General features: G+C 44.0%; 1 protein-coding gene across 3 annotated transcripts; it reads left to right on the top strand.

Moving 5' to 3' along the window:
• The first annotated feature begins 315 nt into the window (after positions 1–315).
• LOC137546363 (aldehyde dehydrogenase family 3 member A2-like) lies at positions 316–104,932 on the top strand. 3 transcript variants are annotated; one of them, XM_068268718.1, is made up of 11 exons: positions 316–404; positions 30,051–30,214; positions 40,926–41,157; positions 42,322–42,407; positions 49,535–49,743; positions 51,029–51,146; positions 58,465–58,606; positions 68,208–68,374; positions 72,981–73,080; positions 87,118–87,353; positions 102,911–104,932. In XM_068268718.1, the coding sequence occupies exons 2-11, from the start codon at positions 30,059–30,061 to the stop codon at positions 102,917–102,919; spliced, it is 1,455 nt and encodes a 484-aa protein (XP_068124819.1). In that variant the 5' UTR covers positions 316–404; positions 30,051–30,058; the 3' UTR covers positions 102,920–104,932. The 3 variants fall into 3 exon arrangements, with proteins under 3 accessions (XP_068124819.1, XP_068124820.1, XP_068124818.1); XM_068268719.1 differs by lacking the exon at positions 316–404 and adding an exon at positions 13,442–13,494; XM_068268717.1 differs by lacking the exon at positions 316–404 and adding an exon at positions 13,544–13,670.
• The last annotated feature ends 11,998 nt before the right edge of the window (positions 104,933–116,930 follow it).

The raw sequence follows: 116,930 nt of genomic DNA, 5'->3' as shown, positions 1-116,930 counted from the left end.
AACCATTCATCTTGATCCACGCCATTAAGGTTATCATTTGAGATTGTGCCATTGATAGGCACCTAACACTTATGTAACTAGTCTAGTGGAAGGAAAAGTAAGATGGTAGATTCGTTTTGTAGAGACAGGCTTGAGCACTCTGCAATAGTAATGGTATCCATTAATACAGAATTTTGTAAAGTGGTGAATATGTGTTTATTATTTGAAGGTTCAAAGTCCCTAAACCCGATGTCACTGAACGAGATCTTCTTATTATCTTATGCTGGTCGATGCTTAGGTCTCCCACGTCCAGCAGCGGGGGAGTGGCTCTGTATCGCCGTGTCATGTGATCTCCCCGCAGCTCGTAGAGATCTGTCGCTGCTGCCGCTCTTCAGCCTGAGCCCCGCCACCTGCAGCCAGGTGAGGTAAGTAGAACCTCGTGCACACACAGCGCAGCCCACCCGGAAGAGCGCTCTCACCACACGTGACGCGCAGGGCCAGGATAGGCGGCCAGCTCATTTGTTGTGAAACGTCAGCCCTCATGTTTGATCATGTGGGAATCAGTTTGCCTGACAACCTTCTGTCCTTATTTCAGGGGGAAGGTCCTTGTGTTAGGAGCTGTGTAAATATATGTATAGAAGTGTTTGTCTTTTGAAAAAAAAAATATTGGTTTTGTGCAAAACTTTATGTACAATTAGTACACAGCTTATTCTTAGATGCCAATGTAGGGAGTAGTACTGATGAAAGATGCACTGACGTGATGTAAAATCGCAAAATATTATTTACCGTCATGAATTCTTTATCTCCTGGAGGTGTGTTGGGAGTGTGCACTTTGTCAGTACTTAGTTTGCCTCAGATGGTTGGTAGGTACTTTGGGCAGATCTAAAATATACTATAGTGCACAAAAAAAAAAAAAAAAAAAACATGTCCATAGAACTGGTATTTGGTAACTGTCTGGTAAAGATGTGTAATCCAGTGCCCTTGTGGTGGAAGATATTGCGACCCATCCGATTTTGCAACTGTACGGACTGCATTACTGCCCATGCGTGGCTTCTCTGAGGAATCTTGTCTGTAATTATTTGAAACCACCGGTGTCGTACGTTTAAAGTAAACCGGAGACCTGCAAATATAACGTTTTTTTTACTTACTCGGGGCTTCCTCCAGCCTCATAAGCACAGATGCTTCCGTCGCTGTCCTCCCGCAGACCTCTGTTTAGCGGCAATCATCCCTGGTAACAGGGCCGGAGCTACCATAGGAAAAAATGGGCAGTTGCCCCAGAGCCTGTAGGGGCCCCCAAGGTGTCCCTCCCCCATCTTAACTGTTGCTCCCCAGGGACTCTGCAGAGTCTGTTAAGTTGGGAGGTGATTGGGGGAGGGTCAGCAGCCAGCTCAGGGGCCATGGGAGGGAAATTTGGCTGCAACAAAGGGCCTCTAATGACGCTTTTTGGTCGGGGGTGTCTGTTAGGGGGCCCCTAGGCTAATTTTGCCCTAGGGCCCAATTGTTACTTGAACCGGTACTGCCTGGTAACTGGCTCAGTCCGGGTCTTCTGTGCATGCGCAGTAGCATATGTTATAAGCAGATGAGATATGAAACTCAGATGCCATGCTTTGCTATATTGATTGGGGGTGGCCTAGGTGCCAGTGCCGAAGGTGGGCGCTGTCATTGCACTAGTGCTATGCTACGCACCCCGCACAAGAGTAATTCGGGGATCCGGCGATTGCCAGACCCGGAAATACATCTCCCTCCTGGAATAGTATTTGGGCGGCAAAAAGGTGAGCAGTCATTTGGCTCTCCGGCGGCACGATAATATGTATGCTGACTTAGGGGTTTTGCAAGAGGGACCTGCGTGGGACAATTCTATTGCATAGCAATAGTAATGCAATTATATTGTTATGGTACATTCTCATCAGTGCAGTGGAATCTAGTGGCATAACATGACACATGCGGCACGGAATAACGTTTTTGAAGAGGGGCCCGTTGTGGGACAATACAATTGCATAGCAAAAGTGATGCAATTATACTGTAAAGATTCATTCACATAAATGCGGGTAAACCTGTTGGCATAATGCGAGGTATGCTGTGTGGTACCGGTACCAGTTAATTTTCATGAACTGTATGTCGTGGGCTGCACGTACTGCTAGCTGCAACTTTATCCTCCTCCATTGCAATTCTGTTTTTACAGAGAATACAATGCCCCTGTAAGGACCCCTATGCATGAGATGCTGAGAGCTCTGGGTTCACTGTTGCAGAGTCCAGAGTTTGGCTTTACAATGCTATTCAGAAAGAGCCTGATTATACTTCAATTCTAGGTGGCTTATGGTGTATTGATATGGGAATATGAATGTTGAGTATATCTACCAGACAACCAGTTATGGTGCCTGCTTTAAAGGGAACCAGAGATGAACCTAACACGGGAAAATGAAAAAGATGTTATACATACCTGGGGCTTCCTCCAGCCCCATACGCTCTGATCGATCCCACACCACCGTCCTCCGCTGCCTGCATCTACGAGAACTGGGTCCTGTTACTGACATCATCGGAGCCAGCTACATAGGAGAAGTGCGCCCTCTACGTAGCTCTCCAGCGGCTGCTGCAGAGATACGCAAACAGCACACTTCCCTTACGCTTAGGCTCCGACTGATGGAACAGCGGGGACCCAGGTTCTCGTAGCTGCTGTCATCGTGGATCCCTTCAGTCAAGTGATGGCACATAGCATTGTTCTCCCAATCTACCCTGCCCGCCGTGTGACATCTCTCCCGCTACACCCTGCTCCTCCCACATAGAACAGAACACGTCACTCGCTTGCATGCGAGTAACGTGTTTGCACAGTCTCGGCCCTACAATGTCGCCTGAGGGATCTGGTTCCAATCTCCGCGACGGATGACTTTGATTTAGCGTGTGTTTTGGCCTTCATTCTAGAGGAGGGTGGAGAATGTTCTCATACTACTAGTTTATTTAATACAGGTGAAACTTGAAAAATTTGAACATTGTGCAAAAGTCAAGTTATTTCAGTAGTTCAACTTAAAGTGAAACTAATACGGTATATGAAATACTCATTACATGCAAAGTAAGATATTTCAAGCCTTTTTTTGTTATAACTTTGGTTATTGTGGCTTACAACTTATGAAAACTCCAAAATCAAAATCTCAGATCATTAGACTATTGTGAAAATTCTTAGTATTCTAGGTGCAAAGTGTCAGACTCTAATCCACAAATTAATCCAAAATACCTGCAAGGGGTTCCTATATCATATATTAGTTTCACCTTTTCACCACTACTGGACCAACAGACGATGTAAAATGTCCACTGCCATGCATGCATGTGCCCACTGCATATACCCGCCGGAACTCGAAGAGCTGCGAGAGCTTCAGCAAGTGTTGCCTGAATCAATCAAAGTACCTGTAATGCTGGGCATACACGATAATTTTTTTTTCCTACGTGTCCGATACCCCGCCGGATCGATTCTGCGCTCGATCCCCGATGGCGGACAATGGGTAGAAAACGAGCGGAAGATAAGGAGAGCCCGCGGGGACGAGCGGGAATCGATTCGAACGGACGCGGGGAAGCGGCGGGAGTCGATCCGGCGGCTAATCGAGCCACCGGATTGCATCGTATGTTCCCAGCATAAGGGAAAGGTCATGGCTTCATCGAGAAGCCAATTATCTTTTCTGTAACAACGCTGTGTGCTTGTTCAAAGCACACAGAATAGTGTGTGTGTGACATCTAGTGGTAATAAAAATACACGTTACACTACATTTTACACTTTTTACATTAAATAAAAATAAATGAATACCTCCTCATCTCAAAAAGGCCTATTTTTTTTCAGAATGGTTAACAAAAAGTGGATGACCTATGTGAACATTCCATTGCATATACAGAGGAGCCATTCCCTAATCTAACCTATATAAATTTACAAGAGAAAAGTGAAAGGTGTTTAGGGACAATTCAGAATACTAAAATCATGTAAGCTAATGGGGGGGGGGGGGGGGGAGTGTGAGGAATGTGTGTGGTATTCTCTCCACTAAGCTAGTGACTCAATAGTATAGATGAGAACAGTTTGATATCCCTCTTTTATGCTTCATTTGGTAATTGAAACAAATAATATATATTTACAGAAAAAAAAGGAGGAGCCTTTCGAACTGTGATGTAAACTTTCCCCGACACAGGGAGTATTACAATGAAGCCTTCTTTATCTATCGGAAAATATTTTGAAAGGGAATGCTGAATTTGAAAGTGAAAAAAAAGCCTAATTTGTGGCGGAAAAAGCAAGTAGAATCCCTTTTTAGTAAACTCCAAGGGACCAGAAAAAGTAGTTTTACTATATCAAACGTTTACTACAGTAGCAAGAAAGAGTATGTGAACCCTTTGGAATTATATGGATTTCTGCACAAATTGGTCATAAAATGTGATCTGATCTTCATCTAAGTCACAACAATAGACAATCACAGTATGCTTAAACTAATACCACACAAATAATTAAATGTTTCCATGTTTTTATTGAACATACCATATAAACATTCACAGTACAGGTGGAAAAAGTATGTGAACCCCTAGACTAATGACGAGAGCTAATTGAAGTGAGGTGTCAGCCAGCTGGAGTCCAATCAATGAGATGAGATTGGAGGTGTTGGTTACAGCTGCCCTACCCTATAAACAACACACACCAGTTTTGGGTTTGCTTTTCCAAGAAGCATTGCCTCATGTGAATGATGCCTCGCACAAAAGAGCTCTCAGAAGACCTACAATTAAAAATTGTAGACCTGCATAAAGCTGGAAAGGGTTGTAAAAGTATCTCCAAAAGCTCTGCAGTTCATCAGTGCACGGTAAGACAATTTGTCTATAAATGAAGAAAGTTTAGCACTGCTGCTACTGTACTCTCCCTAGGAGTGGCCTTCCTGTAAAGATGACTGCAAGAGCACAGCGAAGAATGCTCAACGAAGTGAAGAAGAATCCTAGAGTGTCAGCTAAAGGCTTACAAAAGTCTCTGGCATATGCTAACATCCATGTAAGCGAATCTACAATGCGTAAAACACTAAACAAGAATGGAGTTCATGGGAGGATACCACAGAGGAAGCCACTGCTGACCAACAAAACCATTGCTGCATGTTTAAAGTTTGAAAAAGAACACCTGGATGTTCCACAGCAGTACTGGCAAAATATTCTGTGGTCAGATGAAACCAAAGTTGAATTGTTTGGATGAAACACTATGTGTGGAGAAAAAGAGACACAGCACACCTACATCATAACTTCATCCCAACTGTGAAGTATGGTGGTGGGGGCATCATGGTTTGGTGCTGCTTTGCTGCGTCAGGGTCTGAACGGATTGCTATCATCAAAGGAAAAGCGATTCCAAAGTTATCAAGACATTTTTCAGGAGAAGCCTTCAGTGTCGTTTCACCTTATGCATCCAAGCAACTTTCACCTCCCATTCATTCGCTAATAACTTTATCACTACTTATCACAAATTAAATGATCTACCGTATATCTTGTTTTTTCTGCCACCAATTAGGCTTTCTTTGAGTGGTACATTTTGCTAAGAATTGTTTTATTATAAATCCATTTTAACAGGAAGATTAAGAAAAAATGGAAAAAATTAATTATTTCTCAGTTTTTGGCCATTATAGTTTTAAAATAATACATGCTACCATAATTAAAACCCATGTATTTTATTTTCCCACTTGTCCCAATTATTAAACCATTTAAATTATGTCCCTATCACAATGTATGGCAACAATATTTTATTTGGAAATAAAGGTGCATTTTTTCAGATTTGCGTCCATCACTTATTACAAGCCCATAATTTAAAAAAATAACTGTAATATACTTTAATACATACATATTTAAAAAGTTCAGTCCCTAAGGTAACTGTTTATTTAAATTTTTTTTATTGTATATATATTTTTTTGTTTACAAAAAAATTATGTGTACCTATTGGGGAGTGTGGGAGGTAATGGGCTACTTTTAAAAGTAAAAAAATGTCATTATCTGGATATTTTTATTTCCAGATGTAATTTTACTATTTGGCAGCTCACTTCTGCATGCGGAAAGTTCTTCTGCACAACGGAAGTAATGAGTGAATGGGGCGGAAGTAATGAGTGAATGGGACAGAAGGGGATTTGTAAAAGACAGAACCGTCTCGTTGACGGTGTCGGTATTCCATACGGGGACTTAGATCAATGAATGGGAACTTTGTTCCCATTCATTGATCTCCGGGATAACGGAAGGCGGCACAAGCGTGCGTGATCAGGCAGTGGGATCAGTGAAGCCTATCTGAACGGATGTATCCGTCCAGATAGAATTAAGTGGTTAAAGGAGTTATCAGGCATCTAGAATGAAAATAAGTGCTACTTACCCGGGGCTTCCTCCAGCCCCAAGCTCCAAGCATGTCCCTCGCTGCAGCTCTACGGTGAGCCGTTCACCGCCGCTGCCTCCCGGTCCCCGGTAATGACGTCAGGCCGACTGGAGGTCAGCCTGTACTGCGCCTGCACGAGCGACGCTGTCAATCACCACCACGCTGACCGGAGCGCCTGCGCAGGCGCTCCAGTCCACGTGGCGGTGATTGACATCAAGCAAGTGAGGGACATGCTGGGAGTTTGGGGCTGATTAAGGCCATATGTCCATCAGCTGAAGCTTAGCAGAAGATGGGTGTTGCAACAGGACAACCACCCAAAGAATAGAAGTAAATCAATAACAGAATGGCTTAAACATAAGAAAATACACCTTCTGTAGTGGTCCAGTCAAAGTCCTGACCTCAACCTGATTGAGATGCTGTGGCATGAACTCAAGAAAGCGATTTACACCAGACATCCCAAGAATATTGCTGAACTGAAACAGTTCTGTAAAGTGCAGGGCTGTGGAGTCGGTACAAAAATACTCCAACTCCAACTCAGACTCCTCGGTTTATGAAACCACAACTCCGAGTCAAACTCCGACTCTGGGTACCCAAAATGACTCTGACTCCTCGACTCTGACTCCTTAGTCTAATACTTAACAGGGCTGTGGATTTTGTACAGAAATCATCTGACCCTGACTTCCGACTCCTCAGTTTATGAAATCAATGACTCCGACTCCGGGTGCCCAAAATTGCTCCAACTCCGACTCCACAGCCCTAGTAAAGAGGAATGGTCACGAATTACTCCTGACCGTTGTGCACGTCTGATCTGCAACTACAGGAAAAGTTTTGTTGAAGTTATTGCTGCCAAAGGAGGTTCAACCAGTTATTACATTCAAGGGTTTACATACTTTTTCCGCCTGTGCTGGGAATGTTTACATGGTGTGTGTAACATCCACGGAAGCAGTGGCTGCGGGCACGCAGGGTGTCTCCGCAGCCGCCTCGCTTCCCTGCTCTGGGACTTTGCCCGTTCCTCTGGCGTCTAGTACGCCGAGAACGGGGTTGTCCATTGCTCATAGGGTTGCTGTATCGCGCGGGCGCGCGCGGAGACAGGACCTTTATGCGGGGAGGAGGCACGTCAGCGGACCGGCTGGTCGGCTGACGTCAGAGGAGACTCACGGCTCTCAGGATTGGCTGATTGGTGGTGGGCGCGGCCGTGGGGTCTCCTCTGCTTCAAAAGCCTTCAGTCTTCACTCGCAACCTGTCTGCTGTTGCGAATGCTTATGTGTTAGCGCTCAGACCTTAGATAGTATCCGGTGTGCTTTGATCTGGGAGGAAACCAGGGATTTCACACAAGACTAGGATTATTGTATTATTGTATATTTGATATTCTGTGTATGACTCTGGCTATCCTCTGACCCTGCTCTTGCTTATCGATTCTGTACTTCTGCCCATCTGACTCTGTTGCTGAACTCTGCCTGATATCTAACTACTCTCTTGCCTGTCGATTTTTGTACTGTACCTGTCCGCCTGTTACTGATCCTAGCCTGTCTGACCATTCTACTCACCAGTGAACCTTGTCACTGGTGAAGTGCTCTTTGCTAGTACTTATCAGCTCCTCTGGTGAGATCTAGTCCACTAATCTATTACTGTGTACTATAGTACCCACCAGCTCCTCTGGTGAGGTTTAGCAAAACTATTCAGTTACTGTACCAATAGTGCCCACCAGCTCCTCTGGTGAGGTCTAGTTAAACTATTCAGTTACTGTTGCACCAAGCACTATACACCTTGCTATTCTGCTAGCTATTCTTGCATTATTGGTGATTCTGCTGATCACCACATAATCAGGTATAGCGTCTGTATTATCGGTGATTCTGCAGATCACCACATAATCAGACGTCTGTGTTGCTACACCAATCGTTACAGAACAGCAGACCAAAATATTATGGAGACACTGTGCAATCGGGTTGAACTTTTGACCACGACCGTTAACGATCTCATCATAACGGTTAACATACAGCAGACTCAGATTGACCAGCTGGCTGAGACAGTTAACCGTCTTAAGGGTCCTAATGCACAAGTGTCCTCCCCTCCAGTTATTGAGCCCAGGATGCCCCGTCCCGAAAGATTCTCGGGGCATCTCTCTGATTTTCGAAATTTCAAGCACCGGTGCTTATCATATTTTGAGCTACAGCCAGTATCTTCAGGTACAGAGAGTCAAAGGGTTACATTTATAAAGACCTTATTAACTGGGGATTCCCAGTCTTGGGCCTACAGTCTCCCTGAGGGTAGTGAGGCTTTGGCCTTTGTTCAGGATTTTTTCAAATGGCAGTTATATATGACAATCCCGATTTGGCTACGACATCAGAGAGGAAACTTAAGACTCTCAGACAGGGGCATAGCTCTGTAGAAACGTACGCTGCTGAATTTATAAGGTGGGCGGTGTCAGCCAGATGGGGGCAGTATGCTCTTCTAGATTGTTTTTTGATGTGATTGTCTGATGCTGTAGCCGATTTAATGTTGGGTCACCCTGAGCCTAAGTCCTTGGATGAGGCCATATCCTTGGCAATCAAGATTGATCGGTGAGTTCGCTATCAAAAGCAGACTCGGGGTAAAGTCTCTGGATGAGCCAATGCAGATTGGACAGGCCAAACTCACTAAGGTCGAAAAGAACAGGAGACGTGCTGAGAGATTCTGTCTTTATTGCGCAGAGAAAGGGCATATAGTGTCAAATTGTCCCAGAAAGGCAGAAAACTCTATCGCCTATGTGTAGCCGAGGTACTACCCTAGGCGATCCAGTCTTACCTCTAAAAAACAATCGTTTACTTCTCCTGTGTTCTATTGCCTGGGAGGGTCAAGTTCATTCCACCCAGGCCTTTATAGACTCGGGTTCCGCAGTTAATGTGATGGCCTATGATTTTGCCGTTAAATTTGGTTTTCCTCTCCTTTCTGTGGGACGCCAGGTGGTGGTTACCGCAATGGACGATTCACCATTGCAGGGGAAACAGCCACTCACTCAGACTCCTGTGTTATGTCAGTTAGGAGTGTTGCATAAAGAACAAATACAGTTCCTGGTTCTCAAAATGTTCACCTCCACTGTTATTCTGGGTATGCCATGGCTAAAGAAACACTCCCCTCAGATTGACTGGAGTTCCAGACAATTATTAAGTTGGTCCTCCTATTGTCGTCATCATTGTTTGGAGAAAGTCACTATAGGCGCTACCGAGATTCAAGTAGAGGGGGTGTCTTCTCAGTCCTCTGACACCTCTGATATTGAGACCTGGAGGGATTGAGCATCGGTGCTGAGCCCTTTTCAGCAGGAGGTTCCCGAAGGGAAACCAAATGGGGTTCTCTTTGTGCCACTCCAGTTCAGATTCAAGATTCTACATGTTTTTCATGCCCATAAGAATGCAGATCACCCAGGGGTTGCCCGCATGCAGGAGTTGCTAGACAGATGTGTCTGGTGGCGCTCAATTGTTTCCGACTGTAAAGAGTTTGTTGGAACCTGTTCTGTCTGTGCCAGGAGTAAGTCATCTAGACGAGCTCCTGTGGGTACACTACAGTCACTACCGGTGCCTGAGCAGCCATGGACTCACCTGTCCATGGACTTTGTGGGTGAACTGCCCAGATCAGATGGGAAAACAGTCATATGGGTGGTAGTCGATAGGTTCAGTAAAATGCCCCCCCCCCCCCCCGTAGTAATTGATGGGGAACCCGAGTATGAGATAGAACAGATATTGGATTCTCGGCTGGTGCGTAACTCCATACAGTACCTAGTTCACTGGAGGGGGTATGGCCCGGAGGAGAGATCTTGGGTGCCGGGTTGTCGCATGCATGCAGAGGAACTTAGGGAAGAGTTTCATAGGTTGCATCCTGACAGACCTGGTGGACCGTGTCCGGAGGCCACGCCTCAAGGGGGGGGGGGGTACTGTAACATCCACGGAAGCAGCGGCTGCGGGCACGCAGGGTGTCTCCGCAGCCGCTTCCCTGCTCTGGGACTTTGCCCGTTCCTCTGGCGTCTAGTACGCCGGGGACGCGGTTGTCCATTGTTAATAGGGTTGCTGTATCGCGCGGGCGCGTGCGGAGACAGGACCTTTATGCGGGGAGGAGGCGCGTCAGCTGACTGGCTGGTCGGCTGACGTCAGAGGAGACTCACGGCTCTCAGGATTGGCTGATTGGTGGTGGGCGCGGCCGTGGGGTCTCCTCTGCTTCAAAAGCCTTCAGTCTTCACTCGCAACCTGTCTGCTGTTGCGAATGCTTATGTGTTAGCGCTCAGACCTTAGATAGTATCCGGTGTTTCTTTGATCTGGGAGGAAACCATGGATTTCACACAAGACTAGGATTATTGTATTATTGTATATTTGATATTCTATGTATGACTCTGGCTATCCTCTGACCCTGCTCTTGCTTATCGATTCTGTACATCTGCCCATCTGATATCTGTTGCTGAACTCTGCTTGATATCTCACTACTCTCTTGCCTGTTGATTTTGTACTGTACCTGCACGCCTGTTACTGATCCTAGCCTGTCTGACCATTCTACTCACCAGTGAACCCTGTCACTGGTGAAGTGCTCTTTGCTAGTACCCACCAGCTCCTCTGGTGAGGTTTAGCAAAACTATTCAGTTATTGTACCAATAGTGCCTACCAGCTCCTCTGGTGAGGTCTAGTTAAACTATTCAGTTACTGTTGCACCAAGCACTATACACCTTGCTATTCTGCTAGCTATACTTGCATTATTGGTGATTCTGCAGATCACCACATAATCAGGCATAGCGTCTGTATTATCGGTGATTCTGCAGATCACACATAATTAGACGTCTGTGTTGCTACACCAATCGCTACAGTGTGTTAAATAAAAACATGGAACCATTTATTTATTTGTGTGGTATTAATTTAAGCAGACTGTGTGTAATGATCTGCTCAGCTGCCTGTGCAGGCAGGCAGCTTTTTGACCATTGTTTAGGTTTGCATGCTGCAGGACTCTGGAAAGGAGAGCTTCTGTCAGTTTTGCAGCTTGTGCTTGCTGAGGAATTTGCATACGTTGTCATGAAAATTGCCTGGCCACATTCATTGGAGGCGTGTACTATGAGTACTATGTGTTTCCCACAATGCTTGGCTGGTCATAAGGATTCCTTCCTGTGAAACACTCCTGGAGGAGTGTCAGCCTTACTCTTTGTTTGAAGTTCAGCTTAGAGTAATTTCTGAAACTGTGCTAGGCAGGTTCCCCTAGTGCAGTTAGGATTGCTTATCTGTTTTGTTTGTTCTGTTGCGATTGTCCTGTCCCAGCGGTGGTCGACAGGAAATCGTTCTGATCTCTGTTCTTGGAGTATAGCTGGTGCAGCGGTTGCTACCAGCTATCTCTTCTGATCTGTCTCACTTGGATCGCACTAGCATCTTGCGCTAGCGCTGTGGATCCTTCTGTTCTGTCTCCTTGGATCGTGCTAGCCACTTTCCGCTAGTGCTGTGGATTCTTCTGTTCTGTCTCCCTGGATCGCACTAGCATCCTGCGCTAGTGCTGTGGATCCTTCTGTTCTGCTACTCTGTACCCGGATCGCACTAGCATCCTGCGCTAGTACTGTGGATCCTTCTGTTCTGTCTTCCTAGATCGCTCTAGCCACTTTCGCTAGTGCTGTGGATCCTATCTCTCGCTTGTCCCTGTTTTCGTGTATCTGTCTTGTCTGCTACGAATGCTTGCTGGAGGCTCTGTGAGGTAACCGTTAAGCAAGCGCTCGCGTCCTCTGTTACATGTTCGTCTGTCGATGGTTAGTTAGGCGTGCTTGTCTCTATTGTGCTTATCACGTGGAGACCGCGCATGAACGCGTGCACTGTTGCGAATGAGTGCGGTGTTCGCGTTCAGTTAGCTTTTGTTATTTTCCGTATCTCCTCATTGTATCATTTGCTGTGCCTTTGCTATCCTCGTATTCTGTTCTGATCTGCCTTGTGTCACTTTTGGCAATCGCCTTTCTTGCGGTTGCGTTTCTGTTTCGTATCTGCTGTTGTGTGTGCGCTGTCGCGGGGTGGCGACTAGATTGGCGCACACACACACAACCTGTCCCTTTGCTCGTTCTCATTCGCAATCGCTTCTCTTGCGATTGCGTTCTGCACTTCGTACAATTCCTGTCTGGCATCCGTGGAGGTACAGAGGATTGGTTCCTCTGCACTCCTCAGCGCCATCTGCCGACAGGAATTTCCCTCTACGGGTGCGTAGCACCTTTTGCTGGGTTCCTGCAATTATACGCTTGTGGAGGATTTCCGCCGTATCAAACAAACAAACACAGACAAACACAGAACATTTATATTGCGCTTTTCTCCTGGCGGACTCAAAGCGCCAGAGCTGCAGCCACTAGGACGCGCTCTATAGGCAGTAGCAGTGTTAGGGAGACTTGCCCAAGATCTCCTACTGAATAGGTGCAGGCTTACTGAACAGGCAGAGCCGAGATTCGAACCCAGGTCTCCTGTGTCAGAGGCAGAGCCCTTAACCATTACACTATCCAGCCACTGCACTGCACTGTATCAGCGCACGCGTTGTGCGCCGATCACGGAGAAAGTTCCACAATCGTTACACTGTGATTGTCTATTGTTGTGACTTAGATGAAGATCAGATCACATTTTATGACCAACTTGTGCAGAAATCCATATAACTCCAAAGGATTCAAATACTTTTTCTTGCTACTGTTTATTAGAATTGGTCATACATTGTATATTTATACAGATGCATTTGCTGGGTACTGAGGACTGAGTTTACTATATCAGAGTTTACTATAACAAGATTCTACTATATAGATCGATTAGGTGGGATAAGTAGTGATACAGTTATTGGTGAATGAAAGGGAAGAGCACTGACTGGTGAAAATTACTCTGGTCCATTAAGGTAAAATCCCTTGGGGGTGAAGTGATTAAATTGAATTACTGAAAAAATGAACTTTTGCACGATATTCTAATTTTTCGCGTTTCACCGGTAATACTCAATCAAAGAAAGTGATATGATATATTATGATTGTTTGTCTTTTTCTAAAGTTATGAGCTTTGGTCAGTGTCTACAATATAATAAGATCAGTGATATGTTATCTTTGTTTAACTATTAATGAAGAAAATCTGTGTGATAGGTCATGCTCTGCTGAAAATCCTTGCTACTTCTGAATTGCCTGTGTAAATCACTGGCCTTTCGTATCCTTGGCTCAGGTAAGGTATCTGTGGTGTGAATAGTGCATGTCATGCTGACGAGGAGGAGCTCTCTGTAAACAGCCAGGAACTGCAGAGAATTGCGTGTCCTTGGGGTATGATACAGGAGTAATGAGGGGAAGTATCTTTTCACAGGCTACACCAGATGCTAACAGCTCTATACTGGGAGGATTGAGGTAGGTGTGTGTGCGTGCGTGCAATCACATGCAGGTTTATTGTGGATAAAACAACATGTACGAATTACATGGCGAATATCATTCATTTCTGGATCTCTTCTATTTTTTTTACTTCTCACTTTGCAATGTATTGATTTATTTTCTTTCCCCCTACTACTTTTTTTTCTATCAAGTTTCTCTTAAGATGCCTACTGATCTTTTGCATGTAAACAGTACATAGCAGTATATTGCTTAGAATCCATCATTACAAAGATGGCTGGAGCACAGCTGCAGTAAACACTCCCGGATGTATGGTATGTCAGCTCTATAAACAGCATTTGGATAAGCTGTTTACTATTGCAAAGCATGGTGGGTTTTTGCACTGATAAGTGGAAGGTAGAGTGATGACATGGTCTGTGCTGATGTTCATGTCTTCGTAAAGTTTCCCCCCTTTGGCTCCAGACTTCTTGAATATGGATCATTTACTTGCGGAATCGAACCTGTTCCAAATGTCGACATTTCTGTCCAGAAATTCATATTGTTAGCTTTGCTGAAGTGCACTTAATTTTCTTCAGTGCTCCAGATTCTCCTGGCTCCTCCCTAGGAAATAATTATCTTTTCACTGACCTCTGCAAAAAAAGAGACACTTAGGGGCCTAATGATAAAATTGTGTACAGGCTTTTTGTTTGTTTAACAAATATTATATTAAAATTTGAAAAAGCCTGAAAAAAAGGCCCCACATATGTGAATCTAAAGGATGTTCCTCCTGACTTTGTCCAATCAGGAAGTATATATATCAGCAGTGGTCAGTCAACACATCTAGACAAAACAGAATTAATGATCTTCCCACCCCAGCCATGCCTAAACCTCCCAGATGTGCATGTCACTGTTAACCACACTACCATTCGCCCTACCTTTTAAGCCCGCTGTCTGAGTGTCACCCTGGACTCCGCATTCTCCTTCACTCCCCACATCCAAAACCTCACAAAGTCCCATAACTTCCACCTCCGTAACATCTGCAAGATCCGCCCTTTCCTGACCTCTGCCACCACCAAACTCCTCATCCATGCCCTCATAATTTCCCGCCTTGACTACTGCAATGCCCTTCTGTCTGGTCTTCCTATGACCCGAATTGCCCCGCTGCAGTCCATCATGAATGCGGCAGCCAGAATTATCCACTCCTCCCATCGCTCTACCACGGCGGCTCCCCTCTGTGAATCCCTCCACTGACTTCCTATCCAGTCCAGAATCAAGATACTGTGCCTGACTTACAAATCTGTCCACAAAACCTATACAACCTACATTTCCAATCTCACTCAGAGGTACACACCTAGCCGCTCACTCCGCTTCTCTAATGAACTTCGCCTGACTGCCCCCCGCACCACCCAATCCCATGCACTCCTCCAAGACTTCTCAAGAGCTGCACCAACACTATGGAACTTCCTACCTCCACCCATTAGGGAAGCCCCCTCCTTCAACATCTTCAAGAAGGCCCTCAAAACGAAAGTTTTTACTCTGGCCTACCACCCCTCACAAGTGCTGTAAACCTGCAGCTGAACTGTGGTCCCCTACCTTTCGTGTCCCTACCTCTCCCTCTAGATTGTAAGCCTTTGGGCAGGGTCCTCCTCCTTTTGGGTCCTACCTGATCATGCACCTGTGCAAACATGCTATGCATTTGAGTGAACTCAACTTGCCTAATCTCCATGCTCCCATCCAGTGACTGACTAAGCATTACCTTGTACTCAACCTAAACTAATGTCCAGCACTGTGTAATGTGTTGGTGCTTTATAAATATAATAAACACATAACCCGTTTCTATGGTTAGGTATAGTGTATTGCAGGAGACAGCTGCATTAGACAGTTTGCTGTAATGATCCAACAAATGGCAATTGGATTTAAATTGGGTTGAAACTCAAATGTAATATATAGTCTAAAGCATTAAAGTGTACCTGAGATGGGCGAAACAAAAAAAGTATACATACCCGGGGCTTCCACCAGCCCCCCTCAGGCCTATCACTTCTCGCCGTCTTCCCAGGCCACTTTGATCCTCCGCTAGGTGGCCTGGTACATCTGCCACATGGCTTCAATCGGCACAGATGCAGTCCGGCCATGCGTGCGACTTCAGCGATGTACCAGGCCATCCAGCCTCGATCGGAGCAGCCCAGGGAAACAGTGATGGAGTGATCAGTCTGCAGGGGGCTGGAGGAATCCCCAGGTATGTATACATATTTTTTTCTTGCCCCATCTGAGGTTTCCTTTCAATAAAGCTAATAGGAAAAAAAAAGATCTAAATGATTTTTAATACATAGGATAAAATATATAAATGGTTTGAAGCTACTGGTGGTGGTGTGTGTGTGTGTGTGTGTGGGGGGGTTTCTGTACTTACCCGGGGCTTCCTTAAGCCCCCTTGAGGCCGATTGGTGCCTCACTATCTCCCTGGGTGGCTCCTGTCCCTTCTAGACGGCCCGATAGCCTAGCCGAGTCGTGCTTCATCGCGCATACCTGCCCGCGCACGTGCCCCTGTAGCCAGGAGTGTTCTGTACCTGCCCATAATCGGTCAGGCTATCATGCTGTCCAGCAGGGGACAGGAGCCACCTGGGAAGCTGTTGAGGGACCAAGTGGTCTCTGGGTCACACTCCAGAAAGTAAAGGAACTGGATGCAATCACAAAGGTGGCCCCTAAGAAGATGGAGAAGACAGTGCCGGATAGGAGGAGGCACCCCAGATGTGTAAAACAATGGTATAGTGAGTGGAGTTACCGGTAAGTAATAAGAACAGTCTTAGCTCGTGTAAGGAGTTTTTGTCAATTATTTGTGTCAAATAATATTCTTAACCTCCTTACAAGAGGCAAGGCTGTTCTTATTACTTACCTCCACTCACTTTACCTTTTATACATCTGCGGGGCTTCCTCCCTTCCAGACTTTTGGCTTCAATTTTTATTAGAGATATTTATATTAATCATATTCTTTGTATAGGCACTGGTGTTATTTTTACTAAGATTGTATTATCGATGGGCACCTTAAGGCATCTCCAGGTGGGGATTTTTATAACCAGAACTGGATTTACTATGTAGGTTTCAATAATTTTTATTAAAGAATTTCAAATTATACATAAACAGTCACATTATGACATTAAATGTTTGATAATGCAGTTGACAGTATAGCATATAAGTTTACAGTTAAAGCTTACAGTACAAATAAATAAAAGTATATATAAAGTACAGTATACAGTGTAGTAGGGTAAGTAGTTGTGTGTTATACAGTCAACAGAGTATTTACAATAGTATTGGTGAGGTTGTTGTGTGTAATTCTTTGATTATTTCTGGTAGAATTTGCTCATATATAAAACATTTCTGTTTTGCTGGATTGGATTGTGTTCTATGTCTTCCAGACTCTATATTTGGTAGTTGAATCCTCAAAGCTTGTACCTTGATCCTAATACTTATGAAATTAGATCTTGAGTTGAACTTGGCTGTCTGAAAAATGGGGGAATGGACCACCCTACAGAGATTTCAGACAGTCCACTGTTCTGATTGGTGGAAAAGGGTAGGTATGGCACAAGCTCTAAAATAATCTGATCCATAGATAGAGTCCGGAGAGGTCATAGACAGATTCCAGTGTTGACCTCTGTATTGGTCAGGGGAGTTGTGAAGTATTGTGATATATTATGAATTACTATATATTCTTATTGTTTATTATGAGTAGTAATTACTTTGTTGCATTATATTCGTTTGGTTTGCTTTGTTTGTTTATTGGTAATACAAGATACCCTTCTATCTGGGATAGGAAGTAATATCCCTTTATTCCCAAAAAGAGGGCATCCACGTATATCAATCTAATCTAAAAGATATCTTATTGTTGGGGGTTGTATGTATTGTGACCTTCAGTCCTTATGGGACTATATCTTTAATAACATAGTAGCTATTAAATAATAACCGAACTGGAGTAATTTAGCTAAAAATAGCTAAATCTGCCAGTCTATAACAACAAAACCCAAATTAAACAAATAACAATAACCATATACGTTGGACAGTAACATTCCCAGGAATCATATGTATGATGTATTGAATTCTCAGATATATAAGATAAATATCCACAGGTTATCAGACATATGTCTCAAGACGTGCATTCCAGTATAATTATGGTATTTATTTATGTTGATATCTCTGTTATATTTTGTATTCCTTAGTAAGAGGACTTCGTAGATTCTCCAGAGTAGAGAGTATAGTTAGGGCATCTTAGAACTCGCTCAGGGTTGTCTCAGGGTATATAATGGACCATAAACCTGCTCTTCCCGAAAACGACTGAACATTGCCATTCCTAATGGCCCATGACTTTTCAGCCAATAGGTTAGCTTCAACAATTTTTAATATTTCGTCAATCTGGGGTACATATGTAGATTTCCAATTACTAGCAATTAGGTGTCTAGTAGTGATAAAAATATGATTCATTATTAGTCGTTCTTTGGGGGGCAGGTCCATAGTCCCAAGGTGCAAGAGGGACATAGAAGGGGGTATAGTTTCCAATGATACTGGGAGTTTTTTGAGGCAAGATTCTATGTCTTTCCACATCTTTCGAAGTTTGGGGCAGCTCCAGAATATATGTAGAAGAGAACCATTTTCATTACATCCTCTCCAGCAGAGGGGGGAGGCTTTATGATCAAACTTACTGATCTTTTCTGGTGACATATACCATTTCCACACACATTTAAGGAAACTTTCTTGGTGGTTAGTACAGTGTGAGGATTTCTTTAAAGATTTGTAGGCTAGTTCCCAGGCTTCCTGACTAATTTCGGTTTGTAGAAGCTCTTGCCAAGCTTTAAGTTGCCAAGTGGGTGCTTCATCTTTAAGTTCTAATGTTGTTTTGTATATAGTGGATGTGCCTTTCAGATTTGTTTTTTCAGGTAGAATTAGTTTTTTAATTTTTGGTGGGATAATTATTGGAGTTGGGGGGTGTCTGGCTAGGAATCTATGCACTTTAAGATAAGTTGGTTCATCGGTTTTGGAAATATTATATAGTTCGATCAAGTTTTCAAATGGCCTAATTTTAGAATCCACAAGCAAATCCTTTATGTCCATAATGCCGCAGGAAGTCCAGTTTTCGATTGTTGAGCTTATACCCTTAATAACAGCATTGAGTGTTGCCAGAGGAGTAGGCATCTCAACAGCTAGAGTATCTTTTTTATAGATTTTCAGCAATATTTTCCAGATTCTAAGCATATTGGCTGAAACTGGGTTTTTTGTATTTTGTTGGACCTTCCAAACTAATCTAGACAGAAGAAATAGCTTGTAGGATCCAGTAGCTAATTGTTCCTCTTCGATGGTGTACCACTGTTTTGAAGAGTCTCCTGACCAAACTGTTCTAGATTGTTCTATTATGATCGCTTGATAATATTTTTCAAGGTCTGGGGTACCAAAACCAAGTTTAGAGATAGGGAGCGTTAATATTTTGTTTGAAAATCTTGAATGTTTGTTTAACAAGATGAATTTATTGAGTAATTTTTGTAGGCTAATGAAAAATTGTTGGGGTATTCTAATGGGGAGATTTCTAAATAAATAGAGGAGTTGTGGGAGTATCATCATCTTAAAGGCGTTTACTCTGCCTATCCAGGAAAATTCTAATTTATTGAGGTTTTCTAGCTGTGATTTTAGTTTGGATAACCAAGGTTGGTAGTTTTCTCTAAATAGTTGGGCTACTGTGGGGGTAATCTGGATACCCAGATATTTTACAGATTTGTCTGTCCAGGTGAATTGACATCGCTTCTTTAGTTTGTCTATCGTGGCTTTGGGTACATGACAGGGAAGGATAATTGTTTTCGTATGGTTCAGTTTGTAAAATGAAATCTTTGAGAAGTGTTCTAATTCCTTATTTAAATTGGGGAGGGAAGTAAGGGGTTTCTGTAAATAGAGAAGTATGTCGTCGGCGTATAGGCCTAGTTTAGTGTTTGATGATTTAAGGGGTACACCGTGGATTGAGGGATTATCTCTTATTTTCTGGGCTAAAGGTTCTAATGTTAAGATGAATATCAAGGGTGAAAGGGGACAACCTTGGCGAGTTCCGTTAGTGATATTGAAGGAAGAAGAAGTGGAGCCTGAGGAAGATACTCTTGCAGATGGTTGACCATATAATGCAGATATAGCTTTGTGTAAAAATTCTGACATACCAAACTTTGACAAAACTTTCGAGATGTATACCCAATTGACTCTGTCGAACGCCTTCTCAGCGTCCAAGGAGACGAAGAGAGTAGGCGTCCGACAGAGTCTAAGTTCATGCAACAAAGCAAGTACCTTCCTAGTATCATCATTAGTCGATCTCCCCTTAACAAATCCCACTTGATCAGGGTGGATTAACTGTGGAATCAGGGGGGCAAGCCTATTCGCAATGACTCTAGCATAGATCTTGATGTCAGTGTTGAGGAGCGATATAGGCCTGTAATTTCCAGGATCCGTAGGGTCTTTCCCCGCTTTGGGGATTGTAGTTATTATGGCTGAAAGGTTTTCCTTGGGGAAGGCACCAAGGGTTGCTACCTCATTGAACATTTCAGTAAGAGGTTTGACTAAAGTATCACTAAATTTTTGGTAGTATGCATTAGTGAAGCCATCGACCCCTGGTGCCTTATCCTTTTTTAAAGTTTTAATGGCAAGTTGTACTTCCTGCTGGTGGAAAGGTACTCCTGTGTATTTTTTCTCAAATTCAGATAAGGCTGGTAGTTTGACTTTTTCCAAGTATTTATCAATTTCCATTGGAGAGGGGACGTGAGTGTTTGGATCTGTTTGAAGGTTATATAAGGTCTCATAGTATGAGGCGAGGGCTTCTACTATATCTTGTGGGTGATATACTAGATTCTTAGTTTGGGGGTGTTTTATTTTTATGATGCGTTGGTATATTCTACGGCCTTTAATCTTTCTTGGATTTACTATGTAAATAGCCTGCTTATTGGGTTGTAAAAGATTACCGCCTTCATCTGGGTCAAATCCAAAAATAATGGAAATTGCTGAACATTTTGTAATTCTAACATTTGTGTGATTGTCCTCTTATACAGTAATAGACAGTGAGAGCTAAAATACTCTAGCTGTACTTCAGTTGTTCAAAATGAAAAAGAAAGAAAACGCTTGCTGTGTGTAAGGAAACGCGGAGAAGCCGCCATCTCTCGAGGTGAGGCGGCTGTTTCCGCGTCCAGCATGGCGTCACAACGCGGAAAAAACGCCGCGTGCCGCATAGGCAGTGCGGCGGAATCCGCATCAGAGGCGGCCCCCGCACTAGATACATTGCATGACAGTACTGGTGTGGCTGGGACTGATAGTCCACCAAGATTCAGACTTACACGCGCGCGAGCAGAGAGGCAGAGTTTAAATAGCAGTTAGAAGGGTGTCGGCTGACCAGCTGGGTCAGCTGACAAATTCCACTGCTCTCATTGGACCAGCAATTAGGGAGGTCCTGGAAAGGTCCTAGAGTATATATACTGCTGGTTGTTCACTTGCTCTTTGTCTGGCGTGCGATCACATACGTGGGAGCACCCAGATCCGTAGTCAGATCCTGAAGTGTGCCGGGACCAGCTGGAGCTGTAATCCTACACTTAGCTAGATATTTGATAGCTAAAGTACTAGTTTGATTGTGATTATATGTTATGACTTTTGCCTGCCTCGACTATCCTCCTGAACTCTGACCTTGTACCTCGATATTTCTGATACTCTGTTGCCGAACCTCGGCTCGTTCCTAGACTCTGTTTCTGCCTCCTGATTTTGTACCCCGATATATCTGATACCCCGTTGCCGAACCCTGCCTGTACTTTGACTCCGCCTTTGCCTACTGTATTTGTACTTTATCTGTCCGTGTGTGTACGACCTGGCTTGTCTGACCTCGAGAACCGACCTCACGATTGGAGGCGGTTCCCAGTCCTGTTAGTGACACTTCTTCCTGAGTGTCACTCTCGGACTTTCCTTCCTACTGTCAGTCTGACTCCTCCCGTCTTGGAGAGCTCAGGTCTGCGGAAGGAATCCGTGCAGTTCTCCTTGCTGCACTGAGGCCTAGGCCTCCTAGTGTTACTGTTACACCAAAACACTACACTCTACTCAGGCGAACAGAGGTTAGTTTGTATATCGGATTATCGGTGAGACTGCAGATCACTTATAATCTGGTATATATCTGTATTTCCGGCGATACTGCAGATCACCGGTAATCAGATACTCTCTGCGCCCACCGATCGTTACAGAACGCCAGACCAAAAAATGCAAATGGACGCACACACTGACCGTCTGGGCGCACTTGCCACTTCGGTGGAAAACATCAACCAAGTGCTGGGTAGCCACAAGACTATGATTGATGTCCTATCAGGCTCTGTGCGAACCCTCCAGACGTCAGTTGATTCAGTGCGATCCCCTCCTAGTGCTGACATACGTATGCCCGTACCAGATAAATTTTCCGGCCACAAGTCTGACTTCCGGAATTTTCAGAGTAGAGTGTTATCGTACTTCGAGTTGAGACCCCGATCCTCGGGGACTGAGACCCAACGGGTCACCTTTATTAAAACTTTACTGACTGGTGACTCCCAGTCATGGGCATACAACCTGCCTCCTACCGATACTGCTCTGACCTCGGTAGAGGAATTCTTTAAGGCCATGGCCGTAATTTACGACGACCCTGATCTTGCGGCAACCTCTGAGCGGAAGCTCAAACTTTTGCGGCAAGACAGGGGTTCAGTCGAGGATTACGCGGCTGAATTTCGCAGATGGTCAGTCACGGCCAGATTTGATAATTTTGCCCTCATGGATTACTTCTTGTCTGGGTTGTCGGAGGAGGTCTCCGATTTAATGCTAACCTTGCCCGAGCCCAGGACAGTCGATGAGGCCATCACATCGGCCATTCGAGTCGACCGTCGATTACGCCATCAGAGGCAGATTCGGGGCAGTCACCGTGCCAGGGTAACATCATATGTGGCACCCTCCGCTGCACCCTTAGTAACGCCACCTCCGTCTGTCTCATCTCCTCCGGCCTTGCCTCCACCCGAACCAATGCAGATTGGTTGTTCGAAATTGACCCAGGTGGAGCGAAGGCGGAGAATGATGGATCAACTGCCCGAACAAGTCGGGGAACGAATTTGCCTAGGAGTAGTGGGGGGTGACACCCTAGGCACGCCACTTGCACCCCTTAAAGAAAAGAAATTGCTTCTCCCTTGTACAGTTACATGGGAGAAGAAATCTGTGGCCACTGAGGCTTTTATTGACTCAGGCTCAGCGGCCAATTTTATGAACTTTAAGTTTGCTCAGGAGTTGGGTATTCCGCTCACTCCTGTGACACCCCCCATTCAGGTCACGGCAGTAGACGATTCCCCTCTACAACGGAATCATGCTCTGTCACAGACCCCGGAGGTGAAGGTCACCATAGGGGCACTGCATGGGGAACAATTATCGTTTTTTGTATTGCACATGTCTACCTCAACTATTATCCTAGGCATGCCGTGGTTACAACTTCATTCACCTCAAATAGACTGGGCCACGGGTCAGTTAACCACTTGGTCACCTCGTTGTTTTCAGCGGTGTTTGGGGAAGTTGACCTTGGGGCAAACCAGATTTCAGGTGGAAGGGGTACCAGATCAGTATTCTGAATTTTCCGATGTGTTCTGTCCCAAGGCAGCTGATAAATTGCCCCCACATCGTCCTTTCGATTGTCCCATTGATCTCCGTTCAGGTTGTGTTCCCCCCCGGGATCACTTGTACAATCTGTCAGGGCCCGAAAAATTGGCCATGCAGGAGTACATCCGTGAAAATTTGGCCAAGGGTTTCATTCGCCCGTCCCGGTCACCTGCTGGAGCAGGGTTCTTTTTTGTCAAAAAGAAAGACGGAGGCTTGCGACCCTGCATCGATTATCGCGGTCTCAACAAGATTACTATAAAGAATCGCTATCCGTTGCCACTGATAGATAATTTGTTCACTCAGGTTACTGACGCTAAGATTTTTTCTAAGCTAGATTTGCGGGGCGCGTACAATTTGATACGTATAAGAAGGGGCGATGAGTGGAAGACGGCCTTTAATACACCAGACGGGCATTATGAGTACCTGGTGATGCCCTTCGGGTTATGTAATGCTCCGGCCGTTTTTCAGGAACTCATTAACGAGGTATTCCGGGAGGTGTTGGGGAAATTTGTACTAGTTTATCTTGATGATATTCTTATCTTCTCCAACAACCTCACTGAACATAGAAACCATGTGAGGTTTGTGTTAAATCAGTTAAGGCAGAACTCGTTATACGCAAAGCTTGAGAAGTGCATCTTCGAAGTAACATCTGTTGCGTTCTTGGGGTACATAATTTCCACCACAGGCCTGTCTATGGATCCTGCCAAGGTCTCCGCTGTTCTGGAGTGGCCACAGCCGGTTGGGTTGAAATCCCTTCAGCGCTTTCTTGGCTTCGCCAACTACTATAGACGGTTTATAAAGGGGTACTCCACTGTCATTGCTCCCCTTACCTGCCTCACTAAGAAGGGGGCGGATACCACTCACTGGTCTCCTGAGGCTTTACATGCTTTTGCCACCCTGAAGGGCCTATTCTGTTCAGCACCCATCCTCAGACATGTGGATGCCTCTTTCCCATTCATTGTGGAGGTAGATGCCTCGGAGGTTGGGGTGGGGGCTGTTCTGTCACAGCGGTCAGGCTTGCAGGGTAGAATGCACCCGTGTGCGTATTTCTCTCGCAGGTTCTCCCCTGCAGAGAGGAATTACGATATTGGAAACAGGGAGCTCTTGGCCATCAAATTGGCTTTCGAGGAATGGCGACACTGGTTAGAGGGAGCTGAACATACCATCACGGTTTACACCGATCACAAAAACCTAGAGTACATCGAGGGGGCTAAGAGGTTGAGCCCTCGCCAGGCTCGATGGTCGTTGTTCTTCTCCAGGTTTACTTTCATTATTACGTACACCCCAGGGAGCAAGAATGTTAAGGCGGATGCTCTATCCAGATGTTTTGAGTCAGAGACAGCACAGCCCTCCATTCCAGAGACCATTATTCCCCAGAAATTAATACTGGCAGCCACTGAAACTTGGGAGGATTGGAGGGAGACATTGGCTCCCTTTCAGCAAGACATTCCGGAAGGGAAGCCCGCAGGGGTCCTGTTTGTTCCTCTGCCTTTTCGCCTGCAGGTTCTTGAGATGTTTCATGCACATAAGAACGCAGGGCATCCTGGGGCATCCAGGACACAGGATTTGATAGCCAGATGCGCCTGGTGGCCTTCCTTGGCAGCGGATTGTAAGGAATACGTAGAAGAGTGTTTGATATGTGCCAAGAGTAAACCCTCCCGGCTGGCACCTGTCGGTACGTTGCAGCCTTTGCCCACCCCGAATGAGCCGTGGACCCACCTGTCCATGGATTTTGTGGGCGAGCTTCCCAGGTCTGAAGGTATGGCGGTCATTTGGGTGATAGTCGACCGTTTTAGTAAGATGGCCCACTTTGTGCCTTTGAAAGGACTCCCCTCGGCTCAGGAATTGGCCGAGTTGTTTATCACTCATGTCTTCCGTTTACATGGCATTCCCGAAGACATAGTTTCAGACAGGGGAGTCCAATTCGTCTCACGGTTTCGGAAAGCTTTTGGCCACCTCATGGGCATAAAGCTATCTTTTTCATCGGGCTATCACCCACAGACCAACGGCCAGACTGAGAGAATAAATCAGTCTTTAGAGCAATTTTTAAGGTGTTATGTGGCAGAGGCGCAGGACGATTGGGTCAGATTTCTGCCCTTCGCAGAATTTGCCCAGAATAATTTAAAAAACTCGTCCTCCGGATTCTCTCCCTTTCAGGTGGTGACGGGGAGATCACCCAAATTTTCCCCATTACCTATAGCCTCCACTCCTTTCCCAGCCCTGGAGGCCTGGCAAAAGTCATTGAAGGACCTTTGGGGGACGGTTAGAAGTAACCTGGAGAAGGCCTTTTTGAGTCAGAAGGGTCAAGCTGACAAAAGACGGTCGCTGGAGTGGAAGTTCCGACCAGGAGACTTGGTCTGGGTGTCCACACGTCACTTGACCCTAAGACAACCTTCGAATAAGCTTGGTCCCAGGTTTGTGGGTCCATTCCCGGTTGTCAGGAAAGTCAATGATGTTACTTACACCGTTGATCTTCCCTCTAACATGCGGGGGGTGAGGTCTTTCCACGTGTCCCTTCTTAAGCCAGCAGTCCAGGTGGGTCCCACTCCTCCTCCTCCTGTCTTGGTAGATGCCCAACACGAATATGAGGTGGAGAAGATTCTAGATTCACGCTCTGTACAAAACTCGGTACAATACCTCGTGCACTGGAAAGGGTATGGCATTGAGGAGAGGCAATGGGTACCGGGGACGCGCATGCATGCAGACGAATTAAAAAGGGAGTTTCATGCCTTACACCCCGAGAAACCTGGTGGGAGTTGTCCGGAGTCCACTCCTCGGGGGGGGGGGGTACTGTAAGGAAACGCGGAGAAGCCGCCATCTCTCGAGGTGAGGCGGCTGTTTCCGCGTCCAGCATGGCGTCACAACGCGGAAAAAACGCCGCGTGCCGCATAGGCAGTGCGGCGGAATCCGCATCAGAGGCGGCCCCCGCACTAGATACATTGCATGACAGTACTGGTGTGGCTGGGACTGATAGTCCACCAAGATTCAGACTTACACGCGCGCGAGCAGAGAGGCAGAGTTTAAATAGCAGTTAGAAGGGTGTCGGCTGACCAGCTGGGTCAGCTGACAAATTCCACTGCTCTCATTGGACCAGCAATTAGGGAGGTCCTGGAAAGGTCCTAGAGTATATATACTGCTGGTTGTTCACTTGCTCTTTGTCTGGCGTGCGATCACATACGTGGGAGCACCCAGATCCGTAGTCAGATCCTGAAGTGTGCCGGGACCAGCTGGAGCTGTAATCCTACACTTAGCTAGATATTTGATAGCTAAAGTACTAGTTTGATTGTGATTATATGTTATGACTTTTGCCTGCCTCGACTATCCTCCTGAACTCTGACCTTGTACCTCGATATTTCTGATACTCTGTTGCCGAACCTCGGCTCGTTCCTAGACTCTGTTTCTGCCTCCTGATTTTGTACCCCGATATATCTGATACCCCGTTGCCGAACCCTGCCTGTACTTTGACTCCGCCTTTGCCTACTGTATTTGTACTTTATCTGTCCGTGTGTGTACGACCTGGCTTGTCTGACCTCGAGAACCGACCTCACGATTGGAGGCGGTTCCCAGTCCTGTTAGTGACACTTCTTCCTGAGTGTCACTCTCGGACTTTCCTTCCTACTGTCAGTCTGACTCCTCCCGTCTTGGAGAGCTCAGGTCTGCGGAAGGAATCCGTGCAGTTCTCCTTGCTGCACTGAGGCCTAGGCCTCCTAGTGTTACTGTTACACCAAAACACTACACTCTACTCAGGCGAACAGAGGTTAGTTTGTATATCGGATTATCGGTGAGACTGCAGATCACTTATAATCTGGTATATATCTGTATTTCCGGCGATACTGCAGATCACCGGTAATCAGATACTCTCTGCGCCCACCGATCGTTACACTGTGTACATTGCATGGAGCTGCAGTTGTACTGTACAAGCACTTTTTCACAGACCTCTTGGCAACCCTCAATATGATCTGCTATGGCCAAGATGATGGTGGGAACCCTAACCACATCGTAGCAAACAATTGTAAAAAAATTTAAAAACTCCAGTTCAGATTTGTTGGATTACTTTTGCTGTCCTCACTGAGATACTGCAGAAGTCCAAATAAATAATCTTGAAGCTGGTTCAAAGCATGTTTATGTGATGCTACTGCTCATATGTGTAAGTATGCAGGGGTGGGGGAGGAGTCACTGAGCTATAGTAGCTACTTTATCCTGAGGAGAGGGGGCTGGCTACCCTATCCTGGGGACGGGGAGAGGGGGTGCTTCTGATTACTTTATACTGGGTGGGGAGGGAAGGGGACTCATCTGCTACTTTATCCTGGCTAGGGAGGGGGGAAGGAGGCTGGCTACCTTATCCTGGGAAGGAAGGGGGGAGCTCATCTGGGTACTTTATCCTGGGAAGAGGGGGGAGAGAGGGCTCATCTGTCTTCTTATCCTGTGGAGGGAAGTACATCTGGATAATATACTGGGGGGAGGTACAGGGGCACATCTGGCTACTACTAGGGAGGGAGGGGACATATCTGGCTTCTTACCCTGGGTAGGAAGAGCACAACTGCCTTCTATACTGGGGAGGGGGAGCACATCTGGCTACTAAACTGGCAGTAGGGGGCACATCTGGTTACTATACTGTGGGGGATAAAGGGACTGAGGTACCGGGACAAGGTCCTCTAGCACCCAAGGCTGAGACACCAAAGTGCGCCCCTCCATCACTCCACCCCAGCCATCACACAACGATTGTTATTTGACTAAGAGGCACCCCAGGGCCCCCAACACCTTAATCTCTAGTTATCTGGCTTGTAGTCACTTCCATGTATCTCCTTTTCTTATTACTTTCTGCTTCAAACACAATTAGGAATGACAGCTGAATGAATTGTGCGCCCCCTCCTACACTGCGCCCTGAGGCTGGAGCCTCTCCAGCCTATGCCTCGGCCCGGCCCTGCTGGCTACTACTGGGAAGGGAGGGGGGAATTAGGGAGCACACCTGGCTAATACACTAAGGAGGCAGGCACATCTGGCTATTATACTGGGGAGGGGGCTATCTAATACTTTATGCTGGCATATCTGGCTATTGTACTGGGGGCAAGTTTGCTACCTATACTGGGGTGGGCACACTTTGGAACCTTCTCCTCAAGTGCTGAAGAACCTTGTTCTGGCCCTGATCTAACCTGCTGCCCAAAGGCTAGGTATACATTTAAGGCTTTCCTTGGCTGAAACAATAGTTCTTAATTGCTCCAAGTGGAAATCTTAAGGGGCCCATACACTCAGCCGATTTTTGGGCGATCGATTGGTCGATTGCAAATCGATTGACCAATCGACCGATTTGCGGCCGATTTCGATCGATTTCAATCAATCTGGCAGGCTGGAAAATCTAGGTCGATCTGTTGATATTGCTTATCATTTTGCATTGGCCCTAATGGAAATCTGATGGCAAAAATATGCCATCAGATCGACTTTCAATAGATTTCAAATTGAAATCTATTGGAAATCTGTTCCTAGTAAAAAATGTTCCTAAACACATCAGATAGATCAGAAATCTATCTGATGATCTATCTGCTGCTAATCTAACGAGTGTATGGCCACCTTTAAGTATCTCCCAGTTGTAATTATCCTATTTCGTTGTGGGACATTTAAAGAAAATGCGTACGAGTGAAATCTCTGCCGGGAGACTTGGGCGCAGAATACAGCCGCTATACGGCTTAGCCTGCTCCTGCACAAATCCCAGCGTTAATTACTGTTCCCCCTCCAGGTCCATGTGGATAGTGGGGGAATTATGTGGTTCTGCTTCCAGCTATTGCTGGCAGCCGAATTAGTGTTTTAAAAGTAACTTCAGCTCCGTCTTCTGACGGCACCAAAGTTACTCACTGTGCGCCGCTATAACCGCAATTCCTATTACGGTCTATGGTGGCGCTGGCTGCGCCCAAATCTCCTGCACTGGATTCAACGTGCTCGAAAGAAAATATGAAGGTTATAGGTCTCCCACCTTCTATCTTCATAGAGCAGACTGTGCTACTTAGCCAGAAGTCATACAGTGACCCTTATTCAATTCACTTCTCCTACATTTTCTCCTTGGTGATATTTTCACTATTTATCAATAAAATTACTACAATATAATATAATAATTTTGATAGTTTTTCACCTATTTTTTGGTACTAAGCATATGTGCTCAAATACCTCCCCCCTTGATGTATTTAGCGGACAGCCATACAGACTAACTTACTGAATACAAGCTTTACGTATATGCAGGGATGATCACAGATCTGCAAATTGTTCCGAGTTGATGCAAATTTATGCAATTTTTTTATGTAAATGGTTTAAATTGATTGGTCCGTTTTCAAACTGCATACATTTGCATAACAATTTGCATAATTTCGGAACAATTTGCGTCTCATTGATCGGGATGATCAATGAGACGCAAATTGTTCCGAAATTATGCAAAAACAGCTCTTATAAGTAGGGATTGCTTATAAGAGCTGTAACAGTCAGTATATAATTTACTGTAGTATTTCACATTACATTTACTCAGTAGCTTACATCATAGTACTGAAAGAATAGAAGATTGTAGAGAAAGCGGGTGTGTTAGGTAGGAATTTGATCCTCATTGTTCCTCACTAAGATAACTGATCCCTATATTAAACTCCATATGTTTGCTAAGCAGGTATCTTACAATGACGGAAATATACATAAGACACATAATCCAGGTGCTGCAACTTGCTTTTCAACTTTTTTTTTTTTTTTTTTTTTTATTTGAATAAATGAAGTTAATTGCACCTTTTATTTTGTTAGAGTACACCATGATGAAACAAATTGTTGACAGGAGCCGGAAGGCCTTTGCCACTGGAAAGACGCGCTCGTTGGACTTCCGAGTACAGCAGCTTAAAGCTTTCAGAAGGATGTTGACTGAAAATGATGCCGAGTTCAGGAAGGCCTTAAAAGAAGACTTGCACAAGGTTTGTGCCCTTTTTTTAGCGTTAATGAGTTACTGACTGATCCAGGTGTTATGTTAATCTTTTTGCTGCTATTCTAAAGGTGTGTACACACATTTGACTGATGCGCCTGCCGGGAATTGGGACCAATCTCCTAGGCGACATTGCTGGGCCGGCCTGTACAGACGCAGAGTCAGCTGTGTAGCTGCTAATGTGTTCTCTTTCTATGCAGGAGGAGTCAGAGGGATGGCAGAGCGGTGCTTTCGTTGACATCACACGGCTGACAGGGGAACAGAGTGCACAAAGGAGTTGGCTGTCGCCCGGCTAAGTTCATCCGCTGGGCGGTGGTCGGGGGCCTCTGTTAACACACACCTGACTATCTGCTGAAGCAGTAGTTATTGGCCGCCTCTGCCGACTTTAGCCATGCGTGTGTACGAGGCTTTACAATGCCAGTGTTTGGCTGCCTGTCACTCTCAGTTAATGACTCGGAACAAGCGTTAACAGTACTAAATGGAGATGCATACAAAGAAGAAAAGTGGTTTGACACTGCGATCCTGATTCCAATTAAAAGAGCTTTATTGTGCTTGGCTCCTCTGCATGTATTAACAAATCGTTAAATCAGCATGTTATTAAAAATTCACATACCCGTTGGAGGATGAATCAGGCTGTGGGGCAATGTGGGAGCGACGGCCTGACTAATGTCCGTTTCGCTCTATGGCGCCACATATGCCTCTAAAGACGCTGTAAGAGTGAAACAGACGTTAGGCGGGACCATCGCTTACACATTGCCCCACAGCCTGATTCATCCTCCAATGGGTAAGTGACTTTTTAATAACATGCTGATTAAGCGATTTGTTATACATGCAGAGGAGCCAAGCTCAATAAAGCTCTTTTAATTGGAATCAGGAACGCAGTGCCAAACCATTTTTCTTCTTTGTATGCATCATATGGACTAACTTTCTGGCTTAGAGCACACGTGTCCAGGCATGTATTTTATACCCATATGATTGGAACCAGGTTTGATGGGTGATAGTTGAAGCACGCAGCTGTAGTACATGTTGCTATTTTCCCCATTGTTTGCACATATGTAAATGGAGTTGTGGTTCTTTGATGTACCTCCATTATAATTTTTGCGAGGTATATAAATTGTTGATTTGGCATAAGCCATAGCAACACAATAATAATTTTCAGATGGAACAATAGCGCAGTTTAAGGTATATTTAATGTAAATAAGACAGGTTCATACATATAGTGGTTTGCAAAAGTATTCGGCCCCCTTGAATTTTTCCACATTTTGTCATATTACTGCCACAAACATGAATCAATTTTATTGGAATTCCTCGTGAAAGACCAATACAAAGTGGTATACACGTGAGAAGTGGAACGAAAATCATATATGATTCTAAACATTTTCTACAAATAAATAACTGCAAAGTGGGGTGTGCATAATTATTCAGCCCCCTTTGGCCTGAGTGCAGTCAGTTGCCCATAGACATTGTGTGATGAGTGCTAATGACTAAACAGAGTGCACCTGTGTGTAATCTAATGTCAAGAGAATATTGGGAGCAACAACGAATAAGAGAATATTGGGAGCAACAACTCCATGAAGTCCAAAGAACACACCAGACATGTCAGGGATAAGGTTATTGAGAAATTTAAAGAAGGCTTAGGCTACAAAATGATTTCCAAAGCCTTGCACATCCCACAGAGCACTGTTCAAGCGATCATTCAGAAATGGAAGGAATATGGCACAACTGTAAACCTACCAAGACAAGGCCGTCCACCTAAACTCACAGGCCGAACAAGGAGAGCACTGATCAGAAATGCAGTCAAGAAGCCCATGGTGGGGGGCGTGACCGGATGCTCATGAGGTAGAGACGCACTTCGGAGAGGCTCCGTGCTTAAACCCGTCTTAAAGATATTCGCCGGCACCCTGGCTGCCCTTAATATCACCCAGGACACAGCTAAGAATCCCCGCAAACCACAGCCCTTCTCCCCGGTCATGACTCGCAGAGCCACCGAAGCGGCGGCGAAGCTTCGCCAATTCAAGCATACCAGCCAAGATGGCGCCGACGCACCCAGTGTCTCGGGCACTCCAGACAACCTTTCGGAAGATGAATCCTCCCAGCCACCACCACCACCAAGCCCGCTTGAGCAGCTCCTGGAGGGGGTCTCAGCATGTCAGGCAAGTCTTGCTGCCATAACTGTTAAACTGGAAGAGGTCCGCACAGATGTCTCGTTAGTGAGGCAAGACATGCAGAACCTGAGAGCGCGCGTCACCCAAGCGGAAGACCGTATAAGTTCGCTAGAGGACTCTACTAGGCCCCTGCAGCCAGCAATGCAAGCTACGCAGCGGGAACTTAAAACTTTGCACTCTAGGCAAGATGACCTCGAAAACAGGAACCGCAGATCCAATATTAGAATCGTAGGCCTCCCCGAAAAGGTAGAGGGCCCCAACCCTGAGCTGTTCGCGGAAACACTCCTGACCGACATCTTTGGCAGAGATACTTTCTCTTCAGTATTCATTATAGAACGGGCGCATCGCATCTCATCTAAGTTACCCCCACCCGGGGCCCCACCACGCAACTTCATCTTTAAAGTCCTAAACTACCGTGACAGGGACACCATCCTTCGTGCAGCAAGGAACAAAGGGGAAATCACCTATCAAAACGCCAGAATTTCCTTTTATCCTGACTTCTCCCTGGAAGTCCAGAAGCAACGTGCATTATTTACAGCAGCTAAAAAGCGCCTTCGGGACCTACACATACCATACTCTATGATGTATCCTGCCAGGCTGCGGGTGGAAGAAGGTAACCGCACCCAGTTCTTTGCAGCCCCACAAGAGGTATTTAGCTGGCTCGAAGCTAGGCCGCGAAGCCCTCGGTCACCTCCAAGATCGCCTGAACAGTGAGTAACTTTCACTTTACACCTCACAAGAGACCCCTCGCCCTGATAATGGTGAACAGGCCTGGTCTCCCACTTGTGTTGCCTTGCTGAACTTTTCCAACTTAGAGGCCAGCGCCTCAGAGTTCTAACTACCCTCCGCAACAATGTCTGTCCTGATCTGTGACGCACTTACTTTTAATATACCCACAGTGGCCTTAACTATCTGCCTATGCAACATCTCCCTGAAATGTAAACTTATATGCATATATTTGGATACCCACATAGGCTACCGAAGACTCCGAGGACTTTACTGCAAGCAGAACTGCTGTACTTTAGTCCCTACTACATCATGGATCCTAAAAAGGAGGCCTGCTCAGTGAAATAGCAACCACAATGTTGTGCATCATTATTAGCTACTGCTGCTTTATTATGTTTTACATGGGCTAATGTCTTTTCCTCCATTATGCCAGTTACCGACAACAGATGTCTCTGCACTGCACCCCCTTACCCCACCATCCCTCCCTCTTTCCATACTCAAACCCCCCCTCTCCCCTTCCCTCCCTAAACCCCCCGGCCTAATCCCCCTTTCCCCCCTCCCCCCCTTATTTTTCCTCTTCACCCCTCTCCCCCTCTCCAATACCTGGTTGCTGACAGTGCATTGCGACATAATGGATGTGGGATACCTCTGAGACTTGGGCACATAACATACACTGAACTCAGTAATTGACCGGGTGCCTGATGGAATATGCCATCTCCATTCTTTTTAGGGGCACGGACCCTCCCTCCTCAGATCTTAAGTGCAACCTCCATCTTTAGCACTAATGTGTCTCTACCTTGTGCTTCTGTTGTGTTATCTCCTCAGCTACTACTTGGAGTTAGGTTATAGCTTCTATGTTAGCTGGTTATATGTTATTGGGTTTTGGGATAAAGCCCTCCTCGTTTTAAAGGAAGGGCAGGGTGGGTATTGGGATCTAATTTTAGTAACTATTGTAACTGGTGCGATTCAGCAATACGCGTGCAGCTATAGAACGAACACATCTTATTTCTATAATGATATAGAACATTGGAAATTACTTGAATACATTGTCAAATGGCATCTCAGCTAACCTTAATTACATGGAATGTACGAGGAGTGAACGATAAGATAAAGAGGCAAACACTGCTAACCTATCTCTACAAACAAAAACCTGACATAGTGGCTCTTCAGGAGACCCATCTGTCTGGCACCAAAACCTTAAGTCTTCGAAGGGGATGGGTAGGGTGGGCGTATCATGCTACATTTTCCCAGACCTCACGGGGAGTATCAATTCTAATCAATAAGAAACTTCAGTTCCAACTTATTGCTTCTCAAATTGACCCAATGGGTAGATTTATCTTTCTTAATTGCACTATAGCGTGTTTGCCTCTCCTCTTATTGATATATTATGTCCCCCCTCCGTACTCGGTTACCCCTCTTAAAGAGGGACTATCCTTCATAATGAGATATCCTGGGATTCCCGCACTATGGATGGGAGACTTCAACTCGGTCCAAAATCCAAAACACGACAGGTTCCCTCCGCAAATAGATAAAGAAACCTCCTTCTCTTTATTTTTAAATGAAATAAATATGCTAGATGTATGGACCCATTTGCACCCTGGGGAGCCAGGCTACACTTGTACCTCAGCTACATACCGTACCCTATCGCGCATTGACTTTGTTTTGGCGTCACCTCATCTGCTTCCACTGGTATCACAAATTAAGCTACTACCCCGTCTGGTCTCTGACCATTCCCCTATACAGCTCTCTATACAATGGGGAACTCCCCCTCCACCCAAACTATGGAAATTTAACCCATTTTGGTTGGATATCATTGGAGCAGATGAGAAGATACGCAGAGAAATCACAGAGTTTATACACATTCATAGAGATGAGGATAATAGGATGCTAGTATGGGAAACCTTTAAAGCTTACCTAAGAGGTATCCTTATCAAAGCAGTCTCCTCCCATAAAATATCAAACGTACAAGAGGAGCAAAAACTCCAGACACAGATATCCCTCCTAGAACGGGAATATCTCCAGGAGCCACAGCCCATTAACTATGAGAGTTGGCAGCGTGCTATCAGAAGCCTTGCCCTACACCATGAAGAAAAGGCCAAATCCTCCCTTTTTTTTCAAAAACAGACACACTACGAGCAAGGGGAGCGCACTGGTACCCTTTTGGCTAAAATTTCACGCACCTATGCAGCACCCCCTGTAATTGCATCCATCCTAGATGAGGCGGGTGTGGAGGTACGGGGCCCAGAAATTGTAAACTCCACATTTCGGGAATACTATAAGAACCTATATCAAACTAAATCACCAGCAACTCAAGCAGACTCTGAGATATTCTTAACTGAAATTAATCTCCCACGCCTTTCTCCTGAACAACGTGACCTGCTAGACAAACCTTTTACCATATCCGAGCTTGAAATGGCAATAGCTAGTTTCCCCTCCAAGAAAGCTCCCGGCCTCGATGGCATCCCTATCGAAATATATAAAAGGTTCTCAGAGGAACTATCGCCCTTACTCCTAGAACTGTATGACGAGGCTTTTGAAAACGCCACATTGCCTGCTTCAATGCGTGAGGCCTTAATAGTAGTGCTTCCTAAGCCTGGGAAAGATATACTCTTGTGTGAATCCTATAGGCCCATATCTTTACTTCCGGTTGATGCCAAAATCCTGGCCAAAACACTCGCCATTAGACTTAACACTGTAATCTTGGACCTAGTTCATCCTGATCAGACGGGTTTCATGCCTGGCAAGAATACGGCCATAAACATTCGGAGGCTTATGGCAAACCTCCAGTGTGCACACAATAACCCAGGTCAGAGAGCGGTAGCCTCGCTTGACATGGCTAAGGCTTTTGATACCGTTGAATGGCCATATCTACAGGCGGTCCTTGCCAGGTTTGGATTCGGAGACAGGTTCATGAAATGGGTTCAAATACTATATACAAATCCCTGTGCCCGCATATGCACAAACTCCTGGGTCTCTGAACCCTTTCCCCTTGAAAGAGGTACAAGGCAAGGGTGCCCCCTGTCCCCTCTTTTATATGCTCTAGCAGCTGAACCCCTTGCATGCAGAATCAGAGATCATCCGAATATACACGGTCTTCGTACTCCCCATACACATGAGAAAATATCCATGTATGCGGATGACACCATTTTATATCTGGCTGATATAGGCCCCTCCTTAGACCTAGCACTAGATGTAATCCAGGAATCTGGGTACTACTCAGGCCTCCACCTAAATAAAGGAAAATCAGTAATCTTACTTATGGACCAGCCTGACCCAGAATCACCTGTACCTGCTACACCACTGCAAATTGTGACATCATTTAAATATCTGGGAGTTACTATCCACCTAGATCCCAAACAATATATACATAACGAGGTATACCCTCTTCTCCAGCTGGTCAGAGACAAGAGCAGATCTTGGACTAAACTTCCCCTTTCTGTGACTGGCAGAGTCAACCTAGTAAAAATGGTCCTCCTCCCTAAAATTTTATATGTTCTCCACCACTCCCCAGTCTATATTACCCAACACTTTTTTAAACGCCTAAGGTCATTAATACTCAGTTTAGTATGGAACAATGGTCGGGCGAAAATACGCTATAAACTAATGCAAAATCCCAATGGTGAGGGCGGACTAGCCCTACCCTCATTCCAAAAATACTATATCGCGGCGCAGCTGCAGCAAATAGCAGCATGGTTCTCTTCAGACATGGCTTATAACCCAGAAATATATGGCTACGATGGGGACCCCAGATGCGCTTCCCTTGCTCTAGACCTTATGAGGGGTACCTTACCTCGAGGCCCCAAAGCACACACCCTTCTTGATCAAGCAACTAAAGTGTGGCAGTGGAACCTCCGATATTTCCCTACTACTCAGATGGAATCCCACACTCCCCTTTGGAACAACCACCACCTCCCCGAACTCATGGGCCTCCCTGATGTCCATTTTTGGGTGTCAAAGGGTATAGTTTTCCTGGGCCAGATCTTGGAGAGAGGCAGGCTTCTCTCATTTGAGACTCTCTCTTCCAGATTTGGCCTTTCGCCCAAATTCTACTTTAGATATGTCCAGTTATCTCATGCCTTTAAAGCCCAATTTGGCACCTTAGTAGTGCCTACACATACATCCCTTATTATAGATAAGATCCATAATGGTCAACAGAAACATATGATAGGAGAACTATACTCAATTCTTATTCAACATAAATCGGACATATACAATGCTCCTTCCAGGAGAAATTGGGTGGCATGTGGACTAGAAATTAATGATGAGGACTGGGATGATATTCTTCAGGCGGCTAGACTTACTTCCCCATCTATCAGAGAACGCCTTACCCAGATATACATCATCCACCAAGCCTATCTTACTCCTTTAAAGCTAGCTAAGTTTGACCCCAGTATATCCCCCGTTTGCCCTAAATGTTCCGCCGCTACTCCCACTTTCTTTCACTTAATCTGGAAATGCCCCCCCATTGCAATTTTCTGGAAACAACTAATACAATTCTTACATGACAAAATGGGCTGCCCTGTGAAGATGGACCCTGCTATGTGCATCTTAGGTCTAATTACAGATGACTCTATATCCAACAATACTAGAATACTTATCTCTCAAACCTTATTCCAAGCTAGACAAGAAATAGCTCAAAAATGGCTTTCAGCCGAATCTCCTACACTCCAAGCCTGGATAACTAGGATAGATCGCACTCTTTCATACAAGAAGCTCATCTATCTTCACAGGAACGCCATAAATAAATTTCATCTGATATGGGATAGTTGGATAGAGAGATAGTCACCTTTTAAACCATCTCGGCCCTTTTCTGCCATACAATGTTTCCCCACCTTTCAGGTTTTCATTTGATCTTTAAAGAGAATCTGTATTGTTAAAAATCGCACAAAAATAAACATACCAGTGCGTTAGGGGACATCTCCTATTACCCTCTGTCACAATTTCGCTGCTCCCCGCCGCATTAAAAGTGGTTAAAAACAGTTTTTAAAAGTTTGTTTATAAACAAACAAAATGGCCACCAAAACAGGAAGTAGGTTGATGTACAGTATGTCCACACATAGAAAATACATCCATACACAAGCAGGCTGTATACACCCTTCCTTTTGAATCTCAAGAGATCATTTGTGTGTTTCTTTCCCCCTGCAGCTATCTTCCACTGAAGTGTCAGGCTGTTTCTTCCTGCAGAGTGCAGACAGCTCTGCCTGTATGTAATTCCTCAGTATGTGAAAGCCCAGCCAGCTCAGAGGAGGATTTATCCAGCTTGTAAAAGATAATAGAGCCGAGAGAAGCTGCACTAATCTAAATAACATACAGCAGTGTGCATAGAGGGGCCTGGAGGGGGGAGAGGCATCACAGAACCACAACACTGAAGAACTTGGCAGCCTTCCAGACACAGGCCGACAAGTCTGACAAGAGAGAGATAAGTTGATTTATTACAGAGATGGTGATAGTAGAACGTGCTGCAGTAAGCCAGAACACATTAGAATAGCTTTTGGAACTTGTAGGATGATAAAAAACAGGATGCAATTTTTGTTACAGAGTCTCTTTAAGTAATACGGCCCGCTGTGCCATCTAGGTTGTGTCAGAAATGTGTACCTCAATTGTATGACAACGTTCCCTCTTTTTGCTCCACCATGTAAAAGATTTAAACCTTTAAACTATAATACTTGACTTATGTATCTCCTTATTCTCACTATGTAATTCTACACCCTGTTTGTTACTTTACATCTACGTTCTATATATGCATCTGTATGTACATCTTGCCTTACACCAAGCAATGTTGTAATAATCGCTGCATTGTTCTCAATAAACTACGCTTTGGTTAAAAAAAAGAAGCCCATGGTGACTCTGGACGAGCTGCAGAGATCTACAGCTCAGGTGGGGGAATCTGTCCATAGGACAACTATTAGTCGTGCACTGCACAAAGTTGGCTCTTATGGAAGAGTGACAAGCAGAAAGCCATTGTTAACAGAAAAGCATAAGAAGTCCTGTTTGCAGTTTGCCACGAGCCATGTGGGGGACACAGCAAACGTGGAAAAAGGTGCTCTGATCAGATGAGACCAAAATAGAACTTTTTGGCCAAAATGCAAAACGCTATGTGTGGCGGAAAACTAACACTGCACATCACTCTGAACACACCATCCCCACTGTCAAATATGGTGTTGGCAGCATCATGCTCTGGGGGTGCTTCTCTTCAGCATGGACAGGGAAGCTGATCAAAGTTGATGGGAAGATGGATGGAGCCAAATACAGGGCAATCTTGGATTAAAACCTCTTGGAGTCTGCAAAAGACTTGAGACTGGGGTGGAGGTTCACCTTCCAGCAGGACAATGACCCTAAACATAAAGCCAGGGCAACAATGGAATGGTTTAAAACAAAACAAAACATATCCATGTGTTAGAATGACCCATTTAAAGTCCAGATCTAAATCCATTCGAGAATCTGTGGCAAGATCTGAAAACTGCTGTACACAAACGCTGTCCATCTAATCTGACTAAGCTGGAGCTGTTTTGCAAAGAAGAATGGGCAAGGATTTCAGTCTCTAGATGTGCAAAGCTGGTAGAGACATACCCTAAAATACTGGCAGCTGTAATTGCAGCAAACGGTGGTTCTACAAAGTATGGACTCAGGGGGCTGAATAATTACGCACACCCCACTTTGCCGTTATTTTATTTTTTTTTAATGTTTGGAATCATGTATGATTTTCATTCCACCTCTGACGTGTACACCACTTTGTACTGGTCTTTCACATGGAATTCCAATAAAATTGATTCATGTTTGTGGCAGTAATATGGCAAAATGTGGACAACTTCAAGGGGGCTGGATACTTTTGCAAACCACTGTAAATAGTAATCACTGGACTACTTGAATAATAAAAAAAAATTGTTAGTGATCTAAGTAGTTTCCAAAATTCCATTTTTCAAATATGAAATGAGGAAGCCTTTTGGTTAAGGGCCCATTTCCACTAGCTGCCGCGCATCCTATAAGAATGGCTGTAAATGAGTGTTGAGGGTTTGCAGAGGATCAAAAAAGAGAGGTAACATTTTGCTGAATTTAGTGAAACTCCATTTAGGAGGCTACAAGCAAAACAAAACAGAGGGCGACTTACATGGTTGTGGTCATAGAATGGAAAGGGAGAGTTTTCAAACTCATTAAGAGTGGTCAAAAACGGAGGTTAGGTCAGACACACATAGCACACACCCTGTTGGCAAAATAGGTCAGACATTTAAAGATAGTGTGGCAGTTACTGTCAACCAGGATATTAAAATAAGCCACATTGGTGCAAGGTTTGTTGGTGGAAAGCCACTGGAGGAGCCATGGGAATATGTTGAGAGAAAGAGTGGCTGGACAAGGGGGACAACATGAAATTGAGAAGAGATAAGACACGTGTAGAATGAGCCTCAAAAGAAGTAAGTGATAAAGGGAAGACAGTGGCATTAGCAGCTTGAAGGAGTAGGTGGCAGAGTGATGTGCTTAGGGACATGCAGTGAAAGAAGTTTAGGTCTGTGGTAGAGGCAAAGATTTGGGGAGATGTCATTAGCAGCTAAAAAGAGGAGAGGTGATGTTGGGACTTGTGTCAGAATTATGTTTAAAGATGGAGTCAGTGATTTAAAAGAGCAGACCACAGATAGGTGGAGTTTGAAGATAAAAGAGGGTGGAATGTAAAGTATGAGAGAGAGTGTGTGTGTGTGAGTGTGTATGTGTTTCTGTTTTAAGAACTTACTTGTAAAAAGTGTGCTTTAGCAGTGACAGATAAATATTAATGCAGCTCTGTATAATATACTGAATAACTTGTTTATTTATTCTATCTAGAATGAATTTGCTGCATACACCTATGAGATATTTGGCCTCATAAGTGAAATAGACCAGTGTGTTAAGAATCTCCATGAGTGGGCAGCCCCCCAACCTGTCAAAAAGAATATAATGACCTTGAGAGATGACGTGTACATCAACTATGAACCTTTTGGTGTTGTCCTGGTCATTGGAGCCTGGAACTATCCTCTGGTGGTTTGTCTGGAGCCAGTGGTAGGCGCCATTGCAGCAGGTATAGGCATTTATCTTCTCTTCACACTGGAACATGGACAGTTGCTTAGCATAAGATTGTAGTGCAGTAAGGATAACTAAACCTGTCCACGTAGTATTGTATTAAGTCCCCCCCCCCCCCCCCACACCAGTTTTGCTGTAGTGGAAAGCAAAGTTCTTAAAGTTTTCCTGGATCTGTGTGGGCCATCAGTTTCAAAGCATATTGTTACAGTAGTGTGCGCGTGTGTGTTTAGTCAGCCCCGGACCTCCCATGACACCAGGTGATGCCACTTCCTCAGGCAAATCAGGGCGGCATCCCGCCCTCCCCTCCATGCAGAACAGCAGTGGCAAGGCACTTGCGTGAGGTCCAGGCGCTGCCGGGTCTCCCTTTTAATGTTCCTGCTGCCGTCGGTAGCTGTGATCTGCCCTCCGTAGCTGCTGCCTGTCTACTTCCTGTTTCTGCTGCAGGAAGTAGACGAGCAGCGGCTATGGAGGGTAGATCACAGGCAGACCCAGCAGCTGCAGGCACATCAAAGGGGAGATCCGCCAGCGGCATCAGGCACATCAAAGGGGTGACACGGCGGTAGCTGGAGATAAGTGCCTTGCCGTTGCTGTTCTGCACGGAGGGGGAGGAGAGCACCGGTGGGGGACCCTAGGGGGAGGGAGGAGAGAAATTGAGCCCCTCTCTGGTGAACAGCTGCCCACCCCCTTTCCTCCGCTATGCGAGCGATCATTCAAGGGGGGGGGGGGGTGTTGGGTTGGCTCATCCTTAAGTTTGCCTCAGGTGGCAAAAAGTCGAGAGCCGGCCATGTGTTTAGTAAAAGTATGAGGTATGAATTTGGGGCAGCACTGATGAAATTACACTCTTCGAATTAAAGCCAGGGCTAGAATTCTCCTATAAACCTTTTGTAGATGATGATTTTAAAGTATTGCAAGTAGCTGAGAACAGTGTGTCTGTTCAGTCCAGGCAACACTGTTTTCCTCCATCAGTTGTTCCCATATGCTAATAATAATAATAATGTCTAGATTCAGCTGCTTCAACAGCTACCATAAGCCATTTTTATTTATGAATCATTACATGCTTATAATGCAGTTATAGATGTGATGAAAGAGTCCTGCTTAGATTGTTGCTGCACGTATGCCTGATACTGAATATTCTCTCCCCTTTTTTTTCTGTAAATAAAAGGTAATGCTGTGGTAATCAAACCTTCAGAAATTAGCAAACACACAGCCGAGCTGCTGGAGAAGACTATCCCTCGGTATTTGGATAAGGTATGTCTGCAACTTAAGCGTCATGTGATTTATTTTGATTAAAGGAAACCTGAAGTGATCAAGAAAAGTCAAAATGGAAATAATCTGGCTATTTGCAGTATATGGAGTCTCTGCAGTAATACCCTCAACATATCCAACAATACAGGAGGTCAGGCTGAAGGTACAGAGAAAACATTCAGTCTCTGACATTCCCCATTCTGGGTCCTGTACATGCTTCTTGATATCAGAGCTGGAGACTTGTCTTCCTAGTACTGAGCTGGTGACCCCACTGGATCACTTGGGCTGGACGGGCAGGCAAGAGCTGAGTGTAAGCACTTGTATCAGATGATAAAAAATACGCAGGAAGGACTTAATTTTCGTACATTTTGAGATGTGCATCAATAAGCATCACATTTTATCCCTAATACACTGTTTTCCTGCACAAGTAAGGACATCTAGAAATGTTCAACAAATATTGAAGAGAGAAAGCTGCTGGCACTGCAGTACATGAAGGTCACAGGAGGATGGCTACTGCATTGTGATAGGAGCAGTACGCTCACTTACGGAGGTACTGCGTGCTCAGACCTGTGAGTTGATAGCAGTATTCAGTGGAGGAAAGAGGTGAAAGTCGGCAATTAAACCTTCAGTATTTATTAGTGGATATAAAAATCAACAAGCAATGAACAATTGTTGTGACCATAGGTGGCTCAAACAAGTTGATATACACATAGCGGTCCTGGTGAGCAGGCAGGATGTGGGTGGGTGCGCCTGGTAGCCTGACGGCTGTTTCATGCAAAACATGCTTCTACGGAGGCTTAAAGCGGATGAGCATAACCCCATTATTATATCAAGATCAAAAAAGTTCTATCCACGTAAAAATGTACGCATGTGTAGTATGAACGCTTAAAGGGAACCAGAGACGAAGCACCCTTGTGTATTTTACCATATATATCAGTAAAGGTGGCCATACACTGGTCGATTTGCCATCAGATTCGACCAGCAGACAGATCCCTATCTGATCGAATCTGATCAGAGAGGGATCGTATGGCTACCTTTACTGCAAACAGATTGTGAACCGATTTCAGCCTGAAACCGTTCACAATCTGTTGTGGTGGTGGTGCTGCTGCTGCCGCTCCCCCCCCGCCGCATACATTACCTGCTCCGCCGGCGCGACTCCTGGGTCTCTCTCCGCTCTTCTCCGTCTCCGCTCTGGTCTCCGGCTCCAGCATGCTTCACTTCTTCCTGCCCGGCAGGAAGTTTAAACAGTAGAGCGCCCTCTACTGTTTAAACTTCCTGCCGGGCAGGAATAAGTGAAGGCATGCCGGAGACCAGAGCGGAGAAGAGCGGAGACGAGCGGGGGCAGTCGCGCCGGCGGAGCAGGTAATGTATGCGGGCTCTATTGCGTCGGTCGTCGGGCACTCGAACGCCGCTAGCGATGCGCTCTTCACCCGCGGGCGATCGACGGTAATTTTTCGCACGGCGCGATCGACGGGATCGGACGAAATGAATCGAAATTCGGCATGTAACGCGAACGATTGGCAGCAGATTCGATCCCAGTGATTGAATCTGCTGTCGAAACGGCGGTAAATCGGGCCAGTGTATGGCCAGCTTAAGAGCATTAGAGAAAACACTTACCATGCTCTCTGTTTCATCCTCACTGCTAAAAGTGTCTGTTATCAGCTGTGATAAGAATCCCGGACTGAGCATTCAGTCTGGCTTTGCAGGGAATAATTATAGCTGAGTCATTATAGCAGAGCCACAAGGGTGCAGGCTTGGGCTTGAAAAGACACCAGAGAAGACAGACTCAGCTATAATCTTTACGTAGCAAAGCTAGACTGAGTGTTCAGTCGGGGATTCTTATCAGAGGTGATAACAGTCAGATTAAACAGAGAACAATGAAACAAAGATCAGATTAGGTGTTTACTGTCATGTTCCCACTGATTTATAAGGTAAAATACAAGAAGGTGCTTCATCTCTGGTTCTCTTTAAAAACGTAAGTGAACACGTACGTAAACAAGATCCGCATAACACAATTACAGCTCATTCAGCCCATGTTAGCAGTTTGCACATGTGCTATGCATTTTGAATGGGTTGTAATTGTGTTATGCGGATCTTGTTTACATACGTGTACATTTTTACGCGTTCCGTGCCCACATATTTACGCATACATTTTTACGCAATGCAGTGATGTTGGCGGATATGACGTTCTTTGATCCAGATATAATAATGGGGGCACCAGTGCCCCAGCTATGCGGGCTGGGACCAGGTGCCAGCGAGTCATTATTTTGTAAGCTGCCTCCACCGTGTGAAGGTTGCTAGAGCAACTAGAGATCCTACTCCAAATATCTAACCAAGCTTCTCTGTCTTTAGCCCCTGATAAGTCTGTTTCCCACCTGGAAGCATATGCGTGTTGTATGGGGTGTGCTGGGCGTGTGAGAAAGGAGTAGAGGGTGGAGATAAGTCCCTGGGTGTCGGGGCAGCAGAGGCAAATGTTTTTGTATGGAATAAGGTGGTGGTGGGGGATGTCTTTATTCCTAATCAGGGTTGATTCCCAGTGTCTGAAGTAGTGAAAGAATTCGCTCTGAGGGGCTTTTAATTTTTTTGCGAAGGTCGGTCAATGTAGTGATGCCTCTAAAGATGAGGAGATGAGTGACTATAGTTAGGCCTTTGCCGGGCCACCAATTGAATGCTTCAGGGTTAGTTCTTCCTAGGGGAAGAGGAGGTTATGTACCAAGGGCATAAGAGGCATGTGGGGGGGGACTGTAGATTAGCTGAGTACCGTATGTAGTCCCGAACTTGAAGGTCATCAAGCAGTGGAGGGCTAATTCTCGGGGGTCTAAGTTTATGGGGGAGCCAAAGGAGCGTGCGCAGTCAGGCATCTCAAGAAAGACCCATAATGGGGAGTCTTGTGTTTGGAATAGCTAGGTTAGGTGGGCTGTCATTGCAGCTCGATAGTAGGAGCAGATGTGGGGAACGCCCAGGCCCCGATGTCGAATTTACGGGCGAACATGGTTTGTTCTCCTACTCTAGGTCCTTTATGGCCCTAGATAAATTACATCATTTTGATTGAAAAAGTCAAAGGTAATGATTAGAAACCTTGACTGGTAGGGTTCGAAAACAATTGAGTATTGTGGGCAGAAAAGATATCTTGATGGAGTTTATTTTGCCTAGCCAAGATATACAGTAAGTCTTCCCAGATACTGTGAACATGCGTTTAAAGGGGAAACCCAATTTGTACTTTACATGATGGGAGAATAGAGCCGCTTTGTATGGTTTCATCGCTCTGCGTTTATGGATCGTAGAGGGTGCAAGGTCAGCAAAGATCTGGTATTGGTGGCCCTGGAAGGTAAATGGCTCTTTCTCTCTGGCCATCTGTAAAATAGTCTCCTTGGTCCGGTAGAATGTGAACTTAATCATGACATCTCTAGGGGGTCCATCTGCTCTTTTGGGGCCTAGAGCCTGGGGAATTCTATTGAATTCTAGGCATCCTATAGACAGGGCAGGCACAAGTTCCTGCAACATGGCCGTTGCAGTTGAGGTAAGGGTCCTGGATGGGCTCCAGAAGCCAGCGAATTCTGAGGGAGCAGTTTTCGGAGTCTTCTAGGCAGAGTTTGGCATCAGTGAGCTCCGATTTGAAATCCTCAAGCTCTCTCGCATGTGCCTCAAGTACTGTGGCTTAGTTGCCCACTCTGCCCTCCAGTTCCCCAGTGCGGGTCGCTTGGTCCTGGGATCTCTTTCTTCAATTGGTTGCCTAGTTTAGATGCTACCGCTTCCAGTTCTCTGTGGAGTAGGGCCTTGATCTTGTCCAACAGCATGGCGCCTTTGGGAGTCCACTCAGGTGCAGTACTGCTGTGGCTGATTCTCGTACAGAGCCCCTGGGTGTCTTAGAGTGGGAGTGAAGCTGTGAGGTGATGGTGGTCCCAGAGTGCGAGGAGGCAGAGGATGCCACGCTAGCTAGGCCGCGGTGGTGCCACATTGTAGAGGCAGAAGTAGAGGGCAATCTGTAGCCCGATCCTAGGCGCATAGGTGCAAGAGGATGCGGGGATGCCTCAAGGGTGTACCCCCTCACACCCACCCCCCAAAAATGTGATTTTGTTCATACAGGGTGCCAAATGTAGCCAATAAATGTGATTTAGTTTATAAAAGGGTGACGGATGTAACCGATAAACATGTTTTTATTTATAAAATGGCGCTGGAAATATCCGATAAACATGATTTAATTTATAAAAGGGCACCGGATGTGGCCGTTAAACATGGTTTTGTTTATAAAAGTGCACCTGGTTGTAGCCAATGTAAAATACCATTAAATATAAACGGTATTAAAAATGATCTTTGTAGGTACAATATTGAAAAGATATAACCGCTAAGGATGTAGCTGGTATTTGGCTTGATCAAAATAACCAGTATTTTGTGTTGATTGTAGTAGCCACAAATAAAATGAAACACAAAATGAGGCCAAAATATAGTTGTAAAAGTATAGCCGTTATTATATTATGGGCATACAGTGAAAGCGTAATTGAAATCAGGTCCTTTATTGTAACCGCAAACCGTTCCATGATATAGCAGATATGAACATGATAAAGCCGATATAAATTAACGGGAGCCTCGTTCACCGCTTATATATACTAAATACGCTAAATACGGCAAATAACATTGAAGTCCCTGGCCTTTTTGCACAGACTGCTTTGAACCCTTTTTAACTGATACCTTCTTTAGAGCCTTATGCTGGGCATACATGGGTCGATCCGGTGGCCGATTAGCTGCCGTCGCGACCCCTGCCGCGTCCCCGCTCGTCCGCGCAGATCGATCCCCGCTCGTCCCCGCGGGCGCTCCTAATCAGCCGCTCGATTTCCCGCTATTGTCCGCCGGCGGGGATCCAGCAGGGAATCTATCCGGCAGGTCATCGGACCTGTCGGATATTATCAATCGAGCTTGCGCAGTTAGCCCAGCATTAGTGGTGTTGGATTTAAGTTTATGTTTATCTCTCATTTTTTGGGTGCATAGTGTAAAGCTTTATCGCCTGCTAATATTACAGGGTTACTTCTAGCGCTAAGCCAAGTATCTCCCACAATGGTACCTAAATATTTGAAATGGCTTTTCTAGGCAGACAGCACTTCTTTCTAATTTTCTCTATACTGGAAATTCAACTCAAAGGTGGAAGATAATGTGCTTACTGGTGTTTACTTCACTTCCTGTGCATTCTAACAGCACTACAAATCAGAACCGGTACTTCCTCCGTCCTTTCCTCGTGCAGCCAACAAAAAAAAAAATGGTTAGGCTTTGGCAGGTATCACCCTTGCACTGTTCTACAATGTGGGAACACATTAGCACAGTCAGCTAGTGTTATTTTATTACTGTATAAATGTTTTATTGAATAACAGCAGAATAGCAGTGCAACATTGACCAATTAGAAAATGTCAGCTATAGCATTCAGAAGTCAATACAAAACCATTCTAAGAATTTTTAAAGTAGCTCTTATCCTCTACATTCTGCCTGAGAACTCAAACAGTGTTATGTAATGAGCCATTTACATTGTTCACATTTTCTTTTTGCGCTTTAAAAACTGCCAGCCTTGCTGCCTTTTTCTGGACACCATCTGTGTTTTTTTCTGTTAATGACACTGTACAGCTGTAAAAACAAACAAACAAAACAAAAAAAAACTTGTGCTTTTCTGCATATGAATGTGCATGGTGTGCAGAAAAACACTCATAAAAAACACATATGTATAATGCCCTGCAAGTGAGATCCCTCTCTTAATTTATGCAGCTCTCAAGTTCATTATATAAAGTATTTTATTTCAGTTTTGTATGGATTGGGAGCAGATCTTTCAAGATATGGTTGCTGTCATGGTTTCTATAAAGGTGGCTGCTAACAATACAATTTGCCAAACGATCTTTTACGAACGATTCTTTGTATGAACAATCGTAAATGATCATTTGGGACTACTAATGGGCAAAGCTCTCCCGACCAACCTGATTAGATTAATGATATTGATCCGAAAATGGAATCAATTTAATTAATCTGATTGGATTGGTTAGGAGATTTCTGTCCATTAGTGGTTCCAAATGAGCATTTCTGATCGGTCATACATAGAATCGTTCGCAAAAGATAATTCAGGAAATTGTATCATTAGTGTCCACTTTTAGAGTGATTAACCTTCTCCTTACATTTGTATAGTTAAGATGGACAAGGAGGCATTGGGAATTTCTTAAAGTGGCCACACACAATACAATAAAATGATCCGATTTTATGGCAATTCGATAAAAACGATCGTATCTCCCGAAAAAATCGAAAGCTTTTTTTTCATTCAATCCGATTGGATTTCCCATTTTCTTCGAATTTTTATCGATCCGGAATGCCAGATATTTTTCTTCAATCTTTCTAAAGGTTGTATGGTGTGTGTTAGACTGTCAATTTATTAATATACACACCCTAGCAATTTTGTCAGAGTTTCCAATCATTTATCATAATTGGGGAAAAATTGAACATACGTGTGTGGTACATTAGTCATATTTTTTAAATGTTACAATGAGTCAGAAAAATTGATTGCAATTAAATTGAACAGATATTTAAAAAATTGTGTGGTGTGTGGCCACCTTTAGGTTTACACACACAAAAAAAAAATGAACAGCTTACTAGGTGGTTTGTGCATTTGCACAGTCACTATGCACTTGTCTAGCAGGCTATACATGCATTAATATTACCGCTCAATTCCTGGCAGATTTGGTCACTCTATTAGAATCTGCCCAACATGTCGCATTGATTATAATTTCAATCAATGATTGATCAGGGGAAAAAGAGTAGCAGTGGTAGATCAATAGCCCATAATGTTGCACTGCATGTAGCACTGTCTGCAATGCTGCAGTTCTATTGATTTGATATAGATTTCATGCTGTCACCCTGTACTTACCCTCTTCCCTTCCTGCCCAGTCACCCTTACACTTCCTCTACTACCTCAGCCTCTCTGCACTGTAAAGAGGAATGTATATCTTATAGATCCCTTCCAGTTTATTTATCAGGGATCCAAGTGGTTTTACATAGTGTGCAAGAGAATTTCACAATAATAAATGCAGAGTTCTTAGTGTATTTTTTTAGTCCAGTTAAAACTAACTTTTGTTTTTTAAGTTGTGTTTTATGTTTTTGTACAGGACCTGTACCCAGTGGTGAATGGTGGTGTGCCAGAGACAACAGCACTGCTGGCTGAGAGATTTGACCACATTTTCTATACAGGCAATGCCAGTGTTGGTAAAATAATCATGCAAGCAGCTGCTAAGAACCTGACTCCAGTAACCCTTGAGCTAGGGGGGAAAAGTCCATGTTACATTGATAAGGACTGCGATGTAGACATTGCTGCCAGGTGAGTGTTTGCGCTCAGATGATGAGAGCAAAGATCCGGAATAAATTGTGTGTCATCTGTCCTGATATTTACAAATCCTTTGACCTATTTCCCATAATGGTTAAACAGATACTGGTCACCAGAGCTATGCATATCCAGTCCACAAAGCCTTCACCTGGTTTCACCATTCATTTAACTAATGGACAACAATGACTTGGACTGACTGGGAGCAGAGGTGCATCTAAGATTTCGGTGGCACCAAGCAGCCCACAATGCGGGCCCCCCTCCCCCAGGGAGTGGTGTGCCATGGCAAAAAATGGGGCGTGGCCCGACCATTGAAGAAAGTGGTGCCCTCAATATGATTTGGGTGGAGCCAAATACTAGCAAAATACAGGTAGTCCCCAGTTAACAAATGAGATGGGGACTTTAGGTCCGTTCTCTCTGCGCCTCTTTTGTCTCCCTCTGTGTCACCTCAGTTTGTGCCTCTTCTGTTCCCCTCTGTGACTCCTCTGTTCCCCCTGTGCCTCTTTTGTCAATCTCTATGTCCCTCTGTGTCTCCTCTTATCCCCCTCTGTGTCAGTTATTTTCCCCCTTCCTTGTCCTAGCCAGGTATATGTGCCCCCAGTATAGGTATCCAGGCATAGCCCCCCCCCCCCCCCAGTATATGTAGCCAAGCATAGGTGCCTCCAGTATAGAGAACTGAGAAGGATATGGATTTTCCCTTTTAAAATACCAGTTTCCTGACTCTCCTGCTGATCCTGTGTCTCTAATACTTTTAGCCACAGCCCCTGAACAAGCATGCAGATCAGGTGATCTGACTGAAGTCAGACTGGATTAGCTGCATACTTGTTTCAGGTGTGTGATTCAGCTACTACTGCAGCCAAAGAGATCAGCAGGACTGACAAGCATCTGGTATTATATAAAAGGAAACATCCATATCCCTCTCAGTTAAGGTTCCCTTTAAAGGACAACTGTAAAGTATTAAAGAAAAAAACATTTAACTTACCTGGGGCTTCTGCTGGCCCCCTGCAGACGTCCTGTGCTTGCACCAGGATAAAACGATCCTCCGGTCCCCTGACACAGCTCACTTCTATTTTCTGCCGCTTTAATGTTGCGGGCCACTGCGCCTGCGCGGCGATAGAACAATAGTAACTTCACAGACCATACAGCTGAGTAGGTTCAGCTCCACTGCTGCAAAACTTGCATGCTAATCAATCAGGAAATGGTTGCCTCTTGCAGAGGATTTTGAAACTTATATTTATTCCCTCTCCTATGGCTGCTTACAATTAACCTTTTTAATTTGTAGACGTATAACATGGGGTAAATTTGTGAACTGTGGCCAGACCTGTATTGCCCCCGATTATGTCCTGTGTGAAAAGTCCATCCAAGATAGACTGGTGAAGAAAATAAAAGAATCAATAAAGGTAAGTACAAGCAATCATATTTGGCGTTGACCGTGTAGTGTCACTCGCAAAAAAGACAACTACCAATAACCAAGTGTTATAAAGCAACAATGTACAAATCATATCTAAGTAATATTTAGTAGCTGTGTAAGCATTTCCCCACTTTTCATGTTAAAAATTGGAGCCAAAAGCCCTGCTTTGCTTTGTGCAAGTTTTATGCTAGGTACACACGACGCAATTTTCTGACAGATTTACTGTCAGATTAATTATTTGCAACATGTCCGATCTGATTTCCATTCGATTTTTCAAACGATTTTTCATAGAAGTGAACAGAAAATCGATCAAAAAATCTGACTTATTGGAAATAATCTATCTGAAAGTAAATCTGTCAAAAAATGTAATCGTGTGTACCTAGCCTTAGCTGAATTGGAATGATCCATTAACAGAAGTGAGTCCGTGGGTTATGTGAAATATGAAATAGCCAGTGCTAGTCTCTGCACTTTGTTGTAAGATGTTAAGCTGCCTTGGTGTCAAATTTCACACACGATCTGCACTGTCTTTCTCTTTTGAGTTGTGCATGCTGTGCTGGCTAATGTGCTTTTAACCAGTTCACCCCCAAGGGTTTTTATCCTAACGGACCAGAGCAATTTTCAGTTGTCAGCGCTCCTCCCTTTTATTCCCTAATAACTTTATTACTACTTATCACAAGAAAATGATCTATACCTCGTTTTTTTCGCCACCAATTAGGCTTTCTGTGGATAGTACATTTTGCTAAGAATTTTTTTATTCTAAATGCATTTTAATGAGAAAAAGAGAAAAAAAAGAAAAAAAATCATGATTTCTCAGTGTTCAGCCTTTATAGTTTTAAAATTAAACATTCTCCTGTGGATAAAACAAACACGTTTTATTTGCCCAGTGGTCCCGATAATTAAACCGTTTAGATTATGTCCCTACCACTTTGTATGGCGACAGTATATTATTTTGAAATATAAGTGGTTATTTTTCTGTTTGTTCTGGCCATAATTACAAGCCCCTATGTAATAAATTAAAATTAATTTTCCCCCATAAAATATAGAATAAAAAAAGCTGAGTCCTTAAGGGCCGGTTCACACTTGCGGTTTTGCAAAAACCGCACCGGATGTCCGGACCGCACCGGAGCCGGATCGGACCTGAACCGTACGGTTCCTGTCCGGATCCGGTCCGGTTGCATACGGTTTCCGTGCGGTATGAACACGGTTGCGGTCCGGATCCGGATTCTTAAAGAGTTTTACAACCTGTATAAAAACAAAAAAAAATGTTGGGGTCTGGGAGGTCAGCAGAAGGGGGACCTGTGGAATCAGGCCCTCTGCTGTTTAGCACTCACCTCCACCTCCGACATGCTGCCAACATCTCCGGATCCGGATCCAGCTGTGCTGCTCCACTCCAAAATGCTTGCCCATGTGTCCCCAGCCAATATCGCCGCAAAAATCCGCATAGGAAGTGGGGTAGAACATCCGGATTTTTTGCCAGTGTGTTGTGCGCTCTCCGGTTCTCATTGGTTTCCATTGGCCGGATGGTGCAGTCCGGCTCCGCCCCGGATACGGCTGCCGGAGGAGCCGGACCAAAAAATAGCGCATGTTGGAACGGACACCGGAGTCCGGATCCGGTCCGGCTCCGGTCCGGACGAAACGGACACATGTGAACCCTGGCATAGACTTACATTGCTGTGCCGTGCGTCCGTTTCGTCCGGCCAGCATGCGGTGCGGCTCCGGCACGGCTATTCCGGATAGCCACCGCTAATGTGAACCGGGCCTAAGGCAACTATTTATTTATTTTTTTTAAGCTGATTTTTTTTTTTTACAAGTGTTTTTTTTGGGGGGGAGGGTTGGAAGTGTAATTTTATTAATGATGTATACTTGAAAATGTATGTATTTTGTAGGTGTAATATACTTTTTGGCCACAAGATGGCGCTAGTGAACACTCATAGGACGTGTTCACTGTTTTTTTTTTTTTTTTTTTTTACACTTTATTAAAATGTTACATTTCCTGTTCATGTGAATGGACGTAGCCGCTGTTCGCGGTCACGTCCATTCACTCCAGGCACTGCGATTGGGTAGAGGACTGTTCGGTCCTCTTCCCCAATCGCCCAGCACGGGATCCCGACGGTAATGGCGGCGGTAGCGGCGGACACACGGCGGTAGCAGCGGCGGGAATGCGCGACGTATTAAAACGTCATGTTGCTGTTAATAGCGGTAAGCATGACGTTTTAATACGTTAGGATGGCGGTAAATGGTTAAATTGATAAAACAAATGAGGTGTTCGAGACCAGGCATGGGCAAACTCGGCCCTCCAGCTGTTACGGAACTACAAGTCCCACAATGCATTTGCCTTTATGAGTTATGACTGTGGCTGTCAGACTCCTGCAATGCATTGTGGGACTTGTAGTTCCTTAACAGCTGGAGGGCCAAGTTTGCCCATGCTTGTTCTAGACTTTGCATGTGTGCAGGTACTTGCATGCTTCTCCTGTATATGGACTTCTGGATTCCAATTTGCAGCACTTCAAGAGGATTGTGTGTCAGTCCTGTGGACCATTCTTTTCATTTGTGATGTTGTCTATGTAGAGGGAAACCCCTGGATAGTTCAGATGCTTCCCATGTCCTCCTCGCCCCCACCGTTGCCATGCATGGACCCTCTGAGCATATGAGATATGATCACCTGGCTACGCTTCCTTTTGTGTACGAGCGTTTCCATACTGCGCCTGTGTGAGTACGGCTTCACCTGGACAGTAAGCCAAAGCCTCCATGAAAAGCTCCATGCTGCTGCTCAGGCTTGGCCATACTCACCCAGATGCAGTAGGAGATTGACCACAAGCTTTCAGAGGGTCCCGGGCATCAGCGGCGGTCTCAAGGAGGTCTTGAAAATCCTCTGGACGACATAGAGGTTTCCCTCTTCATAGGCAGGTATCTAACTTTTTGGTTTTCATTCGCCTTGGGTTCAGTTTAAAGTCCCATTTGACAGTGTTGAAAAGTTCATAAGGAAGGACATTTTGGTGATCTGGTGGACTTTCTCCTGACTCACTTGACAACAGTAGTATTCACATGGCTATAGCTCTGGATCAGTAAACTCTTGTATCATGGAGTTTACACTGAAATGAATCTTAGATTATGTACTTTATCATCATGTGCTCGGTTTATTACTTGTGTTACGTGGAGGTCACTGTCAAACAAATTTGAAGTCTATTCTAGAGATGATCAGTAAGATGCATGTAGCTTGTAATTAGTCGAATTAGGTACAGGTACAGTGGACCTGTACTTAAAGTGTACCCGAGGCAATATGTGACATGATGAGATAAACATGTGTATGTACAGTGCAAAAAATATTAACCAGGCTGTTTTACTTGTTTTATTTAACTACCTGAAAGATTGTATTTCTAGGCATGGAACTGACATATATATATATATATATATATATATATATATATATATATATATATATATATATATAAAAAGCAAATTACAACCATAAGAGTTTTCCTGGCAGAACACAACTTCTGAGGGCATGAGAGAGATAAAGTACATTAACTGTTGACCATTTTCCTAACGCTGGGACACTTAAAGAGAAACTCCAACCTAGAATTGAACTTTATCCTAATCAGTAGCTGATACCCCCTTTTACATGAGGAATATAATGATTTTCACAAACAGACCATCAGGGGGCGCTGTATGACTTATTTTGTGCTGAAACCCCTCCCACAAGAAGCTCTGAGTACCTCGGTACTCTGGGCAAACTGCCACAATGTAACAATGTTCACAGACAGGAATTAGCTGTTTACAGCTGTCTCTAACAGCCCAAACAGCTAGAAGCAGCTACATAACCTGCCCACAGTAACAATGTCACCATGTAATACATGTCAGAATGTGAATCTGGGAGAGGAAAGATTTTACAATGAGCAAACACTGACTAAATCATTTATACATAATTATGGTAAAAAATGAAGCACTTTTTTTTACTACATTATTTTCACTGGAGTTCCTCTTTAATAACCTGCCACTGATTAGATACAGTAAAACATTCTACCTACTTTGTAAATGTTTAAATATAAAATAAACCCATGGGATATCTAAAAAAAAAGTCATTTTTAGGAGTAGGGGGATAAATATAATAGTTGAATTCATCAGTTTATTTTCACCTTGTGTTCACTTTAATCAAATAGTATTATTTAACTATTCAACAACTTAGGGGGTTTTCCCCTTGAGGACCAGAGCAATTTTCACCTTTCAGCACTCCTCCCTTTCATTCGCCAATAACTTAATCACTACTAATCACAACATAATGATCTATACCTTGTTTTTTTTTGCCATCAATTAGGCTTTCTTTGGGTGGTACATTATGTTAAGAATTATTTTATGCTAAATGCATTTTAACAGGAAAAATTCATTGTTTTCTCAGTTTTTTTAGGCATTATAGTTTTAAAATAATATGTGCTACCATAATTAAAACCCATGTCTTCTATTTGCCCCACTTATTTTATTACACCTACTAAATTATGTCCCTATCATAATGTACAGCAACAATATTTTATTTGGAGATAAAGGTGTATTTTTTTTTTGTCTGTCACTAATTACAAGCACTTTTTGCAAAAAAAAAAAAAAATGTATATACACTCCTGACATACGGTACATATTAAAAAAAAAGTTTAGTCCCCAAGTTAACTATTTATGTATTTTTCTTAAGTGGGTCCCGGGCATCAGCGGCGGTCTCAAGGAGGTCTTGGAAATTCTCTGGAGGACCCAGAGGTCTCCCTCTTCATAGGCACTTTCTTTTCTTTTCAACTAAAGATTTTATTTGGGTAACTGTGGGATGGGAGGTAAAGAGTCAAGCAATGCTGTTTTAAATGTATTTAAAATAGCATTGACGTTTTAAGGTGTAATTTTACTTTTTGGCCACTTGCTGTCCCCCACAATTTATTTTGTTTCAACTTTTGATGTCACACACACGTTATAGGAAGTAACGCGTGCATGCAATATATTCATTTTTGTCAATGAATGCCAGCATGTCATTGATGCCAATATTCATTGATATCAGGCACTTAGATCAGTGAACAGGAACTGTGTTCCCGTTCACTGATCTGTATACTAACGGATTGCGATGAGAACGGCATGTGGGAGCTGACGGGAGCGCGCACAGCAGCGATCACAGCGATAGACTAATATCTATGTCCCCGAGACTTCAGATAAAGTCCTGCGGAGTGTAGATAAATACCGCTTCAGATGTATGAAACATTTGAAATATTTATTTTTCTTTTGCTTCTTGAAATGAAAAAAAGGCACATGCACCATTATGTCCATAAGCAACCATAATTTATTGCACCATCTTCTGCATCATCATATCCATACAATGGAATCGCTCATAGCATATGTTGTGGGTGTTGACAGCTATGGCTGCCGTGGGAGTGGAGATGGGGTGGCGGGCATTTAAATGGGTCAAGCGACGGCCATTTTGCATCCTCCTGAACGCTTGGTCACGCTTTTTAATCCTTGCATCTAGAGGCTTGTTACAGACAAATATGTAGCCTAGTTCAGTTAGATCTCCACATTGTAGTAGACATGTTGAGAGAACTGGGAGGTTTTCCTTTTTGAAAATGCTAGTTGTTATTCTAATTTTGTGGCTGCAATACATACTACCTGAGGCACCAGCCCAGAATAAATGTTCTAGTCAAGTTTTGAGTTTCCAGATTAGTGCTGCTAGAAATGATTGAAGTTAGGAGATTGGAAGAATGAGTGAACAATATTGCCTCCATATTTTTCAAACAAGAAGTTTCATTTAATGAACATCTTTATTAAACAAGTGTAGCAGTAATGCTGTATTGGAGTACATCCGGAAAATGTACAACAAGTTTCAGACAGAGCCCTTCCTCAGGTGCACCTCCCACTGATTCACCAAGCCTAAAGTACCTTCTCACTCAAGTGACATTATTAATTAACCCTATAACCCTTATACAATATATACAAAGAGGGAACTACATTTAAATGTCTACCCCAATGAGAACCTAGAATTCTAATCTGCTTACACAAAGTGCATACTAAGTTTAAAACTTCTATATATAATTTATGCATTCTTATGATAATTGTCCTGTATGAACCAAGTGAGGGTTGCAAAATTACCATGCAGTAGCAGAGTCTTGGAGTTTGTATGTTGTCCATGTGTTTGCATGTACTTCCTCCAGGTACTCCATCCCAAAAAATACTGGTGGGGTAAATGACTTGTAGACTATGGTACGGACATCAGATATTGACTATTCTAGGTATGTTGGATTGTGACCCCTTCAGAAGCACAAGTGGTGTGAATTGCTACAGCTACTCCATAATGTACTATGGAAAATGTCAGCACTATATAAAATAGTATTAATGGTAATATTTAACCACTTCACTATTGAGGGCTTTTCCCCCTATGGACCAGGGCAATTTTCACCTTTCTGCACTCCTCCCATTCATTCGCCAATAACTTTATCACTACTTTTCAAAACAAAACGATCTAAAATGGAAAAAAAAAATCATTATTTCCCACTTTTCTGCCATTATATTTTTTAAATAAAACTTGCTGCGGATAAAACCCACACATTTTATTTGCCCATTTATCCCGTTTAGTACGATTAAAATATGTCCTTAGTACAATGTATGGGGACAGTATTTTATTTGGAGATAAAGATGTATTTTTTCCATTTTGCGTCCGTCACTAATTACAAGCTCTTATTTGCAAAAGTACCTGCAATATACCCTCATGGCATACATATTAAAAAAGTTCAGTCCCTAAGGTAACTATTTATGTTTGTTTGTTGTTTTAAATATCACTTTTTTTAATACAAGTGTTTTATTTTGGTAACTATGGAAGGGGAGGTAAGGGGTTAATTAGTGGGGTATTTTATGTATTTTTATTAAATGTGATGAATGTAGGAAGTATTTTTACTATTTGGCGCTAACATGAAGTAATGTGTGTTTTTTCTTACTTTAATTTTGTCAATGACCACAGCATCTCATTAAGGCCAGTGATCATTGATCACAGCCTCTTAGATCAGTGAATGTGAACTGTATTCCCATCCACTGATCTGTGTACTAACGGGAGGTGATGAGAATGCGTGTGGGAGCGTGCACAGGCATGCGCAGCGAGCGTTAATGGCAGCAGATGAATATCTACTCCCCTGGGAAGGAACTGAAGTCCTCCGGGACGTAGATATACTGCCGCGGAAGCCATAAGTAGTTAATCTTTTTTTTTTATATGATTTTTATGATGATCTGCCAATTTTATAAAAACCGCAAGAAAAGAAAAATACATTAAAATGATTTTTTTTATTGGTTTTCAGGAATATTTTGGTGAAAACCCCAAGTTGTCTCCTGACTATGAACGAATTGTTAACAAAAATCATTTCAAGCGCATTCTAGGCTTACTAGAGGGACAAATTGTGGTTATTGGAGGGGAGACTGATGAGAGAGCCTGTTATATTGGTAAGTTATTCATTAGTAATTGGCTCATTATGAAATAAAGCACTCTTTGAATGTGATAATGTGGTAGCTGCCTGCCAATAGTAACAGAAAATATCCTGCAGAAGCCATTTGTTTCTTTACACCACGAGCCGTGACTCATGATTTAATATTTTGCCTAAGGCCCTAGTAAACACATACCTAATATGTTTACCAGCATGGGAGCACTTGTAGTAATCTGAATTTTCATTCCAGGAGAGATGAAGTGGGAGAAGTATAGAAGGTGGTATTGTTCAGATAAAGATGTTGACTGCTAAGCATACAGCCAGGGAAGTCAGTGCACCTGATATGCTGGGCTAGTATATGCTCGTGTATACCCACATATCTTCAATGTCAGTGTTTTTTCACCACCGCACATCCTCCTACATGGCGAGATAGGGCACATGAGAAGAAGTACATATTCCTGATTAAAAAATTTTGCACACAGTTTTTTTTTTCCTGCCCCAAACAAGGATTGTGTACATTTTGATGACCCAGGCAAAGCCACCTTTGCCATCCATAACTTTACTTATAGGCAAATCATAGCATACATTAGTTTTGTAAGCACCAATAACATATTGATAGGTTATGTACATAAATATTGTTGATTCTAAAAATAAAAGATACACAAATTATAACCAGGGGAGATGAACCTCACCGCCCCACACTCTCTGAACCCACATATCACAACCTTTTAATAACTGTTATAAGGGGCGTGTAGTCACTTCATAAAAACATATGGTTTATGTACAGCCTGGGTAATAGCACCTTTTACTGTATATCTGGATCATTTTTTTTTTGCCAAGTACAAGGGAGGGGGGGGGGGGGGGGGTTGCTTAGAAATGGTTTTGGCTCATATAGGTTCTGGAAGTAGGGGGAGTTGGATGGTCAGGGTAAGGGGGGGGGGGGGGGATGTCTGAAAACCAAGTGCCAAGGCTGCCATACTACGGCGCCACCAGTCGCACTTGGCAATCATCTATTATCGCTAATGAGGCGAAGGTTCAGCAGTGATGACCCAGTTCTCCATGAAAGAAACCGGCGGTGATGACTGATGTTGCTGAGGATCCCAGTTGCTGACATCTCGCAGTGCTGGCCAATGTGTTCCAGTTCAACTCCTGGGCAGCATTCGGCAGGGCTGGACAAGATAATCTGCCTGTCACAGAAGCATCCAGCTGCGGCGGCCATTACTCCCAGATTAGCGACTGGCATCATGAAGGGGCTGAACCAAAGGTGTCCCTGCTGCAGCTGATCGCAGCAGCCGAAGGATAGATGGAGCCTGCATCCAGTGAGGCAAAAGGTGTTGCCATCGGTGTGGTATTTTCTGACCTCCTGGGTAGCAGCAGTGGACTCCACATGGCCTATACCTGCACAGACAACAGACTCAGGCAGCGGCAATGTGGAAAAAAACTCCAGGTTCTGAACTCCCCATGAATCGCACCAACTTCCCGGACCACACTGCATACCCTCAGGAGGGAAAACAAGGTGAATTGGTAGAGACAATGGAAAAAAAAAAAACAAGAAGAGGCAAGAATCCTATGGCCGTGGCTGCAAATTAAGGTACCTGTGACGATTCAACGTTTATTCGTCCTAAAAAAGTAGTTAGAGCCTTATAAAATATTCCCTGTCGCCACTATTAAAAGTGACAGCAGAGGGAAAGGCTTGGTTTATAAGAAGATCAGGGGAGCCAGGGGTTAATACAGTTTTTGGTTTGAATACACTTTTTTTTCCCTTCACCAAAGGGCTGGAGAAATCTTTTCATGGTCAGCTAATTAGCCTCCTGTTGAAAAGATTTTCTGCCAGCACAGGGACCCCCAACCAGGCAGAAAGAGGGAAATCTCACACCTCCACTGCCTAACCCCGACTTGGTGGCTCCTCAGCTCCGTACATGAAAAGAGCAGCCACAGGAGGTCCTGCTAACATCCTGCAGAAGCCACTTAGAGACTACAGCTGGCTTTCTCAATGACCTTAGGAAAACCTGCGGTGACCTCAGGAATCCCAATATTCATATGTTCTCCATATTTCCTTCATAATTCCTGACATAGCAGATCTCCCTGCCCATGAAATCTGCACAGGTTATGGGATTCCACAGGGCGCTGGTTCTGACAGGTTTACGGACCAATCGGACTGCCAGATCTAGCGTAAGATTGTTTTAAAATAACCCTCTAATACCCCAGGGGTCTGATTCCCCAAGTTTGGTATCAACGTTCTTGATAAATTCTGACAAACCTAAAAATGTTATTAGATTTAACCTAACTTGTACGGTTTGCAGATGAGCACCCTTATCATGATTCAGGTAAATTTTTGTCTCTATGAGAGGGGCAGAGATCTCCTATTCCCAAAGAGGTGTGTGATCCACGCCCCCTAACCCCTCCTTGCTGGAGTGGGGGCTATAACCAGACAGAGCCCAGAAAGCTCTGGGTCCTTTACCTTCAATCTGATGCCTAGTAACATCCTGGCAGCCCGCAAGGACGCGGGCAAACCCTCCCTCTTGGAACTTCCTAACAAAGGCCTGTTGGCCGCATGGCAACCGCCATTTTGGGACTTTCGCCAAAGACTTGCGATTGCCGCATGGACTACCAATAACGGTATTTGAACTGTATATTAAGACATTCTGTTCTCTTTTCCTCTCTTCTCTCTGTCAATCAATCTGTTCTAAAATAAGCTGTGTGTATGTAGTTTAGAAATAAACTAACGATTTTATCGTTCAGTCTTGTGCCTGTTCTGGTCATCTGATTGCTGCTATAACGAATCTGCCCTCTGAAGAGTCAGTCATACTACCGCATTGTTTTATGATTTGCTTATAAATTGTTGATTTGCTAGCTAGGTTGTAAATAACCGTTTCTTCCTTCTAGGATTAGCTAGTACCAGATTTCCTGTGCGAAATCGATAACTTTCGTTTCTCGATTGTAAATACAATTCGAGATTGCATCATATAGGGACCCAGTAACCTTTCTTTAACGTCACATTGCTCACAGTCTTTAAGCCGTCGGAAGTGACTATTCCCCGAACGGTGACTTGGGCGTGTTGAACGTGATTGGGCTGGCTACCGTCTTATGATAGCGTTGGGGTCTCTTCGCCCTAGTTGGAGACTGTCTGCTCCATTCATCCAATCAGACAGTGGTGGCAGTGTATTTACCAGATTTCCAGCGCGAAATCGATATTTTTAGTTTACCGATTGTATATACAATCAAAATTGTACATGTATGGGCAGCTCCAACCAATCTTAACCGTTTACTACGCACACAGTGAATTTGCCTCCAGCAGTCTCTAGTGCATGAGACCTGTATGGCAACAGTGGCCTAGTAATACGGGATTGGTGAGTGATTGTCCCATTACATATTGTCGGCAGCAGCGTGACCAATCTTTATTGTCAGTCTGTTCACCGTACTTCCTGCGTATGCTAACGGGAGCAGATTAGACGGGATTGGCACGCTCTGTCGCCCTTTTCTTCTTACCTCTGACGATCCAGCAACCGGTCTCGTTGTCCGTCTGCGCCCGTACTTCCTGCGTACGCTAACGGGAGCAGATCTCGATGGGATCGCGGGGCTGGATTGTCACAGTACCATCCTCCTGAACGGCAGTACCATTGGTATGCTATTCATTGCATAGCGGGAAGACTCTATGCCTGCTATTTGATTTCCTCACATTGCAGTAGGGGGAGGGGGGGATTCAAGGTTTAGGCACTATTGGGAGGAGGGGGCGGGGCTAGGGTTTGAGGGTAGGTAACACTGGGAGGGTTTTAAGGGTTAGGTGCCACCAGGGGAGGGTTTAAAGAGACTCTGAAGCCTCTTAAAAATCCTTTTTTTATTAAACCATCCTGTTTAATACCTTAATCCCACCTAAACCGCCGCATTCCCGTGGCTGTAAGCTACCTAAAACCCCCCTAACTCCCTGGGGGCGATCCGGAGAGCGCTTCCGTGTGAGGCAGGGCTATGAGCTGCAGCCCTGCCTCACGCGCATCTGTCAGCGGCGGATCTCCGCCTCTCCCCCGCCCCTCTCAGTCTTCCATCGCTGAGAGGGGCGGGGGAGAGGCGGAGATTCGCCGCTGACAGACGCGTGTGAGGCAGGGCTGCGGCTCATAGCCCTGCCTCACATGGAAGCTAATGCGGGCAGCAAAATCCACGACCAAGAAAGTCGTGGATTTTGCAGGGGAGAGGGAGGGCGAGTAGGGGGGTTTTAGATAGCTTACAGGCGCGGGATACGGCGGTTTAGGTAGGATTAAGGTATTAAACAGGATGGTTTAATTAAAAAAAAGGATTTTTAAGAGGCTTCAGAGTTTCTTTAAAGTGGATCCGAGGTGAACTTTTACTCATTGCATAATTGTGTTCCTTTCCTATTGTTTATAGGGCATTCCTCAAGCCAAATACTTTTTTGTTTTTGTTTTAATACTATAATTCCCTATAAACTAAATAAACCACGCCCACAGGTTTTCAGAGAGCCTTGGCAGTAGCAAGGGCTCATGGGAGCTCAGTCTAGGCAGGAGGAGGTGTTACTAGCCATTGATTTCAGAGGCAGGGGATTAGGTTTTTGTCACAGGCTTAGTGCTCAAGATACAGATAAGCCTGCCTCTGTGTAATGTTTACAAACAACATGGCTGCTGTCATTGTATCACAGGAAGAAATAATCATTTACTAATAAAGCTGTTTGCAGCTAGATTTGCTGTGTAAACTATCTAAACTTTAGATAAGATATATAGACAAGTTACTTGTTATAGTTAGTTTTTCATCTCGGATCCGCTTTAAGGGTTAGGCATAAGTAGAGGGAGGGCTAAGGGTTAGATTGGGATTAGTAGTGGAATATCTGTAATTTTACTGATATGCTACTAGCGGAAATGGCCTACGCCCTTTTTTTTCAGCCGCCTTTATTACATGGATGTGCTGCAAGGCCTTGACTAGACTATAAACCGACTATAAACCGACTATAAACCTGATTCATAAGGAAATACAATGAGAAATCTGTTGTTGGCCTTTGAAATAATCAGGGCTGTGGAGTCGGAGTCGTGGAGTCGGAGTCGTGGAGTCGGGCAATTTTGGGTGCCTGGAGTTGGAGTCGGAGTCGGGAAAAAAATGCACCGACTCCGACTCCTAATGAATTTGTAACTGTAATTAAAATAGAAAATATGATAAAATGTTCTATTTCTCAGATAATAGTCATTAAAAATTATGTATATATACAGTAATAGCTGTGCTTAGTCCACAAAAATGAAATAAACCAATCAAAATGAGTTACTTGTGCTGCTTCAATAAAGCAGTCCCCGTATTTTTAAGGTCAGATATACATATCTGATTGTGACTGTATATATGATGTGTACACAGGAATCTCTTATATATACTAAATAACATCTATGCTGTAAGAATAAAGCCTGATGTGTAGCTGTGTCACTAATAGAGATGGTCAACGAGATGGAAATAATTCTGCATTGATGCTGATTTATGCAAATGTATGCACTCCCTTTGCTGATCAAATCAAATAATTTGATATGTTGTTAAAATTTGGTTTGGTGACTACAAAGTAAAGGGTAACTGAGACGGATGAAAAGTAAAGTTTTATACATACCTGGGGCTTCCTCCAGCCCCCTTCAGGCTAATCAGTCCCTCGCTGTCCTCCACCACCCGGATCTTCTGCTATGAGTCCTGGTAATTCAGCCAGTCAGCACTGTCCGGCCGCATGCCGCTCCCACAGCCAGGAACATTCTGCACCTGCGCAATAGTGCTGCACAGGTATAGTATGCTCCTGGCGGCGGAGTGTGTGCATGCGCACTACGCCTGACTGGCTCAAGTACCTGGACTCATAGCAGAAGATCCAGGTGGCGGAGGAGGACAACGAGGGACTGATTATCCTGAAGGCGGCTGGAGGAAGCCCCAGGTATGTATAAAACTTTAATTTCATCTGTCTCAGGTTAACTTTGTTACACAGTAGTACTATACTCTACATATGCACTCCCCACAGAGCTGCAGGGAATCCACTGAGAATGCTGTGCACATTGAACACAGAGGTGTTGTCTGTTTACAATCTCCTCATTCCCCTGCAGAGTACCTGCACATCATTCTTACATGTACCCACACTTACATTGCCTAGGGCCTGATAGGTGTTCTTTGTTCCGGTTTGTACCTTTTACAAGTACTCTTACCAAGGACTAGTTTTAGTCTAATGGGAATAAATATAGTAGTCTACATATCCTTCTCACTTCAGTTGTCTTGTAAAATTCCTAAACGTTGGCAGTTAAGAGACGAATTTCATGTTACATACTTTTAATCAACAAAATTGTAATATGCAAATTAGAGGAGTCGGAGTCGTGGAGTCGGAGTCGGTGGAATCCTAAACTGAGGAGTCGGAGTCGGTGGATTTTTGGACCGACTCCACAGCCCTGGAAATAATTACAGGACACTATTGAGAAGCAGTGCCACCAGCTGGTGGATTGAGGAACTGCAGGTTTCTGAAAAACGTTAATGTGTAGGCACTTGTGTTGAGCATGCAGTTCTCCTAACATGAAAATCTTCACTGAGCCAGGGAGCAGAAGTAATTCTGCCAATCAAAGCTTCTAGCTGCTAGCTAATTATCCAGTTTTCAGCTAATTGATTGCAGCTACTGAATTTTATAGGCCAACATTATTAGTCGAGTATAACTGTATTTAGTTAAGCAAATGCAGACATACCAGGTGTTCTCTTCATTACAGATATACTATATGCTATCTCCAACTAACAAATCTGTTATAATAATGTGAGCGGTAACAACTCTCCTTCATTACACCATACAGAGCTGATGACTTTTGGAGGTGGGCTAATTTGTCATCACAGAGATCGCAACTCTGTAGATCAAACTACACCGAGGCAGCTGCTAAAGTCCGCCTCTATCGAGAATCATTTGTGTGTGTACGGTGGTCCTGACAAGTCGGTGAGAGATCAGGCATGCCAGATAATCTTGCCCAAATGCTGCCTGACTTCAGTGCTTCTAGTTGTACTCTGCTCCTCTGTCATGCCCTGCTAATGACATGTCTGTACAGCCTCATCCACAAATTCCCACCCAAAAAAATGATGTGACTTTAACACCCCGCCGGGTGACATTAGCGATTGTTTGCTAAGGGGAGAGTGAGCCACCCATTTGTCCTTTCACTAATTCCTATAAGAGGACATATTGCCATGACACAGAAGTTGTAGGATTGCTGTAGGCAGGATTCATGTAGGCATGATTCACCTGCCTTTTCCTCAATCCCCACTTGGCTTGGGGGACTGAGAGCTTGAAGTAAGCATTCAAGGGAATCTAAACTGAGAAGGATATGTTTTTTTTCTTTTAAAATAATACCAGTTGCCTGACTCTCCTGCTGATCCTGTGTCACTAATACTTTCAGCCACAGCCCCTGAACAAGCATGCAAATCAGGTGCTCTGACTGTAGTCAGACTGGACTAGCTGCATGCTTGTTTCAGGTGTGTGATTCAGCCACTACTGTGGCTAAAGAGATCAGCAGGGCTGCCAAGCAACTGGTATTGTTTAAAAGGAAAAAATCTATATCCCTCTCAGTTTAGGTTCCCTTTAAGGTAAAGGGATGCAGGAGGATTTGAGCTTGAAGGTGGGCTTCAAAGTGTATGGACAGTTTTTTTGTTGTTGTTGTTTCTTACCTCTGTTTACGTCTTTCCTGTATAAGGGCTGGTTCACACTGCAAGAGTTCTTTCTAAGCGCTTGTGATTTTTTTGCTATTGCAATGCTATGGGCAGCATTCACAAAGCTTTGGACGGTAAAAAAACCCCATGGTCGGGAAATTTCTGAATTTTATTTTCCATTTTACTCAGGTGCGGTAGAAGTTCAGTAATTTACGAAAAAGACCTGTGCGGTAACAGTTACGTGCTGGTCACCCACTGACTGACGGCATTACAATAGTAAAAGGCATCCATGGAATCCCTGTACATGTTTTAACCAGTTTCCCGCTGCTGTATCGTGTATCTAGTCCCTGTGGACTACACTTCAGCACCAGGGGCGTAGATACACGTACTGCAACGAGCCTCCTTTTCCCCCTTCCTGCAGCAGATTACTGATCGGTACTAACCGATTACTGTCCCAGCAGTGAATCATCTTCTGGCATCACTGAGATGCCTCTGTGATTCATGTCTCTTCACTACTTCCTGTAGTGATGCACGTTCAGCACACGGTATTGTATGAGGACATCTAGTGGCCAAAAAATAAATATACACCTACAAAAGTTAATACAATAATATACCCAATTTCAACCCCTAATTTTCCCCTCCTGTCTGTATAACTATAGTTGCTGTTATTATTGTAAAAAAAAAGTGACAGCATAAAAAAACATAAATAGTTACCTTTTTGGGACTCTTTTTTTTTAATATGTATGTCAATAGGGTATATCACTATTATTTATGCAAATTAGGACTCGTAATTATTAATCTAGCATAAAGAAATGCAAACAGAAAAAAGACACCTTTATTTCCAACTAAATATTTTTGCGATACATTGTACTAGGGGCACAATTTAAATGGTGTAATAACTAGGACAAATAGGCAAATGAAACATGTCAGTTATATCTATCTCAGCACATTTTATTTTAAAACTATAATGGCTGAAAACTGAGAAATGAATTTTTTTGTCATTTTTTTCTTATTACTTCCTTTAAAATGCAGCTAGAATAAAATAATTCTTAGCAAAAAGTTCCACCCAAAGAAAGCCTAACTTGTGGCGAAAACAAAAAGATGCATAGATCATTTCACAATCATAATTTGCATTAAAGTTATTGTCGAATTAATGGGAGGAGCGTGATGTGTGAAAATTGCTCTGGTATTTAAGGGGAAATAACTAGTGGTGGAGAAGTGGCTAATGATGTTTGTTCTACTCCCTCTGAAACTGTCTAAATACATCATATGTGATTATTCATGAGTTTTTTTTAATTCTGTTGTAAGGAGAACAGAGGCGCCAAAAGAATAAAATATATTTAAAAGCTTTAAAATTCCTCGGGAGGTGGTGGTGAACTCATCTCCCCGAAGCAGACATGATACTGTCAATTTTTATTCAAACAAGTTTATTTATATACTCCAATATACAATGCAACGCGTTTCGCAGGTATATTCCCGCTTCTTCAGGCAATAACAGAGAGGAGTACACACAGTACAGTCTCAAGGTCACGATAAGCGCCTCTGTATAGAATAAAACATATTCTATACACTTTTATATTCAGATCAGATCATCTATTCAGTGTGGTAACATCCTGTGTTTGGGCTGTCCTGAATCAGCATACAATATAAACGCATTGGCATTTAGTTTATCTGATATAATAGGATCTTGTGTTGGAACTTTCCGGAACGAGCATGTTATACAATTAAGTGTAGAAGCATTGTGCATTATAGGAGTCTTCGCTCGCATGGGTTTTTATGGCTTTTAATTTTTGGGTGGGGGTTTGTTTTTGCTACATTGACATCCAAATGTTTATTATACTATTTTTTTGTAATAAATTGAATCCTTTTGCACCAATTAATACTCTTTGGCAAAGTTATTGGTCGGTTTCTATATACACGTTTGTGCTTTTTATCTAACACTTTTATACTCAGACCAATAAATCTCTTATATATGTTTGTTTTCTCAGCTCCAACTGTCCTGAGTGATGTTAATCCAGACTCGAGGGTCATGCAAGAAGAGATCTTTGGACCAGTACTTCCTATTATAACTGTGAAGAATGTTGATGAAGCAATTCAGTATATAAATGGGAAAGAGAAACCACTTGCATTGTATGCATTTTCAAATGATAAAAAGGTATGCAAAGGGGTCCAATGTAAAGAAGTGTGATGAACAACAGGAACTCAGGATGACTGCAAAATTCTAGCTTCCTGTACTGAGCTAATATAGTGTCCTGGTATCTGAGCTAATATAGTGTCCTGATATCTGAGCTAATATAGTGTCCTGATATCTGAGGTAATATAGTGTCCTGATATCTGAGGTAAATACAGGGCCGGATTTCTGGCTAGGCCTCATAGGCCATGGCCTAGGGCGCCAGAATTTCAGCCCTGTTTGGGGCGGCTGAGGGGCAGACAGTAAGTGTATAAAGCAGGCAGACAGTAAACAAATGACTAGCAATCCGCACGTGGGTCGTCCGGCCACCAGCTGAAGCTTGCACTCCTCCGGTACACTCTGCTATCCTCCCTAAACATGCACTTTGACTGCTCAGTGCGCCTGCAGCCAGACCTGTTCCATCCGTGGCCGGCCGCCCGCCCGCCCTTTATTAGGAGTTTCCAGATAGGCATTGGCTAGCAGGCGACCGGACAGGCAAGGGTCTCACACGTGGTGGAAGATGATGGATGGATCGATCATGGAGCTGCTCCCCACCCTCTCTCCGCCGCTATGCACACGTGGTGGAGGCTGATGGATGGATGGATCGTGGAGCTGCTCCCCACCCTCTCTCCGCCGCTATGCACACATGAGCGCTGGCAAGGCTGGATTGTGTACACAATGGTTAGCAGCCAATCCCAGCGCTCATAGACACCCTGAGATGTTTGGGCGTCAAATAGCGTGGCTCGGGGGGCGTGGCTTGACCGGCGCTCCTTACTGGTTGGTGGTGGACGTGTGAGCTGTGTGGTGGCAGTGGAGGACAATTTAAGATCCATCCCAGCGGTGGGGTACTTTGCACGGGCCAGGTGGTGAGGCAGCAATCATGGTGCAGGCAGTGATAAGCAGCAGCTACAGCCAGGCAACTCACATCATGTTGCCTGGCTGCAATTCATCTGCAATGAACCCCAATGGCTAACTCCGCCCTGGCTGACACAGTGGAGCATGATTGAAAGCAAGCACGTGGCTCTGGATTGAAAACATCATCCCCAGGGTGCAGGTGAGGTGATACAGTGGTCCACGGAGAGAAGTGAAAGTGTTGGGTGCCTGGTGATGGACGGTGAGGGGCTTCATGTGCAGAAGGAGAGGAGACAGAGGGGATTTACTTCATAAGGTATGCATTATGCACTGTGTGCTGCAATGATGTTTAAGGGGATTACTTTTGCACACTGCCCACTCCACTATGTCACTAGCTGTGCTTGGAGGAGTTTACAATCTAATCCCTGCTGTGTCATGTCGGTAACAGTACTCAGGGGAGTTTACAATCTAATCCAACAGTTAAGACTGCATTTTTGCTGGGGATAAATTGTGTGTGTGTGCGTGCGTGCGTGCGCATGCGTGTTTGTGTGTTGTGGTTGGTCAGTATCTTCCATAGCACTATACAAAGTATAAAACGGTCAATAGTGGGTAGTATGTATACCTGCGTAGTTCAACACACAGCAATACAAGTAACATAAATACATAGTTTGTGGTCTGAAACATTACTTCTACTGGTTCATGTTGATTTGATAAAGTACAACACAAGCAGAATACACTAGGGGGAGGTCTCTGCCCTTGCAAGTGCACAGTTTAGAGCAACCTTTCTACTCTGGAGGAACCCTGAAAAGAACTTTTTGATCTCAAGGAACCCCTGCAAACAATGTTGTGATCTCGAGGAACCCCTGCATTTGTTTTGTAGGAGGCATGGTCTGTAAAAGTCTGTGTGGCTGTTTATTTCACTACCCCCCTTTACACTGCCACTCACTATACTGTCTCCTGACCTCCCAATTTAGTGCTTCTTGTTACAGTACATCTATTATAGTGTGCTCTATTATACTTCCCCCCATGATGGGAAAAATGCCAAGGAACCCCTGCAGAGTGCTCAAGGAACCCTGGGGTTCCAGGGAACCCTGGTTGAGAAAGCCTGGTTTAGAGGGTAGTGGTCTAGAGACCTTAGGGAAGGAGACAAAGGGGTTAGTGGATGAGACAATGGGCCTCAAAATCTGGCTATGATAAAGTATAAGCTTGTCTAAAGAGGTCCATTGTAAGGCTGTGTTTTTGAAGGTTTCTAGACTCAGCTCATATTATATAGGTAGAAAAAACAACGTTTTGTAAAAAATAATACCTTTTAATGGCTAACTGATAGTTAAATTATGCAAGCTATACACGATACTGAAACTTTTTTGCTACTAGACTCAGAGCATGATGGACAGGCTGTGGGAGAGAGCTCCAAAATACAAGTGACCCTCATGAGAGGTTTCTGGATAACAGGAGTGAGAGTAGGTGAGCATGCTAGATGACAAGAGGGTTTAATGGGAGGAGTGAAGGTCTGGGTGGGATGGTGTCTGGAGATTATTAAAGTAATGTATGGAGGGGAATAGCTTATGTAGATCATTATATGATAGGGTTAGGTGTTTGAACTGGATCTTTTGGCACAGCCAATGGAGGGATTGACAGAGAGGTGCAGCATCAGAGCAGGGAGAGGAGAGGAGAGGTGAATGAGAGGAGCAACAGAGTTCAGTGGGGATTGGAGTGGTCCCATTCTGTATTTTGTGTTAATGTATTTTCACTATCTGCCTTTTGGATGATGACACTATATATAACTTTCTATTATTTTCTGCACCAACTTTGTTCCTCTAGGCCCTGAGAGTGCAAGAGGGGATGCATATGGACCTGTGTAGAATTGTTTTTATAGTGAAAACACCCCTGTTTCTGTTCAGAAATTAACCACTTGCCAACTAAAGGTTTTTTTCCCCTTAAAAACCAAAGCAATTTTCACATCACACTCCGCCCATTCATTCGCAAGTAACTTTATTGTTACTTATTACATCGAAATGATCTATATATTATTTTATTCACCACAATTTCTTTGGGTGGTACTTTTTGCTAAGAATTATTTTATTTTATATGCATTTAAACAACTTCAGCCCGCAGGTGTTTTCACCTTCAGGACGAAGGCACTTTTCCCCTGTCAGCGCTCCTCCCATTCATTCACCAATAACTTTATCACTACTCATCACACGTAAATGATCTATACCTTGTTTCTTTGCCACCAATTAGGCTTTCTTTAGGTGGTACATTTTGCTAAGAATTATTTTATTCTAAATGCATTTTAACAGGAATAATAAGAAAAAACATGAAAAAAATCATTATTTCTCAGTTTTCAGCCATTATAGTTTTAAAATAAAACGTTCTACTGTGGATAAAATCCACACATTTTATTTGCCCATTTGTCCCGGTTATTGCAACGTTTAAAATATTTCCCTAGTACAATGTATGCCGCAAATATTTTATTTCGAAATAAAGGTGCATTTTTTCAGTTTTGCGTCCTTCACTAATTACAAGCCCATATGGGCTCAAGGTAATAAGATGTATAGTAATATACCTTCAGAACATACATATTTAAAAAGTTTAGTCCCTAAAGTAACTATTTAGGTATTTTTTAAACTGTATTTTTTTTTTTAAACATGTGCTTTTATGTTTTTAGTTAATAGGCAGGGTGGGGAGTAAATCAGTTTTTATTTAATGTGAATTGTGTTTTTTTTTCCATTTGTACTTTAATTTTACTTTTTGGCCGCTAGGTGGCGCTAAGCACTCTCCTGGAAGATACCAGGGAGTGCAAGATCTTTTGTTTTACATTTCATGGTTCATGAATCAAATATCTCGTCCGGGAACACTGGTTCCTACAGCAATCAATCCCCTGTAATAGAGGCAGGGAAGGAGCCGCCTGCACGCAGATATGTGTGCACAAGGGCAGCAACACTGCTGGATGGATATATTCGTCCAGATTGCCTTTAAGTGGCGATTTTTGGACAAATATATCCGTCCAGATTGGCTTAAGTGGTTAAAGGGAATAATACTTGAAGCCAGCAGTGATTTTAATCCAACTTTTAAACTGTCATTATGATATATTTGCAAATGTGCAATCATCCTGACTATTATTTTCCACCACTCACGTGGGGTTCTTATTTATCGATATTGATTTTTATATATTGCATCATCTCTGAATAAACACCCTTGAAACGTCAAATGGGATTGTCTGTATTCATGCATACATGGCGCTGTAATTGCACAATGTAGTTCAGCAATTTCTGCTAGGAATTTCATTAGTCACTTAGTAGAGTTGAATACATGTAAGACTACTTATACTCCAGCCCCAAGAACTTAAAGGACAACTGTAGGGAGGCTGCCATGTTTTTTCCTCTTTTGTGCAATACTAGTTGCCTGGCAGCCCTGCTGATCTATTTGGAAGCAGTAATGTCTGCATAACACCGGAAACCAGCATGCAGCTAATCTTGTCAGTTCCGACATTAAAGTCGGAAACATCTGATCTGCTCTATGCTTGTTCAGGGTCTATGGCTAAAAGTATTAGAGACAGAGGATCAGCAGGAAAGCCAGGCAACTGGTATTGCACAAAAGGAAAAAAAAACATGGCAACCTCCCTACAGTTGTCCTTTAAGCTGATTCCACTGAGCCACTGTGATTGACAACCAAGCATGTGTGCTGGTGAAATCAGTTTTATTAAGCTTAAATACGATGCATCTTTTTATTGTTTCAGATTATTAAGAGGATAATATCCGAGACATCAAGTGGAGGAGTATGTGGCAATGATGTTTTGTTGCATTCTAGAGTTCCTGGATTACCATTTGGAGGTGTTGGTAAGTATGATTGCCATTGGTAATATAATTCAGTAAGACTGCTGTTGTATCATGGCAGCACCTTGAGGTTCCCAAATATGTGAGATGATAGAAAGATTGAGCAGCACACTCCTATTTATAAAAGTCCACAGTAGCACTGCTCCTCATTGAATTGACAAACCAGGCGTAATAAATTTCCTGTTACAATAAACAGTAATGGAAGCTGTCACGGAACAGCCGTGAGAAACGCAGGCGAATCGGGAAGATTTGCACAGTCAATTTTCTGATCGCTTCCTGGTTAGATTTGTGCAGTCATGGCAGCGAACAGAATGACATTCCTTCTTTTAAAAGACAGTTTTTTTTCCTGTGACCAAATGGCAGGAAGCCTTCAGCAGATGTGTCCCAGGCTCCCAGCTGTGCTAAGGGCCCATCCATCACATGAAGTCAGATAAGCAGCCTGACAGAACCAATTTACTGGAGAAAGAGTCAGACTCTCCGGCTACAATCTCAGCAGGGAAGCTGACACGTAGCCTGCTGTCCTAAGCTTCAAAGAGCCACTCACCCAGTACTCACCCAGTACTGACCTGCTGTAAATAGCAGATGTATATAATAATCCATAAACCGCTATATTTGTCATATTTCCTGTATTGCAAGGCTGCTAGGCCCTCCAAACTCACAGAGTGGGTGGGGCTTTGTCTGGCGCTGGTACTAAGAAAGTTTCAGAACTTTTCTGAGGTAAAGACTGTCAGGCAGTTCGAAAGTGCCCTGGTGATACCACAGGGGTCCTACCCCTCATGTCTGGTATCAGGGCGCTGGGTAAATCGGGACAGATCTGAAAATGTTAGTAAATCTGCCCTGACCTGTACGCTTCTGTGAGATAGAGCCCATAATATGGTTAGATATGATTTTTGGTCCCCAGGACAAGGGGAGGACTCATCTCATATTCTAAGGGGGGTGTGGCTCCCGCCCTCACTCCCTCTTACTGGATCAGGGGCATAAGAATGGCAGAGGACCCAAACTCAGTGTCCTCCACCTTGAAACATCATCCTGATTACATCCTTGCCAGCTTGAGGACATGCTGGCATCCGGCTTGTCAGAACTTTGCCACTGAACTGAACTGAAACCAAGAACTTTGAGTTTTCCCACAAGGACATATTTCCACGAACTCTAAGTATTTTCTCCATTTTATTTTTCATACTGGCTATTAATGTTTCTATAATTGTTGATTTTAATGTTTTTCTGTATATATTAATTATTTATGTTGCATTTTTAATAAACAACGCTAAACGTCCTTTATTTAATCAGCTACCCTGCTATTCAGCCGCACAAACTGAACTCTCACTTCTGAAGAGTCGCTTCTATTGTTGCTAGCTAGACAGAATAGAGTGTGTTGAACCGTTTTTATTTGCAGGTCTAGAATCAGCCAGTCAGTGGGCTCCTCTGTCCCATGGTAACAGAGGTAGTGGCAGTTATACCCTGAAATAGTGTGTAAATTGTATTACCGTAACCTACAGGCTCCCTTCTAGTCGGTCTGCTGCCAAAATTCCAGCGGTTTCTGTGTACCGATTGCGACCACAGCTTGCATGGTCTGTGTGCTGAAACCGATTGGAAGGCATTTTGCGGTCCGGCCACTAGGGGCCCTGTGACAGAAGCATCCTCTCCTATTAACTTTTTATTCAGGTTTTTTGGCACTTATGTATTATCCCATCTACTGACTTTTAGAGATTCGCGAACGGTTCGTGCGAACATCGGTGGTTCGCATTCGAGGTGAACCGAGAACTTTTTCCAAAAACGTTCGGGTTCACATTTTTTCCATAGACTTTAAAGCGGAATATAACCCAGCATTTCAACTTTGCTCTAAAACATTATTTACAGCATATTATATGCAACCAGCTTTTTTTTTTTTAGTAGACCAGCATTGGAAGGGTTACACACAGAGCTTTAACCACTTTACCCCCCGCGGTACGAATTTCTCCGTCCCTTCCACCCCCCCCCCCTAAAAAACCAAGGGACGGAGAAATCCGTACCTCCCGCGCTACCGCCGCTGTCCGCGCTCCCGACGCTCGTGCGCGCGCTCCTGACGCTCGTGCACGCCGCCGCCCGCTCGCCCGGAGATCAATGAACGGGAAAATCCATTCCCGTTCGTTTATCTAAGCCCCCGCAATGATCTGCTGCTTCTATGAGAAACAGCGCGATCATTGTGATCTTCGCAGCCTCGTAGTGCTTCCTGTAAGCGTCCTTCCGGACGCTTACAGGTCGCATGAACACAAACTCACTGTGACCATCTTGTGGCCAAATAGTAAAACTACACCCTAAAGCATTTTACATATACAATGTGAAATGATGTATGTCAGCGCTCCTCTTCTTCAGACTCTTTAATCTATAAAACACAAACAAATACACTGCACATAGTGCATTACTGCCAGTCAATAGATCCCAGACTTTGTGAACCCTTGCAAAAAAAAACCCTCGGTGACAAGTGGTGCCTCCGTGCCAAGCCCAGTGAAATGATGCCAAACTGCTCACCAGATGGTTGCCACCTCAGACAACAGGTGGATCTAGCGTTTTGGTGTATGAACCAGGCAAATAGCTCTCCAATAAAATTCAGAATCTTTAATCCAGATCAAGCTTGTAAGACACAAATAAAAACTCTCATAGCGTAACACATAAAATCAATACACTTCAGCCTGCGCCTGTAGAGCGCACTTACGTAGCAAAGTGATTTTTGGGCGTATCGGGCTCAAAGGCCCAGTGGTGACACTCCTCTCCGGGTGGAATCGGCGTCCCGTAGTTCCCCCGGAGAGGAGTGTCACCACTGGGCCTTTGAGCCCGATACGCCCAAAAATCACTTTGCTACGTAAGTGCGCTCTACAGGCGCAGGCTGAAGTGTATTGATTTTATGTGTTACGCTATGAGAGTTTTTATTTGTGTCTTACAAGCTTGATCTGGATTAAAGATTCTGAATTTTATTGGAGAGCTATTTGCCTGGTTCATACACCAAAACGCTAGATCCACCTGTTGTCTGAGGTGGCAACCATCTGGTGAGCAGTTTGGCATCATTTCACTGGGCTTGGCACGGAGGCACCACTTGTCACCCCGGGTGTTTTTTGCAAGGGTTCACAAAGTCTGGGATCTATTGACTGGCAGTAATGCACTATGTGCAGTGTATTTGTTTGTGTTTTATAGATTAAAGAGTCTGAAGAAGAGGAGCGCTGACATACATCATTTCACATTGTCTATTGCTGGACTCCTTTTGATAGCGCATACTCGTGTGTTGGGTCATATGTACTTTCAATATTGCATATTTGGGCAGTATATCATTCACTATTTTATGTCATCAAGGTTTACCCCTTTGTTAGATAGCTATCACAGGCAGGCGCAGTTTGCATATACAATATTTTACATATACAAATACATTAGTTTTACACAATAAATTAACTAATTACCTCCCACACTCCCCAATTTATTTTTTTTTGTAATTAAAAAAAAATTTTTTTTTTAAAAACATAAATAGTTACCTTAGGGACTGAACTTTTTAAATATTTATGTCAAGAGGGTATAACACTGTTACTTTATAACCAGTTCGGCCTATCTGGACGAGCTTCCTCGTCCAGATAGGCACTGGTGCTGCCGCCGGCTCGTGCGCGCGATCGGGCGCGCCCCCGCGCGCGCTCCCGCTGCCCGCCGCTAGCCCCCCGATCAGTGAATGGGAATATAATTCCCATTCACCGATCTAACTTCCCCGCAGAAATACCGACGCTTTCTCTCCAGAGAGCGCGGTATTTCTGCCCCCAGGAAACAACTCCTCAGCATTTTAGTTCCTAGATGCGAGCTGGTTCGCATCTAGGACTTTTTTCACTGTGGCCATCTTGTGGCCAAATAGTAAACTGCACCCACATACATTTTTGATTAAAAAAAAACATTATTTTACATTTAAAATTAGCAGTTTCCCTCCCACACCAAAAATTACCCACATACACTTTTTTTTATTAAAAAAAAAAAAAAAACAATTAAAAAAACAAACAAAAACAACATAAATAGTTACCCAAGGGTCTGAACTTTTTAAATATGCATGTCAAGAGAATATGTTATTATATTATTTAAAATTATAAGCTTATAAATAGTGATGGACGCAAATTGAAAAAATGCACCTTTATTTCTAAATTAAATATCGGCACCATAAATTGTGATAGGGACATCGTTTAAATGGTGTAATAACCGGGACAGATGGGCCAATAAAATACATGCGTTTTAATTACGGTAGCGTATATTAATTTCAAACTATAATGGCCAAAAGCTGAGAAATAATGAATTTTTTCCGTTTTTTTCTTATTCTTCCTGTTAAAATGCATTTACAGTAAAGTGGCTCTTAGCAAAATGTATCACCCACAGAAAGCCTAATTGGTGGCGGAAAAAACAAGCTATAGATCAATTCATTGTGATAAGTAGCAATAAAGTTATAGGCGAATGAATGGGAGGTGAACGTTGCTCGGATGCATGAGATTTTCGGCACTGCGGCGCTGAACCGGTTAAACTACGGGCTTGTAATTAGGGATGGATGCAAAACTGAAAAAAATGCACCTTTATTTCCAAATAAAATATTGGCGCCAAACATTGTGATAGGGACATAATTCAAACGGTTTTATAACCGGGGCAAATACATTTCATGGGTTTTAATTACAGTAGCATGCATTATTTAAAAACTATAATTGCCGAAAACTGAAAAATAATAATTTTTTCCCTAATTTTTTCCTATTTTTCCATTAAAACACATTTAGAATAAAATAATTCTTGGCATAATGTCCCACCTAAAGAAAGCCTAATTGGTGGCGAAAAAAACAAGATATAGTTCATTTCATTGCGATAAGTAATAATAAAGTTATAGACGAATTAATGGAAGGAGCGCTGAAAGGTGAAAATTGCTCTGGTGTTCAAGGGGTAAAACCCCTCAGTGGTAAAGTGGTTAAAGTTCCGTGGAGAGAAATGCAGACGCATCCGAAGTTTAGATAGATACATTTAAGTAAACACAATCTGTGTCAGAGAGTGTGTCAAATTCACCACTTGTTACATTGTGTTTACTTAAATGTATCTATCTAAACTTTGGATGCGTCTGCATTTCTCTCCACGGAACTTTAAAGCTCTGCTTATAACCCTTCCAATGCTGGTCTAGTAAAAAAAAATGCTGGTTGCATATAATATGCTGTAAATAATGTTTTAGAGCAAAGTTGAAATGCTGGGTTAAATTCCGCTTTAATGCCCGCCGACTTTAGCGGTTATTAGCAAAGTCCCCTTACATAGTAGAAGCACCAAATTTGCAGGGTATGTAGAGGGGGGCGGTGACTTGAAGACCTTATAGTTTTTGAGAAAATCGATTTTAAAATTCTCCTTCTGACCGTGGGAAAATTAAACGCCTGCCTAATTTAGTGTTTAATAGCAAAGTCCCCTCAAAAGTTAGAAACGCCAAATTTGCTGGGAATGTTAAGAAGAACAGTGGGAACAAGAACACATTTTTTTTTCAAAAAGACCTTATATTTTTGAGAAAATCAATTTTAAAGTTTTGAAGGAAAAGTTACAGAGCCGATTCATTTGATTCATTAAAAAGAGCCGATTCATTAAAAAGAACCGGGTCATTCATGAACCGGTTAGTATAACTTAGGATGCGTCCTGTGCAGGACGCATAGCTGCCGGCTCCCGCTGTCTCTCCCCACCTTCCTTCACCTGTCATCCCTCACCTAGCCTAGCACCTGGTGCACCTATGGGTGCACCAGGTGCCAGGCTAGGTGAGGGTGAGAGGTGAGGAGGCAGGGAGGACATCGGGAGCTGGCAGCTATGCGTCCTATGCGACGCATTCTCTGCTATGTGGGGGGGGGGGGGCGGCGGAGAGCTTCAATCAACTTAATTGAAGATCGCAAGATTAGAGGATACTGTAGCCGTGGGACATTTCCGAGGATTTCGGCGTGGGAATTTTTTCTTAAAGGTACAGGTAAGTATTTCTGAAGATCGCAAGATAGAGGATACTGTCGTCGTGGGACATAACAGATTATAGTGTGGAACCTTTTCCGAGGATATTGACGTGGGAACTTTTTCTTAAAGGTACAGGTAAGCATTTCTGGTTGATGGTTAAGAAAATTAAAAGACTTTTTTTGTCGCTGTGTTTTTATTTCATTTAACCCTTTGTGGAAATGGGTAAGGGGTACTTTGTACCCCTATACTCATTTCTCCTGGGAAGGGGGTGGACATCTGGGGTCCCCTTCTTAAAGCAGTAGGATTAGCCATACTATGCCAGGGGAAAAAACACATAAATAAGTAGATAAATACTTGATCTACTTACAGAAACACGTGTATTATACAGTCCACGTTTTGATTTCAGTGAATGTTATATAGTAAATGACAAGAATTCTGTTAGTGGTGGGGGCCATGTCTTTTGCCCACAGTTAAGGCTAACTCGTGATGTCATTTACTTTTTTTCTTGTCTCCTCCAATCGCTGAGTCGCCTCAGCCTTGCTTGTAAACACAAGTGAGTAGGGGATTAGGTTTCAGATAAGCAGCTGGCAGGGAAATAAAGGAAAGAGGAGGAATACATTATAGATAAAAAGAACCCCCAGCATGCAATTCTTTGGCACCGACTACTAAAGGGCCAGTACTCCTTAAGTATGTGATAACTCCAAATCATAACAGCAGAAAAAGTTTTGAATGCAGGATTAGCATCTTTATCACTTAATACACTCAGACCAGTTGCTGTTGAAATTTGATTTTTATGGTGACGATACCGCTTTAAAGGGGACTCCCAGATGCCACCATGAACCCCCCCCAGGAAGTCGTTGCCCCCACCTCCTCCTGGGGTACCGGAGGTGGGGAAGAGCCCCTTGTCCATGGATTGGACAAGGGCTCAGGGGGAGAGGGGAAGGCTTGGCCGCCCCTTTCCCCCGAAGACCCCCAAACCATGGACCATGCGGGCTGGTATAGCTCAGGGTGCGAGGCCCCAGTCAGCCGGGGCTCTGCATTCTGGCTATACCAGCCTGCATGAGGGACAAGGGGTTACAGAGAGCTCGGGAGGGGGGGCCCCACGCCATTTTTTTTTCAGATTTCCCACACTAACACCCAGCACATAAAATATTTTAAAAAATTATATTTTTTTTAAATATTGTTTCCTGCTATCTTTTTAACATATCCTGCAAATTTGGTGTTGCTAGGATGTAAGGGGCCTTTGCTATTAACTGCTAAATTCGGCGGGTGATAACCAACCAGAGTTATGGGGGTGCAAAAATGCTGAATTTTGCCGTTGGCTTGTATTGGGCTTGCTATTTCACTGTTAAAAACCTCAAATCTCTTCAAAGGACGATGGCTCAGCAGTGGCAAATTTTCTAGCATTGTAGGGACTCTTAGGGGGCTCAGGACTGGTGAGTTTGGGACCCCTAGGCCAAAGAAGTCATAGTCTAGGGTCACAAAAGTTTGTTTTTTTGGCAATGATGCCGGTGACGAACGTAAATCGCCGCCATGTCCGTTAGCAAAGTCTGAAGCTCACGACATTTCACATGCAGGTAGAAGGCATATTGTTGTACTTGCACTCCAAGTTTGGGTTCCCTACATCTCTGCAAACCAGAGTTATGGGGGTGCAAAAGTGCTGAATTTTGCCATTGGCATTCATTGGGCTCCCTATTTCACTTTCAAAAATCTCAAATCTTTTCAAAGGACGATGGCTCAGCAGTGGCAAATTTTCTAGCATTGTAGGCACTTTTAGGGGGCTCAGGACGGGCGAGTTTGGGACCGCTAGGCCAAAGAGGTCGTAGCCTAGTGCAGTGCTGTCCAACTTCGCGGGCATGGAGGGCCGTATTTTTTCCAGACCACACAACCGGAGGCCCCCCTCCCCCCAGGTAAAAAAAAAAAATCTAGCAGAAGATTTCCCCACAAAATGCAATTAGAGTGATAGCAGATTCCCCACAAAGTACAACCAGATTGGCCGCAGATTTGCCCACAAAATGCAGTCAGATTGGCTGCAGATTTACCCACAAAATACATTCAGATTGGCTGCAGATTTACCCACAAAATACATTCAGATTGGCTGCAGATTTACCCACAAAATACACAAAGACTGGCTGCAAATTTACCCACAAAATACACAAAGACTGGCTGCAGATTTACCCACAAAATGCAATCAGATTGGCTGCAGATTTACCCACAAAATGCAATCAGAATGGATGCAGATTTACCCACAAAATACATTCATATTGGCTGCAGATTTACCCACAAAATACACAAAGATTGGCTGCAGATTTACCCACAAAATACACTCGGATTGACTGCAGATTTACCCACAAAATACATTCAGATTGGCTGCAGGTTTACCCACAAAATACATTCAGATTGGCTGCAGATTTACCCACAAAATACATTCAGATTGGCTGCAGATTTACCCACAAAATACACAAAGATTGGCTGCAGATTTACCCACAAAATACACAAAAATTGGCTGCAGATTTACCCACAAAATACACTCAGATTGACTGCAGATTTACCCACCAAATGCATTCAGATTGGCCGCAAAAAATATTTACACACCCCCGCCCCCCTCGTTGTCCCCCGTGCTGTGGAGTATAAATATGTACAGCCTCCCCCCTCGTTGTCCCCCGTGCTGCGGAGTATAAATATGTACAGCCTCCCCCCTCGTTGTCCCCCGTGCTGCGGAGTATAAATATGTACAGCCTCCCCTCTCGTTGTCCCCCGTGCTGCCGCCTGTAACTCACCTCAGATCAGTGGCGAGCAAGAGATCGGAGCCAGTCAGACCGGCGCATGGGAGCCGCACTGTGAATTTGAATGCAGGAAGTGACATCATCGGTCACCTCCAGCACTTAAAGTTCCCGTGCGGCTGCCATGCGCCGGTGTGGCTGGTTCCTATCTTCTGCCAGCCGCTGATCTGAAGTGAGTTAGAGGCGGCAGCACGGGGGACAACAAGGGGGAAGGCTGTAAATATTTATCGTCCGCAGCATGGGGGAAAGTTTTTTTTTTTTTTTTAACTTGCGCTGCCACAGCATGGAGCAGGCGTCTGGGGGGCCGCAGCAGGAGGCCTGGCGGGCTGGATGCGGCCCGCGGGCTGCCAGTTGGACAGCACTGGCCTAGGGTAACAAAAGCTTGTTTTGTTGGCAATGATGCCGGTGACGAACGTAAATCCCCGCAATGGCCGTTAGCAAAGTCTGAAGCTCACGACATGTTGCATGCAGGTAGAAGGCATATTGTTGTACTTGCACTCCAACATTGGGTTCCCTACATCTCTGCAAACCAGAGTTATGGGGATGCAAATGTGCTAAAATCTCCCATAGGCTTTCATTAGGGCCTAGGTTTTGAGGGTACAAAAGCGCAGGTTTCTGGTACGGCTATGGCTGTGCAGCCCCAAATTTTCAGGCTTTGTACTATGATGAGCGAAAATGCAAATATTCTTTTCGCCGAATTTTCGCGAAAATAAGTACTATTTTCGTTTCGAAAGGCGAAAATTCGCCGAATATTTTCGCATTAATTTTCGCCTAAAATCCGTTTTTTTTTTCGCGTTTAATATCTAAGTCCCCTTACAAACTAGAATCAACAAATTTTCAGGGTATATTAGGGAGATATGTGGGTACAAGAGGAAACATTTTTTTTGCAAAAAGACCTTATAGTTTTTGAGAAAATCGATTTTAAAGTTTCAAAGGAAAAAAGTATACATTTAAATGCAGTAAATGACAGTTACTGTAGCAAACCTAGCGGTAGTGTAAATTTATTAATATCATAATAAAGGGCCAAGTGCAAAGGGCCAAGTGCAAGTGCCATGGGCCAAGTGCAAACTGCCAAGTGCAAAGGGCCAAGGGCCAACTGCCAGCACAAAGGGCCAAGTGCCAGCGCAAAGGCCAAGTGCAAGCGCAAAGGGCCAAGTGCAAGCGCAAAGGGCCAAGTGCAAGCGCAAAGGGCCAAGTGCAAAGGTGAAAGGTTTTCACTTTGCATGGCCCTTTGCACTTTGCATGGCCCTTTGCATGGCCCTTTGCACTTAGCCCTTTGCACTTGGCCCTTTGCACTTGGCACTTTGTGCTTGCACTTGGCCCTTTGCGCTTGCACTTGGCACTTGGCCCTTTGTGCTTGCACTTGGCATTTTGCACTTGGCACTTTGCATTGCCCTTTGCACTTGGCCCTTGGCGCTTGCACGTGGCCCTTGGCCCTTTGCGCTGGCACTTGGCCCTTTGCGCTGGCACTTGGCCCTTTGTGCTTGCACTTTGCCCTTTGCGCTTGCACTTGGCCCTTTGCGCTGGCACTTGGCCCTTTGCGCTGGCAGCTGGCCCTTGACCCTTTGCACTTGGCAGTTTGCACTTGGCCCATGGCACTTGCACTTGGCCCTTTGCACTTGGCCCTTTATTTTGATATTAATAAATTTACACTACCGCTAGGTTTGCTATAGTAACAGTCATTTACTACATTTAAATGTAAACTTTTTTCCTTTGAAATTTAAAATCGATTTTTCTCAAAAACTTTAAGGTCTTTTTGCAAAAAAAATTTTCCTCTTGTACCCACATATCTCCTTAATATACCCTGCAAATTTGGTGATTCTAGTTTGTAAGGGGGCTTAGATATTTAATGCGAAAAAAACAGACTTTAGGCGAAAATTAATGCGAAAATACTCAGGCGGCGAAATTTCGCCTTTTGAAACAAAAATAGTACTTATTTTTGCGAAAATTCAGCGAAATCGAAAATGGGATTTTCGATGCGAAAATGACTTTGGCGAAAATTCGCAAGCAACACTGCTTTGTACGGAGTTTAAGGGGGCTCAGGACTGGTGAGTTTCGGGCCCCTAACCCAAAGAGATCATATCCTAGGGTCACAAAAACCTGTTTATTTTTGCAATGGTACTGGTGAGTTTCAGGCCCTTACTTTATCGTTCTGCAGAAACCTGCGCTTTTGTACCCTAAAAACCTAGGCCCCAATGAAAGCCTATGGGGGATTTTAGCACTTTTGCACCCCCATAACTCTGGTTTGCAGAGATGTAGGGAACTCAACGTTGGAGTGCAAGTACAACAATATGCCTTCTACCTGCATGTGACATGTCGTGAGCTTCAGACTTTGCTAACGGCCATGGCGGGAATTTACGTTCGTCACCAGTACCATTACAAAAATAAACAGGTTTTTGTGGCCCTGGGATATGATCTCTTTGGGTTAGGGGCCCGAAACTCACCAGCCCTGAGCCCCCTTAAACTCCGTACAAAGCCTGAAAATTTAGGGCTGCTCAGCCGTACTGTTCGGCAGAAACCTGCACTTTTGTACCCTCAAAAACTAGGCCCCAATGAAAGCCTATGGGTGATTTTAGCACTTTTGCACCCCCATAACTCTGGTTTGCAGAGATGTAGGGGATTTACGTTCGTCACCGGCATCATTGCCAAAAAAACAAGCTTTTGTGACCCCAGGCTATGACCTCTATGGCCTAGGGGCCTCAAACTCACCAGTCCTGAGCCCCCTAAAAGTCCCTACAATGCTAGAAAATTTGCCACTGCTGAGCTGTCCTTTGAAAAGATTTGAGATTTTTAAAAAGTGGCTGGATAGTGTAATGGTTAAGGGCTCTGCCTCTGACACAGGAGACCTGGGTTCAAATCTCGGCTCTGCCTGTTCAGTAAGCCAGCACCTATTTCAGTAAGGAGTTTCTTGGGCAAGTCTTCTTAACACTGCTACTGCCTACTGAGTGCGCTCTAGTGGCTGCCTCGCAAGCGATTTGAGTCCGACAGGAGAAAGGCGCTATACAAATACTGCCATTATTATTATTAAATAGGAAGCCCAATGAAACCCAATGGCAAAATTCAGCACTTTTGCACCCCTATAACTCTGGTTTGTTATCACTCACCGACTTTAGCAGTTAATAGCAAAGGCCCCTTACATCCTAGCAACACCAAATTTGCAGGATATGTTAAAAAGATAGCAGAAAACAATATTTAAAAAAAAATATTATTATTGTTTTTATGTGCTGGGTGTGGGAAATCTGAAAAAAAATGACATGGGGTCCCCCCTACCGAGCTCTCTGTAACCCCTTGTCCCCCATGCAGGCTGGGTTAGCCAGAATGCGGAGCCCCGGCCGCGTGGGGCTTCGCACCCTGAGCTATACCATTCCGCATGGTCCATGGTATCCCCCATGGTCCAAGCCTTCCCCTCTCCCCCCGAGCCCTTGTCCAATCCATGGACAAGGGGCTCTTTCCCACCTCCTTTGCCCCAGGAGGACTTGGGGGCGATGACTCCCTGGGGGGGTTCATGGTGGCATGATGCCCATCCCCCCTCCCAGGAGAAATGAGTATAGGGGTACAAAGCACCCCTTACCCATTTCCACAAAGGGTTAAATGAAATAAAAACACAATGACGAAAAAAGTCCTTTAATCTTCTTAATTAACCAGAAATACTTACCTGTACCTTCAAAAAAAAATTTCCCACGCCAATATCCTCGGAAATGTCCCACAGATACAGTATCCTCTTATCTTCAATTAAGTTGATTGAAGATCTCCACCGCCCCCCACATAGCAGAGAATGCGCCACATAGGACGCATAGCTTCCGGCTCCAGGTGTCCTCCCCGCCTACTCACCTTTCACCCTCACCTAGCCTGGCATCTGGTGCACCCAATGGTGCACCAGGTGCCAGCCTAGGTGGGGGTTGACAGGTGAAGGCAGGTGGGGAGAGACAGCGGGAGCCGCAGCTATGCGTCCTGCACATGAATGATCCGGTTCTTTTAATGAATTGAATCGAATGAATCTGCTCTTTTTTCTTTGAAACTTTAAAATCGATTTTCTCAAAAAGTATAAGGTCTTTTTGAAAGAAAATGTTCCTCTTGTTCCCACAGTTCTTCTTAACATTCCCTGCAATTTTGGTGTTTCTAACTTTTAAGGGGGCTTTGCTATTAACCGCTAAAGTCAGCGGGCATTTAATTTTCCCACGGTCAGAAGGAGAATTTCCTTTGAAACTTTAAAATCGATTTTCTCAAAAACTATAAGGTCTTTTTGAAAAATAAAAAATGTCCGCTCGTAGTTAGCTATAGTTTTACTTATGTGGACATGTTCCTTTAAAAGTAATATACAACTAGAATGAGTAAAGTATAATTGACCAGACTATTGGAGACCTTTAAGAAAGATAAGTGCTAATATAGTGCCAGTGTAATAATAAGGACCTAATCTGGTATTAATTTCTATTGCTGTCACGGCCCTTTAAAAGGAAAAAGTGCATAACCGTAGTGCAAACACGCCTTTCCAGATTGCATTATCTTTGTGTCAGGGTACTGATTGGTGAATGTAAACTTATGTTCCCAAAGACAATCAAAGTGCCCATAGTAAATGAGCACCAGCATCAATGGGATGCCTATGGTCATTTACAAAGTGAAAAATACAGGATAGTGTGGGGCCATCTAGTGGCAAAAAAGTAAAAAAAATACACCTGCATATATCAAAATAAATTTTAACTAAAGGGCAAAAAAATATGTGGGTTTTATCTATCGTAGCATATTTTGTTTTTGAACTATAATGGCTGAAAGCTGAGAAATAATGTGTTCTTCATGTTTTTTTTTTCTTCTTCCCTATAAAATGCATATAAAATAAAATACGTTTGGCAAAAAGTACTGTCCAAAGAAAGCCTAATTTGTGGGAAAAAAATGTAGATAAATGTAGATCATTTTGGTGTGATAAGTAGTGGTAAAGTTTTTGGCAAATAAACGGGAGAAGTGTGATGTGTTAAAATTGCTCTGGTTTTTAAGGGTAAATAACCTGTGGTGGGGAACTGGTTAACATATTTTATCTTTTTAGTGCGCCTTTTTCCACCGTTGTGTCTAAATTGCACAATGAAAAATGCACAACCTTTTAAAAACTAATTTGGCATCAATTTTACCACTGGAATAAGGTTTTCGTGCAATTACTTGTTCTGAGTACATTTCTGGCCTGGATATAGTATTATCACATTACCTGTCCTGCTTTCCCAGTTCCATATGCAACTACCTTACTTTTCGTTCTCGTAGCTTGTTGCCATTGATATTTCTGTGTTCAGTGTATATTTATTAATGTGTCTCCTTTGCTGTTTAGGGCATAGTGGCATGGGTGCCTATCATGGCAAGCACACATTTGACACTTTCTCTCACAAGCGCGCTTGCCTAATCAAGTCTCTAAGTATGGAAGGTGTAAACAAGATCAGGTACCCTCCTTACTCTCAGAAGAAAGTGGACTGGACCACGTTTCTGCTGTCCACGAAAGTCAGCAAGAAAACTCTGACTCTTGTGCTTCTGCCACTGTTTGCTGTGGTTGCAGCTCTCATTTTAAAGGTACAGGCTTTTGAGTCATCACTCTAAAGCTTAATTTGCAGCTCCAGTCATTTATTATTATGCTTGCTACATGTATACTGTATATGTCAAGACTGTATTATGTATAGGACTCTATTAAATAAGTACAGTTATTATGGAAACATTATATAATTGTAACAGTTTTGTACCTCTAAAGAGCTCCCCTTGTTTGATTGAACTGTGAAGTGAGACTACATGGCAGTAGATCAGCAAGGCAGTCGCTCTCAGCAGCAGAGGATCCCAACATGGTGATAGAAGGTGCAGACTAGCAGCACTGCAAATGTCAGTAAAATGTATACGAGTTGTTTAGGAGGGAGGAAGATCAGGTAAGTATTTGGGTAAACTTCAGGTAAGGATTTCATCAATTAAGTGGTTAGGGTTAGGTTAGTCAGTTTGTATTAGGCAGAAGTACTGGGATAGGTGAGTGTATGGCCACCTTCAGGAATATTTATAGTATTGGGTTATTGTGAAAACTCTTTAACAGTTGAGGTTAGTGTTGCAATTAGGTGTATGGTGAGCATTTGTTTGGTTGGTGAAAAGATTCATGTGTAATTTAAGGTTCATGTTAGGGTTAGCAAGGGGCTCATGGGTGAGGCTAAAGGTGCCCATATATAGTACAATTTTTTTCATCCAATCTTACCATTTCTATGTAATATAAGGGAACTGCCTAAATTATCCTTTCAGTATATTCACTTAATTTACCCTTATACTACATAGAAATGGTAAGATTGCATGAAAAAATGTACCATGTATGGGCACCATAAGAGCCTATTCATATGGGTGATGGATACAGCCACTTGGCCACTAACTGTAGTATTTCTCCAGTGGCTAGAAGCATTCCAGGGGGAACACAGTGCGGAGGCAGTGCCAGCTACACATTGACAAATCTGCTTCCCACATATCTATGTGTAAACAGAGCCACCTGGTTGATTTCTTTCTCTTGCACTGGATAGATGAGAGAGGATGGGGGCAATAGGGGGTACTAGGGAGTGGCAACAACTTGCCTATCACACCTCTTAAGACTAACCCGAACACCAGTGCCATAAAGAGACGATTTCCAATAAGAAAGTTAATGTTAGGAATAGGGAAGCTGTGATTTTTTTTTTATATAACTTTTAAATCCTAGACATACTTTGAACATGATGTTGGGGAGGGGGGGGAATGTTGGTGCTGGCATTTCTGCTGCTAATAAAAGACCTAGAGGCTGGTATAGAAATATAACAGACCAGGTAGTCCGTGGTTGTGGGGATGGTATTAGACCTGATGTCCCTGACCCAGTCACAACTGTCGCCTTTGCTCTCATAAATCTAGTTACATCTTCTAAACTACTTTTTTACTCTCCTGTTCAATACAATAGCACTTGGCGCTACTAATAATTCCTCTATTTTCTGGCTTCATTTTCTGGCTGGAAGATATAGGTAAGGAAAATATTGAGGAAGCCTTTATGGCTGTCACCAGGGCTTGATAGATGTGTGTTTTGGCCCTTTTGCCATGCTGTGCATGGTGTTTCAGAAGCTGGGGTCACATCTGATTCATGTCAGCCTATCAAGATTGTCAATGGTGGAGTGTGGATTGTAATGATATCGGTGAATGGTGGACAAAAACAGATTGGTCTAGGTGTTAGTGTGGTAAATATGTCATTTAGCAAAGCCTTTGCACCTAACTTTAGAGATAGAAACAGAATTGCTAGAAGGGTACATCTAGAGAACTACTGTAAGTGGCTCTGTCATTACGAGCTATAGAAATGTTAATTTACCCTGGAGATTTTCTTTACTTCCTAGTACAGGAGTAGTGTTGGGCGAACAGTGTTCGCCACTGTTCGGGTTCTGCAGAACATCACCCTGTTCGGGTGATGTTCGGGTTCGGCCGAACACCTGATGGTGTTCGGCCAAACTGTTCGGCCATATGGCCAAACTAAGAGCGCATGGCCGAACGTTACCCGAACGTTCGGCTAGCGCTGTGATTGGCCGAACGGGTCACGTGTAGTGTTGGGCGAACATCTAGATGTTCGGGTTCGGGCCGAACATGGCCGAACTCTGAACATAATGGAAGTCAATGGGGACCCGAACTTTTGTGCTTTGTAAAGCCTCCTTACATGCTACATACCCCAAATTTACAGGGTATGTGCACCTTGGGAGTGGGTATAAGAGGAAAAAAAAATTAGCAAAAAGAGCTTATAGTTTTTGAGAAAATCGATTTTAAAGTTTCAAAGGGAAAACTGTCTTTTAAATGCGGGAAATGTCTGTTTTCTTTGCACATGTAACATGCTTTTTGTCGGCATGCAGTCATAAATGTAATACATATAAGAGGTTCCAGGAAAAGGGACCGGTAACGCTAACCCAGCAGCAGCACACGTGATGGAACAGGAGGAGGGTGGCGCAGGAGGAGAAGGCCACGCTTTGAGACACAACAACCCAGGCCTTGCATGAGGACAAGAAGCGTGCGGATAGCAATTTGCATTTTGTCCCCATGCAGTCATAAATGTAATACAGATGAGAGGTTCAATAAACAGGGACCGGAAACACTAACCCATCACAGATGTTCATTGTTCATGTTACTTGGTTGGGGTCCGGGAGTGTTGCGTAGTCGTTTCCAATCCAGGATTGATTCATTTTAATTTGAGTCAGACGGTCTGCATTTTCTGTGGAGAGGCGGATACGCCGCCGATCTGTGACGATGCCTCCGGCAGCACTGAAACAGCGTTCCGACATAACGCTGGCTGCCGGGCAAGCCAGCACCTCTATTGCGTACATTGCCAGTTTGTGCCAGGTGTCTAGCTTCGATACCCAATAGTTGAAGGGTGCAGATGGATTGTTCAACACAGCTACGCCATCTGACATGTAGTCCTTGACCATCTTCTCCAGGCGATCGGTGTTGGAGGTGGATCTGCACGCTTGCTGTTCTGTGTGCTGCTGCATGGGTGTCAGAAAATTTTCCCACTCCAAGGACACTGCCGATACCATTCCCTTTTGGGCACTAGCTGCGGCTTGTGTTGTTTGCTGCCCTCCTGGTCGTCCTGGGTTTGCGGAAGTCAGTCTGTCGGCGTACAACTGGCTAGAGGAGGGGGAGGATGTCAATCTCCTCTCTAAAGTCTCCACAAGGGCCTGCTGGTATTCTTCCATTTTGACCTGTCTGGCTCTTTCTTCAAGCAGTTTTGGAACATTGTGTTTGTACCGTGGATCCAGAAGGGTATAAACCCAGTAATTGGTGTTGTCCAGAATGCGCACAATGCGTGGGTCGCGTTCAATGCAGTCCTAGGCCGAAGAGGTCATAGCCTAGGGTCACAAAACCTGTTTATTTGGGCAATTTCAATGGTGGCGAGTCTGACGTACATAAATCGCAGCAATGGCCGTTAGCAACGTCTGAATCTCACGAAATGTCTCATGCAGGTAGAAGACATATTGTTAGACTTGGGCTCCAAAGATGGGTTCCCTACATCTCTGCAAACCAGAGTTACAGGGCTTCAAATTTGGTAAAATCACCCATAGGATTTCATTGCCTCCCTATTTCACTTTCCAAAATCTCACATCTTTTCAAAGGGCAATGGCTCAGCAGTACCAAATTTTCTAGCATTGTAGGGACCCTTAGGGGGAACATGACTGGTGAGTTTCGGGCCCCTAGGCCGAAGAGGTCATAGCCTAGGGTCACAAAAACCTGTTTATTTGGGCTATTTCAATGGTAGTGATGGTGGCGTACATAAATCGCAGCAATGGCCGTTAGCAACGTCTGAATCTCACGAAATGTCTCATGCAGGTAGAAGACATATTGTTAGACTTGGATTCCAAAGATGGGGTCCCTACATCTCTGCAAACCAGAGTTACAGGGGTCCAAAATTGGTAAAATCCCCCATAGGATTTCATTGCCTCCCTATTTCACTTTCCAAAATCTCACATCTTTTTAACTATTTCACATTCCTGGACGTGAAACTCACGTCCAGGAAGCCATGTGCGCTCCTGCGCGTCCACGCGGCCGATCACGCGCGTGCACGCGCGCGATTGGCCGGCGGTTTGTTAGCCAGTGAATCAGTGAATCGGGCAACGGTGCCCGATCACTGATTCCTCTCCCCCGCAGAAAAAGCGACAGCTTCTCTCGGAAGCTACGCTTTTTCTGCTTCCTATGTCGCTCTAAGCGTACGTGGTACGCTTAGAGTGACGTCACTGTAAACAACTCATGGCTGCCATCTTGTGGCCAAAAAGTAAACTACATCTAAATGTTAAATAAAAATAAAAATACACATATATTTACAAAAAAAATACAATTTCAATCCCACCCTCCCAAAAATACCCACATAAAATGTTTAATTAAAAAAAAAAAAAAACATTACAATTAAAAAAAAAAAAAAAACACAAATATTTACCTAAGGGTCTAAACTTTTTAAATATCTATGTAAAGATGAAATATTTCTTTTTTTTTTTTTATTATAAGCTTGTAAATAGTGATGAATGCAAAACGGAAAAAATGCACTTTTATTTCCAAATAAAATATTGTCGCCATACATTGTGATAGGGACATAATTTAAATGGTGTAATAAACGGGACAAATGGGCATATACAATACGTGGGTTTTAATTATGGAGGCATGTATTATTTTAAAACTATAATTGCCGAAAAGTGAGAAATAATGATTTGTTTCCGTTTTCTTCTTATTCTTCCTTTTAAAATGCATTTACAGTAAAGTGGCTCTTAGTAAAATGTACCCCCCAAAGAAAGCCTAATTGGTGGCGGAAAAAACAAGATATAGATCAGTTCATTGTGATAAGTAGTAATAAAGTTATAGGCTAATGAATGGGAGGTGAACATTGTTCGGATGCATGAAGCGAAAAACGACTGAATGCGAACTGGTTAAAGGGCAATGGCTCAGCAGTACCAAATTTTCTAGCATTGTAGGGACCCTTAGGGGGAACATGACTGGTGAGTTTCGGGCCCCTAGGCCGAAGAGGTCATAGCCTAGGGTCACAAAAACCTGTTTATTTGGGCTATTTCAATGGTAGTGATGGTGGCGTACATAAATCGCAGCAATGGCCGTTAGCAACGTCTGAATCTCACGAAATGTCTCATGCAGGTAGAAGACATATTGTTAGACTTGGGCTCCAAAGATGGGTTCCCTACATCTCTGCAAACCAGAGTTACAGGGCTCCAAATTTGGTAAAATCACCCATAGGATTTCATTGCCTCCCTATTTCACTTTCCAAAATCTCACATCTTTTCAAAGGGCAATGGCTCAGCAGTACCAAATTTTCTAGCATTGTAGGGACCCTTAGGGGGAACATGACTGGTGAGTTTCGGGCCCCTAGGCCGAAGAGGTCATAGCCTAGGGTCACAAAAACCTGTTTATTTGGGCTATTTCAATGGTAGTGATGGTGGCGTACATAAATCGCAGCAATGGCCGTTAGCAACGTCTGAATCTCACGAAATGTCTCATGCAGGTAGAAGACATATTGTTAGACTTGGATTCCAAAGATGGGGTCCCTACATCTCTGCAAACCAGAGTTACAGGGGTCCAAAATTGGTAAAATCCCCCATAGGATTTCATTGCCTCCCTATTTCACTTTCCAAAATCTCACATCTTTTCAAAGGGCAATGGCTCAGCAGTACCAAATTTTCTAGCATTGTAGGGACCCTTAGGGGGAACATGACTGGTGAGTTTCGGGCCCCTAGGCCGAAGAGGTCATAGCCTAGGGTCACAAAAACCTGTTTATTTGGGCTATTTCAATGGTAGTGATGGTGGCGTACATAAATCGCAGCAATGGCCGTTAGCAACGTCTGAATCTCACGAAATGTCTCATGCAGGTAGAAGACATATTGTTAGACTTGGATTCCAAAGATGGGGTCCCTACATCTCTGCAAACCAGAGTTACAGGGGTCCAAAATTGGTAAAATCCCCCATAGGATTTCATTGCCTCCCTATTTCACTTTCCAAAATCTCACATCTTTTTAAAGGGCAATGGCTCAGCAGTACCAAATTTTCTAGCATTGTAGGGACCCTTAGGGGGAACATGACTGGTGAGTTTCGGGCCCCTAGGCCGAAGAGGTCATAGCCTAGGGTCACAAAAACCTGTTTATTTGGGCTATTTCAATGGTAGTGATGGTGGCGTACATAAATCGCAGCAATGGCCGTTAGCAACGTCTGAATCTCACGAAATGTCTCATGCAGGTAGAAGACATATTGTTAGACTTGGATTCCAAAGATGGGGTCCCTACATCTCTGCAAACCATAGTTACAGGGGTCCAAAATTGGTAAAATCCCCCATAGGATTTCATTGCCTCCCTATTTCACTTTCCAAAATCTCACATCTTTTCAAAGGGCAATGGCTCAGCAGTACCAAATTTTCTAGCATTGTAGGGACCCTTAGGGGGAACATGACTGGTGAGTTTCGGGCCCCTAGGCCGAAGAGGTCATAGCCTAGGGTCACAAAAACCTGTTTATTTGGGCTATTTCAATGGTAGTGATGGTGGCGTACATAAATCGCAGCAATGGCCGTTAGCAACGTCTGAATCTCACGAAATGTCTCATGCAGGTAGAAGACATATTGTTAGACTTGGATTCCAAAGATGGGGTCCCTACATCTCTGCAAACCAGAGTTACAGGGGTCCAAAATTGGTAAAATCCCCCATAGGATTTCATTGCCTCCCTATTTCACTTTCCAAAATCTCACATCTTTTCAAAGGGCAATTGCTCAGCAGTACCAAATTTTCTAGCATTGTAGGGACCCTTAGGGGGAACATGACTGGTGAGTTTCGGGCCCCTAGGCCGAAGAGGTCATAGCCTAGGGTCACAAAAACCTGTTTATTTGGGCTATTTCAATGGTAGTGATGGTGGCGTACATAAATCGCAGCAATGGCCGTTAGCAACGTCTGAATCTCACGAAATGTCTCATGCAGGTAGAATACATATTGTTAGACTTGGATTCCAAAGATGGGGTCCCTACATCTCTGCAAACCAGAGTTACAGGGGTCCAAAATTGGTAAAATCCCCCATAGGATTTCATTGCCTCCCTATTTCACTTTCCAAAATCTCACATCTTTTCAAAGGGCAATGGCTCAGCAGTACCAAATTTTCTAGCATTGTAGGGACCCTTAGGGGGATCATGACTGGTGAGTTTTGCCACTGCTGAGCCATTGCCCTTTGAAATGGTGTGAGATTTTGGAACGGTAAATAGGAGGCCTAATGAAAGCCTATGGGGGATTTTACCAATTTTGGACCCCTGTAACTCTGGTTTGCAGAGATGTAGGGACCCCATCTTTGGAATCCAAGTCTAACAATATGTCTTCTACCTGCATGAGACATTTCGTGAGATTCAGACGTTGCTAACGGCCATGGCTGAGATTTATGTACGCCACCATCACTACCATTGAAATAGCCCAAATAAACAGGTTTTTGTGACCCTAGGCTATGACCTCTTAGGCCTAGGGGCCCGAAACTCACCAGTCATGTTCCCCCTAAGGGTCCCTACAATGCTAGAAAATTTGGCACTGCTGAGCCATTGCCCTTTGAAAAGATGTGAGATTTTGTAAAGTGAAATAGGGAGGCAATGAAATCCTATGGGGGATTTTACCAATTTTGGACCCCTGTAACTCTGGTTTGCAGAGATGTAGGGACCCCATCTTTGGAATCCAAGTCTAACAATATGTCTTCTACCTGCATGAGACATTTCGTGAGATTCAGACGTTGCTAACGGCCATTGCTGCGATTTATGTACGTCACCATCACTACCATTGAAATAGCCCAAATAAACAGGTTTTTGTGACCCTAGGCTATGACCTCTTCGGCCTAGGGGCCCGAAACTCACCAGTCATGTTCCCCCTAAGGGTCCCTACAATGCTAGAAAATTTGGTACTGCTGAGCCATTGCCCTTTGAAAAGATGTGAGATTTTGGAAAGTTAAATAGGGAGGCAATGAAATCCTATGGGGGATTTTACCAATTTTGGACCCCTGTAACTCTGGTTTGCAGAGATGTAGGGACCCCATCTTTGGAATCCAAGTCTAACAATATGTCTTCTACCTGCATGAGACATTTCGTGAGATTCAGACGTTGCTAACGGCCATTGCTGCGATTTATGTACGCCACCATCACTACCATTGAAATAGCCCAAATAAACAGGTTTTTGTGACCCTAGGCTATGACCTCTTCGGCCTAGGGGCCCGAAACTCACCAGTCATGTTCCCCCTAAGGGTCCCTACAATGCTAGAAAATTTGGTACTGCTGATCCATTGCCCTTTGAAAAGATGTGAGATTTTGGAAAGTGAAATAGGGAGGCAATGAAATCCTATAGGGGATTTTACCAATTTTGGATCCCTGTAACTCTGGTTTGCAGAGATGTAGGGACCCCATCTTTGGAATCCAAGTCTAACAATATGTCTTCTACCTGCATGAGACATTTCGTGAGATTCAGACGTTGCTAACGGCCATTGCTGCGATTTATGTACGCCACCATCACTACCATTGAAATAGCCCAAATAAACAGGTTTTTGTGACCCTAGGCTATGACCTCTTCGGCCTAGGGGCCCGAAACTCACCAGTCATGTTCCCCCTAAGGGTCCCTACAATGCTAGAAAATTTGGTACTGCTGAGCCATTGCCCTTTGAAAAGATGTGAGATTTTGGAAAGTGAAATAGGGAGGCAATGAAATCCTATGGGGGATTTTACCAATTTTGGACCCCTGTAACTCTGGTTTGCAGAGATGTAGGGACCCCATCTTTGGAATCCAAGTCTAACAATATGTCTTCTACCTGCATGAGACATTTCGTGAGATTCAGACGTTGCTAACGGCCATTGCTGCAATTTATGTACGCCACCATCACTACCATTGAAATAGCCCAAATAAACAGGTTTTTGTGACCCTAGGCTATGACCTCTTCGGCCTAGGGGCCCGAAACTCACCAGTCATGTTCCCCCTAAGGGTCCCTACAATGCTAGAAAATTTGGTACTGCTGAGCCATTGCCCTTTGAAAAGATGTGAGATTTTGGAAAGTGAAATAGGGAGGCAATGAAATCCTATGGGGGATTTTACCAAATTTGGAGCCCTGTAACTCTGGTTTGCAGAGATGTAGGGAACCCATCTTTGGAGCCCAAGTCTAACAATATGTCTTCTACCTGCATGAGACATTTCGTGAGATTCAGACGTTGCTAACGGCCATTGCTGCGATTTATGTACGTCAGACTCGCCACCATTGAAATTGCCCAAATAAACAGGTTTTGTGACCCTAGGCTATGACCTCTTCGGCCTAGGACTGCATTGAACGCGACCCACGCATTGTGCGCATTCTGGACAACACCAATTACTGGGTTTATACCCTTCTGGATCCACGGTACAAACACAATGTTCCAAAACTGCTTGAAGAAAGAGCCAGACAGGTCAAAATGGAAGAATACCAGCAGGCCCTTGTGGAGACTTTAGAGAGGAGATTGACATCCTCCCCCTCCTCTAGCCAGTTGTACGCCGACAGACTGACTTCCGCAAACCCAGGACGACCAGGAGGGCAGCAAACAACACAAGCCGCAGCTAGTGCCCAAAAGGGAATGGTATCGGCAGTGTCCTTGGAGTGGGAAAATTTTCTGACACCCATGCAGCAGCACACAGAACAGCAAGCGTGCAGATCCACCTCCAACACCGATCGCCTGGAGAAGATGGTCAAGGACTACATGTCAGATGGCGTAGCTGTGTTGAACAATCCATCTGCACCCTTCAACTATTGGGTATCGAAGCTAGACACCTGGCACAAACTGGCAATGTACGCAATAGAGGTGCTGGCTTGCCCGGCAGCCAGCGTTATGTCGGAACGCTGTTTCAGTGCTGCCGGAGGCATCGTCACAGATCGGCGGCGTATCCGCCTCTCCACAGAAAATGCAGACCGTCTGACTCAAATTAAAATGAATCAATCCTGGATTGGAAACGACTACGCAACACTCCCGGACCCCAACCAAGTAACATGAACAATGAACATCTGTGATGGGTTAGCGTTTCCGGTCCCTGTTTATTGAACCTCTCATCTGTATTACATTTATGACTGCATGGCGACAAAATGCAAATTGCTATCCGCACGCTTCTTGTCCTCATGCAAGGCCTGGGTTGTTGTGTCTCAAAGCGTGGCCTTCTCCTCCTGCGCCACCCTCCTCCTGTTCCATCACGTGTGCTGCTGCTGGGTTACGTTACCGGTCCCTTTTCCTGGAACCTCTTATATGTATTACATTTATGACTGCATGCCGACAAAAAGCATGTTACCTGTGCAAAGAAAACAGACATTTCCCGCATTTAAAAGACAGTTTTCCCTTTGAAACTTTAAAATCGATTTTCTCAAAAACTATAAGCTCTTTTTGCTAAATTTTTTTTCCTCTTATACCCACTCCCAAGGTGCACATACCCTGTAAATTTGGGGTATGTAGCATGTAAGGAGGCTTTACAAAGCACAAAAGTTCGGGTCCCCATTGACTTCCATTATGTTCGGAGTTCGGGTCGAACACCCGAACATCGCGGCCATGTTCGGCCTGTTCGGCCTGAACCCGAACATCTAGATGTTCGCCCAACACTATACAGGAGGTGCTTTACCTGCCAGAAGACTTGTAATTCTGCCCCGCAGCCAGTCCTGAGATTAGTGTGATAGCCCCCAGCAAGCATGGCAGCACATCATGATCTCCCTTTTCTGCTCTGTGTTGCAAAGACATAAAAGCAGTTCAGGGACATGCCTAGCCTACTAAAGGTCAACAGTGCTGTAAAAAATCATCTCTGTTCTATATGCTCCCATAAGAGATCATATTGTAAATATCTGTACAAAGAGTAGACGGATCACATGGGATCTACTTGTTTATTTTCAGCTTGGGCAGAAACAAATGACTGTGTAGGCACTGCCCATCTTCAGCTGACCCTGCTTGGTGCAATATAGTATTTGGCTACTTTTACTTTTTTTGCCCAGCTGCTATGGTATTACCAAGCATGGGCTGGTCATGCTGAATTAAAGTGAATACAGTTGTGCTTTACATGCCAACCACCATCTAATGTCCACACCAGCCTTGATGTTGGCAGCATTGTGCTACTCATTCCATTTGTAGTTAGGGCAAGGTTGTGGAAGTGGATTACTTAAAGGATACATATACCTTTGTGGATTGTGCGTTTCTCTCGTCATTGCCAATTATTCCTTGAGAAATGTGATTTTTGGCTTAAGTCAAACTTTCAGATAGTAAAAGGCAGGCTTGCTGTGGCGTTCCCTCCTATCACCCTCCTGTTCCCTCCCCTTAAAGCAAACTGGAACTGAAATATAAGTCAAAATAAACATACACACATCATACTTACTTCCAGTGTAGTCTACTTATTAATTTTTCTCCTCTCCTGCGTCCTGTTTGTCCACTGTGATCTATGGAATTCTCCATCCTCCATTTTGAAAATGGCCATTACCCCATAACAGCTTCCTGTTCAGCACACTGTTAAACTGTATTATCACCCACTTGAGCCACAGGGAAACATGGACTTTGCCTTGCTTATCAATTGTCCTTTCAGTTGTAACTGACAGCTACTGATATAAAACTGACAGCAACCGATATATTTGAGTTCTGACAAATTCTTGTCAGAACTGAAAGGAATAATTGTAATTAGGAAATGTTGAGCTTCTTAGATGAACTGACTGCGAGGTAAGTATGTAATATTCATTTGCAGGTGCATCATGTGTTGATTTAAAATAATTTTACTCAGTTCAGGTTCACTCAAAGGGACATGAACAGGGAGGGGAAAAGAGAGAATGGTAAGGTGATAGGAGGGAACATCACAGCCTGCCTATTACTGTCTGATAATTTGACTTCAGCTAAAAGTCATATTTGTCATGGAGTGTTTACAGGGACAGAGGGAGGGAGGAGAGAAACAGACAATGCACAGAGGTATGTAGATCCAGCATGAACAGACATGCTTACCTTGGGTAGCTTTGCCTCAGGTCAGGTGTGCTTTAAACGATACACATTCAGGTACTTCTGCTTTTTACCAAATTTGCATAAACTGATAAGGTACTGTAATTCGTACCTAATTCTGTAGATTAAATGTTTAGATTTTTACATCTGTCTTCAAGTGGACCTGAACTCAGAGTTTCCTCTCTGCTCTAAAAGATACCCAACAGCATAATAACCGCTAACCAAAAAAAAACATTTCTTGATTACATGCATTTTAATGCATTTCAACTCACTTGCTAGTGTGAATGGGCCCTCAAAGAGAGACTGTAACCAAGGATTGAACTTCATCCCAATCAGTAGCTGATACCCCCATTCCCACAAGAAATCTTTACCTTTTTTCAAACGGATCATCAGGGGGCTCTGTATGGCTGATATTGTGGTGAAACCCCTCCCAGGGTGCTGACATCACGCTGGGAGCCTTGTTGCATTGTGGGAAATAACAGCTGTTTCCAACTGCCAAAAAAGCAGCATCTCCTTCCACAGACAAGTCTCCTGTGATAAATTTCAGAATGTAAACCAGCGAGAGGAAAGATTTTACAATGAGCAAACAATGATTAAATCATTTATAAATAATTATTGTAAAAATTAAGCACTTTTTTTTTTCATTACGTTATTTTCACTGCAGTTCTTTAAGGAAATAAAATCAAGAATGCTGACAATTCAGTCCTGGTGCACCTCAAAATTTGTTATGATTCATGTTTCATTTTTGTATATGTGTTACTGTCCATTTCTCCTCTATACAAAATTCTGTATTTTGTTTATTTTGGGTTTCCTCAGAAATACCGCTGGGAACTGGCAAGCAGAGGGATTCAGATTATGCTGGCATTTCAGAGACTGTGTTTTAAACAAGATCATTAGCAGATAACAGGCAACAGCATTCACAGATACAGTGATGTATGCAGCCCTGATGTGTAGGAGCCCAGTTATGCTCTTTATTTGCTGCAAACTTCAGGGTTTTCACATCTTATAGTGTACCAGAGATGGAACACTAGTGCTTATTTATACTTACCTGGGGCTTTCTCCAGCCCCATTGACATTGTGGCTTCCCTCGCCCTCCTTTTCAGTCCCACCGTTCTGGTGCCTTGACTCCCAGTAGTCTGGTAAGTCACCGCCAGTCGTGGGCTTCTGCGCATGCGCGGATCGTCCATGCGCACACCCCTCGTCGCGCTCCCGTTCCCCCGGCCGCACCCCCACAACGCTCCCGCCCCCTGGTGCGCCCTGCGGAGTACTACTGCGCAGGCACAGAACGCTCCAGGGGATGGGAGCACGACGAGGGGTGTGCGCGGCCGAGCCACGGATGCGAGAAGGCCACGACTGCCCGGATTACCGGGAGTCACAGCGGCATATTGGAGGGGCCGAGGAGGACGTCGAAGGAGGCCACGATGCTCATGGGGCTGGTGGAAGCCCCAGGTAAGTTTAATTAAGCGCTAGTGAACCATCTCAGGTTCACTTTCAAGAGAACCTGAGGTGGGCATGATATCGAGGCTGCCATAGTTATTTCCTTTTAGACCATGCCAGTTGCCTGGCTGTCACGATGATCATGTGTCTCTAATACATTTAGCCATAGACCCTGAACAAGCATGCAGATTAGGTGCTCTGACTGCATTAGCTGCATGTTTGTTTCAGGGTTGTGACTAAAACACTACTGATGACAGAGGATCAACAGGACTGCCAGGCAATTGGTATTGTTTAAATGGAAATGAATATGGCAGCCTCCATATGACCCTCAACGCGGGTTTACTTTAAAGTACCAACTACACTTTCAAATTCTGTCCTAGGTTGTCAGTTTGTTTAACAACTTGCAGCAGTTCCATAATAAATGTATACTACAAAGGGCCAGTGGAGTGCACAATTGAACAGTAGTTGAGAAAAGATGTCAGTTGGGAATAGGGGGTGCTCAGTGACCTGCAAATAATTCCAAGTTGATGCAATATTAAGCAACACTGGAGGACACCTGTATACATTATGGATTTTCAGGCAGGTCCTGATGACTAGTCCCCTAGCTTCATGTGCCTATTTAGTCTTTTGGTTAAGTTGTAAGACTCCCTAACACTGCTGCTGCCTATAGAGCGCGCCCTAGTGGCTGCAGCTCTGGCGCTTTGAGTCCGCCAGGAGAAAAGCACAATATAAATGTTCTGTGCCTGTGTGTCTGGTGACAGCTTCCTGGTGCTGCAGTACTTATACTACTGATTTTCACTAAGCTTTGAGTTGTCGCATATAGTAAGGCCACGTTCACATTAGCAAATGCGGATGGCCTTGCGCTCGGAACGCAACGCATACGAACGCACGCCATCCGCATTTGTATGCGTTGCGTGGCTGATCCCATTCACTGGAGTGAATGGGTCAGCCGCGCGTTTCTGCAAAAAATGCGTGCAGCATGCGTTCCCGGACCACACTGGTCCGAAACACAGGCAGTGTGAACATCAGACAGTGCAGTCTATGCACTGTCTGATGTCGTGCGTGTCTGCCTCCTGCACACGTTTCCGAAACGCAGATGGGAAAGCGTGCAGTGTGAACGGGGCCTAAGGGATAAAGTCGAGTGTACATTATCTACTTTTGATATTTGTAGATCTGGAGTGTTGATAAGATCCTAGAAGATATGGGCATCTCTGGGCACCAATGGAGAGAGCGTTCTGCATGACTTTCAGCACTGTAACAAGGGATGGGTTTGATCATGTTATATTGTAGGTGTAGCAAAATAATGTATATTCAAATACCTTCAAACTTAAAGTGAAATTCCACATATGCTTAAAAAAATTGCTATGAGTGCAGCAAAAATCTTTTGGTAATATTGTTGCTTTAAATTTGGAGCCAGCTGTGAATTTACAAACTGAAAGGAGGTTAAAATAGTTATTTCAGTACAAAGTGCCCAGGATTTTCTCTGCCTGCGTAAGTATTCACCTGCAAACAACAAGAGCTGTTACTTATTTTCCACATCTGGCAGCAACTCCAACTCATAATAATCTGTGTTAGGATCACACGGTGATGTATGTGGGAAATGCTAGTAATTTGCAAAGCTGAGGGACTGGCTTCTTCTCAATATCAGTGGAGTTTCACTTTATAATCTGCAGGTTGTTGTTTGCATTTAGATTCTTAAAGAGAACCTGTACTGAGTAAAATTATTTAAAATAAACACATGAGGTAACTTCAAATGAACATTACATAGTTACCTTGCCATCAGTTCCTCTCAGAAGCTCACCATTTTCTTCTTACAGTGATCCCTTCCAGTTCTGACAACATTTTGTCAGAACTGAAATATATCAGTTGCTGTCAGTTATATATCAGTTGCTGTCAGTTACAGCTGAGAGGAGCACTGATGTGTCCATGTTTCCCTATGGCTCAAGTGGGCAATGTTACAGTTTAACAGTGTGCTGACCAGGAAGCTGTTATGGGGTAATAGCCATTTTCAAAATGGAGGACGGAGAATTCCATTGATCACAGTGGAAAAACAGGACACAGGAGAGGAAAAATAGATTAAGTAGTAGACTACACAGGAGGTAAGTATGACTTGTGTATGTTTATTTTGACTTTTAATGTTCAGTTCAGGTTTTCTTTAAAGCAGAGACCAGTTATTCAGTTTGTCTGAAACAAGTTTTCTGTTTTGCAGGTGATCTAAAACATGAAGCTGGATATCCAAGATACGTCTTCCTGATTGTTTCCAGTTAATCTATGCAATCATTGCAATGATCTTCCGAGGCATTAATCTACGTTCACCAACATGATTTTTCTATTATTATCTTGCAACGAAAAGTCAGTGCCTTACAGTATGTTCTCTAATGTAAACGTTTTATTGTGCTCCTGACTGAATAGCTGAGTTGGCTGTGATGACCAGCGGATCTCTTGGGTACTTCAGTTCACACATATATCTCCAGTATACCAACCAGTTCATGGGAAACGGGCTTTACTTGAGGGAAATCTGAAGTCAAACTGAAGACAAATTGATCAGCTGGAAAGGAATTCAGAAGTCTGAGTACATGAATGATTGCATTTTACTTGTTTGGGTAAAGGCATTAGTCTTTTCTCAAATGTTTTGAATGCAATAAGTGGCTGAGGCCAAATGCAGGGTGTACACTGCCCCATAAAATTTAATTCAAACTTATTTACTTCATTTCCTATGAGAACACCATTAGGCAGGGGATACACGTCTATTTTTTGGGTGTGTTTTCAGCACAGAAAAACTGATTTAAACTGAGAACTCATGTTAATCAATGGGCTAGTTCACACTTGAATGTGTTTTTCACATGCAGAAAAAAAAATCTGACATCCTGCAGAATAATTCTGCATTTTCAATTAAATTAGCCGCTTTGAAAAAATGCACGCTTTCTGCCTACAAACACACTTGGTGCGCGCAAAAGCGCCCTCAGAAAACTGAAAGACAAGTGTGTCCCCAGCCTTAAAGTCAATGGTAACAGTGGGGTAAAAAAAAATCCAGATACTTACCTATGGAGAGGGAAGGCTTTGGGTCCTAATGAGCCTTCCCTTTCCTGTCCCGGTGCCCTCGGTGCAGCGCTGTCCCCGGGAGCAGTATTTGACTAATTTGGTGAAATACTGCTCGCTCCGCTGGCGAAGGTGACTTCGGAAAGTCTTTGGGAGCCAAGTCCTCCCGAAGATGGGCCGCTCCATACTGTGCACGCGTGAGCGCCTTCTCTCACACATGCGCATTATGGATCCTCCTGTCTTCGGGAGGATTCGGCTTCCGAAGTCCCCCGCGGCTGGGGGTCTAAACGGGGGAGCCAGCGCTGCACGAGGGCACCGGGAGAGGAGAGGGAAGGCTCATTAGGAACCAAGAGCTTTAGCTCACATTAGGTAAGTACCTGGTTTCTTTTTTTAAAAAATGAGTCCCATTAGCTTTAATGATTTACACAAAAATCTGTGAGGGCCCGTTTCCACTTGTGCGGTGCGAAATCGTCACGGAAACCGCGGGAGCAAATTCGCATGTGTGCCTATGTGCTTTTACATCGGTTTTATGTGAAATCGTATGCGAATTCGCGGTAAAATTCGCATACCGAAACCGCATGCGAATTTCCTTTTAAATACATTGTATGCAAATCGCCTAGCGTCATGCGGCCAGTGAATTCTGATGGCTCTGCCGTGCAGATTTTTCCTGCACACAAAACCGCAAAGAAATCCTGACAAGTGGAAACAACCCCATCCACTTGTATTGCCTAGGCATGCGAATTTGCATGCGGGAATTGCATGCAAATTCACGATAGTGGAAAAGGGCCCTAAGTCTTACATGTAAATATGTATATTTACATTTAGAAACTTTCTTGGTGACTGAAAAGATACCATTAAAGCTTAGATGAGGAAAATAAACAATGTGGGCAACCAGCATCGCCTTGTGGCAAGCTGGAAAAGTAACGTGCTAACACAGTTGTAACTAAAGAATTATTTTATTACAGTAATACATGTGGGTTCTAAGCTGCTTTAAGTAACCGTTTGCATGTGCACAATGTACATTTTTTTAATTTGTTAAAAAAAAGTAATGACTATAAAAAATCTATTAACTAAATAAAGGCCCCCTTGATTTGATGTTAGAGCATTTTCTGAGCCAAACATTGATGAGGAAGAATGGTATTTTTTCTGTGTCTGTCTGCTTTTCCAATAAAGTTACCGGTTTTCCAGAGTCTGCGAATCTCTCTATTCTTTTTGATGAGGAAGTGTTGTTCTGTGGGAGGGGAGTGTATGTGTGTGTGTGTGTGTATGGTGGGGAGGGGGGGGGGGGGTAAGGGGCAGTTGGTGGGGCTACAGAAAGAAGCAGTAGGGCTGGTTCACACTACAAGAGCTTTTCTAAGCGCTTTGTGATTTTAAAAGCTCTTGCTAATGTAATGCTATGTGTAATATCACCTGAGCTATGTGATTTTATAAAAATTACCCATAGCAAGAGCTTTTCAAATCACCAGCACTTAAAAAGCTCTTGCAGTGTGAACCAGGCCTAAGAGAGTGAGACTTCATATACTGAGTGGGGCACTGTAGCAAGGTGTGGCTTCTGTAAATATATACCTAGCATAAAGCTCTTTGTAAGCATTCTATTTTTATTAACAAAGCCATTTATGGCCCAATGGGGAAATCATAATTTGTCCATGCAAGCAGCATGTAAGGATTCCTCCTGTGGCGTGTTCTGTCCATTGCGGTGGAGCCGCAAACGGACAATTCTGGCTTGTCAGCCTGCATTCGGTTGTGTATTCGCAATGAGTCACATTGTCATTTGCAATTGCTCTGCAGTCCTGGGCAGCTCAGAATGCTGTCATCATTCCACCAATGGCTTGCTGCAGCTGAACTGCAGCCAGATAGCCCTGGATTTCCTGCATGCATGTTGTTGCATAGGACTGCATGCACTGGCACAGATAGACTTTCAGCTAGCAAATGGTAACCAAGCCAGCTCAGGATTGAATGATTACCATTCAGCTGTGTGGAGATTTGCATGCTTGCATCCATTGGCTGATGCCAGCATAAAAGTCTGCCTCCCCTGTTAGACCCCTCCCGTCATAGTTTCAGCTCTGTCTAAGCTGTTACTGGGTCCATTGATATTGTGTAATATATCCCTAGTCTTGCTACCTTCTAGTTCAGTTATCTTGTGGAGCTACAATTATATATTTCCCACGGGGACATATATACGTACTCCTTCTAGTGCAGAGTAAATAGTATTGTTTGTATTGCCTAGTTAGTTCGCTGCATTACTTCAGTCCAGATCTAGCTAGTCCTTGCTTATGTAATATGTTGGTTCATTGCCAATATATAGATATTCTAGTCAGTGTTTGTTATTTTTCTTGTATTCGTGTTACGGTAATATATCAGTGCCGCTGATATATACGTACTCGAACTGTTGTTATCCTGTGTTCAGCTAGTCAGTTTTTAGCACGTTTTGGTAGGTTGCGCTTAGCGTGATCACCCGTGCTTAGCTAACCTAGTCCTGTCCTTGCGAGGTAGCCATTGCTGCGGTTGCTATTGGTTACCTCACTCTTGTCTTTGTGAATGCTTGCTGTCACTGAGGCAGTGACTAGATTAGCAAGCATTCATTCTGTCAGCCTCTGTCCTCCTAGTCTTGTCCTTGCGAGGTAACCATTGCTGCAGTTGCTATTGGCTACCTCACTCCAGTCTGTCTTGTATCTGTCTGAATGTTTGCTATTGCAAGAGCAGCGCAACATCGCACTGCGCTACCATTGCGTCTTATCAGAAGCCCAGAGCTGCAGTTGCTCTGGGCAGCCTGTATAGCCTCTTCCATTATCCAGCTCTTAGCCTTGTTGTTATCTTTTATGTATAATATAAAATAAATAAAAGTGTTTCACTCAGATACTTAACAGAAGAGAAGCCCTGTCAATTCAAATGCAGAATTCTCATGACCAGTCTCCGATAGATGAACTGACCATTGGGTTACCCTAACTGGCTCCATCTACCAAACGCTGACATTTCACTGATATAGACTGACCACTTCACAAAGTCTACAGACTTCACCTTCATAAAAGGAAACTTCTCTTTCATGTAATTGTAATGTAGTTTACCCTGCATTGTACTTATGATTACCAGTACTTGCTACCCTCATCTTTGCAAGCTTCAGTACCTTCTCTTTTCCAGCTCTACACTGGCCAGCCAGATCTAGTTTTAACTATGACCTTCTCTTGTACATACCTGCTTTTATTCTAGACATCTGTTTGCACTTTAAACTCTATTTTTGCTGTTAGCAAATGCACACTGTGATATGCAAAAATGCAAGGATTATTTGGATAAGTAAATGATAAATTAGGGTTGGGTGGTATGTAGACCACTTTTTTTTGTTTTAATTAGTACTCAGATGTCCATTTTCGTATGGCAAGATCTATCATTTGTTTTCTAGAATTCCTTGTTGTCACTGGCCCTCCAACCTTCAATTTGTACAAACTTTGCACTGTAATGTTGGCCATACACAGCAAAATCTGATCAGTAGACCTGATACTGTGTGCATGAAAGAGAAGTTTGTCATTTGCTGAGTGAAAGCTCTTTCCCAGGTCATTTTTGTACAGGAGTAAGGGCTGGTTCAGACGGACGTTTGCAGAGCGTTTACTGCCAGCGTTCGGGGCTTGGCGTTAAACGCTCCCATTCAAGTGAATGGGAGCGTTTGTACCAAGCTTTTACGCGCGTTTGCACAAACGCGGCGTTCGGGTCCCGATTTTCACTGGCGTTCAAGGAGCCCCTGGAAGCTACATGCTGCTTCCAGGGGCGGTTAACCGCGACGGGTAATGTCCCTCTAGGGGAAGAAAAAACGCGACCGCATCCGAACGCAATGCGAACGCTGCTGAAAGCCTGAACGCATCACGAACGCAACGCCAACGAACGCGACGCCTCCAAACGTCCGTCTGAACCAGCCCTTATAGTGATTCTGATGTAGAGTGTATTGTATTGACCAGACATTGTCACTTCTTTGATTAGTTATAGTAGTTAGTTATAGTGTCCATCTACACAGCAGGACCACCAAGGCCAGGATACCAGCACAAGAAGACTAAATGAAATCCCACTATAAATGGGAGCATAAAAGATGATCTCACAATAGTTATTAAAGATTTTCTTAGTTCTAATTAAATTCTAAAAAATGATGCCCTGTGTGAGTAAGTGCGCATAGGCTTACCATACCTCCCATGGCTTGGCATCTGCCTCCATTCGCCCCCATAATTGCTGCCAATGTCCAGGTCCTGGCCGGAGCCGTTGGCGCCCTTTGACCTGGACATACTGCACTGCGCATTCACAGTATGTCCTCTTGGGCGGCTTATTACCGCGCTCACCAAGCGGGAACCCAGTGTGCTGGAAACGCACACGCCTGCATGATGACATATTATGAGCTGCCCAAGAGGACACAATGCACATGTGCCGTACAGTATGTCTGGTCAAAGGGAACCGACCGCTCAGACCAGGACCTGGACAATGGCAGCAATAGCAGGCGAATGGAGGCAGACACTGGGGCACGAGGTGCTGTTACCCTATGCACACCTCCCAACATACACATACAGGGTGTCATTTTTAGGATTAAAAGGGGCACTACAGCGAAAAACTGTAAAATTTAAAATATGTGCAAACATATATAAATAAGAATTACATTTATTTCCAGAGTAAAATGAGCCATAAATTACTTTTCTCCTATGTTGCTGTCACTTACAGTAGGTTGTTGAAATCTGACACAAGTGACAGGTTTTGGACTAGTCCATCTCTTTATAGGGGATTCTCAGGGATATATTGATTTTCAAAAGCACTTAGTGAACGGCAGTTGCTCTGTCCAACTGCCAAAAAACTGTGTAGGGAGCAGGGAAGCTGGCCAGCATCATTGTTTAAATCCTTTTTGTAACGATCGGTGTAACACAGAGAGAATCTGATTATCGGTGATCTGCAGTATCACCGAGAATGCAGATATATACCAGATTATCGATGATCTGCAGTATCACCGACAATCAGATATATCTTCTAACCTCTGGACACCTGAGTGACAAGGAGTGTTTTGGTGCAACAGTAATACTTTTGAGTAGCACACCCTGATGGCGGGTGCAAGAGCAGATAGGAATCCTGCTAGGCAACTGGTTCCTTCCGTAGACTGAACTCTCCCGGGGGAGGAGTCAGACAGCAAGTGGGAAGGACAGAACGTGAGTGACACCAAGGAGGCAGAGCCGGGACAAGGTCCTCCAGCACCCAACGCTGAGACACCAAAGTGCGCCCCTCCATCCCTCCCCCCAGCCATCACACACTGATTGCTATTAGACTAAGAGGCGCCACAGGGCCCACAACCTCCTCAACACCTTAATATCTAGATATCTGGCTTGCAGTCACTGCCATGTATCCCCTTTTCTTATTTCTTTCTGTTTTAAACACAATTAGGAATGACAGCTGAATGAATTCTGCGCCCCCTCCTACACTGCGCCCTGAGGCTGGAGCCTCTCCAGCCTATGCCTCGGTCCGGCCCTGCAAGGAGGGTGTCACTGACAGGTCTGTGAACTATCTCCTAACAGGAGAGATAGTTCTCGAGGTCGGACAAGCCAGGTCGTTAACACACGGACAGAGAAAGTACAGAGACAGTAGGCAGATACAGAATCCAGGGACTAGCCGAGTTTTGGCAACAGGGAATCAGAAAGACAAAGGTACAAAATCAGAGATCAGGAGAATGGTCAGGAATGCAGAAAGTCATAACAGATAATCAACAATGCCTAGACTTGAGTGTGAGCTCCAAGATTCTCACACTCCAGGAACTAGACTAGATAATATGAACAATACAGATGGTACAGAATTCCTAGACTAAGGTGTGAGATCCCTGGCCATCAACACCTTTGGAAACTGGACTGAAATACAATACAGATAATAACAGTATTCCTAGACTAAGGTGTGAGATCCCTGGCCATCAACACCTTTGGAAACTGGTCTAATAACACAGATACAGACAAGGTCTGAGTGCTACCACGTAGTGATCGCAACGGCAGACAACCAGCAAATGCCCAGCCACCAGTATATATAGTTCAGCGCTCTCCAGCGCCTCCCCCAAGTGCTGGACCAATGGAAACTGTTTCTGGCGTCAGCTGACCAGCCTGGTCAGCTGATCCCCCACTGACTGGCATAAAGCTCTTCCTCTCAGCGCGCGCGCGCGTCCACCTAAACCTATGTGGACTACAGCTCCCAGCCACACCAGACCCCTGCTGTGAAATGCCCGCTGTGCTGCACGCGGAATCCGCCGCCATGCCGCTGGCGCATGCGGCGGTTCCTCCGCGTTTGGGCAGACGCAAAGACGAGTGAACACACACATCGGTAGCCACACTGGACGCGGAATCCGCCGCCTTGCCAGAAGTGCATGCGGCGGTGCTTCCGCGTTTTCTCACACTTTTTTGGAAATATCTTTATAAAGAATAAAAGCCTTGCTGAGAATCCCCTATGAAGAGATGGACTAGTTCAAACCCTGTCCCTTCTGTCAGATTTCTACTGCCTACTGTAAGTGACAGCATTATAGGAAAAAAGTAATTTATGGCTCATTTTACTCTGGAAAAAACTTACTTCTTATTTGTATATGTTTGCACATATTTTAAAAGCTAGCTTTTAAAAGCCTACAAATCTTTAAGCAAGCTCATTTTTCTCTAGGATAAATCATAATGGTACATGCTAGGCTGCCTTTAGCATGTAGTGTTGGTGGTGGTATAGCGGTTAAGAGAGCTGACTACCAAGCACTCAGACCTGGGTTCAATTCCCGGCCAAGGTATATAAGCTGGCTTTTGAAATTCTACAATTCCTTGGAAGATGAGATCCTACTCCCTCTGGGAGAAGGAAGTGAGGGAAGAGGGATACACTGTCTGATGTTGTAAAGTAGTGTAGGCCTGTCATTGAATGAGATTTGTGCCCCTGAAATAGGGGTTTAAGTGAAATCTAGATTTTTGCCTGGGACTTTTGATGTGTATTTCACTCAATCATGTCTTCCTCCAGGGATTAGATCCCTTGAAACATGTTTTCTATCATTTTTACAGCCGGTAGAAATTTTTTTAAATTTTGAAGTTAGCCTCCCCATTGAAGTCTATTGCGGTTCGGGAACTTTTCCGCGAACCGAACCTTCCGCGGAAGTTCGCGAACCGAAAATCGGAGGTTCGCGACATCACTACCAATCAAAATTCACCTATTCATTTTCAAGAGGAATATTTAAACTGCTGCCATTCTTACACTGTTAATGGCAGGAGCCTCCAACTTGCTACATTCGGTCATTGGGTGACTGGGTTCAAAGTCACGAAACGGGGTGGAGCCACAAACAGCCAATAAAATTTATTGATAAACTGCTTCCATTCTCACATTATTGATGCCAAGGATCCCAAAGCTCACAAACTTGGTCATTAAAGGATACCAGAGCCGAGACCCTTAGGAGAAACGGGGGAGCCGGCATGTATGGTGAGCTGTCCTGAAGCCCACTGCTCCCCCTGTTCTCCTCTGCCCCCCTCCTTCCATACGTAGAGCCTCTCCAGCAGCCTCTTACGGGTCGCCGGAGTTGGGCTTTACTGCGCAGGTGCTAGCCTGGCTTACGCGTGTACCTGCCCAGCCTCTGTTGCTATCTCAATCCCCCCTGCTGTCCCCCATAAATCACAGCCGCAGCGGGCTGTGTTTACCTCTGTACTGTCACTCTCGCCGCTCCCCTGCCTCCTGCATAGCTCCGGTCCCGCCCACGTCCCTTCCCTCCAATCAGCGGGGAGGGAAGGGACGTAGGCGGGGACCGGAGCTATGCAGGAGGTGGGGGTAGCGGCGAGAGAGACAGTACAGAGGTAAACACAGCCCGCTGCGTGTCGACAGCGCAGCTGTGATTTATGAGGGCATAGCAGAGCACAGGGGGAACTTAGGGGGGATTGAGATAGCAACAGAGGCTGGGCTGTATAGGCAGACCCAGCCTGTGTGCAGATATCATTCTTAGAACCCCACCTCGGGTTCTCTTAAAGGAAAATTGGTATAATCAACAGGCATATGATTCAAACAGTCATGAAGTATTTACAACAGCTTTGGTGAGGTCAAGGAAGCAAAAAACTTAAAGAATCAATATCTAAACAGCAAAAAACGTATTAGATATGCATCTCCTCAGTAAAATAAACAGTACTAAGTTAAAATTATATTGGGGTAAGCACGTATCATATTTAGTGAAATATTGTTTAAAGTCATGGGGCCATATGCAATTCACTTTTTAACCTGACTTTTCTCCCAGGAGATAATTTTTCATGTCTGATTTAAAATAACTTTTCAGCACTTTTCAACTAAAAAAGTACTAAAAAGTTGGTAAAATAGTACTATCAAACTTATTTTGAGTATTTTCTTGCTTTCTGGTGGCTTAAAAGGCAATTTATTGACAAGTTTAAAAATATCACCTAGGAGAAAACTCAGGTGAAAAAGTGAATTGCATATGGCCCATGATTCCAGAGGGGAGAGGGAAATAAGAAAAAGAAACAGGAGAAGAGGAGAAAGAAGAACAAGAGAAGGAAGAGTAAATGCATTTGTAGATGATGAGCTCTAGGTCTAGGTCCTCATAATGGATTTATAGTGGTTTAAATATTGGAATTCTGTCCAGAGAGACCATGTGATACTTCGCTGTTCGATATGATCTTGTGAGAGAAGGATTAACTCCTCCAGACTAGCGATAGAGTCTACTTTTCTCACCCAAGACTTAATCGAAGATGGAGAGGTAGACTTCCAATGAAGGGGAATTAAGGCTCTGGCCGCATTGAGCAGATGAATTGTCAAAGATTTTTTTTGTTGGATTTGAGCGATTCATGGGTATCATGTAGTAGAAATGTGCTGGGGGAAAAGGTCACTTTGGAACAAGTGATCTTTTCAGTCAAATGGTCTATTTCCATCCAGTATGGGGCAATTTTTGGGAAAGACCAGAAGATGTGGAAAATATCAGCAGAACCACCACCACACCTCCAACATAAGTCAGTGATAGAACAAACCAACAATTGAGTGTGGTAATTCTGATTATGATCTACTCAAACAAAACAGGCTGCATGCACAAAAATACTCTCATCCATAAATAAGCATTAAATGGATTTTTGAAATTCTGCAATGTTAACATGATTACTTAGTGACACAGAGGGGTTGTATCTTTTGGTGTGGCTGTAATGGATAGCGGAGATACCGCCGCATCGGTGAGCGGCAGGGCGGTTATTTCCGCGTCTCAGCCGGCGGCCTTCGCTGCGCAGTTACATGCTGGAGTTTTGCCTGGTCCTTCAGTTGCACATAGGCTGAGGGCTACGCCAGGCGACAGGACCTTTATGCAAGTAGAAGGGGAGTCAGCTGATCGGCCGGTCAGCTGACTCCAGCAGTACTCCGGATTGGCTGAGTGACTGGGGCGGCGCTGTGGAGCGCTTGCAGTATATATAGGACCTGCCTGTCAGTTGCTCCGCGTCTGCTGTTGCGAATGCTACGTGTTAGCACTCAGACCTTAGTCAGATCCCAAAGTGTGCTAGAACCAGCAGGAGCTGGGGATCCACACTTAGTTAGACTCTGTTGATAGCTTAAAGTACTAATTGCATTGTATTATTTGTTATGACCTTCTGCTAGCCTTGACTACTCTTCTGCTTACTGATTCTGTGACTATCTGATCCTGTTGCCGACTCTGCCTGAACACTACTCTGATTCAGCCTTCTGTCTTTGTACCGTATCTGTCCGCCTGTTACCGAATCTGCTTTTCTGACTATCCTGCCCTTACCAGTAAACCTAGTCACTGGTGAGGGATTCTCTGTTTAGGAATCACCTGCACCTCAGGTGACCAGTAGTTGCAGCACCACCTTTATCTCCTGCTCCTCAGGAGATCAGTAGCTGCAGTACAGTCTGAATCACCTGCTCCTCAGGTGATCAGTAGCTGCAGTACAGTCTGAATCACCTGCTCTACAGGTGATCAGTAGCTGCAGTACAGTCTTAATCACCTGCTCCTCAGGTGACTAGCCACTATAGTATTTTCCTCATCACCTGCTCCTCAGGCGATCTCCTGCTGCAGTGCAGTCTGAATCACCCGCTCCTCGGGTGATCAATACTTTGTCTTATTGTATACCACCCGCTCCTCGGGTGAACTGATTACTATTGTTGTCTACATCTCCAGCTTGCTGGAGGTTGTAATCCTGAGTTCAATAGAGATACCTCTCTATACCAGCTCCTCTGGGGTAGTGAGTCTCTCTACACATTACTGTTGCACCAAACACCTATCTCACATCTGGTTGTCCTGTGTCTCGCTATACTCGCATTATTGGTGATTCTGCAGATCACCATATAATCAAGTATAGCATCTGTATTATTGGTGATACTGCAGATCACCAATAATCAGAATATCTGTGCTTGCTGACACCAATCGTTACAGTGGCCAAAGCTTTGGATGCCATGGAGTGAGGATATTTTCATGCGGACCCTGTCAGGTTTGGCTTTGGTAACCAATACATAACATGGGTCAAATTTACTATACACAAAACAAGTGGCAGATCTTTCTGCCAACAGCTGCATATCAGTCTATTTCACAGTTCATAGATACATTCCATAAGGTTGCTCTCCCACGCATGCACAAGCCTCATAAACATTACCAGCACATATCTGTCAATGTTATCTAGTGCAATGTCTCCGAGTCGAGTAAATCAGCTATTCACAAATGGATACTTTTACCCCAGAACTCACCTGTCCTGGTTAAAGATGGTCAATAAGCTGCAAATAAATCCAGTTTCCAATCAAAAACCCAAATGTAGTCCAAACTGCATGTAGCGTGAAACAGTACCAATCAAAATTAGCAGGAAGTGCATTTGACTTAACAACAATCCATGGTTAGTGCGATAAGGATAGACAGATGATGTGGGCTATATAAGACACCTAATACCCCTTGTATGAGTTGCTCCTCAAAATCTGGCTTCAATTACACAGCGCAGCCAAGAAACCGCAAATGGATGAGCACTCCAATACAGTAGTACCTTTAATTAAGAATTTGTAAAATGATTAAAAACACTTACAGGGTACAAGAAAACGATTTGCTTATCAATGTGCTGTCATGGCAAAGAAGTCCGCTCCATTTGTCCACCCAGTGCCATGGCCAGCGGCTTCCGATGGCATGGATGCTGTAAGGGCTTTAAACTTTTTATGAATTCTGCTTTATTAGAGCACTCCCTCTTTTTCCTTTCTTTGCTGCAATGCATTACAGTTACATGCAATTAGCATCTTTTTGTCTGGCCATTTCTATGTGAAATAATGAAGTTTTTTTCATACTGACAAGATTTTCATACCCAATGATTTGCAGATAAAAGTACTAGAAACATTTTATAACCACTTTTTGGCTTGATATTTTGGAATACATAAAACCACTTCTCCCTTATAATAACATCTTGTGGTCCAATTTTAGCCATGATTACTGGTATAAGGACTATGGCAACTCTTGTGCTAGCTGTGGCCAATGTAAATGTGTAAGGCCTTCTCAGATGGTTCTCCATTGCACGAAGACCCTTGAGCAGGGGTCTCAAACTCAATTTACCTGGGGGCCGCAGGAGGCAAAGTCAGGATGAGGCTGGGCTGCATAAGGGATTTCACAAAAAGCTGCAGAGCCCCCAAATCCCCCGGGGGGCAATCCGCCGGCATTTCCTGGAAGGGGCAGAGCTTTCAGCTTTAGCTCTGCCCCTCCTGACGTCAATCGCGGTGGATCGCCGCCTCTGCCCGCCCCTCTCACTCGTCCATTACAGAGAGGGGCGGGGAGAGGCGGTGATCCGCTCGGCTACTGACGTCAGGAGGAGCAGAGCTACAGCTGGAAGCTCTGCCCCTCAGCGCAGCAAATCAACAAACATCGTGGATGTTTGCCCAGGGGATTTGGGGGCTCTGCAGCCCTCGTTTAGCGGCAGGGATGAGGCGGATTACTTGGGAGCACTGAAGCGAACTATAAGGTAAAATAGGCAAAAATAGTTCGCTTCAGTGTCTTTTGCTGGCACGGGACACAAAATATTGTACCGAGGGCTGCAAATGGCCCGCGGGCCGCGAGTTTGAGACCCCTGCCCTTGAGCATGAGTTAAATTGACTGAGCATGAGTTCAGTCAATTTAATAGTGGTTGTCACATTGCAATCGTTGTAGTGGTAGGCTAGGTATCTAAGATATCACAATTCATTGCCATGAGAGCAATTTCTTCCATTTCTGAGACAGCTTTTAATTTTAATAAAAATTGTCAGGCTCAATGGGTTACCTAATGACCTCATTCCTGATGGGGAGTAAAAGATTACATCTAACTTTTAGGCTAAAATCAAAGTTGCTGACGCCAGCGGTTTTTATTTTTTGCGCAATATTTTTTTGCGTCGCCTGTCGCTTACCTGTGTGCTGTGATTTTTTATAAAGCGCTTTACTAAGCGCTTTTGCAGAGCAATTCTGTTTTTTTCACTTCCTGACGTCAGCCAGGAAGTGAAGTCTTTCAGCTAGAAATGAATAAATACAATATATTTATTCATAAAAGCGCTGGAGAAATCGCTATACAAAGTACCTTTTCACGCGCTTTGCGATTTCCCTATACCTTCTATTGAGCAAAAACGCTTAGAAAATGGTACAGGCATCGCTTTGCTCAACCGCTCAGATGTGAACTCTCTCCTAGGGAATCTTTGCACAATCGATTTTAGGGTGATTTTGAAAATCGCCGGCGCTTAATAAAAACCACGAAACACTCTAGGTGTGAACAAGCCCTTATAGGGAGCCATGTATAAACCCCATGATATCCAACTATGTATGTCTTTATTGTATCATTCACAAAGCAATGGTTACACCGAATGAACCAATCAAATATGCAAACTATATCTGTGATACTTTTTACATTTCCTAAATGTACATATAACCATTTTGTTAATTTTCCCCTAGTCACGCTCCATTTTAGTACAGTTACAGCTTCCATCCTTCCTTTCTTCTAGATATCTCTTTAGAAACTACTGTTCTTGTTGCCAATGATGGAATTGCATTCTTCTCTACAAATAATATGGTAAGTTGTTACAAGCAGGGCTGTGGAGTTGGTCCAAAAATCATTGGACTTCAACTTACTCCTTAGTTTATAAAACCTCTGACTCCAGGTACTCATAAATTACTCCGACTCCTTGACTCCACAGCTGTTGCTACAAAAATCATAGACTCCTTGTCTCTGACTCCACAGCCCTGGTTAGAAGAGACC

This window comes from Hyperolius riggenbachi, chromosome 2 (genome assembly GCF_040937935.1).
Source record: "Hyperolius riggenbachi isolate aHypRig1 chromosome 2, aHypRig1.pri, whole genome shotgun sequence".
Classification (NCBI taxonomy): domain Eukaryota; kingdom Metazoa; phylum Chordata; class Amphibia; order Anura; family Hyperoliidae; genus Hyperolius; species Hyperolius riggenbachi.
This window is presented reverse-complemented; position numbering and strand designations above follow the sequence as displayed.

Excerpts from the sequence above, each read along its gene's own strand:
- LOC137546363 (XM_068268718.1), top strand. The coding sequence starts at position 30,059 with ATGATGAAACAAATTGTTGACAGGAGCCGGAAGGCCTTTGCCACTGGA. Across the intron at positions 42,408-49,534 it reads TCCCTCGGTATTTGGATAAG|GACCTGTACCCAGTGGTGAA; the intron begins GTATGTCTGCAA and ends GTTTTTGTACAG. Across the intron at positions 58,607-68,207 it reads TGAGAGAGCCTGTTATATTG|CTCCAACTGTCCTGAGTGAT; the intron begins GTAAGTTATTCA and ends TTGTTTTCTCAG.